The sequence below is a fragment of the Sturnus vulgaris genome, chromosome 7 (assembly GCF_052056855.1).
Source record: "Sturnus vulgaris isolate bStuVul1 chromosome 7, bStuVul1.hap1, whole genome shotgun sequence".
In the NCBI taxonomy this organism is placed as follows: Eukaryota; Metazoa; Chordata; class Aves; order Passeriformes; family Sturnidae; genus Sturnus; species Sturnus vulgaris.
The window spans coordinates 35652040-35777532 of NC_142249.1; the positions used below are offsets into that span (position 1 = coordinate 35652040).

At 39.6% G+C, this 125493-nt stretch overlaps 4 protein-coding genes across 5 annotated transcripts; 1 reads left to right on the top strand and 3 right to left on the bottom strand.

Moving 5' to 3' along the window:
• Nucleotides 1-5622: 5622 nt before the first annotated feature.
• UBXN4 (UBX domain protein 4) lies at nt 5623-20247 on the top strand. The gene is made up of 13 exons (XM_014870811.2): nt 5623-5779; nt 11170-11272; nt 12134-12162; nt 13002-13120; nt 13692-13857; nt 14299-14401; nt 15975-16029; nt 16178-16342; nt 17153-17280; nt 17992-18094; nt 18432-18563; nt 18860-19068; nt 19622-20247. Exons 1-13 carry the CDS (start codon nt 5701-5703, stop codon nt 19758-19760), a joined length of 1530 nt encoding a protein of 509 aa, XP_014726297.1. The 5' UTR covers nt 5623-5700; the 3' UTR covers nt 19761-20247.
• Nucleotides 20248-20522: 275 nt separating this feature from the next.
• On the bottom strand, nt 20523-37359 carry LCT (lactase). The gene is made up of 17 exons (XM_014870808.2): nt 36699-37359; nt 35720-35799; nt 34417-34500; nt 33671-33773; nt 33243-33318; nt 31833-32520; nt 30802-31447; nt 27924-29483; nt 27322-27590; nt 26885-27175; nt 25893-26091; nt 25047-25249; nt 24565-24674; nt 23899-24033; nt 22792-23015; nt 21710-21946; nt 20523-21047 (listed from the first exon to the last, which is right to left on the bottom strand). The coding sequence occupies exons 1-17, from the start codon at nt 37357-37359 to the stop codon at nt 20836-20838; spliced, it is 5778 nt and encodes a 1925-aa protein (XP_014726294.2). The 3' UTR covers nt 20523-20835.
• A 1722-nt stretch (nt 37360-39081) lies between these two features.
• Nucleotides 39082-52111, bottom strand: MCM6 (minichromosome maintenance complex component 6). Of its 2 annotated transcripts, none has more exons than XR_015804921.1 (17): nt 51935-52090; nt 50939-51085; nt 50257-50367; nt 49513-49762; nt 48694-48859; nt 48460-48605; nt 47421-47571; nt 46953-47094; nt 46523-46664; nt 46270-46377; nt 45548-45703; nt 44378-44506; nt 43352-43513; nt 42153-42288; nt 41701-41976; nt 40681-40820; nt 39082-40044 (listed from the first exon to the last, which is right to left on the bottom strand). XR_015804921.1 is itself a non-coding variant. In XM_014870810.2 (17 exons), the coding sequence occupies exons 1-17, from the start codon at nt 52045-52047 to the stop codon at nt 39931-39933; spliced, it is 2481 nt and encodes an 826-aa protein (XP_014726296.1). In that variant the 5' UTR covers nt 52048-52111; the 3' UTR covers nt 39565-39930. The 2 variants fall into 2 exon arrangements, 1 of the variants encoding a protein (XP_014726296.1); XM_014870810.2 differs by having other exon boundaries at nt 39565-40044; nt 41701-41868; nt 51935-52111.
• A 3990-nt stretch (nt 52112-56101) lies between these two features.
• Nucleotides 56102-93249, bottom strand: DARS1 (aspartyl-tRNA synthetase 1). The gene is made up of 16 exons (XM_014870807.2): nt 93035-93249; nt 91955-92012; nt 87043-87135; nt 81971-82073; nt 74165-74267; nt 72812-72892; nt 72283-72342; nt 64350-64461; nt 62420-62554; nt 61436-61583; nt 60370-60516; nt 59316-59358; nt 58616-58696; nt 58017-58128; nt 57537-57608; nt 56102-56739 (listed from the first exon to the last, which is right to left on the bottom strand). Exons 1-16 carry the CDS (start codon nt 93104-93106, stop codon nt 56648-56650), a joined length of 1512 nt encoding a protein of 503 aa, XP_014726293.1. The 5' UTR covers nt 93107-93249; the 3' UTR covers nt 56102-56647.
• Nucleotides 93250-125493: the final 32244 nt, after the last annotated feature.

Sequence of the window (125493 nt, forward strand, 5' to 3'; positions counted from 1 at the left end):
TATGTTTTATTCTGTGTTAAACAGGGAGAGGTTAAATTTTTTATCTGGATGGGCCGATATGAGCCACACAGGTACAATTCACAGGACTTTGGCACTGTCAGAGGCTTCTGCTGTCTACAGTGGGCAAAATATTAAAATATTTCCTTCACAGCTGTGTTTATTCCTGGGTTTGTGCTATTTCATACTTTCTCTAGTAAGCAAGCAGGAGCAAACTCATCTAACCAAGACAGTTGGCCTTTACACCCTTCTGCCCCTTTTAGTTCCTTTAACCACATAAGCCCAGGGACTTAGTGCAAAACTCCTGGAACTGCATTTGTTCCATGGGTCTGGATCATGGTCTAGAAAGCAAATAAAAGCACTTTATGCATGAAATAGATGCATGTAATATGCTGCATTCTCATGTTCTCAACAAATCTTTTAGTACTCCAGTGTATTTGAGCTTCCTCTCATTTACCATTAAAGCTATTTTTAAAGCAAATAGTGGCAAAAGGAATTAAGTGGGGACTTCCACTGCAGCAATATAGTATGTTTTGTTTTACTGAGAGCATGTCTTAACTTCTAGAACTAAGGAAAAGCACTGGAAGAATAAGCAGAAAAGCTGAACAAAAGTAGCCATTACCTACTTTACCAAAAGACATTTTTTCTTGGTTTAATTTTTAATTAACACACTTATATTGTAAAATTCCTCCCTGAACTGTGAACATTTTGTATAATTTCTGATATTACAGTCGGAAAGATAATTAAAACTTAAGAAAAAAGATTTAGCCCCCATATTTTGAGGACTCCCCAAACCACATGGGCCTGATGCTGGAATTGGGTGGATCATTCCAGCACACCCTACAATGTCCTCACAGCCTGCATGGGCTGTGGCTGCTGTGTTTCGGTAAGGCAGGGTTGGTTGGGAACAAGCATCTTGCATCTTCCCTGACATTCCTCCCTGCACAAACGTGACCTGTTCTAATATAAAATGTTTTCACTCACGGTTAGAAAAATGACATGAAAAGGAGCAGAGTGTCTGTGAAGAAAGAAACCCTGTGCTGTGATACACAGCTGTGATGTACAGACTGTAGTGCTTGGGTGTTTCCACCTGCCTCCACCCCTCACCCTTTTGCAGGACACGAGATGTTTCAAGATCCAGGTGGTACAGGGAGCTGTTTGCACATGGGGTTTTATCAGAGCACCAGAAGAACTGTGCAGCTCAATGAATCCAATAAGGTACTTGGGTACACAACATGCCTTTCAGGGAGAAAGGAGAATTTTTTACCTATTTCCTATCTTTTTGCAAGCCAGTTCCCTCTCAAGGTAGAATGAATAATTACATTCTCATCCTATGACACTCATTTGTGCCTTAAAACTTCACGCTTGACTTGTTTGTTGTTTTAAGTTAACCTTGTACTAGGTTGGATGCCTGAAAAGGAGCCAAAATTACAACTTCCTTTCTATGAATACTATTCAGCTCCATTATATATTTTTCCCACATAAAATGGATGCAGGCTTCAAGTTTCTGTATTTAGCCCTGAAGTAAAGAATGTTTAGATGAAGCTTTGGAGAAAACTGACCAAAACACTTTTAAGTTACAGGTCATGAAATATTATTGCAGCTGGAATTTTTATGTATTTCTAACTATGAAAGGAATTATTTCAATCCCTTCAATGTTTCTACAGCTTGGTTTTCATGAAGGTTGATGCACTGCCTCTTCTCAATGTCCTATTCCTATTAACAGTTAAAATGTTTGGGGTATTTTGTTTTTTGGTATTTTGGATATATTGATGTCAGTAAGGATAAAATTAAAATGCTCAATGTTAATGTGACTTCATTTTGGAAGCTTCATTTCTTGGGTGTAGACCAGAACCCTTAAAAGGGCCTGATTTCCAGAATATTCTGAAAATTAAGTCCCTGCAAGTTATCTTATTCTGGAACCTAAGACCAAAGTCACCATTCACATCCAAAACCTTCAGTGTAAATTAAGTTGCCTCTTGGATTACTTGAAAATGTGTGCAATGATGTTCTTACCACAATGTGTATGAGCCTCCTCTTTCTTCAGTGTCTGCCTTGTGTCCTCAGACTCGTAGGGCGGAGTTTGGCCCTGACTCAGTTCAGCAGCCCTCACCGCAAGGTTGATTTTTTTATCCTGCCTGCACCTACCTGATGTTTTGTGATGTTTGTCAAAATTTGTCAGGTTGAAAGTGGATCTTGCTGAAGACATGATTAAGCATTAAAATCTGGTCCAGGACACAAACACTTCAGTGTTTGCTGCTATTTTTTCATTTTCCAGTCTCACTGGTAAAGATCATTCACTGAGCCATTATATGGGATGCATGTAGCTGTAATGGACTGTGCCTGCACTTGGGAAGAAAAACCAGAATGTCAGATGAGCCTGGTGCTGTAAACCAAAGAGCTGTAGAGGACAACCTGTGTGTCACTGGCAGTTGTATGCTTTTAAAACTGGAATAAGTTATAAAAATAAACTGTGTTGCTGTGGATAATGCCTAACAGTGAGGTTTATTCTTAATTCAGCTCCCGTGTCCCAGTTAAGTGGGCATCTGAATTAGCTGGGGATTGGTGACGATCCACAGTGCTGACAGCAGTGGAAATGTTTCAGACACAGGTGAGCAGAGGTGGAAGGCACGCTCAGTGCTGGCTGGGGCATGCACTGGCTTCAACAGCAAGGGATCTGTAACACTTCATCTCCCAAAATTACTTGACAGTTTAAAAAGAATATTTACAAGCAGTATTGCACATCATACTTGAATTACAGTGGCCTCAGTTTGAACTTGAGAGGGAGACACTGGAATTCTGCTTTTTTCTAATATTCTAACTTCTGCCCTAGTTGTAGGGTTAATTAGCTTTGCCCTTCTTTGGTTTTCCAACGCAGTTACTAAGAAACATCATTATTAAGTGTGCTCTGATAATCTATCACACTGATTTACACAATCTGGGAAATACACCAGGCCTTGACTCCACAGTTGCTCAAATATGTTGACTTTTTACTTGGCTTAAGCTGGTAACTTTGATTTGTTAATTAACTGTTGATTTAGGGTGAAGTTACAGTGCAATTTATAATAGGAATGCCCTAATGAAGATACTTTCCATTTTAATCCAGATGGATGTGTCCTGGTCTTGGAGAGAAAAACTTATTCTCTAAGAATGCAAATTACTTTGTTTCCCATGCCAACAATTGAAAACACACAAGACATTCCTCCTTTAAAGAACTGAATCCCAGGTAATGCTCAAGCTGTCAAACTATTTTTTCTTATTTCTCAATAAAACACTCTATTTATGTACAGTTAGTTACCCTTCCTTTTTCTAGGCCTACAAACTGCAGACCTCTGTTGTTTCCAGACACATCTGTGCTAAAGGCTCTAAGATGAACAGCAAAGGCACATCCAACAGCAGCAAGACAGTGACCCTACAGCTGGAGAATTCCATTTCTAAAATTGTAATTATTTGAGAATAGTTCCTGAGGATGTAAAAGATTGTACACCTTCACAAAAATTACATATGCAGTCAACAGTAAGTTCTTCTTTTTCTTCCTTCTTTCAAGTAGCGTTGAAGAGTTTGAAAATCATATTTACAAAATCATTTTCAAAACATTTCACTCACCCTTCTCATGAAACTCAGCTTCCAATTTAGGGTTCCAAATCAGATGCAGTAAATGGAAACTACAGTTGCTGGAAATGCCAAGAGAATTAGTGCAACACATCCAAATTTATCAGAGAATTCAAGATGCACATTACAACCTAACCTCCTCCTCTACATGCACTTGTGTAACAGAGATGTCTCTTTGCTCATCACCAAAAACAAATTTGTAGTTTGATTCTATCCAACCTTTGGCATTGTCCTTAAATCTGTTTTGTATCATGAAGAAAATACAAAAATAAACAAATTTTTTTAAAAATCCATCTCAGAACCATGTTCTGGTGGTATTTCTTTGAGAAACGTGCAAAGGCACAACACACATGCAAAGTTTACCCAGTGAGCAAGATTACTGCAACAGAATTTCCACATGATGCATCTTGGGAGAGGTAAAACAGATTTTGTATACTGTTGTCAACACTGATTGGCCTCCTTTTAACTGTAAGTTTGTAAGGTTTTTAGTTGTTATTAACCAGTTACACAAAGTACAACAGTGAAAGCTTTCCAGACTGAGAGACTGTGTGTTTTTTGGCCTTTCAATGTTTGAGTGCCTGCCTCAGCAAGTTGCCCAGTACACAAAGTCACAGTCCTAATGGTGCTTTAGAAAAACTCAAGCCCATTGTTCTGTCCAAAACGTTGTCAAATGCTCATCAGAGCACTTAACATCGTGTCCTCCTTGCCATGAAATGTCAATCAAAGAGTCCTTCTGCCTTGCTGGCTGTGCTGTGCCAGCCCCTCACAAAGTCTGGGAGCAGAGAGGATTTACTGGCTTTACCTCCTGCCTCTCTTGGAGGCCTGCACACCACACTCTATTTTTGTTCTATTTAACATGGATTTCTGTCATTTCCTCCATCACTTTCCCCCTAGTCATGCCCTTGCCTCCCCCAGGGTGAGTGCTGGGGTAGCAAAGGCTGCGGCCATCGGCCCTCACAGCCCCAGGCACAGGAGGTGTCCCTTTTTCTGGCAGCTGCCTCACAGAATCGTGGAATTGTCAGGGCTGGAAGGGAGCTCTGGAAATCACCCTGTCCAGGATCACCTGGGGCAGTGAGACAGGGACGTGTCCAGGTGGGTTTGGGATATCTCCAGAGAAGGAGACTCCACACCCTCCCTGCTCCAGTGCTCTGCCACCCTCAATGTGAAGAAGTTCTTCCTCGTGTTGAGGTAAAATTTCTTGTACTTTAATCTATGCCCATTGCTCCTCATCTTGTCACAGGGCACAACTGAAAAGAGTCTGGCAACATTCTCTTGTTACTGACTTTGAGATACTTATGTTCTATTTGAGGTATTTATTCTGCATTACAGAATCACACAGCCAACTGGTTTAAAAAAGATCTCTGAGACTATCGAGTTCAAACTGACCAAACACCGCATCTACCAGACCACGGCACTCAGTACCAAAGTCAGGTTTTCTTTACAGACTGAGAGGAACGGTGACTCCACCACCTCCCTGCGCAGCCTGTTCCAATGTCTACCCATCCTTTATGTTAAAAGAGATTTTTCCTTATATCCAACCCAAATCTGCCCTGGCGCAACTTAAGTATACGTCCTATGGCTCTGTCGCTGGCTCCGTGGTAGAAGAGCCCGACTCACACCTGGCTCCACCCTCCTGTCAGGGAGTTGTAGAGAGCGGTAAGGTCCCCCTGAGCCTCCTTTTCGCCAGGTTGAGACGCCCCCTCAGCCGCTCCTCACAGGACTTGTATAAACGAGATGCTCTCTCAGCCTTCTCTTCCCTAGGCTAAACACGGGCAGCTCCCACGCTTCTTCTGACGCCCCGGGCCCATTTCCCAGCGGGAAACCACAGGGGGCAATGCCCAGCAGCGAAAAGACATGGGGCCCTTACTAAAGCGCCAAGATGGCGCCGCGCTGAGGGGCAGGACCCGCCACCGCCCCCCGCGCGCGATCGGGGTGGGGGGGAGGAGGGCGGGGCGCGTTCTGCGCGCGGCCGCCAATCAGGGGGCGATGGCGCCGGGCGGCGCGCGCAGGCGCGCGGGGGGCCGTTGGCGCGGCGGCGGCGCAGGCGCGGTGCCGCTGTCGCTGAGGGCGGCGGGTGCCGGCGGTCCCACGATGTGGTTCGGCGGCTCCGTCCCCGCCGCCATCGCCGCCGCCAAGGAGCGCAGCTCCGTCTTCGTCGTGTTCGTGGCAGGTACGGTACGGTACGTCCCGGGGCCGCCCGCTGCCCCCCCGGCAGGGCCCAGCAGCGCCTTCCCAGCTGTGTCCCGCCCGCCGCCCCTCCCGCCGAGCGGGATTTGTGCTGTGTCAGCCCCAGCCCGCGGTGTCGGTGTCCGGCCCCCGCCCGCCCGCCTTGTGCAGCGGAATCGCCCGTCCGACGTGTCGCCTTCCCTCCGTTCTGCTCTTCTGCGCTGGGTTCTCGCCGGTGCAGCTCTCCGGGCTGTTGGTTGTGTTTCGTTTCCTTTCCTCGTACCGACAATGCGTGTTTCATAACACTGTAATTGGAACCTGTAGGAATTCACATCGTCTTGTGTTCGCTGGCTTTCTCTATAAAAAAAAAATGGGAAAGAGAACACAGTCTTGAGTTGGGCCAGGGGAGGTTTAGGTTGGACATTGGGAGGAAATTCTTCGCAGAACGGATGATAGACATTGGAACGGGCTGCCAGGGAGGTGGTGAGGTCCTTGGCAGTGTTTAAGGGAAGCCTGGACGTGGCACTCAGTGCCGTGGTCTGGTTGACAAGGTGGTGTTTGGTCGTAAGTTGGACTCGATGGCCTCACAGGTCTTTTCCAACACGACTGAAACTGTGATACTCTGTGATTAGACAAGCTCTTTAACTTATTCCTGAACTTCTGCGTGTCTCTGTGTGTGTTGTTGCCCTAAGTGCTGGTGGCTTGCAAGTTTTTCAGGTGCCTCATGAAACAACAACGTTAAACTTGTGACTTAGTGTTGTTCCCTTACGAGCTATTGAACTGTGGGACTCACGTGGCCTCAAGAAGTTCACTCCCAAAGGGGATGTGAACAGAAAAGTGGAGTTAAATTCCTTTGCTGACACAACTCTCCATGTACTTGGAGAACAGCATTCTCTGCTGGATGGTAAACATACTGATAGAAATCAAAGTCTTGTCAGACCACAGATTGGGCTGTGTTGGTGTTGGAGTAAGGGATGGGGTGGAGCAGTTCATGAACTACAGCCCTTGGGAAGAGTCACATTGCAGAATTTGGGAGGGATCCCATGCTGGAAGAGTATGAGGAGTCCAACCGCGAGGAGGAAGGAGCAGCAGAGACAAGGTGTGAGGAGCTGACTGCAGGAAGGGTGGGGAGGAGATTTGTTTTTATTTCCCATGATCCTGCTCTGATTTTTGATTAGTAATAAGTTAAATACATTTTTCCCCAAGTCAAATCAGTTTTGCCTATGAAGATAAGAGATTAGTAATCTTCCCCTGCCCTTATCTCTTCCCATGAGCCTTCCATGACATTCTCTCCCTATCCAGTTGAGGAGGGCAGTGATAGAGGGACTTTGGTGGGCCTCTGAGTAGTTTCAACTTGATACATGTACCAGGGACTGAGAAATGCATCTTGTAACTTATGTCCAGTGTTTTTTGTGAAACAAAAATTGTGCACAAAATGCGGCCTATTAGACGCTGATGTTGACTAGATAGATGTTGGAATATGTTGATATAGAGGGGAGATTAAATTTATGGTTGCAGAGATGTAACCTAGTTTTGTCATTGTGTGTGCTGTGAGGATTTGTTTTGTTTGTTCTTATGAACCCTGGAAAAGGCGGAGCATGACTTCAGCCAGGCACACCTCTGAAATGGAAGAGTTGGAGAGTTCTCCCAACATCTGGTTCACCCTGGGTGCCGTGGGATCAGGGCAGCTGACCCGTGGCAGAGCTGATCATGGAACTGTTCTGTTACATGTGCTGGGAAAGGGAGCTGGGAAGCCCAAGAACTTTCTTGCTGTGTATGGAAGCAGCTGTGTTTGAAGGATGTGGAGTGCTGAAAGAATAGTCTGGTTTTGTGTCAGCAGAGACTGGGTTTGTTGTTTGGGTAGAAACCCGTTTCAAACTGCACGATGATGGTAACTCCACACTTCCCACTGGAGACAGGCATTTGAAAGCACCTGGAGAACAGGCTTTCAGCAGTGCTTGGTTCTGTACACTTCATGCAATAATATCTATGGGGAAAATAATGAGAGAAATTGAAAATATAAGAATGTAAGTTAACTATTGTTTTGGGGTGGCCATTGTGGAGGATCGCTATTAGGTACAGTTGACAAAAATTAGGAAGTTCTGATATGTCCATCTGTGTTTGGTTTCTGCCACCATCTGCCTGTCCCTCTCTCCCTCTCCTCTGCACTTCACTTATATTTTTTCTAGAAAATGAAGAAGTGGATTATTCTTTCTGCTTCCAGAATATTTTCTAGTCAGGCAAGGAATAATGTGGTTATTTATCTTAAAAATGAGGTGACATTTGTGATTGTAGGAGTACATTGCTCAAGCAGGTTTCTCCTAAAGCATTTTTGCTTGCAGCCATAATCCCAGCATTTTTGAGCTCAGTGTTTAAAACCTTCATGGCACATTCTGGTGACAGGATGGTGTAAGGGTATTAAAGATCCCATTGAACTTACAGGAAGTTGCAATAAAAGGGATTGCCCCATTCTCCCCAGAGAGCATGAGGTGAAAGGGGTCTGCCTTAGGAAACTGGTTTGAGATATTCAGATGAGACCATAGAGGCCTCTGGACACACCGGGTAAGGGGTTATGTTTGGGGAACAGATGAGTTACTTTGTGGCATCAAGCAATTGCCAGCAGCAGTTTCCCTGTGTTGCTGCACAGGGAGACAATTCCTGACAGTGAAACAGGTCTGGCCACGCAGGTGCCTCAGGGTATGGTGTGAGGTTGTGCTGGGGAGGTTTAGGCTGGATATCAGAAAAAGGTTCTGTCCCCAGAGGGTGTTGGGCAATGGAACAGGCTCCTCAGGGTGGAGTGCAGGGACAATTTGGAAAATGCTCTCAGTACATGGTAAGATTTTTGGGGTGTCCTGTGCAGGGCCAGGAGTTGGACTTGATGATCTTTGTGGGTCCCTTCCAACCGTGTTATGATTCTATGAACATCCCCAGCTATTGTTGATAGCTGTTCTGCAGATGATTTTGTAGCCTATGGAGTTAAAAAAGCCTTTGATTCTTTGAGTCACTAATCTAAAGTTGATAGTTCATTTGATATGAAACCTCCTCTGTTCTTACTGAGGTGTTTAAGATTATTCGCTCCAAAGGTTAGACATGTTCTCATCATGAAAATACCAGGCCACTCATAAAAAGTGCTTTTCAGAGTGAAAAAATGAAGGGGTATGTGTGTGAAATGAAGGGGTATGTGGTAATAAAAAGCTTTAAATTAAAATGTTTGTTTCTTTTTAATGATGTTTGTAGAAACCTTCCTCCCTTTATTATTTTCATAATTTCTTTACAAAATGGTGATTTGCACACATAAGCTGTGTGTTAGTTATTTGTAGCCAAGATGTATCAAGGCACTTTTCAAGTTAAATAAGTGAAATGACGCAAAGGAGGAGGAGGTGAATGGTTTAATGTCCTGGCTTCCTGGCATTTCCAGAATGGCAGTCCTCTCTTACTGAGTAGTTATGAAATGTTGGACATAGAAAAGTTAGTTGGGCTTATCTCTCTCCTTCTGAAAGAAAAACACTTCCCTGGTGACTATGTGCTGAGGGGAATTAAAGTCTTCTGACAATCTGTGATGGTTTTGAGTAAGTTCCTCATACAGGAAGTAGATTATTGCAGGAAAAGAGTCTTGTCCAGTATGTGAATCACTTGAGAAATGATCGATGTTTTCCCTATGTAGACTTACCTGATCAGATTTAAGAGATGAGGAAGTGTGACTGAGCTGTTTGCAGATCATTCCACTAAGTGAAATAAAGTGATGTTTTTGTTTGAGAAACAAGAAGTCTGAGAGTTTTGGGATCTAGAATTTTGAGGCCGTTGTGCTGGCTCAGTGTTTAATTAGAATTATGAATTATGTCAAGTTCTGTTGTGCTTGACCTGTTGACTTTTCTGATGTTTTTCCTGTGACCTGGCAGTTTTGATTTCCGGATATAATTACTACTACAAAACTGTAATAAATGAACCCTAACCCCTAAATGAGAAAGGGTTATCAGAACAAAAATATGTATGAGAACAAGCGGCTGTTCAGTGGGTAGTCACAATATTAATCAGTGCATCATGGCACAGAGCTTTATAAAACATGAGCTATCAGCATTTTCATTCAGTCATCTCTCAGACTGTACTGTGAGCAGCCTCTGCCCTGTTTGTGTCTTTCAGCATTCTTTTTTCTCCAGCAGTTGGTTGTATGGAAAACTTAGTGTTAGGCAAGTATTTCGATATTTTTAGTAGCCTAATCGGATGAGCACATGTCCTTTTGAAAGTGTATGGTGAAGCAGCTGCCTGCCTGTGAGCATTTGGAAACAGGAGAGGAGGCAGAGCCACTCTGGGCACAACAGCTGCATTGACCACACTTGGAAGAAATGCGCTTAAAGCAAGAGGAGAGGTTCTCATGTAAAATAGCCTAAATATTTGCTTGCTTATGCAAGCAAATAATAATAGAGGTAGATACTTTCTTACTTGCTCCAGTAATTCCAGGGAAAAATTGAGACAAAATTGTGTTTTTGATACATGCCCCTGCGAGAGTCCTTGTGACCAGACAGCAGCACTTCACTGGGAGATTCCACATGTAACTCCTGATCTTTAACAAGTCAAAAATATTGCATGGAATGGCAACTGGGATGAAACAAACAAGAGGTTTGTTGTTGTCACTGAATAATGGACTACTATACTCCTATACTTGTGATTCAGATTCTTCATCAAGACTGCAGTCCATTCCAAGCTACTAGGAAGTAATACAGATTGAAGATAAAGAATGGTTGCAGGCCAGTGTACTTGTTGAAAAGTAGTTAATAGTCATCAAAATCTATTTATTAACCCACACCCTCACTAAACTTATATTTTGGGAGATAAATGTATGATTGATACGTTTCATCTGATTAAAATAACACCTCTGAATCTATGGCCCCTGAACACATTTCAGTTTCTCTTACCCAAGCAGCTCCTCTGCATTTGTTATTCTTGTTCTACTGCGCTCCTCACACCTTTTCCTCCCCTCCTACTGTTACTGTTCATGTCAGGAACTGGAATACAAAACCAAGTTACAAATAACCTGCAAATAAATGTTTCTTGTTTGGGGATTTTTTTAACACTGTCAAGCTGTGAAACCTTACCTGCTGAATTATGTATATACCAGGGAGTGGAGAATATAGTTTTGCCTGCTAGCAGCTGATGTACTAATATGGAATTAAATTTATAATGAGGGGCAAGCAGAACATGATTTTGATATGTTACCAAAGTGAACCATCTGGAGTGAATTGTCTCCAGATTATAAAAAAAAGTTATAAACTGACTTGCAGATAATCCCCAGAGTGTTGTACAAAGGTGATTCCAAGGGATTGAAGCAAAGCTAAAATCAGGGCAGAAACAGCAGTTTGTGGTGGGTTTAACTCCTGTTTGTGCTGTGTCCTGCAGGTGAAGATGAACAGTCTACTGAGATGGCTGCAAGGTGGGAAGACGAGAAGGTGACTGAAGCTGCATCAGATGGTTTTGTTGCTATTAAAATTGACACCAAAAGGTTTGAGCCTATTCTAATTCTGTCTCTTATACAGTCTTTCATTGATGATGATGAATAGAACTAAGAGGCTTTTGAAGTCCTCACCCTGATTAGGAGATAGTATAAGTACAGGGTTCCACAGCAGAAGTTAATTCAGTACTCCTGAAGTCCCTAGAGTTTGAGAAAATGTCAAAATTTACTGGTTTGTTCTGCAGATATTCATTGTGTATTTCAGACTGTATTCCAGTACTAGTAATAGAATGCCTGAAGAAAGCTTGCTCTTTCTCAACTGGAAGAGACACAAAAATGCTATTAAAAATGCTGGAATAAAAATGCAAGTGCTAGAGGCAGTTCTTGGTTTGCCAAGTTACATAATGAATTAAAAACCTTTCATGAATTCAGAAAGATAAAAATCTGTAAAGCCTCAGAGAAAATGTGTTTGTCTCCATTGTAACACATAGAATGGAGAAGCATTTAAGTTCCTGGGTAAATTACTCAGCTATTTTTGTTATGTTTGTGTTCCAGTCCATGTGCACAAAGTGCACTGACATTTCCCCAAATGGTATTATTTTGAAATGCTCTATAGACATTTTATTAGATTTACTACATTATTTGTGCTCAATAGACTAGATTTCTTTTTCCTGAATTGCGTATTAGCACTGCTTTCCTAATTCCTATGTAGTCAACTGTGATAACCAAGGATTGTCACCATGTCAACACTTTTGCAGAATGTTAATGATAAGATGCAATGCAAATTTGCTTTTAGTGTTCTCTCAAGTATTTAAATAGTTTTGTAGGACAGTTATTTTTATGATGAAAGACTTAATCTGAAGTTGTTGCAAAATGATTGCTACTCCTAAATGAATCTTTTCTTTTAAACAGTGAAGCATGCCTGCAGTTTTCTCAAATTTGTATCCTTTGAGATCCGTTTAGATGCTACGTTATGATTACAGATAATTGCTCTTTACAAGTTAATACCCTTCTTAAGACAAACACTTACAAGCAATGCTATTGAAAATACTTATTTTGGCACAAAACTATGCAATAAACTGTGTAGTTAATAGATACCATCTGTGTATTCAACTAGCTGTCAGTTATTAAAGAAAGTGAGCAAATTGGTTTTTTTAATGTTAATCCTATGTAATTCTCTAAATAGAAAATTATCTAAAGCTTTATGTAATCTAAATAATCTGTTGGTCCTACTAATCAGCATTAGAAAACAAACAAAAAATGTTTTAAATGATGAGCTGGGGCTCAGAGATGCAGAGGAGGAGGAAGAAGCAGTGGCCTGGGTTCTGTCAGACCCACAGGTGTGAAGTCTGGTAAATCTCTGCCTGCCTTAAGGAGGTCACTGCTTACGGTTCATTAATTCTCTGTGATACTGGGAATTCTGTACCTTAACTTGGATTTCCTTCATGCTCTGGAGATTTCATTACTGTCTACTTAAGATCTTGTCTGACACTAAAACAAAATCATTCTCAAGTCAGAGCATAATCAGTGGCCTGAAAAGTTGGAAAAAAAAAACCTTTGGCCTAAACCAGTACAAAGAAAAGAAGAAATGCTTACCAGTTGCATGTAATGTTTGCCAGCATGGTTTTTTTTCCTTCCTCCCTTGGCCCTGGCTGCTGGTGACCAGTTGGAGATAAGAGCTTTGGGCTAGAAGCTCCTGTAGGAAGGAGGTCTGCTTTGCCCTGTAAAGTTACTCTGTATCAGCTTCTGTCCCTCACCACCCTTAACTGTCGCTGTGCAGATCCTGTAGTGTGCGTCCCATCGAGTTTTTTTATAGGAGACAATGGAATCCCTTTGGAAGTTATTGCTGGCAGCGTGTCTGTGGAAGAGCTTGTTACCAGAATCCATAAAGTCAAACAGGTAATGCTGACAAGATGAATCTCCCAGATGGAGCTGGTAATGCTCAGGACAGTGATGGCCCAGGCCCTTAGCTCGTGCCTTTGGGAAGTTGCTGGTGAAAGTAGAACCAGTGAGTTACTGGTTCTGTCCTTCCAACAATAAGTTCAGTACACAGGTTGGAAGCACTGTGCACAAGTGCTGCATTAATTTTTGTTTGGTTTAGATCACTTGTGTAAACCCACAGTACTGAAGAAATGTGTCAAGAACTCTAAACTGGAATGACAAAATGTGACAACTTATCTTTAAGGAGATTACTCTTCAGCTCATAACGTGGTTTTGTAATATTGTTCTGTAATGTGGATTTATAAAGTTGTACAAAAGCGTAGATTGCTTTATCACTTTGATTTCAAGTGCAAGACTAAAATTAGAAAAAAATATTAAATGCATGATTGTACCATACTCAACAATATGTGGTAATTCTAGTTTTAAATTTTCAATAGGGCTGATTCTTCAGGAACAATAATTCAGTCTTGACCTTTTAACCTGTGAAAAATCTTTGAACTTTCCATTCTCTCTTTTCCCAATTTCTTAGATGCACACAGGGAAAGGGCGGCCTTTGGAAAACGGCAGCCAGGCATCTGCTCCCTGTCCCTCCTCTCAGTCTGATGGTGCTCCAGAAAGAGCAGAATCCAGAGCAGGGGGTTGTGACTCTCCTGAGGCTGTTATGCCTGAGACAATAGCATCTTCTGCTGGTAATGGTTAGTGTTCTGACACAAATGCCACCTCAATTTGCTTTGGAAATGGTTTTTCTTAAGTTACTACATGATGGTACATAAAAGGCAATATATTGAACAGATTCACTGAGGGAAAGCCTTGGGATATTCCAGAATGCTTTGTGCAGGTCTAGAGAGAAGGGTAACTTGTCATTCTGCTTAGTTTTAATAAGTGAGGGAGCTATGGTTTATAACTCAATAAAACTGTGTATGCTTTCCAGAAAGAGGATTCAATTAAAGAGTTTTTTTGGCTTAGTAACCTGAAACCGAATTGTTGAGGAGGGAGTCTAAGTAGCAGAACCTCATATCTCCTTGAGGTATCCCAGTTGCTGCAAATTATGGCTAGCAATGAGCTAATAATTGTTATGATAAGAAATACACATTTTCTTTTTTCTTATGCATTGCTTTCTTGTAAATTCCTTGAAGATGAAGCAAATTCAGGTCAAGCAAGACAGGAAGCAACTAATTCTGCAGATGAGCAAGCAAATGGTGCTCAGCCTGTGAATGATCTTACACTCAAAGTAGAAAGGCAAGTCTTCTTTTGCAGACATCTTAATGTTGTGTTGTATTTGTTTCTCAGCAGGTGGTTTTGTTGGGTTTGGGGTTCATTTGGGATTTTTTTAACAAACACATTTAATTGTAGGATTTTGGTCCTTAATCTGTTATTATCTGGCAAATATTTATGTAGTCTTATTTTTTATTACATGTCTCTGACAATACTAGGGCTGATACCAAACCAGGTTTTAAATTAATATCATTTCTCGTGTACTTTGAAAGAAAAAGGTAATCTGGAAAACTGTAAGTGTTCATCTTTGATATAACTTCAATAGAGATGATATGTTTGATGCAAGTTCTTGAAGGAATTGAAACATTGAACTCAAAGCATTGGAAACTGGTGAAATAAAATGCCAACGTAGGTTTTGTGTAGAGATGTCATCTTGTTTCTTTTTGTTCATTTGATGACATTTGATGGTTTGTAGTTTAGGGATATTGAAAAAGTCAGTGGAATCCTATTCTGACACTCGTGCTTTGATCAGTGAACAGTAATGAGTTGAGTTTAGTTTTTTGAAGTATGGTGATCAGAAATACCTGGCTCAAGACATGATTAATTCATTATTTATTGTTTTTAAATATGGGATATTGTTTATTAACTTGTTTTTAATAAGATTGATACTATTTGAAATATCCTGTCTAAAACCATAACATATGTTTAGCAAATAGGAGTATTTATAATGCTAAAATATGTTTTAAATCTTTTTTATGCTTATTTCAGTTTTCTTACAAAGTTATTGGACAAGAGGTATATTTTTTACTTACCACTGATAAGGCAATGCAGTCAATATTTTAACATAATTATCAATGTTCATTTTTAAAAAATGCATTAGTCTTACATACAAATCTGGCATATTTTATCTACAGCATTTTTTGAAAGGGGGAAAAAGAGGCCAAGCTCTGTGGTAATTGCCACTTACTTTTGAAGAAAACAATTACCATACAAATCTTTCTGATTGTATGACTTTTCATGTTGGATCATGCCTGCACTTTCCCCAGACTTCAAATATGTTGGGATTTTATTGTCAGTCTATATGGAGAAAGTTACTTTGTTCTTTTAGGTCAGTCTTTATTCTGAGGCATTTTTCTGGATAGCTGAGATAGATGTATGTGCATCTATGTCAGGGCTATATATTACTTGTGTTCCCTTTTAGGAGGTGCTGTGCAGAAGAAACCAGATGGCTTAAATAGCTAAAAAGAGATTGAGATTTAGTGTTTCTGTTACCACAGATCATAAATAGTATTTGCTCATTGTATGTCTTCATAAGTTGGTTCAACAGTAAGAATAGGTAGGATTCTTCATTTAATGAGTGGAAAAGGGACAAAAGGAATATGTTAGAACAATTCTAAAAGTGAGAAAGGAGGTGGTGAAATCACCATCGCCCTTTGCATGGATGGTGCACCCACATGGGAATGAATCACTGCTGGTACACGAAGTATTAGCACTGTGCTATAGCTCATTTTCATGTGTTCTCCTGGGCTTGCAAATGCTTCATTAACATTTCAAAATACTGCAATGGTAAGACTTTTCACTCTATTCTTAAATTTAGGTTAACAAAAAGGCTTGAAGAAAGACGAGAAGAGAAAAGGAAAGAAGAAGAACAGGTAACACAAAAATGTAAAATCCCTTGCAGGTTTGTTTTTTTTTACCCTTATTTGAATAAATGTTTAATGCCTTCTTACACAAACATACTTCAGTCTTTTCTCTTGTCCAAGGCAATTTGTGGTCCAATTTTTATATCTCTTTATTCAGAAAGAAATTAAGAAAGAAATTGAAAGAAGGAAAACTGGTAAAGAAATGTTGGAGTACAAAAGACGACAGGAAGAAGAATTGACCAAGCGTATGTTGGAGGAAAGGAACAGAGAAAAGGCAGAAGAGAAGGCTGCTCGAGAGCGCATAAGGCAACAGATTGCAATGGTAAATTTTGCATTTTGGAAGAGAGTTCGCTGCTTCTCTCTCTCACAGTGTACTAAAATGATAAATTTTCTCATTTGATGAAACTTTGAAAGATTGTTCATCTTTGCATTTCCATTTTCCATTTCCATTTGTGGCCTTGTACAGTAACGATTTTTGTGTTTGGGGTTTATGTAGCATTTCCTGTGTATAAAATGAAGCTTCTGCTTTCATCTTCACAATTCTTTTCTATCTGAACAAACATTTCTGTCATATTGCTTGAACAGAGAACATATTGCTAGCAGAGAATTATCATATAAACATAAAAATAATTGCAATTTAGGCATGGTACTAAAAGAGAAGCAAAGGGAGTATTTAATTGTAGAACATACACAATAATGCTGCTCTCAAAATGGTGAGGAGGATTATTTCCCAAGTTAGTATATATGTGTGTGCATATATGGATGTAAACAGTGTAACAACTGAAATGCTTCCTCATTATTAGGCTTTGGTATAGAACACTTAGAATTGCAGCCATGTAACTTGTCTTAAGGTTTTTGCCTTTATCTTCCCTGGAGTGTTGAGCTTGCATGGGAAGATCATCTATTAACAACTGGTTGTGGTAAGTGACTCAGTGAGAAGTGTTATCTTGGCTAATGACACGAGACTGTGCAGTTTGGCAGCAAGTAATTCTTTGCAGTTCCACTGTCTTCTCTCCGTATGGTCTGTTCATATCTGTGCAGTTGGTTCATGAGTGTAGATCATAGCTGTTTTAATGAATGTTAAGCAACAAGTTATGTTAACAATTAAGGTTTCCCTTTGATCCTTCCACAGGATCGTGCTGAGAGGGCAGCTCGCTTTGCAAAATCGAAGGAAGAAGCAGAAGCTGCAAAAGCTGCAGCTCTTCAGGCTAAACAGGCTGAAATAGAGGCCAGAAAAGAGGCAGCTCAACGGGAGCGAAGGTGAGTTGCAGTAGAGACACAAGTGTGTATTTTGGGGGAGAGAGGTAAAGATACTTTAAGAGAGTTACTATATCCCCTCATTTCTTGACAGCATGTTGCCCTGTTGAGCTGTTTAAATAGTGACATTAAAGGTAGCTATTTACATGAACATGATGTTCTTTGATAGCTTTCATCCTTTTGACATTATGATCATGAAACACCAATCACCTTTTGTGTGTTATTTTAGTTAGATAAGAGCATTTTGTGTCTGAGCTTTGATTTAAATCCCAGTATGGGATGGAGCTTGGTGGGGGACTAGATAAGGTGAGAATGTTAAAGATTATGCCTGGACAGAATAACTCAATAGTGTCAGCACTGCTGGGGAGCTCGGTGCAGATCCAGGAGCTGTGTGTGTGGATGGCTTGGACTCAGCAAGGCTGGGTTGGGGACATCAGCTGCCCTGTCAGAGCTGTCTCCTGCTTTGCCCAGCACTGCTGGTTTAAGTATTATGCAAACCTAGGGGACCTTATATGGAGTTATGGAAGAAATGCATTGTAAGAGATCAGCAGGTAGTTTTCCACTGTGAATTCAATCTTACTACCCATCTTCACTGCCCTGGGCAGGATGGATGACAGTCCCTCTCTTGCACATTTCACTGCTACCAAGCCAAAGGCCCAGGAGCCTTTGTCTCTAAGTGTTCATGTCCTGACTGACCCCAATACCTGTCCCCAGTGCAATAGCCAGGATTCAGTTCCGCCTCCCTGATGGATCTTCCTTCACTAACCAGTTTCCATCTGAAGCACGGCTAGAAGAAGCCAGGCAGTTTGCTGCACAGGTAAATGGGCATTTTGTTTCTCAGCTATGTACTGATTATGATTTGGTGAGCATCAAGTAGTTGTTAATGGCAGTGGAGTTGTCATCAACTCCTTCCTTGTTGGGTATTTGAAGGGAGTTTTGGTAGCAGCCTTCTCCAGTGCCACCAACTGCCTTTGGATTGCTGCAGTGTATCATTAGTGAGAGACAGAGAAAAATGAAGGATATTTCATATCTTACTCTGAGGATGATTGATAGTTTACTACAAAACTCTTGCTAAGGTATAATCTGCTGGCAAGTATGCAGTTGTTTGGAAATGAACAGTTATAGATACAATGTTTTCTTTATGTGCTTCACAGATGGTTGGTAACACTTATGGCAATTTTTCGCTGGCGACAATGTTTCCCAGGAGGGAGTTTACCAAAGAAGATTATGGAAAGAAGTTACTGGAACTGGAGTTAGCACCCAGTGCTTCAGTAGTGTTGCTGCCGGTAGGTGTTGGGTTTTGGTGTATTTTTCAAACAGCACTACAGTAGCTGGGTATTTGCTGTTAGTCATGATAGTATTTGGCTTGAATTTAGGGATTTTCCTTGTCTAAACAGATTGCAAAATTACTCTAGTTTTTGTCAGCACTGATTTGGAGAAGTTTTTCTGAAGCAGATAAACATAGATACTTGTCTAAAGTGTAACCAAAGTTCTTCCTTTGTGTCTGCTGAGCTGCTTCAAAATGATGTGTGAAATAGCAGACTTTAATACCTGACAAATTTTCTTGGTGTGTTCATGACAGGCAGGAAGACCTGCGACTTCTGTTGTTCAGGCTTCGGGCAGTGATCTGTGGAAGTTCTTGGGCACAATCCTTTACCCCCTCTTAGCGGTTTGGAGATTCATTAGCAACTTTCTGTTTACGAGCCCACCCCCCTCACAGCCCTCTGTGAGATCAGCTCATCAGCAAGACCACTCAGCTCCCTCCACGTCGGGCAGCGTGGAGCAAAGCAGGTAAGGCAGAGTGTTTAAGGGAGCTGTTTCTCAAGCTTCTTGCTGCAATTGCTTTAACCTTGTAGTGGGGAACTGAACTTCCAATTACACAGTAGAAAAAGCATTGTCTTGCAGTCATTTATGAATAGGGAATTCAGCTGTAACTATAAAGGTGAGCTTCACTTCAGCTGATACTGTTTGGAAGATAAAAATGTTAAAAATGAGATATCAAACTGTTACAGGATGGTTGTTCAAGAAACAGAAGCAGATGAAGTCTAGTTTTGACAGGTTTTGTATTGCCTAAAGAACGAGATCTCCCCTGTACCAGAAGAGCTGCTCAGCTTTTGGTGAAGAAGCCACATATTGCTTCAATAAGAGGGAAAATGAGTCTGCCACTCTGTCTGACTGCTAAGTGACAAATTTTCACCTGGGTGTTGTTTCCCAAGGAAACAAAGGGCTGAAGATTATTGAGGATAAGAGAAGGATGGATTATTTGTGTTTATTGCATTTGCTGCTTCTCTTGTGTAATTATTACTGAGGAAGCTGTCAAACCTCACTGTTCTTTGTGCCCTAGGCAAGCAGTCAGGAAACGAGTGGTGGAAAAGCGAGGGGAAGACTTCAAAAAAGAAGGCAAAATATATAGACTGAGGACTCAAGATGATGGAGAAGATGAAAACAATACTTGGAATGGAAATTCCACACAACAAATGTAGTTTTGAGTAACTGCAGTTACTATCTGGCTGCTTTTTTTTTTTTTTTTTCCTTCTCTTATTTGATCTAAGTCAACTAAAGCTTCTGGACAAGTGGGGCTTATTTTACACTGACTGAATTACTTAATTCTTATTCCTGCGGTGGATTATGGAATAAAGTCACCTATGTCAGAAAAATCAAGTGGGTGTAGGTGAAACCTAATAAAAAGACTGAAAATCTCCATCAGCTTTCGTAAATATTTCCCTATGCCATAGAAAGGCACTTTTTAATCTATAAATATTCTGCTACATAAATTTAAGGGCCAGATATATTAATATAAAGGTCAGGGTAGACAGTGACTGATTAAAATGAGGGTTTCAGAAGCACTATAAGTAGCAAATCAGGTAACTAATTTATGTTTAACTTTTTTCTTGCTTCTGCAACTGCAAGCAAAACCTTGTAGTTTTTAATTCCCTAAGCACTCAATAAACTATTTTCCAGAAAACATGACTCTTTTGTGAGGTTTCTCTGATGTTCTGATATCACAAGGAAGCAAGCCAGGGTCATGCACTGAAATTTAAAATACAGCAGACAAACATATTGTTCCACTGAAATTTAAAATACAGCAGACAAACATATTGTTCCAGTTTAAATGACTGTACATGAAATAAAGGAAAAGAGGGGTAAAAATCCAATCTGTACAGTAGCTGCAATATAACAGTTTTCACCAGGAGAGATGCTAATTTCTCTTAAAATTCTAAGAAGCAGGAGAACTTCCAGGGGTCCTTTCAGAACTGTTGATGGTGATGATAAAGCAAGGACAGATGCCAGCTGATGTTCAGCAAATCCTTATATGCAAATAGGAACAAGTAATTTTACTTCGGTCTTTAGGAAATCAAATCAGTAATGCCCATGGACAAAAGAGAACAGTTAACAGAAAAATAATTTTTCTCCCCCTTTTTAAATTGGGAAGCAAACATTAAAATGCTGAGGAGCCATCTCTGAGGCAAGACAGAAAGCTGCAATACAGCAAGCAGTAGTTGCTTTTCCTGGTGGTATAGACTTTTTTTTTTTATAACATTTTATGATGTGGAAATATTACATTTTACTACTAAGTTCTATGTGTGATTGTTTATGGGATCTTTTGGACAATTTTCCATATTTGTATGCAAAAAGAGCCAAGCTCAGTGCTCCAACTGCAGAAAGAGCAAAAAGCACATAGAGTGCTATTTCTGCATTTTGGGATGTCAAATCCAATCCCAAAAAGCGCACGCTGTCAGCTGCTCCTGGAGTGGCGTCTGTTGGTGTCACTGGATGGGAAAACAATGAGAAAGTGTTAGTGCAGGGCCTGGGGGCGCTGTTCCATGTAGCTGTGGGCACTGCTGCTTCCTGCCTCCACCAGGCTTTTAACTGTGTTATCCAATACTCTGGAAGGAGCTGTAATTCTGTGGATCAGGGGTTGGTGCAATTCTAGCTCAGAGCAAAGGCACAGCTGAGGCTGATAGTACAATTCCTGATAGTACAGGTGAGTATTCTCATTCCCAAACCCCCACACTAGCACTGGTTGATGTTCATTGTACTACTCCAGTTGAGAAGACACAAATGACAAAAAGAATCAGTATTTCCAAAGCCTTACCCAAAACATGGATTTGTATAAAGTATTCAAACTATTTTCTAAACAGTCTTGTGGGAATATTGAATGTTTGTGGTTTGGAAAACATCTTGGGCAGTTCTGTTGTAGAAAAGTCTAATGGAATAACTTTTGCTACATTTTTAAGACACAGGAACGTGTTGAGGTGCTCTTGCACACAAGGTTTAGTCTGGTGTTGCACAGGGAAGTGATACTGACTGGAGTCTTTTAAAAAAAATATTGCAGAAAATGGTGGTGTGTGTAAAAACCTTAGATGATGGAACTCTTTGGGATTAGGATTAGATGCAAACACACAAGCACTATTTCTGCTGTGTCACTTACCTTCTGGTTCCTGTTCCAGACAGGGATGTGGGCCTGTTGCTGGGTCTGGAAAGCCATTGCAGTTTATGATCTGTGAGTAATACTTGGCTGAGGCCTTGGGGCGCCGTGGCAAGGCAGGGTCTGAGAAATTCACGTGGTAAAGCCCAAACTTTTCCTCATAACCCACTGCCCACTCGAAGTTGTCCATCAGTGTCCACGCAGTGTAGCCCCGTAAATCGACACCATCGAGCACAATGGCTGCAGGCAGGAGCAGAGAGAAGAGAGAACAGGTCAGTGGTCACCCCTTGGCCAGCCAGGCCAGGAAGGTGCTCCAGAACATGCACACATGGCTCACAGTGAGGTTATTGCCACTTGGGCCTCATAGGTTTTGTTATCCCCATTCCCACATCTCTCTTGTGTTGACTTGGCACAGCCAACAAGCAACCAGGGTAGTTCACTCAGTGCCCAGGACTGGACACTGCTTTTCTCTGCTCCAAAAATCAAAGCTTTTGTGCAAGAAACAAAGGGTTATGAATAGAGAAGAAAAATGCAACCATTGCCTAAATAAGTGGTTGTGAGGCCTTGCTGCTTGCTACAAGGCAGTAAATGCCTGAACACCTGGCTGTTCCCAGTACACCAGAAAAGCAAACTGAAAAAGCCCTTTCCTGAAGTTGTTTGACCACTGCTGTAACTGAAACCAGTTTAGGAGTCGGGTTTTTACTGCTGTTTTTAAAAAAAGATGCAGTTTTTAGACACAGCAGTAGTCAGACTACAAGGAGTTTAGGAGTTTATCAGGTAGTAGTAACTTCTCTCACCAGGTGCAGCAAATCAAGGAACCTGCAGGTTACCCCACTAAACCCAGGTTTTGTTCTTCCTTTAGATCATCTTTCCTGGCACATTTGTGATTATCCATGGGCAGTTTTTGGTAAACTCAAAGGCTCTTGGAAGTGGATTCAGTAAGCCCATGTAGCTGTGTAACTTGCAAGTGTGATGGCAGTGGTCTTTCAGCTCCTTACAGCTTGCTTTATACACATCAGTCTTGTGGCAAAGCTGCTGCTGCTGTCTAGAGCTTTGGATGACCACATGTCAGTAATCACTCTTACCTTTCAGTGCCTCATTAATGTAGCTCCGATAGTAATGCATTCTCCAAGTGTCATTGAATTCAAAGGCTCCCCTTTCTGAGACCCCATTTTCAGTCACATAAATGGGAGGGTTGTTGTACTCTTCCTTTATCCACCTGAGGATCTTCCTGAATCCAAAGGGTGTCACCTTCAGCCAGAGGGAGCCAGAGCCCAGCCAGCTGCGGTCGGTCACTGTGGCTACGCCCCTGTGGAGGAGGACACTGCTCAGGGCCAGTCCCACGTGCCAGCCACCTCTGTGCCCAAGGCTGAGGTGCTGCTGGTGCTCACAAGCCTAAAAAATGCTCCTCATGCTTTGATTTACAATAACACTCTGTGTAAATCTGCTGTGGCTGACAATGTGATGTTGGTTCCAAATCTTTTTATACTACAACAACATTTCTACTTTTCAAGTTACAATGAAATGCTCAAGCACACAAAATTGTCCTTTACATTACATGCAGGAATGTAATGAGGCCACTGTCCTACAGGTTTAAACTATAAGGGGTTGGGATGTAGCAGCAAAGGAAAGCTATAACAATTTCATCCATTCCCTGTGGAAACATTTTGGAGAGGAGACAATTTCACCCCTACATGTGGTCCCACCATTACCTGAATTCTCATTAGAAAAACTAGTTAGCTCCTATTGTTTACTTTTTGAAATAGAGGAATAAAATTAGTATCTAAATAAAAAACCATAATCTATACTTAACCATTAAGTGATTTAACTATTTAGGCTTTGAACTTACATTTATCCAATGTAGTCAGGGACCTAAACATTTGTTTAACAGCAAATGGATCAGTATCCATAAGCCAGGATAACACCTCACAGTTTAAACTGCAGATTGGAGGCAGGAAGTATGATAAATACTGTTCATCACCTCATGTCTGTAAGAAAAAGGCTGTTGCTGGACTTCTGCAAAAATAACAGTGCCTCAGGTACTGCTTGGTTGTATTATCCCTAGTATTGGTTTATAATACCTTTAAACACCTATCTCACAGCTTTATTTGTTATAAATTTACACTTGTCAGTTAACTCAGGCTCCAGGTGTGCAGATTTTACATGACCAATAATTTACATTCATCTCTTACCTATCAGAGTCATATGACTTAACAGTCTTAGGATAGTTCAGGTTGTATGTTAAAACCGTGGTATAATGATTTAGGCCAAAGTAGTCATATGTGCCTTTAATTCTTTGTTTTTCACTTTCAGTAAATTCTGGAAGTCTGCAAGAGAAAACAGAGAATACCCTTTGCACACACTCCTTGGGTAATGCTGGGATCCCTGGTACCAGCACCACAAGCACAGGCAGAGAAACTGGGAACTGAGAATGGAAAATAAGTAATGTAACTGAGGCACCAATGGATTCAGTACATAGTTTTAAGAAAAGTTAAACAAATTTACTGCAGGCATCAGGTAAAGTACTGTGGCTAATGCAGGTCAGTTACTGTGTCACTGAGCTGACAATTTATTACCCCAAAGACATATTAGCCAATTTAGTTTGCAAGAGAAGTAAAGACAGGGAATAGGCAAAGCCCCCCTGGCCTAGATTGGAACTAAGTGATCTTTAAGGTCCCTTCCATCACAAACTATTCTGTGATTCTCTGAAAATGTAACACTAGAATTTTTCTGCGAGGATGCAATAAGTTTTTTAGAGTAACATTGGAATAGAATGATTGAAATGTATCATTTCTGTAAGAGAAGCATGTTTCAGCACAGGCAGTGAAACAAAAGCAGATGTGTGCCTGGGCTCTTACCGGGACTCACTCAGGCCCTGAGCCAGACTTCGTTCCCGAATCCTTCTTTTCATCACTTCATTATAATCACCATTTTTGAAAATGGGGTGAGCAAACCAACCTAGTAAAAACTAAACCAGGAAATAAGAGAGGATAAATCATATATCAAAACATTTAGCCATTTAGCTAGAGGGATTTAGCCATTCCTCTGTCATGTGCTGCTTTATAGGTGGTACTTGAATTTATAACAGGTGATACAAAGGGATGCCCATAAAACAGCAGTCAATTTAATAAGCTTTTGCCACTGCAACCATGTTTTATCTCATTTCTGTTGCATTCTTGATCAGCCCCCATAAGAGGAGGATACACTTCTTTGCAGTAATGCCTCTGCCTCACTGTTTTATTTCAGTGAGATGCCCACCTGGGTTCTGGGCACATCCAGCACCCAAAGAGGGGGCGTCACCTGGAGCAGCAGGGAGAGCTGTGACCAGGGGTGTCTGTACCTGCATGAATCGTCTGGCAGCTTCGATGTCCTCCTGGCTGTGTGGGTTGCGTGGTTCTGCCCAGTCAGAGTTGATGGTGATGGAGATGAGCCCTCCCTGCTTGGCCCGGAAGGTCTCGTTGTAGAGGTGCCAGGCCTCTGCGTGTGCCTTGATCAGGTTGTGTCCCACCACGTAGGGAGCACGCCCTGGCCGAACCGAGATGCCTGCAGGGACAGGGACAGCACAGACAGTGGAGCAGCACTTCCCAGCCCTCTCCTGGCTGCTTCCCAGGTTAACACAACCCTGGGGCACCCAGAATTGCCCCTGGTAAAGGAATGAATGTGCAACACCTGGTGCCCCAAGCCCAGCCCTGGGCTGGAATCAGCACTAGGCAGAGGCAGCTGAAGGAGCAGCTGCCATGGGAAGGCTGTGCAAGCAGGACCCTGCATTGCCCCCTGCTCCCTCTGCAGTGGGACATGGACTGCCAGCCCTGGCAACTGGCTCCTGCCAGTTTGGAAAGCAGAAAGCTGTGTGTTCATGTCAGCTCATATCCCCTCTTCTCTTGGTTCTACCCTGCTGCTGAGCTGGGTCTTCCTTCAGCCCTAACTAACTCTTCTCCACAGTCCCTGGAACTGGTCTGGAAATAAGGTCTGCTCCAGGCAGCAAGTGTAATCCAGACTTGGAGGTGATAGGCAGAGTAAAAGAAAGACCTGTTCACCACACCACAGCAATCCAAACCCCATCTATCCACAGCTCACCATTTTCCTAGTTCTACCTTTGCAAGCCCCAAGGAACTATTCTGCTGCAGCATGGAACAATTGTGGGACAGTGCCACGAGGACTCTGAGGTTATGCCCAGCAGTCTTACCTGGAGCAGCTGTGCCAACGCCATAGCCAAGATAGGCAGTGTTGTAGGGTTCATTGAGGGTTATCCAAAATTTCACTTTATTGCCCAGCCTCTGGAAAAGCAGCTCAGCATATTCCTTAAATCTCTGAACTATAGTATCATTCTCCCACCCACCGATGTTCTGCAGTGCCTGTGGGAGGTCCCAGTGATAAAGAGTTACCTGTGGGGAAAGACAGGAAGACAAAGGACTCATCGACTCACTCTCACAGTAACTCAGATTCATTTATGACCACAAATAAACTGTGCTTTGATCTGCAGTTATCTGTTCCTAATATAGTTTCATGTTGTAGTGATCACTTATGTACTCAATAAAAGAAGTTTTTGCCAGTTTCTTTAGGGACTGCCTAATGGTGAAGATGAAGCTATTAACAAAAACCATCTTGTGACAGCAAAAACTCATCAGTGAAGAACTGCTCCCCCTGCACTGACTCTCAGGTGAAACACAATCCACTAGAACACCTCTCTGGGCTGGTACAGAGGTATGAGGACAGCTCAGAGTCACTCAACAGTGCTGAAAGAGCTGATTGATGCAGAGGTGAGGTCACCGTTCATTGTATGTGACAAATAACACCCGTGGAGCTTCCTGACTCCCAGGAAAAAATAAAGTTACATCCATCTCCAAGAAAGGCAAGAAGGAAGATCCTGGGAACTACGTTAGTGAGTCTCACCTCGGTGTCTGAAAGATCCCTGCATAGGTCCCTGTGGAAGCTATTTCCAAGGTAAAGGAACAAGAAGGCAATTGGAAACCAACAGTAAGTTTACTGTGGTCTTTCCGGGTAGTAATTTCAACATATCCCTACATTCCAGGTTCATTTGCTTATGCAATACCCCATGTTTCTTCATGAAATGAAATGGAAAACCATGAAAAAAAAATTCTGTGTGAAGGAGGGTATGGACAGAAACACACATGTTGCTCTGAGCATCAGATTTGAGATTTACTATTTTTTAGTTACCTGAGGCACAATGTTGGCTGCCAGAAGGGCATCGATCAGCCTTTCATAGTAGTTCAGTCCCTTTTCATTGATGTATCTGGTGGTCCCATCTGGGAGAACACGGGACCAGGAGATTGAAAAGCGATAGTGAGACACCTTGAGGCTTTTCAGCATTTCCACATCCTCCTCAATCCTGTGGTAGCTGTCACAAGCTACATCTCCAGTCGCATCTTTGCCAATTCTCAAGGGAGTGTGGGAATATTTGTCCCAAATGCTAAGTCCTTTCCCATCTGCTCTCCATCCTCCCTCAATCTGTAATTGAAAATGGGGGAAGAATTATTAGCAAACCCAAATTCAGGTCTCGGCCTAGCAAAGAATTCAGCCTGTTATTCTTTGTGGTGCCACACAATGAATTAACTGTCCTCAGATACTTCAGGAGTCCATCTCAGTTTCCTGACCTGGTAAGCTGCAGTTGCTACGCTCCATGAGAAGTTCTCTGGAAACTCTCCATATAAAAATTCATCTTCCTTGGGCAGTGGGATGCCGTTATTCTGGATGATTTCTGCATAGTACACAGCAGAGCGCTTTGGCGTTCTCGGCCTGTTGGGGTTGTCAAAATCAATCTGGTGCAATCCAAATCTTGGATCATAACCATCCACCCATTCAAAGTTATCCATCAAAGACCAAGCGTTGTATCCTTTCAGATTAACACCATCTACCTTGTAAGCTGAAAGACCAGAAAAAAAATGGAGGAGCATGAGTGGCATAATTACACATTAAATGAACCCTTAGGAATTCACATGCAAGCACATACAGACTCTTCGTTTCTTACAGGTGGCACTGGTCAACTAAGACAATTGAGAGAATCTTCATAGTTGGAGGAAAAAAGGTACAGCCATGCAAAGCAGACATAAAAATAAATACTATGTTTATATTGTGTTCAGACAATTTAAAGACTGATATCAATCACTTTTAAAAAGTACACTTCACAGGAGTTAAGTAACCAGAAATCTAAAGAGGAGACACACAACACCAACAGAACAAAAGCAAATTCTGATACCTTTTAAAGCCTCATCAATGTATGTTTTGATGTAAAATATCCTGGCATTGTCATCAACATCTGATTTGGCCCTTGTCCCCACACCATTCTCAATGATGTATATGGGAGGGTTTCCATATTCCTCTTTGATCCAGTTCAGCAGCCTCCTCAGACCCCAGGCCACAGGCCGATGGTCAGGGAGAGATGAGGTAGGCCAGGAGCTGTCAACTGTTACTGAAACTTCCTGGTCATAACTGTAAGAGAAGGGGGTCAGCCGTGTTGTTGAATGGCTGATAATTTTGGAGGAGTATATGTTGAAGCAGAAGACATCTGCGGTGCCCCGGATGTATTCACGCTCCTCCGCTGTCAGAACCGGCAGGCGTGAGGATGGCAGGTTCTGGAGCTCGCTCCTGTTCCCAACTTTCCACTTCATGACCTCGGGGTAGTCCCCGTTTTTGTAAATGGGGTGTGCGAACCAACCCACCAAAAACTGCAGGTACCTGTCAGCAGCTTCAATGTCCCTGGGGTCGCTTGGTGTCTTTGGCTCAGCCCAGGTGGTGAAGAGGCACGGGGCAATGATCCCTCCCTGACTCGCTCTGTATTTGTCATCGTAGGTGTGGTAGACCCTGGCATGAGCTTTCAGTAAGATGTGGGCAACTCTGTAGGGAGCATTGCCAGGGTCCTTGACATTGGGTGGGAACAACCCCTCGCCGTAGCCCAGCCAGGCGATGATGTTGGGTTCATTGATCGTAATCCAGAACTTCACCCTGTCCCCAAAGGTCTGGAAACAGAAGTCTGCAAAGCTGTCAAACAGGTCAATGATCTCATCGCTCTCCCAGCCACCGATGTCCTGGAGACTTTGTGGTAGGTCCCAGTGGTAGAGAGTGACAATTGGAGCAATGTTGTTTGCAATCAGTCCATCAATGAGACGGTTGTAGTAGGCGACTCCATGGCTGTTGATTGAGTTGTTCCTTCCAGTGGGGAAGATTCGAGGCCAGGACACGGAAAAACGATAGTTCTTTACCCCTAAGGCTTTCAGCATGTAAATATCTTCCTCCACCTTGTTATAACTATCACAAGCTATATCTCCAGTATCATTATTGTTTACATTCCCTGGGACATGGGTGAAGTTATCCCAAATGCTGGGTCCTTTGCCATCAGCATCCCAACCTCCCTCTATCTGGTAGGCAGAGGAAGACACACCCCACGTAAAATCCTCTGGGAATGTCCCATAAAAATACATGTCTCTTTCAAAGGCAGTCTGGGATGAAAACTTCTGCCAGACAACCTTTGCCTTGGAGGGGACTTCTGATGCTGGTAAATTTGGCAGCTTTGATGGCACAGGTCGGTCAAACACCACTGGTGCAGACGATCTGCCCGAGGCTTGGGATGGAAAACCATTTTTTTCAATAACACTAGAATAGAAGTAAGCAGATGCCTTGGGAGTCCTTGGTCTGCTGCTATCTTCAAAGTCCACATGATGCAGCCCAAATTTTAGGCTGTATCCCACTGGGCCTTCAAAGCCATCAAGCAGGGATCGAGCAATGTAGGACCGGACATCAACAGCGTCCAGTTTCACCGCTGCCACAGAAACAACGAGACATTGTTAATCACCCACCTGGACATTTCCTGAACACAGCTCAGAACAACAGAACCACCATAGCCAAGGATATGTGTGACAAGACAAACCACTTACAAATGGTTTTAAAGGCTAAAAAAGCTTCACAAACAATTAAGAGTATCTGTCAGGAAAAGCAGTCAGCACCATAATAGGAGCTGGTGAAATGCTTAGTGATAGAAATGTGTAAAAAAGAAATATTAGTCAAGAGGTATCTGAGTACAGGACACTGTGCCACTGGTATCCCTTCCCCTGTGTTCTTGTTTTCAAGCAGATTTCATCAATTTAGCTGTATGGTGCACTTTTAGATTAAACACTGTAATTAAACTGAAACATTGCAGGTATTTAGTGCTTGCCTATATTCCCTGAGCACAGGAGAGCTTCTTTTAGCAAAACAGTGCACCCAATACCAGCAGAGGCAAGTCCAGCATACCTCCTCACATTGCTTACAAAAAACCACTAAATCTCTCATTCAAGAAAAGTTCACTTCCATGTGCAGTCCATCTTCTTTACTTCTGCTGAGGCATAACAGCAATGCTAAATTGTGTTTTCTGTAGCTCTTTCAACACTTCCAGCAGTATGTTGAGACCTAGGTCAAGCAGACCAAATGCCGTACACACTGATCACCAACATATCTAATACAGCATATTTAATGTTTAACTGACAGTATTGTTTATTGTATCTAGAAAGCATGAGTCAAATCTCTATTTGAAATCTCAGCTCTATATGTTTGTCCAGAAACTGCCACTAATGCTAGTTTTATGTCAAAAGATACACATCTTGCAAAGATACAAGCATAACTTGAACAATCTACAAGGATAACCTAAACATTCTCAAAATGACTGAGGTAGAAATTTTAGGAAGATATTTCCCATCTGAACTGGTCACTGCCAATTACATCTGATTAACTGATAAAGGTAAATTGATGAAGTTCAGCCCCAATTTATGAGAGGTCCACAGGCAAGACCCTGCAGGTCAGTATCTCCAGAGAAATTGGAGTGTATGAACAGTGCTCTCACAGAGGGACTGACCTTAGGATCCAGGCTACATTAATCCATACACTAAAAAAAATGCATTCCAATATCGAAAGAGAATGGAGAGCTCCATATCTGGACACCAGATAGGCTTAAGTATATAAAGTCACATTCAGTACCTACATAACAGGCAGCTACACAACATCACTGTGCAAGTGGTGATGTTTTAAAGTTAACCATCATGGAAGGGCTAGAGTAACCACTTGCCACAATTTAAAAAAAATAAAATAATTTAATTTCTCCATACCTTTCAGGGCCTCATCGATGTACTGGCGGAAATAATCCACTCGCAGAGTGTCATTGAGAAGATCCCCGGTGTCTCCTGTGGGCACACCATTCCCTGCTATGTATATTGGGATCTTTGACCCTGTGTATTCCTGGGATACAAACTTCAGCAGCCTTCTTAATCCCCAAGGGACCACATGGACCCAAGAAGAGGCAGCCTGTGGCCAGGAAGGATCTACATGCAAGGAGAAGTTCCCAATGCTCTCGTAGCCTGGTGTGCACGTCCCGTTAGTCCCAGCACTGACAAGGCGGGAAGTGTAATGGGAAAGACCAAAGAAATCTGCAGTCCCTTTCACCAAGGTCTTCTCCTCCTCTGTAAACACAGGCAGCTGTGCAACTGTCATGGAGCACTGCTGGTTCACTTCCTGGATCTGAGCCTTCAGGATATCTGGGTAATCACCATTAACAAATATGGGGTGAGCAAACCAGCCAAGCATGAACTGCAGGTACCTCTCAGATGCCCTCACATCATCGGAGCTGGATGGAGTCTTGGGTTCAGCCCAGTCCGAGTTCAGCACCAGCCCCACCTTTCCCAGTTGCTGAGAGCGGTATTTGTCATTGTACAGGTGCCAGACCTTGGCGTGAGCCTTGAGAATTGTGTGAGCAACCTGGGAGCAGAAAGCAGAGGAAAATGTGTCACACTCCATTGCACAAAAACTCTTAAGCATTGGGTTTATTGGCATGTGAAAATGTCCTCTCCATCCAAAAGAAAACACCTTGACAAAATAAATAAGAATTGACAAGGAGTGTAGTAGGTTTTGGAATAAGCAAAAGAATCTGACTATCCATCCACATCAGCTTTCAGAATAGAAAAATAAAATAACAGCACCTGGCCTCCATTAACTAACCCATTTTTAACGTATCATAAATCCAGCATCCAAATAGTTGTCTCAGAGGCCACGTTAGGTTTGAACATTGTTAAAGCACAGAACCATCGTGGAAAACAACCCAACAAGAGTAGCTGCAGGATCTCAATTATTCCTGTGTCCCTACCTTGTAAGATGCTGCTCCTGGGTCAGTGATTCCTGGAGGATGCTCTCCGGTGCCATAGCCAGCGTAGCTGATAACCCAGGGCTCATGGAACGTAACCCAGAGCTTGACCCGATCCCCAAACGTGGAAAAGCAGAAGTCTGCATAGCTCACAAAAGCATCTATGATACTTTCATTCTGCCAGCCACCAAGAGCCTGCAGAGCTTGGGGCAGGTCCCAGTGGAACAGAGTCACCATGGGCTCAATGTCAGAGTCAATCAAGCGGTCAATTAAGCGGTTGTAATAATCAACACCCTTGGAATTGATGGTCTTGTTGGTGCCAGCAGGGAAAATTCTAGACCAGGATACAGAAAATTTGTACAGCTGGGGATGAAGGCCCTTAAGCAGGTAAATGTCATAGCTGGGTTTATAGTAGCTGTCACATGCCACGTCTGCTGTTTGGTTCATGTGGACATGGCCCCCATGTCCAAACTGGTCCCAGATGCTCTCTCCTTTCCCATCCTCTGCCCAAGCTCCTTCGATGTTAAAGGCACCTGTGGATATGCCCCAGAGGAATCCACTTGGGAAAACATCTTGCAGGAAAGAATCCCTCTCTGATTCAGACTGTTCAGCAAACATTTCCCAGACTGTTTGATAGGAGGACCGAGGGGCAAGAACAGCATCTGAGTTTTCCTGTAGAGTATTTGTTTCACTGGAAATATAATAAATAGAAGTTAAAATCACCAAGGTGGATGCCAGTGCCATAAAACTTGTAAACATGGAGTATAAAGAAGTGTGCTTCCCATTCAGGTCACATAAGCCACATACAGTTCCTTTGACAACTGATCAATCTAACCCTGCTCTCTCCCAGCTGGCACATGAAGGTGGAGGGCAGTGGGTAACTGCAGAACAGCTCTTTGCATGTAGAGTCTCATAATTCATTAGTTAGGTCAGAAGTGCAAACAAAATCCTTGCAGTGAGCAGCAATTTCCATGCTGCAACTGCTCCATGAGTTTCCTGCTACTGTAATCCTTAGCATCTCCCTGCACAATGACATCTCCCACATTTCCATAAGCTCAATTGGATTTTCCCCTAGGAAAGCCTCTATTGGATTTTTTTATTTATAACCATTTTGCTCTTGAAAAAAGCAGAAGGCTTGAAAAATGTACTTGCTACTATTGGCTTGAAGATGCAATTTAGGTAACCAAGGATGAGAGTGTGGAAGAGGATTAGTAGCAGGATAGAGGATTGCAAGTAATTGGAAGAGACTGGGTTCAGCAGAAAAGCAGCCCTTCGTAGCCCTTTCAGCAACTAACAGCAGACTTTACCACTAAAATGTCTTGTCTCTCCCTGCACACAGGTTTCTAGAGGATGCTGTTTTATTACTGTGTCTTATTGTAGTATTCTATGGTGTTACAGTATTTTTTATAGTACCTTAAATCATGAGGTAAATAGTCCAAGAACTCATTAACATCACACCCAATCATATGTGCTTCTTCTTTATTAATAGCTGCAAATAAACAAATAGTAAGTGATGGATGTAGTCTTAGATGCCATAGACTGCATGACACTATTAGTAACAAACAATTATATCTTGAAAGAAATTTTTCCTAATATCCAGCCTAAACCTCCCCTTCTGCAATTTGAGGCTGATGAAAAGGATAGAAAGATTCGGGAAAGATTTCCTGCTCCACCCTCCTCAACACTTGCCATCCATCCTTAATTTTCCAAGAATATTATAAAGAACTGTAAAATTATTTCATCTAATAGCAGCAGCCTAGATTGGATGATTTTGAATTTTCTCTATAAGTTATCCTGCAGATCTTAACTAAAAAAACTCTCCTTCTTCAAACATCACTCACATTTTACAGTGGCAGCTACTGGTATGAAAGGATGCTCTTCCATGGAAGCACAGTCAAGGACCTTTAGACTAGAAACCAAGATGTCTTTGTCCTTCCAGACACTCTGCAAAACAGAAATCAGGGAATAGTATGAAAAGAAGCATCAGCCAGCTAGTAAAACCATGTTCTTGGCATTTTTTGCATTTTACATGGGCAGCTCCTTATCCTGCTACCCAGATGGATGACTTTTGCTTATGAATTTTAAGAATGCAGTTCACTACCAGAGGTTTAATAAAGGTTATAATAGGTACCAGCCTACAGCATCACTGATGTTGGTGCTGCCATGATATCTCATCCTTTAATAAACTCACTCTCAGTAACATTTCTAGCACTGTCTCTGTTGATGAGGAATGTGAAGTTTGGTAGCACTGCTGTAGAGCTCATGCTAGAGTTTAATATCTTTCAGTACTTAGCATGTGAGAAAGGTTTTTCAGTCCCAGACAAAAGAATTCTGCAATTCCAGTTGTTAATGCATCAATAATAAGCATTGACCAAGATGATCCTTTCCAGCATTTCCCAACAACAGTTTTTAAGTCAGAATAGCAACAGAGAAATGAGCACTTTGCAGCTGCTTCCCAGTGTAGCTGCTGCCTGAGCTTTCACAGAAAATCAGAACTGTTTAGACATGCATCACAGCACATGAAATTCTGCTCCTATTTATGGTCTGCTGTTTGCAGCTATCATTTTAACCCTGTGCATAACGTTACCTGGAATTCACTCAATTTCTTGTAGAAATCTGTTTCATTTCCACAATGGTACTGAAGGTTAAGAGACACAAAGTCTACTGAATCCTGGAAACAAGAAAAGGAAAATAACCATGTTGGAGAATTTTTTTTTCTGGAAATACTACATTAAAAATAGATAAAATTGTGTAAGGTTTGATAAAGATATATTGCTGGAGTAAGAAGCCATACAGCTGTATGGGAGCCCTGGACAATATAGAGAGCACAGACTGGACATTGTATGGGAAGATGTGTTTTGCATGTCTCCTTCTAAACAAAGCACGATTTAAACAACTAAATTAAATTCTATTTTATGAATTTAATAATAATGATTTACAGGTACTTAGTTTCTGTTTATGATTTATCAGAGAAACCTTTATAACTATGTGGTTCAGGTAGGCCTTATCAGGTAGGCCTTTCTTGGTTGAAAGTCCACTTCAGAAATCTTTAATCATTCCATAACACAAGTGTTTGTTTATCCCACTAGAAGTCATCAACCTCAAGGGAGCAGATTGCATTCTCTTGTCAAACAAGCTGATGAAGTTGGAAGATAACTGATAAGCTTTCAGTTTGTTTTTCAGTCCAAGATTTCCTTCTAGTATAGTCAGCTCATCTCCAACAACTTCTTTGCTCTCCCTATAAACCACACCTTGCTTAAATCCTTGCAATTGTCACACCTACAGCATTGCTTGACTTGGTTCTAAGTTTTGAAGGATTATAAATAGTAATAGATGCAGCCTACATCAACATTCTCTGGGTGAGGACAGCTATGAACAGGGAACTGGGTCTTTAAAAAAAGGATGTCATTGCCTTTGTACAGATTATGTTTTCCTTGTGTTGTGCCATCTCTGTGCAACTGCATCACTTTTAGTACAGCTCAGTCTGGGTTTTAACATAATCAGCAGATATTTTAAACAGCAGCAAATTAGGATAACATATCAATATCTTTGGTGGTGCATTAAGTACACCTGCAGAGAAAATGCTAACAGGTACACTTTTTGGAGACACCTTGTCATTTAGCAAGTATACTGCTAACATTGCCAATTATGAGAGCAAATTTGTCTCCATGTAACTTAATCAGTGCCTACCAGCCAAGAAAGGACACTGAAACAAGTTTCAAATCAGCAGTTTCACATAATCAGACTAATCAAATAATTAAAGCTTACAAAACTGGTCAACCTGCTAAAATCTTATTTAACTTGCACAGGTTATTTGATCCCATACATAAAACCAAAGCTAAATGAAGGCAAATTTATATAATTTTGGAAATATTTCCTTAAGGTGTTACCTGAAGAGAAACTGAAAACAATTCTGATGAAGCACTGTCCAAGACATTACCCATTTCCAAAGCAATGGACAGCTTTCTACCTTGAGAAAGAAAGAGGCAGTCTGTTAGTAACATATTAAGGACAAATAAAATATTCAGTTTACTGCAGCTATTTCAAAAACTAGTTTTGAATTGTCAAAACTGTGGAACACCAGACAGTGCTCCAAGCAGTTAATTTCAGAATACCCACTGTGATTTCAATGGAGAGCTGAAAAAGGTAGAAATTCAAAGGCAGCATTCAAGGAACCTTTGTCAATAAAATGTCCTTCCACCCCCTACATAATTATAATTAATATATTTATTATTTTTCATGCCTTTGTGATGGTTCTACAATTTTTAAAAAATCCATTCTATGCTGAATGTTTCTGAGATTTTGGGGTGGGAGGAAGTTGGAGGGACTAAAGATGCAGGAGGGAAGATGGGCAACTTCTACGGCTTATCACCAGATAGTGTGAACTGTACAACGAAGTACACAAATGCAAGAATTAAAAATTCTTCCTGACAAATGCAAGTAATTAGCTAATAAAATGTTGGGGAAAGAAATGCTGACTAAGACAGCTCTACTGGTTGTCTGTCTGGAACTGAAAAATTCCAAGGCCAAAGGCAGACCTGAGGTGATATCTGCTTGGAAAAATCCCAGGTAATCATCATGGAAGAGGTGAAATTTTATTGCTGTGTGTAACACAAACAGGTAGGTTTGGGATTTAATTACTGTAAATCCCAGTGTCTGCAACGAGGAAAGTCAAACAAAGGGCATTGGAGACTTCCTCACGGTAATTATTGCATAGGAAACTTCTTGTACCTTGTTCTTTCATGGTTTCAGGTACATTTCAGGAAGAAGGACACAAAAACATCTACACAGAGACTGCATGTAGCAGTTGCCATTTAATGCTACCACAAAATGTTTATGAGTCATACTGGAAAACCCTGCTCTCCTTACCTGCTGGTGAGATTCTCTCATGGAGCATGGTGTAAAATGCTTCATGAGCAGCAGCCACGGCCTGGACTCGTTCCTGGGGCTCAGTGTAGGGCAGGCTTTGAAGGACCTCTGGCAGGTCACTGAAGGAGAGCCACACATCCACGAGGGCCCCAAAGGCACGGAAGCAGAAATCCGCATACTCCACAAAGAGCTCAGAAAAGGCCCTGGCTCTCGTCCCGCCAGCCTGCGCGGCCACGGCGCTGGGGACGCGGCCCTGGTGCAGAACCAGCACAGCTCTGAGCTCTGCAACAGCCAGGGCCTCCAGCAGCTGCTGGTAGCACCACACCTGGGCTCCATCCACCTGCATGGCGTTCCCCTCGGGAAAAATGCGTGCCCAGGGCAGGAGCAGCTTGTAGTGTGTCACCCCCAGCTCACGGAGCTGGGAGAAGTACCAGGGCAGCTCGGAAGCCATGAGATCTGCGTGGCACAGGTAACCGTAACCCTGTGCTTCGGCCATGCTGGGACCCTGCTGCTCCTCCTGGGCCTGCAGACCCAATCTCTCTGCCAGCTCACTGGGTAGAGGCCCAGCCATGGTGATGAAGTTCTGAACAAATTCCTCATCTATCCCAAGGCTGAGAGAAACCAACAGAAAGAAGATGACTGTCTTACAAATCCGGTCCATTTCTGAGCCTTACTTCAGAAACAATTATTCCACACTACTTATACAGCAGTAGAAGTAATATTTAACTGAAATTATCTGTTACATAGATAAATGTTCTCTGAACTAGCTGACACTGGAATAACAGACAAGGACTTTTACTCAGCAGATAAACAGATAGATGAGCACAAAAACCACTTTCAATCAGCTGGAGAAAGGTCATGTGAAAGCATTTTATGAGATGCTCATGTTTCCCTTTAAGTTTAAATATCAATTGCCATTTGCTAATACTGCCTCCCATTTAGAGGAAGATAAAATAAGTAGATAAACCTTCCCTCTCCTTTTGGCCTTTTTCGGCTTTAGAAGAATTCTAGCATAGCTCTAGATGCAAAAACCAACAAAAGCAATGTTATCTGCATGGCTGGGGCTGGCTCCACCACAGCTCAGGGCATGTAGGGCAGCAGGAGGCAAATTTAGGCTCTAATCCTGGGTGGATAAAGGAAATCTGAGATGTGACCCATCACCCAGCTGGAAAAGCGATTCTGATGTGAATTCAGGCAGCAGCAACAGTGTGCTTCCTCCTGCCCATTAACATCCAGGAATTTCAGTCTCATTTCTTTGCTTTCCAAAGCACTCCCTCCTTCAGCCCTGAAAACACTGCTCTCCCAGCAGGGTGGGCACATTCAGATCACCCACCTGAACTGCTGAAGGGCAGAGCTAACTCAGCTCTTCTGCATTCCAATACAGCGAAACTGAAGAGCTGAGAACATTTTAAAACTGACTAAACACAAAATTCTACACACCTATGAAATGTTGGGTCTGTCTCAGAGAGCATTTCCTTTAATAAGCAGAATTCTGTCTGAAGTGTACCTGCAATCATCTGGGCAAGTTATTGCTGTCAAGCAATATTATCTTTAAGTTACAGCAGGAGACATCCCTCAACATTTGCTGTTACTTAAACCTTATACAGAGGTTATAATTTGTGTTCTTTTACCCTATTTGACCCTATAACTTCGACTCCCAGACGATTTTTTTTCCAGGAAGCCCTAAAGAGCTCATTATAACACTGTGCTCAGTGTTCTGAACAAGTTCCTTCCACTCTGACGCCTGGATAGCAAGTTAAACATTAACTTTACAGCACCACCTGGTGTTTACTTTTTAGTAGAGCTGCATTAACTCAAAAAACGCCGCAGCCTACTGAACTGGGGAAAGAAGCAGTAAAAAATACTTTCTCCTACATGAAGAGTATTTATTTTCAAACAAAGATTGAGAGGAGGGGATGTGGAAATACATAATGAAGGTCAAACATCTTCCTATGGTTATTTCGAAAGTAAAGGAACAACAAAGAATAACATCAGTGTTATTGCAGGTGGGTGGCTATTTTTAATGAAATACAGAATTTGCCAAAATGTGGTTTATGAAAGAAATGAGTGGAGAAGTTACTGCAGTTGGAGTTCGTGTCCAGTGATGGGGTAGTGTTGATGACAAATATTTCTGATTCCCTCCACTCCTTAAACAGAACTGTTATTTTTAATGATATGCTTAGACCAAGGTGTAACTCTCCAAAGCTGGGAGAGACTGAGAGGAAAAGAATACTGCCCTACAAACCAGCTCCACTTCTAAGCCTCCTTCAGAAACAGTTATTTCACATTATTTCTAAATAAAATATGCAATTTTGATATCTTTCACACATTACAAATGTTTCTTAGGTGCTGGTGTCCAGTCAACAAGACAAATATTCAGGTATTTTTAATTCTTAATAGATTATTTAATAATCCTGTAGTTTACAGCAAAAAACTGAGAACAGAAATTCAAACAAAGTTTTCTTATAGAAAGATCTACAAACAGGTTTACAAATATAGTCTTAAAAATCCCACACAAATGGTGGCAGTTTTCAATTCACTTACAAGTCAAGACATTCATCAAGGTTGAGGTTTCTGCCCTGCTGACTTAAACCTTGCTTTGGGCTTGGCTATTTGCAATTTTCTACATTACATATGCAACAGGAGCCTGAACATCTTTAGTCCATCTAAAAAGAAAGAGTAGCAATCAGTTTCTCATTGTCTATTACAGAAAGTTAAAAAAATCTTCTTAAAAGGGAGCATCTGTCATCAGGAAATTTGGTCTTCCTTAAGACATTAAATATTTAGATCACTATTTTTTTCAGCCTCCATTTACAGGCATAAAAACCAGCAATCTCACATGTGAGTAACAACAAACCCACTCTCAAGCATTTAATGAGCTTTTATTTCTGTTAATAAGAAAAACAGTAAAAACCTATAGCATAAAATGTCTACTAAAGAAGAATAATTAAAATTAATCTTATTTAAAACAGAAGCATCTACACAGCTTGATGATGGATAAAGCTATTGGATGATTCTCCTCTGCATCCAGATGATGGCACTGAAATTCAGAGCTATGTGTGTCATGACTTTAAAAGCTTTCTGGGTATACTCAGTACAAGTGAGAAATTTACTGACTACACTCTGGCACAGTCATAGGAATTTAAGGACTTAGCCATACAGCAACCCCTGCAAGAAAAGAATGCCTTTTCCAACTTGCAACCAGTCAGCTCTACAATGCCATTCTCAGCCCTCAGTCATCCAGCAGATAGTTTGGGTTGACAACCAGGTATGGATCATCATCAAAAGTCTCCTCTTCTCTGGATCCTCTCAGTCCTGACTGGGACAGTTCGATCAGAATGTGGTCCTGCAACAGAAAAAGATTTGTGTTAAAACAAGCCCAGAGAGGTTTGTTTGTACTCCTTAAAAGGCATTTTTATATTGGTAGGAGCCCTTATTAATTACTTAGCCCTTTTAATTGTGAACTCCCTCTAACAGATTCTTAACAACAGCATTCAGTGGAGATCACTTTCTATGTTGTATCCTTTCTGAGAACTTTTCAGCTTAGTGCTTTCCAGTTTAATGATTTTGTGTCTTTAAGTGAAAAGTAATTTATTTTGTCATACTTTTTCCTCCAAAATGCCTTCAAACCCCTCTAACTTAAGGCTATCCATTGAATACAAGTGTTAATTGTATTTTTGTATCCTAATGTATAACTAATACTATAGAAAAACAGAAAAATATCACACTGCTGTAATGACATAGTATAGCACTTTGAACTTACAGCCATCTCTAATTTATTTCAATTTTTTTTCTGTAATTACTGTAACAGGTGTTATACAAAGAAGGCACTTATATTGCATTGGTCAATATAATGGAAGAACAAAACAGATTTCTCCAAACAGGAATGTATTCTACTAAAAATGAAACATTTTAAATATTTAAGTTACAACCCTATACAAGTTAAAACCCTTTTTCACTATCCACACATCTCTATACATACATAATGTGTAAGTCGGTGAATGACCCTCTCTATGATCTTCTTTTTATTTATTAGTTCCTCTTCAGATTCGATTTCAGATTCGATTTCCTTTAGATACCAATTAATAAGTTCACTCCTCTTTAGTGCTGCATCGTCCTCTTCTGCAGAGAAAATAATTTGCATAAACACAGCAGCAGTAAACTACCACTCAAACCATAGGAGAAAAGGATTTACACATTAACATTCACAATGCTGAAGAGAGAAACATGCTTTTTAAGTTGTTTAGAAACTGTCAGACTTCAGGGTTTTTTTCTTAAAGCATTATATTTTGCACAGGAAGGTGTGTCATGGTTTAATTGGAGATAATTAGATTGAGAATGAAAGCTTTCAGTTCTATGCTTTCAAATGGCTCCCAAATCCCATCAGCTTCAAGAAAAACCAGTCACAAGAACTCACACACCTTTCCTCTAAGTAAGGGCTAAAGAGAAACCATTGTCACACAAAGCCAGGAGTCATCCTCCTGCATGAACTCAGCATTTGGACAGACATTGTCATTTCCACACCCTTCCAAATGCTTCGTAGCTTTAGTATCTGCTATGAGACAACTGCATTTCATTGCAGGAGTAGCCTCATTGCAGCTGAAATACTTTAGCTTCTGAAGAACTAGCCCAGCCATTTACTTAAGACAGGCTGTGGTTGCTGGCATGCATTAAAGCTCCTGCTCCAGTTTCCCCTGCTGCAGACTCTTCTAGCTTGGTTACATCATTGTGTGCTACAAATCCTCTTCTGGCTCTGATCTGCTGACATGCTCCTCAGATTAATGGGTTTTGATAAATGATTAAGATAACAGAGCTGGAAACTCCAGGAAGTTCTATTTGCATCACCAGATGTAGTATTGTCATATGAGCATAGATCTACACCTGACCTGACAAGTTTGTTGTTTTAACAGGAGTGAAAATCCCATATACAACAGCAAGAGATACAGTAACAATTGCTCCCTGACCTCAGGGTCTGCCTTCTTTGCAATAAAGAAATTCTTACCTTCCTCTGCTTTCCTGAGGTGCAGCACCAGGAGATTGGAAATCCGTCGGTACTCAGAGAAGCCCAGCCTGAGAGAAGCTTTGGGTGCAGCATCCTTGCTCACATCTTCAGAATGGCCATTGATCCCATTCACAAGACCATTGACCCCAGCTGGAGCTTCTGCCTCGCCTGTTTGGACACATGCCCACGTTTAAAGCTGCCACATCCTTTAGCTATTTACTACTCTGAGCACTGAAAAGCCTTCCATTGACCAACCAGGTGAGTTGCTGAAGGAGGCTGAAGAAGCAAGAGAGTTAAGAACAGGAGTCCAGATTTCTAGAACTAGATAAGAACTAGATAAGATTAGATAAGAAGCAGGTGAGAAACTGAAGAGAAACACATGCTCAATCAAAATAAGCTGTAAAGACTGCAAGGACTTTCCCCTTTGAAATATTTCTCTGTAAGTAACTTACCATTGACTCCATCTTGGTCCTCTTGATCCTCCATTTGCTGTTCATCATCTTGGTCTAAATTGACGTCAGGAGTCTCAACTCTAATGATGGACTTATTTAAAAGCCTGAAAGCTTCCTTCACATGTTTTGGGTGAACCTGAGGAAGATTTGAAAAAATATATATTAAATGGGCACAGGGGCTCTTCTGGTTTTCCAAGAGCTCCAGAAACTCATCTCTGACTCTGACAAAGGGATTTTCTATGCATCTCACCTGATTAATCTGAACAGTAAAGACTCTGCAAGTTAAATTATATCATGCTACAAGTACTCCAAGGTCATGCAAGGTTATGGAGGGAAAAGCAGCCTGATTAATCTTTCAGGATTTAGCAATCATGTGAAGTTGATAAATTTTTTACTGAGCCAAGAACATTTGGGAAAAAGATCAGTGGAGCAAGAAACATGAAAGAAATGGGTCTGAACAGAGACATTATGAAAGAGAGATGTAATTAATGATACTCTCCTCCAGAACTGAAAAGCAAAACTTGGAAAAATCATCTGTAGCTGAGTCATAAGCCAAAAGCTATCTGTTTCTTTATAAGCTGAATTTAATTTAAAAGAACCCAAAAGGTGTCCTTACACAACCAGTGAGCAAGGTTCCATCCCTCTATGTGTCACATAGCCTCTAATCAACATTTCAAAAGGCCTGTTGGGTTTGAAAGCAGGGACTGGAGGGGCAGTAATCACACTACAGTTAACAGCCAGAACACAATATGCTTTTCAGCATATTTTCAGGAGCTTGGATCACACACACAGGTACTCTTGGAAAGGTTCAGATACTTTGATGAACTTTGGCTTCTTAGATTGCAAATGGAAAAGAGCCAAGAGATTACAAACTGTGAAAGCTCAGGAGAGAAACTGCCAACAGCCCTGGCTTACCTACAGTGACCTAAAGTAGCAGGTGACTGTCACGATTTAATGAGTGTGCTGACACAGCTGTGATACAGAATCATGCAAGTTGTCACTTTGAACCAGTTGACCTCATTTTTACCAGTCATCTCTTAAACACAGTGTTTCTGGCATACAGACTCAGAGTATGAGCACAACTCAAGCTCTCCTCCTCACCCACAGGACTACATCCAATATCACAGTCAAACAGCAAGTGCAGAACTGCCAGACATTCCCATGAACGTGTACCCAAAGTTCCATCATTCCCCTGTTACCTCATCACAGCAGTGCATGCGGGCCATGGCCTCAGACAGGCGGATCATGCTCTCCAGCTGCCTCACCGTGATCCTCCAGGATGACTTGGTCACTCCAGAGCCGTCGCGCTGCCGCAGCCGCTTGTACTGCTCCACTATGAAGTCCTCAGACTCCTTGGATATCTGTGTGGCATCAAACAGAGTGACAGGAGTTCCACTGGCCAGAGTATTAAAGCTTCTTCTTCTTGCTTTAGATTGGCAGTTCCCAGCCTTTGGTGTACTGGCTACTGCTTTTATCTGAAATATTCTGTGCTCACACATACTCCATGAAAGTATAAGGACAATCACATTATGTTGAAATTATTCTGTAATAATGATTACATTTACTGTAATGTCATTATCACTGATATTACAGTAAGTATGTAGCTGCATTAATTATTTTATAATAGATTTTTTTATAATTTCTATTTTTCTGTTCCACTGACTTGTTTCCAGGCATAATTCATGTCTGTCCCTACTAGACTAATCTGACTTATGAAAAACCCAACACATAGCCCATCCAAGCTGCTACATGGATAGACCCCAAAAAAATCTGTAGTTAGATCAGTTTCCCATGTTCTGTATTTTACCAAAACACAAAGAAATAGAGGCATAATACCCTTTTAAAATAAAGACAAACAAACTGATTAAGCAATAAGTCAATAAAATACAAAAAACTCTGCAGCAGCCATGTTGAATAACCCACACCTGTGAGGTATGAGAAGGCCAAGAAGTGATCCCTCAATTGTTCTAGACAAAAGTTAAGAACTGCCATGGACTATAGCAGTCTCAGCAGGGCTGGCTGGGTTTCTGGAGTTTAGGAATACCAGGTTCCAAAATACACTCTCTTTCTAGGTAATAACTTGAGTTTATGGCTCCTTCCTTGGGAGAACACTATCCCAAGTGTCTTGGCATTTTCTGGAGAAAAGCCTACTGCAAACTGACTGTTCCTTTGGACCTCCTCAGACAGAACAACTGCTCCACAGTTTACTTCAAAAGTAGAATTACCTTTGGTTTAAACTGTCTTGCAAACAGCAGATACCTTCGGATATCATCCAAGGAATACACACGGTCAACAGACTCCTCCACTCGGGAATGCAGATCCACGATGCGCCGGGCAATGGCGTAATCTGTCACCTGGGATATTGGGGCTGTGTCAGGATCACTTGCACAGCATCAGCCAAAGAGCACAACAACAGCTCTATTCTTCCTTCCCAATCACCCTGCTCACTTGTAATCCTCATGGCAGAGCTAGCCCTTCCAGTAGCCAAATTCTCTGCCAGGAGGTCCAGGAGAATACACTGGGGGTTTTTAATATAAGGAAACACTGCAGAGGAGGGATAAAAGGCACTTTTAGGATTTATAACCTCTTGGAACTCTCTTGGGTAACAATTTAGCCAGAGAACAGGCAGAAAGCAGCACTCTGCAGCGTGGGAACTTTCTTCCTTTTTAGCCTGCTCTGTCTCTCTCACCAGTCCCTTCTCAATTAGATAATCACTCTGAGCAGAACAGTGGCTGAACCAACATTAATCTCTGGATCTCATGCATTCCCAAGGCAAATGCCACATAGACAGGTGGCAGCAGTCTCAGCCTTAGTGACCAGCCATTTGTAAAAATGACTAATGGCATTAGTTTGCAGGTCAAACCACTACAGGATGAAAAGGCAGTGTCCTTGTATTCAGCAAAGCATGTTCAAATTTGTACTGCCAGCTTTTAGCTGCACAGACAGAGTAGAAAAGCAGGAGCAAGACACTCTCATGAGATTTGCTTCACTTAAAATTGCAGAGGGCCACGAAGAAGGTCAGAGGGCAGGAGAACATGATGTATGAGAAGCTAGAAGAGCCAGGTCTGTTCAGCTTGAAAGGAAAGCAACTGCTTTACCAGCCAGCATAAATGTGATGAAGCCAAATAGTTCCTGGGTAAGAGGCAACTCACATGAACTGAACCATTAGTAATTCTGATTATATATATATGTTATTATTTTCTGAACACATGAGAGTTGTCACACACTGCAGGGGCCTGGAGAGACTGCAGAATCTCCATCCTTGGAGATACTCAAAACCCACCAGTTCAAGTCTTGGCAAACTGTTCTCAATGATCTGTTTGAGTGCAAGGTTAGATTAGAGACCTCAAGGGATCTTTTCTGTCACAAAATGTTCTATAATTCTTTAAAATTACCTCATTACATTCATCCACAAGGATGAAGAAGAGATCAAAGCGGGACATGATGGGCGCTGACAGGTTGATATTTTGTTTCAGTGACTTGGATCGGTCATAGCGGCCACCAACTGGGTTTGCTGCAGCCAAAATGGAGGTCCTGGCATTCAGAGTAGCCTGACAGTGGGCAAAAATAAATTAAAATAGACCTGTGTCTGTGACCACTTCCTAAACCAACTCATTGCAACCCAAATGGGTCAGATAACACCTTTTAGATGGAGTTCAATGCAGGTATTACAACAATCACCCCTCAAAAGCACCCAACTCCACCAACAAGCCCTTTCCAACCAGCTCTCTGCCCGAGGACACAGTTTGATGATCAATATTGAAGCATTGTCTCACTCTTGCCAACAATACTGAAACAAGCCCTTAAAATTGCTTCTCACAAGATCCTGTTTTTCTACAAACAAACACCATTCTGTAACCTTTTTTGGGGTTACTTCAAGTTTAGGCTTTTCCCATTTTCTGTTTCCTATCCACTACTGTCTCTTTTTATCTCTCAGCAACGTTTCTGATCTTCTTTGGGTATGTGCCACAAAAACTTTGCAACAAGTGATCTCTGTCCTGCCACAGTGAGGCAGCTGCAGAGGTGACACGAAGATCTGGCAGGTGAAGTCACATCAGGACATGTAACAAGCAGTCAGGTGATGCTACAGACTACACAGAGGAGTAGTGCAAGCTACCTTCACTCCAGCTTTAGTAATGGATATTGTCTGCTGTTCCATTGCCTCATGAATGGCTACTTGATCCCGCACGTCCATCTTGTCAAATTCATCAATGCAACAAACCCCCTGCAGTGGAAAAACGAAAATAAGTGACCCAGATTCCATCGCTTTTGGAACAAAAAACCATCACTAAGACAATTTAGGGTTCTCTGTCATTAATCAAACTCATTCTAGGAATGAAGGAACCTCTCCCTCCCCTTCCCAGACTCACGTTATCTGCCAGCATCAGTGCTCCAGCCTCAATGACAAACTCGTGGGACTCCTCATCTTTCACCACAGCCGCTGTCAGACCTGCAGCACTGGAGGCTTTGCCGCTGGTGTACACAGCACGGGGACTGAACTCATCCACGTGCCTGTGGAAACGAGTAATAAACCCTTCAGTATTTTTTCTCTCTCTGATATTTTTAAATGTGCAATTAATTTGTATTTTTAATAGTCAACGTTCTTTGGAAACATTTGGAAATTCCTACGTTGTATTTGCTTTAGCCCTGTTCAAATACAACCACATCCACACAATCACTGGGAAATATTCTCATAATATTTTACTTCCCTTTCCTGTGTTTAACACAGAAAAAGGCACAGTGCGCATTTATAGCTCTTGTCACACTGGACAGTATTTAAATACTGGGTCTTAATCTTACTTTAGAAATTGACTCTTGGCTGTACTTGGATCACCAACAACACAAACATTGATGTCCCCACGCAATGAAGTGCCTTCTGAAGTGGTCTTGGGAACTCCTCCAAAGAGCATCAGCAGGACCCCACGTTTTACTTCATCATTACCTGCCCCAGAAAAGACATTAAACTAAACACCCAAAGAAAACACCACAGTTTTCATATTTAAAAAAAATCTTCATCCCACTAGAATTTTAGAACATTTGGGCACATCCACTCGGAATTCACCTATTTGCAGGCCTTAATGATTAAACACCACGAATACTCAAAAAAATAGATTTTCCTCTTCTAGCACAACCAGTGTTGAGGGGGAGATTTTGTGGTAGCTGGCAAAGAGCTTTCAACCTTTCCCAAAAACTACAGAGACAGCAAAAGGAATTAATATTTACACAAGTGAAATCTTCCCTCTCTTGAGGCCACAAACAGCTTCTTACCATGGATAGTGGGGAAGAGGCTGGTGCACAGATTATGGTAAAGATTCTTATCTTGGCTCATTTCAAAAACCTTTTCCCACTCTTTCACAGACATTTGGTTTTTAATGCTTTCTGCAGTCTGTTCTTCATCTCGAAGCTCTTTTCCACCAAACTAAACCAAGGAAATAAAACAGCAATAAAAGTAATAACAGAGTCACTAATGAATGTGAGCACTACATATAAGTCACAAGAACTTGATCTGAAATCTAGATGGGAGGAACACACTCTGAAAAGCAGCCCTTAGGCTAAGTAACCTCATCACCTCATACCTTTAAAAACCAATAGCCAATTTCCTAGCAGGCAAAATCAATGGTGTAACTTCAGTTAGGGACAAAATCCCAAGTGAGTTGCTTGTACGGAGATTAAAAAAAGCGTAAAACTGATACGATTTCCTTTGACTAAAATTGTCTTTGTAAGCATTCTTACATTAACTGGAACTTCCAAGGTCCTTTGTTGCTGTGAAATGGGGCCCAGAAACTTCTTTTCCCAGAACATACCAGATACTCTTTTTATCCTATGTGATGGTCATGCTATTAGCAGAATGATAGATTACAGAATCACACCATGCCAAAACCCAGACTAGTCAGTATTATTCATGTTGCAGTAACATCCCAAGATGTCACTTGATAAATCAGAGGGAACAAAAAGGACCCCAGTTTTTTCTGTGACAAAATGCAGCAACAAGATTTCTTGGAAGAAAAGGAAATGCTGCAGAAATAGATGAAAGCTGAATGGACTACATGTGCCAGTTAGCTGTTTAGAACAAACTGTAACATTGGCAAATAATCACATCTGTGGAAAATGCAAGAAAGCAAACAAAGACAAGAAAAGAACCTTACTAGGTAAATTCAATGAGAATATAAAGACTGTCAAACCAACACAGAAAGGTGGCACACATGCACACTTAAAGCTTTACCCACTCCTACTCCCTAATTTGAGGGAAAATCATACAGAACAGAAATCACCAACACCTTTAAGCCTCCTTTCTCTGCAGACTCACCCGTGGATTTGTTGGTGCAACATAACAAGCCAGAAAGACAAGCTTATAGGAGAGCTCCCGGACCCCCAGGGCACGCAGTCCCCGGATGCCTTCGGTCTCGTAGCCCTCTGTCCCTGTCACCCGCGAGCCGGTCTCTGCGCGTAACCCTGCCAGGGAAACAGGAGTCAGGACAGCGGCTCCCAGCACCAGCTGGGATGGGAGGACACCTCATGGAGGTCATGAGTAGCAACAAACCCGGTGTGGAGAGCTGGGACACGTCAGGCACGACGATCAGTGAGCCGGTGAAGTCACATTTGTCACCTGCCTGGGCAGACTCCACGGCCTCTGCGCGCAGGATCACCTCCAGGCTGCGGGGAATGCTGCCGCGCGGCAGCTCGCCCTGCGTCTCCTGGATGCGCACCTGGCAGGGACAGAAGGTTCAACACCGAGCATGTCACCAGATCTGAAACTGCTTCAACAGCTACACTGCTAACAGATGTGTTAAACTGCATCTGGCTGATGCCATCCACATCAATCCCTCTTACAATACGACAAACAACCAAATATCCCTTCACTAATCAGCATCTAAGGAGTTTTCGAGCAGCTTAGAGGATGCACAAAGGTCACAGTGACAATTCTGAAAAGTAACCTGAAAATTTCAGTTAATGTGACTGACATAAAATACAATTGTGGGATGTGAAGTGCTGAGGATTTGGGAGAGTAAATGAACTTGGAAGAGCTGCAGATACCAATAAGCACCTATTTTCATACTTGTATTAAGCAGCTACGCATGATGTACTGGCAACATAAGACTAACTCTGGCTTCAATATGTGGGGTTTCAGTGGCTTACTTAGACAACAAATGTCATACAACAAAACCAATTAATTTCCTGTTCTTAAACATAAGTCTTCCAGAGACAGGAAGAACCCTTTAGCAGAAATTGCAGTGCCTTTTTTTGAGGTCTTGACAGAACAAAAATTAACCATCTTCAACGTGTAGAAATACAAACAACACCTTCCAACTACCACAGGAACATTACTGGTTGTCATCACCCCCCAACATCACCCCTGTACCTTTTGGAAATCAACAAATCTTGATTTGTTTGTGTCCAGCAGGAATCTCTTTCTGTTGGCACAGACTGGGTTTCTGCAGATGTTTGGCTGGGTGTATTTGAATTGCTGCTCTACATCTTTGATCACTGTCTGGCAGTCGAGGCACAGGAAGGTTCCACTGACCAGCTCTGGATGGACGGGGTGGGTACGAACCACCTGCCCACTGATACGCAGCAGGGAGCCAATTTTTGCTGAAGTCAGCTCTCGAATTCTGTTTAAAACAGAAATTCACAAGGATTAAATTATTGGGTTAAATTCTTGGGACAATTTTAGGCCCAGGGTACTAAGATACAATATAGTGTCACTCTGACTAAAGAACTGATGTAACAAACAAAAGAAACAAACCTACTACAATATAATCTCATTTTATAATTTTACATGAACTTTCAGATTAATACTAAAGGTCAAGCCAATGGAAAAGTTACATCACTAGTACTTCAAAAGCAACACACACTAAATTTCTTTTGAACAAGAGAACATATTTCACTTTTTTATGAAACATGATGAATTTAAGTATCTGAGTGTGATTTGCAAATGAAAAACTGTGTCAAAAAATCTCTTGCACAAGATCAGGAAACTTAGTTACAACTGTACTGGCCAACTGCACATTTCACACTATATAACCAAAACATTTTCAGCATGCTTTGAGATGTTTTTCCCTGGTAGTAAAACAGCACAAGTTCCTGGAATTAATAATCATCTTACTTGTGTCTGGTAGGCAGGTCCTGGAATGCAACATAAAAGTCCTTGTTTGCAGGAACATTTCCATGGTCTCTGGCAAAAGTCTTCGTTGCTCGACATAGGTATGGATAAACCCTGAAATATGGGGAAAAAAAGTTCAAATTTTAGAGAAACTATCAAAATATCTTCTCTACTTTAGGTTATATCAAAGGCTTGTATCAGATTTCCAGGTTTATCTTTTAATGCTATGTTGTATAACCCAAAAAAAGACACTCTAAATATGCTAAATGTGACATCACAGCATAATAATGTTATTTGCACTATTGTTTGATAACAGACCTTTAAAAGTCTCATTTTATGACACTTTTATCCTTATGTTAAGGATAAAGTCAAGTTGGTCAAAGTGTGTGAGCAACTCAATTAAATATTGTCAGACCATGAAATTTTAGAGTTTATTCTGTATTCTCATATTGACCACCTACTTGTTTACCACATTAAATGCAATTACCTAGTTAACTAATGGTTTCCAGAGAGGAATCCACTGTGAAATGCCTTTAATCAGTAAAAAAAAGAAAAACATTAAAGATAAGGTTTTCAGGATACAGAAAAAAGATAAGCCTCTTATTTTTTTACAAGCAAAACATTATGGGCTTGAGACTCCAGCAGAGCTCAGCTTTACCTGAAAAAAACCCACTGTACGTTTTACCTGTAAAATTCCTCCTGAATAGTGGTAGAGAGCTGCTGATTGAACTGCTCCAAATCTGCAAAGCTGACAATCAACGTGTTCCGCTCCGGCCGGATCAGTTCTTCAGCATCTCGCAAGTACTTGACCTCCCCATCGCTGTTCTGGAACCTGAAAGTGATTCAGGAACACGTTTCACAGTCATACACCAGGCAGCAAATGAATACTTTTGAATTCAGGTGAAAAGACAGAGAAAAGGATCACTCACATTCAGGCATCTCACAGCCCCTTGCAAAGCCCTTTTCCAGCAATATTTCTTCTTCCACCCCCTTGCTACATCTGCTCTATCCACACCCTAGCACAGACACACCGGGTTTACATTTCATATAGCAGGAGAGTTGTCCCAGTGCCAGACAAAATTTCATTTAAGGTTTAACAATGGCTCTGCATCAGCAAACAAGGTTTTGTTTCCTCTGAGTGATGTTAATGGTTTCCTTATTTGATGTGGATGGGCCCCTCAGGGAGCCAGATGTATTAACATGTAACACCCAAGCCGTGGAAAGGGTTTTCAACATAGCTGTGACAAAACTTTGTTAAAAGGGACCAAACGCACCTAAAAAAATCATATAACCATAAAATGATTTGGTTTAGAAGAGATTTTAAGATAATCTTGTTTCAACCCCCTGCCATGGGCAGGAACACTTTCGACTACACAAGGCTGCCCAAAGCCACATTCAAACTGGCCTTGGACACTTCCAGGACATCCCAACTTCTCTGGGCATCGTTTCCACGGAAACTCTCCGAGAAGGGTTTTGCGTACCAGGAGTGCTACCTTCCTACAAGTTCCTCCAGGCAGGGCCTGAGACCACAGCAGAGCTTTTCCAGCTGAACGCCAAGGAGAGGGGGCACCAGGCCCCGACATGATCTCTCCAAATGGCGGCCCCTCCGTGAGACGCTGCCGGCCCGCCACCCTCTGCCGGCCCTGCCCGCCCGCCGCCAGGCCCGGCCCCCGGCACTCACTCTTCTAGGAAGTCCAAGAACAACTTCTGGCACTTCTCGGCCACCTCATCGCGGACCTGCTGGTGCTGCGGCGCGGCGCCCGCGCCCCCCACGGCCGCCACTGCCAGATCCATCCCGATCGCTGCCCCGGCCCGGCCCCACAGCGGTTCGCGCCACACCGCGCACCACGTGGGCCGCGCGTCCGCCGCGCCGGCCAATCGGCGAGCGCTGTGCCGCAGAGCCCCGCCCCCCGCGGCCGTTTTCGCGCCAAAGGCGAGGGGCGGGCAGGGCTGAGGGCGGGCTCTGAGGCAGCAGCGGCCCGCCCCGAGCTGTGTTGTCAGCGACAGCGAACGGAGCCGGCTGTGGGCTTGTCAGCGAGCTACTCAGTGCTGCGGATGGCTTAGAACCCTGCCACAATGTTTCCCGTTGAGAAATAGAGGCATGGACTGCTAAGGGGTTGTTTCCCGTTGAGAAACAGAGGCATGGAATGCTAAGGGGTTGTAAGGGACCTTAAAGATCATCTAGTCCCAACCCACCTGCCATGTGAGGGACACCACCCACTCGACCATGTAGCTCGGGGCCTTGTATCCAACCTGGTCTTGAACCCTGTCAGGGATGGGGAATCCACCACCTCCCTAAGCAACCCCTTCCACTGTGTCACCATGCTTATTGTGAAGAATTTCTTCCTAATGCCTCTTTTAAATTCCCCTTTTTCAATTTGTCTCCATTCCCCTTGTCCTGTCACTACAGTTCTTGACGAAGTCTTCCCTGTAGCCCCTTCAGATACTGGAAGGTTGGTATGAAGTCTCCAACCAACCTTCTCTGATCCAGGCTCAACAGCCCCAGCTTTCTCAGCCTGTCTTTGCAGGTGAGGTGTTCTACTGCTTTTATCAATTTCGTGGCCCCCTTGTAGACTTGCTCCAACAGTTTCATGTCCTTCTTATGCTGGGGAATCAGAATCTCCATGCTGCAATGAAGCTTCCACATGGCACTGCTTTCCCCAGGAAGAAATCAGCTATGGTAGCTGGAGTTAAAATTATTGTGGTGTGGCCAGGGCACTGCAGAGGAATCCCTGAGCCAGGGAATCCCCACAATCTGTGCAGGAGGCACTTGGGCAGCTGCTTGCTGAGGAGACCCCATGCCATGGAGCATCTCCAGCTTCTGAAGAACTGGCCCAGGTGGAAAGGGTGTAAACTACACCAGGTGACAGTCAGGCCACAGTCTGGACACTTGGCTCCTTATTGGCACCGTTGTAGGATGGTTGAAGGCAACATTTGCCAAGCAGTGCCATGGCTGACAGCCATTCCCGAATGGCAGCTGCTGGCACATGGCGCCTGCCAGCAGGAACCACTTTCTATGAAAAATTGCTTAGAATTGCTCTGCCACCTGCAAAGTCATTAATCTCTGCCTAAACTGGGAATTTTGCTGTAATTAAGGCAGCTAAGGGCTCTTTTTCAGTTTTGAAGCCCTTTCAGAAGTGCCAGCAGCAGCAGCCTCCTGCAGCAGTGTTTGTTCATGTTACAGTACACTTGCCATATAGTGAACAGAGACTTAACTGCAAAACGGTAAAGAAAATAAGAGACTTGTAGAATTTACTTGGTAATTTTTAAAACACTTGTGGTGAGTAAATTCCATTTTTATGAGATGGAATAGGAAAAAAATGTGTACAAGCTGTTTGTGAGGCTTGTTTTAAAAGAAATAATCCAACTTAGATGATTCCTCTCTCAAAAAAGAATCTACTACTACCCAAGGAAGAAACAGTAAATAATTAAAATCTGTTTGAGGAAGTTTCTGGAACCCTAGTATGAACCAGAGTCCAAGGCAGCCATATGGTGTTCCACAATGGATATTGTCAAGGCATTCTCCTCCATCACTTGCTTTCACATGGAGTGGTGTCCAATATGCCTGGAATTGACAGGCACCAGGTGAAAGCACAAAGTTTTCCTGCTTTTCCCTTCCTCCTGCCCTGGCCCACTGGGAAGAGAGCAAGCAGCTGTGAGGTGCTCCCCAGCAGGGTTATCCCAGCAGGTGTGGGCAGCCATGGGGAGCCAGGACTGCACTTGGCTGCCAAAAGAACAGCCTGAGTCCTCCTCCCCACTGGGCAGGTTCAGACAGCTCAGCAAACACAGATGGGTTTTCACAGGAAAACGGTGCAGTTAAACTTCAGCAGCAAACTGAAACTTTGTGTTTGTTTTGAGCAGACAGATTCCCTGGCTATTCTAACCAATATGCTTTATAGTTCCTTAGTTTAAAAAATTGCACTGCTGTAATTACCATCTGTATATAATGAAAGAAAACAAAACCAAAACCGTTTTACCTGCTGGAGAGGCAGCAGCAATGAGGATTCCTTGTAAACTGGTAAACTTCCTGCAAGTTACTGGAAATAAAGCACAGTACAGGTTTTACTTTTCCAGAACTATTACAGCAGACTTGCTACCTATGAAAACACCATAAAGGTCTTCCAGACATTCATTATTTGCAGGGCTTCAAACTAAGTTCTAACACTCTGCAGCTCCCACTAAAGTATCCTGTTAAGATGACATTCAGGAAAAATGCATTTTGATTTATGATCATAATTATTTTCTGTTAGCTATGAAAGGCTGCATGAAAGGATTCAGCATACAAAGGAATTGGGGCCTCTATCCAAATTCTTGTTCTTGTGCAGTTACTGTGAATAAATCAAGCTGCAGCATGAATCTGAATAACTCCTAACAGAATTGGTAAGCACAGTTGTTACAGGCATGTATGCACACTTGCTGCCAAATCTAGAGCAAGAAACAGTGCCCAGGGTATTTATTTTTGGTGACAGGAAATTTAAGTCAGTAATTTTGCTCCTGGTAGAAGAATGCACATCTGAAGTGGAATATATTACTGGTTCTGTATGAACAAAGGTAATTAAATTAAATTCATTCCAGTTGGCTTAGCTAAATAAACAACTGTTTTGAAACTTGGATTCATCAGAAGAAAGTCTGTGACAATGAGCTGTGTTTATAATCTACTTAGCTTTGCAAAGTACAAATGGTTACAGTGTAAGATTTTCAAGTTAACAATTTGGGGAAGATTCCACAGTAAATTAATTACAATAGACTCATAAGCAAAGCTGCTAAGTGTTATTCCTTGAATTGTGTGACTTCTAAACAAAGTTTAACTTCTACATTTCCAGTACTTTACCTGACTGACCTTTAGTATGATTGTTTTCTAATGGAGAACTCTTGTCATAAGACATTAAAATTAAGTCTTGTTCAATGGCAGCTGCAAAGATGATTTGCCCTTTTGTGAAACTCTACACAATTTATACACAGCCTCACTGACCTTTCTGTAGCATAACCAATATGTGACTTCTCTGACATTTAAAAATCAAGGTAGCAACAATAACACAGACCATCCACACTGTACCTCCTATTGGAAAGCTTAATCATGTAAAATGTTAAAGAAAAATTAAGTCAGGAGTTACAAATATGCAACTATTGCAGTACCGAAGTCAGGAATTTAATTCTTTGCTCTTTGGCAGCAAGACTTACGAACTGTTTTAAATTTGAAAACCAACTCTCAGATGCAATCTACAAAAGGAAGTTTCAGATACACTGGTGCCTCTCCAGTAGATAGGAGAAAATGTAGGGAAAATCTCTGGCTTGGGAGGAGGAGGATGAGAAGTAGCTTTGTGCACTGCTGCAAATTGAGGAGTTCAAGTAAATGAATAATCTGAAACAAAGTATGTGTAGAAAGAATTTCAGAAATACTCTGACTTACAGAAACACTCAGTTTCTCTAAGTGTACGAAGTTGGGCTGTTCATAGCATTTTTAAATAAAAACACCCTGAAATAAGTCGGTTACATAATTTGGGTTTTTTTTTCCTTGGTAAAAGATGCCTGAAATCCTTGTTTTGTTTGTTATCTCAGAGGTTGGATCAGGCAGGAAAACACATACCCTGCTCTCAAACTCACTGTCCATTTATTTTCTGAAAATATTGTGTATCCCTTGTGTATTCCATGAGCATATGTAAACTTGCAACTATTCTCAAGCAGTAACATAAAATAAAGACCAGGCCTATGGCTTTTATATAACTTTCAAAAAAATGGGAAGATAGAAAATAAATTTAGACAGTTATTACATCAGTAAAAAAACCAAACCAAAAAAGCCTTATTGATTGATTATCTTGTGAGTATACTAAGTAAAAAAACAGACAGATTTGTATCTAATTTACTTTGAGAGCTTTATTTCAACCTATTTTAACAACTGCTTACGAAGTTTTCTTGTTAAGAATGTTCTCACCTGCATCCCGACCTGACACTCATGTAAATTATCAACTGGCTGGTCTCTCTAGATTTTTAAATTGCAAGCATCCAGTCACTATCTTGGAGTCAGTACTTCAGAATATTCAATCTTGCTGACATAAGTTAAAAAAGCAAAATGGTTATTGCATAATTTATTAAAATGTTTAGAAAATGGTACAATTTAATGCGACACTAAAATACTAATTCAAGTATTCTATTTTCATTAAAAATGTGCAGTTGCCAATACAAAGAGTCTTGATCTGTTAAAATATTTTCCTTTAAATAAACAACTAAGGATAAAAAAAATTACTGTGGCACTTTAATGAAGGAAAATTTTGTTTTTAATTGCATATCATAATGCTCAAATTAATGAATACACGTTCACCAGCAGCAGGGGCTATGCCTGCAGTCAGATCCTGTTTGCAGGGCAGAGCATTCCCAGCTCTCAGAGCAGCTCCTGTCAGGGCGTCAGGCGTTTGGGATCCCTTGGGAACATGGAGGTCTGCCGGACGTTGTGCAGCCCCAGGTACAGCATGGTCACCCTCTCCAGCCCTACAGCAGATGAAAACAGCTCATCAGCACTGTCAGTCTTTGTTCCAAACCCCAGAGGAGCTGCAGGTCCTCCCCAGCTGCAGCCAGTCTCACACAGCAGTGTGAACACAGCCCATTGTGCAGGCATTTCCTAATCCTTGGGGCTGTAAGCACCCCAGTCATGACGGGTGGATTTTTTCCACACACCTCCTATGTTAAGGTTTCCACCTGGAACACCTTGAATCCAGTGTTAATTCTCGTGGCATCTCCTGTTTGACTGGTACTCTGCCATGAGGATCATCTACTCTGAAGGAAAGATGCAGCTTCAACTTCTTTGATGTCAGTTCTGACTGGCCTAAATTACTTTGGATTACCTGCAAATGTTGCATGCTCCCAAACAGATGAAGAAGCAATCACTGATTTCTCCTCACTGCAAAACACTTTCATCAAATACACAGAGACCAGTGGCTGCTGGTATGATGGTGACTTTGATAAATCCATCCATAATACACTATTCTCTTGCTTCCTCTAGATTTTCCTCATTGGTCAAATTTGAAAGTGATGTGGCTGGCAAGTGAGGTGGCACTTTTTCTTGTGATCACCTTCTTTTTAAACTCACCAGACTGTGCCATTAGTATTTTGCCTATTTATTTTATGATGATCCTTAAGTCTGAGCTTCTCTCCTTAAATTCTCCAGGATAAACAGCCCCACAGATTTACCTAACAAGATCACTATTCAGAATTTTATACTAAACTCTGCTTTGGACTGAGCAGTATAAGTTAAGCTTTTGTTTTTTGAACAAAAACCAGATACCTACCTATTCCACCACCTGCATGTGGAGGTGCACCAAACCGAAAGGAGTCAATATAAGCCTTTATTTTCTCCAAATCTAGAAAAGAAAAATATTGGTTTCTCACCTGCTTGATGAACCCCAAGACAAACAGACAATTGACTGCAGGACTACAAGCACAACAAAAAAATTACAAACTAACAGTAGGGTTTTACTCACTGAACATGTAAATTGTCCAGAGCTATCTAGAATTTATGACTGTAACAGTTTTGTTATATAAATTTATTAACAACTATTTATTAATAACTATTCAACAAAGTGTTGCTGGAACACTAACTAGTTTCTTAATACCCCACTCTAGATGGTTAAACAGAATTAGATGGATTAACAGTAAGAATGAAACAGAACTCTAATTTTACTACTCATATAACAAATTCTGCCCCAAATTCTTCCTCTAAAGGACACAAATGAAGTCACAACTTATGTTCTTTTAAATTGCCATGTTACCAATGCCATGATGCTTTGCTCTTTCTGTCAGCAGCTGGGGGTCGTGAATTCTCTGAGCTCCAGACAAAATTTCTTCTCCTCTCATGAACATATCATACGAGTTAGAGGTTTTCTGGAAACACAAAAAGGAGTTTATTTCCTACCTTCATTCCATAGTTTGCAAATATTTACCTCTCAATAACTTAATTTTCTGATATCCAAAGCTGTAAAAACAGCCTATTTTCTGCTAAAGTGTCTGCTGCCTGGAAGGATGTTTTTGCCACTTTTCAGTGATGGCAGCAGTGTTTGACCATGGAGATATCTTCATAAACCTCTCCTAGTTTTTGCTCATTTCTTTCTGGTATGTTTTCACCAGTGAAGAGAAACTGAAAACATTTGACAAGTCATGTAACCCTGACCTGATCATGTTATTGTAATTTTAATTACAGCAAAACTGGAACTAAATGATCTTTAAGGTCCCTTCCAATCTAAACCATTCAATGATTCTATGATTCTTACTTTACCTGTATTATCAAATTATCCCTACACGGAATAATTTAAACTTAAAAAAAAAAAAAGTAAAAAACCACAATTTGACAACAACAAGGAATTTTACTTACAGGGTTGGCTGGGTCTGGCATTGTATAAAAAGGCCTCACAGCAAGAGGATATTTGTCAAGAATGTAGAAGTCTGTATCGTACTGAAAAAGTAATTTTGAACAGTTAGTACAAGAGAAAACTAAATAAAAATACAGAAAACAGAAAATAAAAGAGAAAGACAGAACCAGTGAATCTTTGAAATAAAATTTTAAAATACTCCCAATAGCTTCTGACAATATTGTCTAAGTTATCAATAAAAGTGGTGCATTCTCAGTTTTTCAATACTATTTCTAGTGTAAACTTACAAATGCTGAACAGTAAAATGTTGCTGGAACAGGTAGGTTCCCCCACCCCCAAAGATCACATCTTCTCCTATAGATTTTATTAGAATGTGGTTTGCTTTTTTTTTTAAAGTCTCCTAAGAAGTGGCTTTGGAACATACTAGCCTGTTTTGTGTCCTCAGTACAACACATGACAAAAAGAAAGATAAAAGATTGAAAATAGTTTGAAACTGCTTATTAATGACAAAGACAAAACTGACAGTAGATGAAATACACAGCACCAAAATGGGAATGCAGTCAATTAAAAAATGGTAATCACCAACTCTTCTGCATGTTCTGAGATACCGTTTACATGTAGGCATTTACACCAACCCTGTGACTCCCCACTATCAGGTTTCAGATTCAGTGCCAAATTTATTTATTCTAAAATGATTGTTACCTTTTCCTTTACCAGGCGTCCCAGGAGCTTTTCATTAGGTGTGCTGAAAAAGATTATCATCATTAAAATGAAGTGATTTACACTTGCACTGATGATATACTTCACAAATCCCAAAAGATTACAAGCTACAGAGCTGCTGCACCCTGACCCTTAGAAAATCCAGCACTTGTTTCTACTTTGGGTTGTGCACACAGAAATCGCAGAGATAAAGTATATTTATTTCTTTCAAAATACTTTGAAACAAATCCTGGAAATCCTTTAAATTAACTAGTAGGTAATATTTAGGTAATATTACCTAAAAATATTCTTGCTCTCAATGTGCCTTCTTCCTAGTTACCATATTCTGATTACTATAGAACTGTGTGCTCTTTTTCCTATTGCCATTCATCTTGTGTATGACACAGTAAGTGAGAAACACATGAACAGTTGTTGAGGAAATTATTTTCCTTCATCAAACTCTTATGATGGAAAATTTATTTGATGCATAAATCGTTTAACTTAAAATTACACAGTACCCTAATGGTGCTGGATATACTATGGGGAAGAACAGAACTGTTTTAATTCACTGAATATCTTTAGTAAAGTTTATATACAAACTGCTAATTAAACAATCTCTCAGTGAATCAGTGGGAATTCATCATGATTGTTTAATCATTTTCCTGAGAGGTGGAAGGAAGAAATGGAAGGGTGTTACTTAAAAAAAAAAACCTTAAGGCAGCAGAATCTTTTTGTTTAATCCTATTCAAAGACATGTTGTAATTCACATGAAGGACTGAATTGCTGGACAAACAAACAGTTCCTTAGAAGGTTCAAGTTGCTCTCACTTATGTTGTCACTTATTTTCTGTCAGATTTCAGAGTTTGTACCTATAGTCTATGTTAAAAGAAAGGATTATTTTCACATCCACTCATTTACTTGTCAAAAGATCTGGATAAAAGTGCTGTTTATTCCTCTAAAAGCTGTGGTTCCTTATTGAGGGCTGTCAGGTGCTCAGTACAAATCTGACACTTCACTACCACTTTCCCAGGACTGACACTTATGTCTTGCCAAGTACCTGAGATCCTCTTCATCACCCATCTCCACACCAGCCTCTCGAAGCATGGCCACACCTTCCCGGTATTCCAGCCTCAGAGTTGGCTCCAAAAACTTAAATGGCTCACAAGGGAACTGTTTGCTCACTGTCTGAATTTCAGTTTGGAATCTACAGACAAAGAAAGAAGAACAGAGCAAAATACAAAACAGTCAAGAACTTGCACCTAATAATGATTTTGTGATTTTGCCACAAGAGGTCCCTCTTGCAACATAAAAACTATATTAAAACCACTTTTGGAGAAATTCTGTAATGAATTGTTTCAACAAAATTAATGCACTTACTTCACTGACGTTAATATTTTAATACTACTTCTGTTTAATCCCTTTTGTAAGAAATAATCGACTAGATCAAATTTGCACAGAAAAGACACTGAAATCATCCCTTTTATTTGTAGTATTTACCTCGGTTCTTTTTCGATATGAGTAATATTCAAATATAAATAAGAAATTTCCTTCTGGACAGACGAAGATTTGCATTTCTGCTGGCAAAACAGTCTAATTTGTAAGCAAATGGCAACCACTTCCTAAACTTCTAGCCTGGCTTTTTAATGAGTTAGACTGTGAATAACGGAAAATAATCCTTGCTGTTATCTTGGAACAAATGCAGGCTGGTACATTCACTTTTATTCAAGAAAACTTTCTTATATAGTAAACATTAAAATAATTTTTGAAATAGAACAATCTACCAGTAGTGGCACAAAAAGAAGGACATTTTAAATTAAGATGGATCATTTCTCTTAGGAAGTCCTTTCAACAGCAGACATCAAGTTTCTTAGTGCCAGCCAACATACTCCAGGAGAGTTGCTGAAAGTAGTTAACTGGTCTATGGCTTGGTCTATGGCTTGAGTGAACCTTAGAAGTCAGGCACAAAGAAACAGTTAAGAGCAAAGCAAAAATATGTTTCAAAGTTGTGCTATCAATGATTACCTGACAAACTGAGGATAAAAGGCTTGTCTACTTCATTCCACAGTGCAAGAGATGTCAAACAAACAACATTGCCCATTAAAAGAAGGAAATGCTTTAATTACCTTTCCTGAAGCCCCTTGAATATCTGCACCAAGGTATCTGCAATCTCATCTACCACTTCATGATAGTGATAATTAAATGCCATTTCAATATCCAGACCAACAAACTCAGTCAGATGTCTGTGTGTATTGGAGTCCTCAGCTCTAAATACTGTAAAATTAAACAACAGAAATTCTAACTGACCTGAAATTATCATTCCAGTTGGAAAAATAACAATCATTTGAACTACAGACATGAAAATTCTCACTGAAAGACACAGATATAACAAGCAGCCTCAGAGCATCATTTGTAACAGTGACAGGATTACTGCAGCTGTGATACTCAAAGGATACAAGATAGACACAACCATAGAGAGGCAGGATCTCTGCTTAGACCGACAGACACAAATGGAAAAAACAGACAAACTTTGAAGAACACAAGAACTTTCAGATTTGAAAACTGCTTTTTTCTGAGGAAATGGACTTGTACACGTGTGTGTCTTCTGGGATAGGTACATGAGTCTAAAATAAACACGCCTTCCTATAAACCATGACTCATCTGTTAGTGGTTAACAAGAAATTTAAGACCTTCTGACTTACCTGGAATTTTTTTTTATTATCCGTTATTGACCTGTTTTCAGCATTTAGATCTTAAGCATCTTTAAACCATTTGAGGTCTTTGAAGAAAACTGTATTGCCACCTAAAGAGGCCATGTCCTACCAGCTTTTAAAAAGAGAGCATGGGACAAGAAATAATTCATTTTTTATTATTTACTGACAGTTAAAAGTAAGCTTGTTCTAAGTAATGTTGTTCAGCAACATGTACAGCGACTTCTCTGTCAACTTTACTGTCATCACTTGCCTCAACTGAAATTTGGTTTGGCAAGTGAAACTATACCAAGTGAAATGATTCAAAGCTTTAGTGTGTGTGTGTGTTATCTTGTACCACAGCTGCTAAAAACCACCAGGACACACTTCACACACTGCATAAAGCAAAGCTTTCCTTACCTGGCCCGACGCAGAAAACCTTTTCAAAGTCAGCACATATACACATCTGCTTGTACAGCTGTGGGGACTGAGCCAGGTAGGCACTGGTTTTGAAGTAGGATACAGTAAACACATTGGCTCCTCCTTCACTGGCAGCTAGAAAGCAAGTGCTTTTATAAGGAATTATTGAAATAAAATCAAGCAGTTATTAAAATAAAAATGTAACAAAATCAGTCAGAGGTAGAATGAAAGATTGATTATTGGTCTTATATTTAAAGATCAGAAAGAGATTTTTCTTCAAAGCATATTAGAGGAAAAAGATATATTTACATCCATCTGTCCATTCATGGCAAGGTAAATTTTGCAGCTCAGGACTGTCACACCTTGTCTTGAAAATCTGCAAATTTATCTGGGTTGGTTTAAAATGCTCTATTTCAGCTGACCTTCACCTTAGAGTGAGAACAGCGGAGAATACTTATCTATACTAACACATGTACCTGCACCCCCACAATTCTGTGAAAACCCATCTCTGCCAGTGGCTCAGGCTGTCCAGGGTTCTTTGCAGAGCCTGAGAGCAAAGTGCATATCCTGTTTTGCCAGGACCACCCTCTCTAACTGAAGGCATAAATACCTCTCACAGCCAATCCCAGATTTACCAGAGGGCATGAGCCAAAGCTATAAAGCTTTTTCTCAGTTTGAGGCAATTTTCATAGACAGCTACAAGAACAAGGATCACATGCATTTCCCTTACTGCAAAGCACCTACCAAAACTGCATCACTTCACCTGGCCAATTCCCAGTGTGTGACATGAGTGCTGCAGTGGCCTAACACAGGTAACTTTTAAAAACCTCAAATTAAACAAGTTATGATGTTTAAATTGGAAGTACAGTAAGGATTGCATTGACTTAAATAAGTTAATTTTACAAAATATGATCTCATCCAAACAATGTGATGCTTGTTCTCTTTCAATGGGACACTGCACACTTCCTCAAAGGTCCTACATAAATAAACTCCTTGGGAGCCTTTTACTATATAACTGACTCCATAGGAAAAAGTCATCCAATCTTCTAGTTCAACGACACTTTTCATGTTGAAAGAACAGCTGCTTACACGCATTTTGTTAAAAAGCTCACTTTTTATCTCAGCCAAGAGATGTCTTCCAAAATATAAATACAGAAGCACAAAATTCTGTAAGCAAGACGTGCACTTTATGAATGTACATACAATAATACATTAACACAAATGTTCTGCTCTGATTTCCCATGCCATGTATCTTAATGGCATCAACAAAACCTCATATAACACCAAAGAAATGGAAGAAAAGCCTTCATCAGTAAATTAAGCCATTGGACTTTTGAAAACAATACAGCAAATCAAAAAGACTAGAAGCAAAATCTACATTTCAGACCTTCTGGCTGAAGTTGTTATTCCACATTTCCAAAGAGAAAAAGGTCTACCACCTTCTATTCTGCCACATTCTCATTGCTAAAGAAGTGACAAATTGCCCCATTTAATGGCATCATATTTTATACTCTATGTTTGTTGCAACATCTTTATGATGGAATGTGCTTTTAATCTAAATTAAATTGTGGGGTTTTTTTAAATACTGAGAATGGAACAGACTGTGCTCAACACTGAGAACACTGATTTGAAAAATAATGCATATGATCAGAATTAAACATTCATATGCACTGCAAACCACATAAATCAGGCAGCAATATATAATTTTTCTTGTCATTCTTTTAATAGCCTATGTCAGGAAAGAAGTAGAGACCAACTCTGACACCTGCTAGAAGTTTGCTATGTTGCATCTAAGCTAGAAAGAAAATTTCTGTTTTTTAAATAAAAACTTACTACATTTATACTTACAGATAAAAGATAGGTACAGATAGGTACATGGAGCAACTATAAAAAAAGCACACCTGTAGCTGCTGGATCACATATACAATACCTGAAATGATTTTGGGAGTCTGAATTTCCACAAATCCCTTGCGAATAAGAGTTTCTCGGAAAAGCTGACAAATACCAGACTGAAGGCAGAAGATTGCCTGACTAGTGGAGGTCTACAAGAAGAAGATAAAGTAATGAATCCTATGTTAGTTTTTCCTGACTCTACTACTTCTTCTGGACAGCTGAAAGGATGAATTCCTTCCCTCAGGAATACCTGATTATCGTATCTGCCTAAACAGTGAAAAGTGTGAATCTGTAATTGTCTGTTACACAGAAGGAAACAGGAAAGCACACCAGAGAAATTATTAATTTCAATTTATAGCATATTCAGTTATAAACGAGGCACTATGGTCAATTCTGCATTTTAAAAAATATCTGATTTATGAGATATGCTTCTGCAAATAAAGGTTTTATAGCAAGAAATTGAATAAAAACACTGAATCTATTAAAAAGCTTTCAGCACACTGAACTAGAACAGCTGCAGAATACACAGTGCATGATAAAAGCAAAGCCATTAATAACTTACGTAAGGTAGAAATGTCTGTCTGTTAAAGGCTACCAAATACAATGTTTTTTATGAAAAAACACAGCCACATATTAACCATGTACAACACTGCCACAAACATCCAAAACCCAAGGTCTACACTTCAACATTTAAGCAGCCCACATTAACACCTGTTGATATGAACTGCAGTTTTGTTTTTCTTTTTCCTAACATACTTTAAAAGTAAAGGTAGCTGTAAACAGAAGTAGATTTAACTGAATTGGTAATTTTCTTTTTGTTTATGCACGTGACACAATTGAGCTGCTCATCTGGGTTAGCAAACACCTTCACTAAACATTCCTGGAACACTTTTGGCATGAAGAGTAAAACAACCACCTCAGTGACTGCTGCAAAGACTGCAAGGCATCAGCACTGAAGCCATATCTGATTTTGTGCTTTCAGCATCTCAAACGTGACAGTGAGCACCCTAAAAGAGTACAAAAAGACCAACGAGTTCCTGCCAACGAATAAGAGAACGGTTCTGTACGACAAACCTGCGTCACAGCACTGTTTACTTCTCTTTCTGAACAGCACTCAGCTCTTCAGTTAGGGTAAGAAAGGCCTTGTGGGCTTTTTCACATGACTCTTCTACCAAACCACAAAACAAAAAACCCCCAACCAAAACGAATTATATAAGCAGCCAAATTTAGACAGACAGACAGACAGTAGAAATGCTGAAATAAAGCTACATTCATCATCTCTGCAAGATAAAGACATCCCCTTACCAACAAACCAAAAGAGAAAACTGCAATAATGCTGCAGATCTGTAGCTATTTGGAGCTGACCAATTTCAGCTGACCAATGAAATATTTCAAGTGGGTAAGTGGTTGAGACTAGTAAATAATAGCAGATCTCACTGTCTGATAAACCACGTCTGACAGACCACAGCACTACTGAAAATGTTCAAAATTAAGGAAATGAGGTTTTGAGCAACAGTTACAAAAGTACCCTAAAAGTTTTTCACCTTTTTCACACTGGTGTCCCAAAACCAGACATATGGTAAGACTCTGCCTGAGTTATGGACATAATTTGGCAGTGTTACATCCAAGTAGCAGGATGACTCAAAGGGATTTTTTCTTCTTAACCATCTCGTCCTTGACAGGTGAAAGAGCTGACAACTTTAAGTCACATTTGAGATTCCCAATAAAATTTCTGATGAACTAGACACATCTAAAATTGCTCTTAGCAATTAGATAAGACATGTAACATTAACATAAAGCAGGATAGAAACAGTGCATCTTCCACCCTTGGTGTGAACCAACAGCAGTTTCATGCCAGAGCAGGTGAGAATGCAGAAGTAAGTTAAACAGCCCCAGGAAAAAGAAAATGGGTTGCTAAACCCAGCCTGGAAGGAATTACATGGCCTGACCTAAAACTGTGCACAGAAACACAGCCAGTCAATACCTAACACAGCTCTCCAGTAACAAAGGTTCGCCAGGCAGTAACTCCTTCTGTCCTTTGTGAGGATGCAGGGCAAGGATTCTGTTTTCCTAAGCCATTTATAAATGGTAAGTTATGCTTAGAAACAGCATTTATGAAAGCAGCCAAATTCACAGAACTGGATAGTGAAGCTTTTATTTAACTGCAGACCAAGAACAAGCAGCAATTCTCCATACCGCAAATTAGATCTGACAACACCACTCCTCTGTCACCAAAAGTGTCTGAGTTTCAGTGTCCATTCATTCAGAGACTGCCAACATGGATGACTGTTGGGGATTAGTGACACTGCAGTCTCCTTGTAAGAATTAAACAGACCCACAAGACATCTGATACAAGCTCCTAAAGAACTGAATCCGACAATCTGCAGTGGAGTCAAATCAATGACCTCGAAAGGTTTTTGTGCCACGACAATTTCCAAGTATTTTAAAAAGGGAGAAAAATCTTTTCAGATTTAATAACATTCTTTGCACTGTTGTGATGTTCAGAACACAAAGAGAACAAATTCATTTGAAGAAAATTCAGTAACTGAGATGTTGGTATATATAGCAATGTTTGTACAATGGTAAGTAACACAGTCACAATTTGAGCTTCCACAACTAGGTACAATATAGAAAATTAAAGACAGAGACAGCCGTCAAAGTTAAATGATTTCTACCTTTACCTTAAAATAAGATTTTGCCATGACATTTTTTTTGTGTAGTGTTCACTTCAACAGGAACCCATCCACATACATATTGACAAACTATCTTATCTGAGACTATGGCAAAGATAGTCAATATTGCTTCAAGAATTAATCAGAAACAGGAACAAATCTGTGACACTTAAATGCTGTTGCAGTTAACAATGTTAATATTTTAACTCAGCCTGCAAAGTTAATTTTACAGAAAAAACTCATTATTTTAAATAATCACCTTTGTCACAGACAGCAGAAGAGTTTAGAGAACAATGCTGAAGTATGAGTTTCAGTCATAACCTCACTCCAATTTCACCTGTGTGTTTATTATTCAGATGGCATGAAGGAAGATATTTATGATAAAACTGAGCACTGTATGACTACAAAAACAATTATCACTTTTCATTTAGCACAAGCTGCAGTATCAGAACAGCAGCCATGTGTACTGCCAAACGTTTTTCAGTGGAACTGAGGGCAGTTCACACCAACATGAGCATATCTCAGAGAGGTGAGACCGACGCACAGACATGAAAAGTTGTGAACTTTCTCTTTACTCTCACACCAGCTACAGAATTTCTTCTGTTCTGCCCTCATTTTTGCTTTTCTGTTTGCCTGCTGTAGCTACCTGTCTTCTACCAGGAACAACCAGGAACAAATACATAGTTGGCTAAATAATGTAATCTATATTCTTCTAAGTAATATACATTATTTTAAACAATGTAACTAATTTTGCAATTCCTCTCTTTATATATTCCACTATATATAGGAGAAATTCAAGTTTTGCTAGGAAACAGAATTTATCTTAAATAACATTTTTTAACTCCCCAGGTGACTGAAGTCAACTTTTACTCAAGTTTTAGTATTACTTATAGTACAAGAATATATGAACATGGAGTTTGTAGTCTAAATGACTGGGACTGTGTATGCACACACTGCCAAATCACTGCACAGAAGAAAATAAACTGTACATGCTTCTTCATTACAGCTTGGATTCAGTCAGGAAAAACACAGCTTTTGCAATGAGGAAATTGAATCCAACACAATGAAATCAAGCTTGAAGTAATTGAGTATTTGGAAAAAAAGTGCATTAAGATCAGTGTACAGCTGGATTATCACATAACACAGTCTGACATCCATAAACTATTGAAGATACAGTTTAACGTTAATGCTCTACCCTGAGCAGTATAAACAGGGTAATACTGACCCTAAATGGCTTTGCTTTGGTCTCAATGAGATGGGCATTAGCAGACACAATTGTAGCAACAGGACTGCAAAAAGGCATATAATTCAAGTCACATTTGGACAGATACTGTTAAGATAAAAGTCCTGCTGAACATAAAAAATAAACCAGAGCAAGGACATCACTCATGTCCATTGTAAACCTGGGTGAATTTGAATTGTTTCTTTCTTCAGACTTTTTCAAAGACAAACTGAGAAGTAAAACCCAAGAATTAGTGTTTCTTTCACTGGTCTTTTAATTGTTTGTTTGTTTTTTTAAACAATGTAAAACTGAATTCACCTGAATTGGTATTTTTAAGAAGTAAACTACAAAAATCAGAGTTTCACTGGTCTTTTCTTCATTACTTTTCATGTACTACAGAACATCATGAAATACAGTTTCTGCAGGTCTTTTTACAGACATGGAAGTCTACACACCACCAAATACTTCAGTGAAACTTAAGAACAGCAGAAAAGTAAAGATTTAAAACACAGTCATGCTCTACTTTGCCTTTTTGAACTGTTGTGATAAGTGAATGATAAATCAAACATCTCTATGATCAGGTGAAAGCCACTGTGACAAACAGATACTTAGGTCAACAATGATTTCCTCACAGTCACCTGTGGTTATCTGAAAAAAAATCTAGTCTATACAAGGACTTTTCTTTCTTCTTACAAGCTCTCTTTTCTCTAAAACCCCATCTTTTCTACTCCAAAGGTGTGATGTGTATTTTATTAATTAACCCACCAGGAACAAGCTCATTCTTCTCCAGTAATCATTCTTTGGAAATGATTTTCAAAACTCTTTAGCCCTAAATAATCACCATTTTCTCTCCATACCTCACAATAAGAACTACAGCAGTAGCTTGGCATCTTGCCATTTAAGTACTTTCCGTCCCCAACCCTAAAGAAACTAAACTACCAGACACTTCTGAGAGATCTTTGCCAGCAAACAAAATTGTTAACAGAAGATTGTTAATAATTGCAATACTCAGTCTATTTCCACATGTACACAAGAGTGGAAGTCTTGCAATCTTTGCAACATACTTTGCATCTTTCATCTCCACAACTGTAATTTCCTTATTAATTACACTCCTTGTATTGCATCATCATCAAACCTCCCTTGGTATACATCATAGCTGGATGGAGTGATGCTATTTTCAGAAATCCAGTTTTTTTCATTCATGTTAATAACTGAACTTCCCAGCTCCATTTTATCATGACTTGTCCCTATCCAGTTAACTCCTCCGTTAATCACTATTTAAAATTAGCTAATTACTTAACTACTTTAAATACTGTGTTTAAATTGACAAAAACAATTTTAGCTGCATACAAATGACTTCTTTTAGTCTGAGCCTAACCAAGATCTATGCATTTAGTTTGGTAAGTCTTTCTCAAAATAACAGTGTCCCTATTTTTGATGTTCGGTGACCTCCTTCTTCCTTAAAAAACCGGGGCACTGAGGAAACCAGAACTAGATGATATAATTTATCTGTGGCTGGACTTCCTCCCACACTTGCAGGAACAGATCATCACAGCATCTCTGTTAGAACTATCCTGTTAATATTTTTCCCTGTTGCCCATGATATGGTTTTCCTAAAAGGAACAGCTGTGGGAGCAATGTTTCAGATAACACATCATGTTTGCAATCCTCCTTAGGACATGCCTACTTATGCAGTGCATTTGAAACACTAAAGCCCCATTTGTACTCCAGTAGCTCCAATCTATGGAACCAAATCACGGAAAATCAGTTACTACTTTCTGGGTTTCTTTGCATTCCTACTCTAGTGATTCCACTACATATACAGTGCTTAGGATGCACATATATATATATAAATGCCATGTGCTCTCACTGAAATTTCCCCTTTCTTCATTAAATATCTTTTCTGCTTATTTAGCACTCCCCTTTAAAAAACAGATTAAAGTAACACATATTTAGAATCTGCTTTTGTTCTGAAACCCATAATGAAAGGTGCAAGAGAAAAGAAACACAGAAATGTGACACAGTCTGAGACAGAAACTTTTCCTGTGCAGAGGAGGAAAGCAAGACAGATAGCCAAGCCTAATCATGGGCAAGCTGTGGCCAGATCACACCCAGCCACAGATGTATGCAGAGGATGAGATGTAGACACTGCAGGACTGAGATCTGGCATTTCATCCTTCCACAAAGTCTGTGAAAAGCTCAATTGCTGTTGAGCATGGAACAGCTGCTTAGCACCACACTGCAGCAGCTGCTGGAGCTAAGGAGAAAAACAGCTTCTTAACACAGAGTTAAGGTTCAGAGCTCAAAACAAGGTGCTAGACATTGCTGAGGAAAGGGTGTCCCAACAGTGGTTGGGACACAGAAGAGGTTACAGCATCAGCAGTTGCACCTTCCAGGCTGAATACTGACAACTAATGCCCTACTGCTGTACTGGCAAAGATTATTTCAGTATTGGGAGGGTCATGCTGAACTAATGGATGTATATAGGGGCAGAAGAACTTCAGTTCAGCTCTTTCCATTCCACCTCTTGTGTTTATTTTAGCATGAGTCTTCCTTCTTTTTCCATTACTATTTACCTTCTTAGGCTTTGCCCTGCAGATGCCCTCAACTGCATTACAACCAAGGACACTTCCAAATCATTTTTACCTGGTATTTTTCAATGTTATTTCCCTTTGTATAATTTCTCTGTTCTCTTTGGGCCTCATGGCTCCTTTCAGTTTATTATACAGGTGTTTCTTCAATATAATGAATTTTCTTAGGTTTCTCTGGAGTGCTGTTGCTTATTTTTACTCATCACCAGATGTTCAAGTAAAACTTGCAGTTCAAGCACCCCAGATTTTTCCCCTTCAATTCAGTACACTGCCTTAGCACCACCAAAGCTGATGATCCTTCAAATGATTTTCACTTTAAATCCTTAGTATAGAATTCTTTTCATTAAATGCTTAATTTAAGACAGATTAAGAGACCAATATGATGAGCTAGTGAGCACCCTGAAAAGTAACCACAGACTGAAGTTACTCAGTATTATACATAAGGTCAAGTGAAAAGCAATTAACTTTGGTACAAGTAAAACAATTGACACAAGTAGTTTTAGTTGCTGAAATAAGGAGATCAGATGTTGAAAAGATATACGTATCTCAGTGCCAGAACTCTTCCAAATTTTCCAATAAATGACTTTTTTGTTTCATTTCTCAGGTGCAAAGACTGATTTACTGAGAAACTGCCATTATCAAGAACTCTGAAGGCAGTTCTAGGTATCAAAAAAATGAGGTAAGCACAGCCTTCATTCAGTGTTGATTAAAATTTTATTGTGGAGAGCCTAAAATGGCTAAAAAGCCTAGGAAAAGCCCGGGATGCCTCAAGATAATACTGTTTAGTTAGTTACATGCTTTAATGTTAGTTGCTGTTTCATTAAAAAAGAATTAAAGTTCTGTAAGTAATTTAGTAGAGAGTCTTTTGCTGCTGATCAGAAATGGCAAATATTTGGGAGGTTTGGGAATTCACAGAAGGTTGGGTCTCTATGACCTGGATAAAGAAAGGTGCTTCAGGAAAAAAAAGGGAAATACATGAATGCTGTAGAAGAAAAAAGAGAATGAAATTGGTACCATGTCCTGGTACAATTTCTCTGGCAAGGTATGCATTACAGCACCTCAACTGCTAAAATTCAACTGTTAAAATTCAGAACTTCCATCTTATTCTTCAAAACTGAGCTCTTTACAGGTTTTGGATAACAGAAACTACATCTGAGAAAAAATGTTGTCTCTAAATTGTCCCTATTGAGTCACCTTTGACTTTTGCAGCTAAAAAGCTCAGATATACACAGCCACATGTCAAATCATCAGTGTTTGCCTTTGAACTACCAATATGTTCTTTAATTCATGTCAGTCAAGGTGAACATTTAGGATTCAAAAATCCTGTGCTTTTACAATACCATGCAAAACCACAAAAACATATTGTTTATTTTTCTTCTGGCCAACAATACAATTCCATCAAATCCATTACTTTTTCACTTTGTGGATTAGAAATATGAAGAATAAACATTTGCAGGCAAGCCTGCAGCACTGCACGTTCCTTACCCTTAGATCAATGATTCTGTTGTCCAGTCTTGTATCTTGGTTTACAGTAGCTCTTCCATCCTAAACAGTTGTGCAAAAGCACACAGTGAATACACACACATCCAAAAAATAAACAAAACCAAAACTTCAACAAAACAAAATCAATGGAGAAAAACACCCTCTGGCTAGAAGTGAAGGGTAATTTCTATGTTCAGCAGAACTTCTAGATCATTCTAGAAAGAACATACAGCAAACTGGCAGCATAGCAAAGTTTAAGGTGTAACTTCTCCCAGAGGTCACAGGCAGAATCCAACTATGAGGATGCAGCAGACACACACAAGACTGAAAACCCTCTGGTTTTGACCTTCCAGTGCAGTTCTACAGACATCAAAGCTATAGAGAGGTTGAACACAGTTCTGGGTAGCACAAAGGAAGTAAAATGCAAACCTAATCAATCCCCAGAATCACCACATTAAGGAAGTTGCTTGGCTTTTGTGCTTTTGTTCAGCTACAAAACAATAAAAAGCATTTGAGGATGTAAAGTTTTCACCTCCTCTCCTTCCACTTCTGGTCGAACAGCATCATCCAGCTGTAAGGGCAGCCGGGGTTCAGCCGAACTGATCACATAGATCTGAAATTGAGAGAGAACAGAAATAGCATGAGGCTCTGCTCAAAAGGAGGTGTGATTTACAAAAGCATATTTCTAGCAGAGACTTGAAACAAAGTTTGCATAGGCTATTTGCTCTAAGGCTGTGATTTTATTCCAGTACTTGAGATACACTGTGAATTCTCATGACAATACTGAAGTGTTTAGTTCTTGCTCTCATTTTGGAAGATTTGAAGTATCTTTTTTTCTTCTGGGAAGCACCAAATTGAGCACGCAAGTTCATACAGCCTGAGGGACAAGCTTTTTGGCATGAATGCCAGCTCTGAATATACCAGATTTCACTGAGTTTTAGGTTCTTATTCCAGCAAGATCATCTTGTTCTTCTCCTTGTTAATGTATAATTTACTTATCATCTGAATATAGCTCAAAGATATTTCAGATTCAAAACTTTATGAGATAACTAAAATACAATCAGAGAATGAAAACCACCTTGCAGTGCCTTATAGTCTAGTATTGCTCCTAGAGGAGTAGTGAATTTGATGTTCTTTCAGAAAAATCAAGCATAGGATAATCTGCACACATATTAAAACATGTTTCTTCAAAATCTGCAGATTTTCCCCAATGCTGTTAGCTAAGATTTACCTCACTGCTATAATAGCCATTGTGCTCTACTCCTGAGGCGACTGGGTTTCAGCTGTATTGTAGGCATACAGTCTAGTTAAAAACCTTTAGAAGGAAAGGATATTACATAAAGGTTTAAATATGCTTTCTATTTAAACAAATTATAAAGTTACACTTCCTCCAGCCCTACAGCACAAGCTCCAGGAACTTTAGATTTCAAAAGTTTCCATACTGTTAAGCTACTGAGAGTTTATTTCTGTGAGAATTATGTATTCCAGTCCATTGTACGGAGGGAAAGATTGTAACTCTGATAAAGAAACTCCTGACTTGCACTTAAAAAGAAGCAGACTTTTTATTCCAGTATCTACTGCAGTTAAGAATCAAAAACTAGAATTACAAGCTTTCCTAGCCAAATTGTTCTAGTGAGATACTTTATTTTACTTGATACTGTAATTCAAATGGCAGATAAAACCAGGGAAATATAAACTCCAAGTATCTTAAAACCAGAAGTGTTTAATTTTTACATATAAAACACTGAAATCTGTAGCTTAAAGCAGTTTATTTCCCTGGCATGGGATTCCTTACTGACGAAGTTTATGTATGCAGACAGACAGACAGTCTCAACAGATAATCTATCAAACAATTAACCAGTGCTCCATTTGCTCAAAAATTTACCCTTTGAACGTGAAGCTCAACGTCTTGCTGAGTACAACCTCCAATTTTCTGATGTGCTTTTCTCACAACGCCTTCTATGTCCACAATGCTCTCTTTGGTGATGCTGGCAATAAAGAGAGGACAGAAGGCTCAGTAAGTTCCAGTGCACGCTGCAGCAGCCTCAGCACTGAGCACCATTCATGCACTGTATGGACTGCTGAACAACAGAACAGAGCCAAGGATCTGAAGTTACTTTTTTATCTAATAACTGATTAATGAAGGAGGGTGCTGAAATATCCCCAGCCACAATGAATTCAAACCAGGATGGAAGACTTGTGAGATAAAGAATTATGATTGAGCTCAGTGCTGGCCCATTCTCTGTGTGTGTTTATACATAAACTGACAAGTGGCAGAGCTCATTTTCTAGGCCACAGACACTTTTCCATGTGTCAGCTGATGCAATTATCTGCAAGACGTGTCTTCACCAGCAGAACAACAAACTGAAGGGACTCCTAGAAGTGAAGGGGAAAATCAAAACTAGTTCAGCTTGTCTAAATTACATGACTTGTTACTGAAAGATGCAAGATGCTCCGAAGTAATTTCTCTGTGAGAGGGGACATCCTAACTGCTCTCCACTAATATTACAACACCACACACCATCCTGAAAATCTTCCAAAGATATGATACAAAGTGTGTGTGCTACAAGCAAACAACAAAAGCCTCAAGAGTCAGAGATGAGAAAAGAATTTGTACGCGCAGATTTTATTTACCCATTTAAGGTACTGAAGTTTAAACCAGCACTTTTCTACAGATAATCTCACCCTCACTGGAAATATATTTTCACTCTGTCTCTCTGTTAGTTTACAAGAGGCCAAATATTTAAAAGTATTACTTTCCTTTTTAGGAAAAGGAACGTTACAATTAATCTTACACTTGTGTGTCCTCCTTGAGAAAGCTGAAAAGCACTTTATGTACATCACTTGACCACCTAAGCCCTTAGACAGCAGGAAAGCATCAGGCCCACAATTTAACTGCAAATAGTAAGAGGTGAGTGAGGATGTCATCAGACAAGCTGGCCACTGCTGAAAGCAGCAAAGCAAAGAGCCATTAACAACCTCCAACTTTACAAGGCTGGCACTTTGTTTACTTTGAATAAAAATCTTGAAAAAACTGATGATACTAAAGGAACAGTTGAAAATTCAAGCATCAAATTCTCAAAACCTAATAGTGGCGCTATAAGTAAATTCCAATTAACTGAAAAAATAAAAAACCAAATTTGAGTCTTTTAGCTGATTACACTTTTTTTTGATGGTAATACTTTTAGGTGATAGATCTTATTACCTGCTCTAAAGTTAATACAGACAAGGGTGCTTCATATGCTTAACTTGCTTAACCATTAGGTAATTCCATGTACTGCATTAAATTAAACAGCATGTTCTTCTGGTACATTTACACTTTAGAAGAGCTACAGTTGCTCAAATCATGACTAAATTTGTACAAAGCAGAGGCTGAGAGCAGGCTTTAAATAAGAATCCATTTAGTTATAGGTGAGCCTCCATCTCCATTAGTTTAGCAGAGGCAACAAATATGAGAAAGAATAATTGAAATGACACCAAGTACTTTCTACTACAAATGATTCTGTTTGAAATTCCTTACACACACTGTGGCACCAGCACAAGACAGCGTGAGCATCTTTGAGTCTGTATGAGGCTAAAACAGTATTAAGTGTAACTATAAATTCCCTTTGCTTTTTCAAATGTCTGAATGTTTAAAAGAATTAAAGGTTTACTCTTATGTGAACCTTTTTTCCCTAAACAGTTCTCCTCTGTTTTTCCTGCTTCCTTTTCCATGGCAAATGTCCAGCAAAACCCACTAATTATACGAATAGCAGTGTCTTCACTGAAAATATCAGTTTCTAATCTGCTGAATAAAAGCCTTCTCACTAATAACAGCATATAATGTTTTAACCTTATTGAAGGAAATTCTCTGTGCTGTGAAAAAGAAAAGAATAGTTAAATAGAAATGTGTTGTATGAAGGATTCATAATTAGATTGGTGGTCCCATGGATGAGAACTGTTAGTGAAGTCTGTACAGAGCTCTGATCAGAACATGCAAGGAATTCAAGACATGAAAAATGATATCAGGTTAAAAATAGAGGAAGAAACGGACTTTTACATCACTAGTGACTGCAATATTGCTTTGCAAACTTGCATAACTTTAGAACCTTGCACATAGGATAAAATGAGCTTTCTCTGCATCGCTAAATTGGAGTTGTAATTAAAACATGTTTCTTGATCTGGAACGTATTTTAAACTGTAGCATTCCTTAGTCATTACATTTGCCATAATTTTAAGATGTATTTCAGCTGAGTTCCTAACTGTATAGGTCCCCATAACCAAATATTCAGGTAATTTCCTGGGCACACAAAAGCACTAGGAAAGATCCTACCGTGACAATCTTCGTATTTATAAACATCCATCATTTCCTCTAAACTTTCATTTGATAATTCAAAAATTTTCCTCATTTAAACACCACATTTAATCCAGTATGGAAATAAAAGCTTGTGTTTTGAGTTCTGTTTGAACCATGCTCAGCAAGAACTAGATCTGGAAGTGTCTGAAGTCCATAACACTGCATCAAACATAAACTACAGAAACCTGGAAGGTGCTGCTTTGATCCCAGCAGGGAATAACAAGGCTGTTACTGAAATGGCATTTTCAGTTCAAGTTCCAACAAGAAACAAGATGTCTTAATAAAATGCCAGTAACTACAGCAAAGTATTCTCCACAGCAGCAGGAATAAGTAACCTAGGTGATTTTTGATAAAATTCCCCTGGGTAACAAAAACCCCCCAAACAGCAATGAAAGTCAACAAGTAGCAGAAAAACAGTACCACCATTACCATTAAGGACAACAACATTTATTACTGTAATTAATATTACCAGGGACCAGAAATGAAAATAGGATGCATAAGGCATTAAGAAAAGACAGATGACATCTTTACATTGTTTAATCCAAAAAGAAACTATTTAAGTATACAGATATATGAAGTCCAACAATAAAAATTTCTCTGTATAGGAACTTATTTTGTACGTAATGTTCAAAAAAATTAAGATTATAATTTCTAAAGTGTCCACTAGATGCCTTAGGTCCCTCTTAATTAGCTGCATGTCTATTAGCCAAGACTTTCTCTTTTAACCACAGGATTGCATTCTTGCAGTCTTTATAACAACATCTTTCATCAACAGCTTTGTGTTGCAAGCTGAGCCCTATGCTGGCCTCCCAAAGTGAATCACAATCAACACTTTCTTGGTCAAAAGCCTGAAGAATAGGAAGAAACTTGGTTATTTATAGACTTTAAACAGACAATGCTTACTTCTTCTATACCATCTATACTTATTCTGACATTTTGTTGCTTTTTCTTCAACACCCTTCCGTAAGCAGACTGCACAAATTATATTAATACATTATTAAATTAAAATATTTTAAAATTGTCTTAATATATAATAATCAATAATCCTTTATCTGAATGCCAGTGGAAGTTAAGACAATGGCTTACTTTCAAAAAATGAGTGCATTTTGTAAGTAGTCAAGAGTATAAACATTTTGTACTCAACAACAGCAACTGTAATCCTGTCTGCACAAATATAGCTAATATGCATGAAGCCCCCTGAAAGGAAATTGGATACAAAAAGGCCAGGTAAACACCTATTCTTATTCTCTTCATTCTAAAAATGTAATGATTGGTTTCCTAAACCAACATTCTAACACTTGGTTGAACCTGGATATCTTCTGGGGGAAAAAGAAGCCTATCTGCTTCTAAAGATTTTAAGTAACAAAATCCACAATGCATTTTTAGTAATTTTCACTTTAAAAACCCTACATTTTATTTTCTTTCTAAATTCCCCTAATTTCACCCTGTTTACTGCAACGTGTCATACCTTTGTATCTGCAATGCAAAGAACCCCCCCACTGGTAGAAAATCTTGCATAGGCACCACCATACTGGGATTTAAATCACTCACTAATTTCTCCAGGAAAGAACAGAGTTTTCTTTAGTCTCATAGAAGGCAGATTTGCCTTTGTATCAGTTCTTCTTGCAACTTCACCATCAAACTTTTCCAATCTGACATGTATTCAGACACAAAGACAACAAAAGTGGACAAAATATTCCAGAATTGCCTAAAATCAGGCACATATTGCATTAATGGCATTTTATTCCTCTTTTCCAAAAGTCAGTGAACTGCATGGGCTCCTGTCAAGTCAGTTATCTATCACAATCTCACATTTCTCTCTGCACTATTCTATTTATTAATCCTGAACACCCACCAAATCTGACCAAACAATCACAAAGGTATAAATTCACACTGAAGAGCACTGAAGTGATTATTCTAAATGAACCCTGGTTACTACACGCTCCTGAGTCCCTATTTACCAGTCCAATTTCTGTGTCACCAGCAAACTTAGCTGCAATTTGACATTTTCTTCCAGCCTTCTGATGTAAAAATTAAACAGAAATAGAGAAAGAAAACATTCTGCAATATCCAGCAGTCTTCCTGGTATTACCAATTTATCTAGCTAAAGAACTTACATATATTTTTTCTGCATTGTGAATTATTTTCATACAAGTTTTCATACAACCATCTTCTCCCCTCCATTTTAATCTCTTCCCTGCATTTTTACTCTCTAGTCTACTACAAAGAGCCATCAAGTTACTTCCTGTGCAAGGGCAAATTTTTGGATCAGCTAAATTAGAACCTGTTAACCAAGTCTCCCAACTGCTCTATCAGCTCACAAGGCTCTGACAGGCTCAGTGCTGAGATAGAAAAGGAGAAAGAAAACCAAAAGCAGCCACACCCAATGCTTGATGGAAAAAAGCAGATTGATAAATTACTAAGATAAATTACTGACTGGCACGTTTGCTGTTTAAAAGAGACAATTAACTGTTTCCCTTACACAGCATCCCTTGCAGGACTGGACTAATTGTTTTTTCTGATAAAAGACAGAAAAACAATTCCACAACTGCCAATCCAGTATCTCAACTGGCTCTGTGCTATGTTTGTTTTGGAAGTTCAACTTCAAACTTTCCATGGTTAAACCCACAGAAACTTCTTTGCAAACCTGAGTTGAACCACTATAAAGTGTCTTTCACTGAAAACTCACATTCTAATGATAATGGTGATAATTACTGTATGAATGTTGCTGACCACAGAAAATTATGAAAGTTCTTGGTTTCCATGTCCCAATATTTAAAAGAGGAACTGGTTTGTTTATAATGTATGAAAATTTGCACGAAAACGCTCATTATTTAATAAACTAAAATTAAAAATTAGAGATCAAGAATTTTACAAACTATTTTTTTTAAAGTTGTGGACATAGTATGAGAATATGAGAAAATAACCATGGAAAATATAGTTTACATACTATCAGTGAAAACATTTAAAAATTTAATTGAAATTTAAGATATTTGAGTTAGATGTTTTCTTCAATAAATGTGTATTTCCTCATTTAACATGTAGGAAATGAGATGATAAAAAAAGACACTGAGAAAGGCAGGGAAACAGGATAGTTATTTTTAGACATCTAAGCCCAGCCTCATCTGCTAGAAATAATGGGATCACTCCAGAGCAGGTGAAAGGCAGCAGCGAAGTGACTGAGGACAGGCACGTACTGGGGCTCTGCTTCAGGTGCTGCTGACACAGTGACCCCACGTGCACTCACCAGGCAGGGAACAGCCTCTGAAAGACAAGAGGCAGCTGCAGGGGCCACAGCAGAGAAAATTGTAAGAGATGAAACACTGGAAAAAGTGAGAGCATGGCAGGATATTAATAACATAGGTTTGTTGGTAGGAAGGAATCCTGAGAAGATGATTGCACTAATGGCATTAAAAAATACAAAAGCAAACCCTCAAAAGAAAATCCAGAAGGCTGTAACAGAGTTACTCCACTCAGAGAACATGATTATGAGCATGTAATAATTTCAGAAGGACAAATAATAAGGGAAACGTGAATGCTACAAAGTGAGGTTGAAGTACCAGGATTCAGCTAGCAAATGCAATCCCAAAAAAGGAGCAGAAGGAAAAGACAAAACACAGTATAATCATCATTGGTCTGGCTACTCTGAGGAATTCAAGTCTGTCTCAACAAGAGGGAACATGACAGAGTTGGGAAGAACCTAAGGATGAGGTTCTGCCTGATTTATCAGCTCACTGCTGCCAGAAGAGAAAGGAGCTTTACCCTCTACTGCTCCAGATACCCTCTTCCATCATTTACCATTCCTTGTTAGCTCTGGACCTCCAAGACCTGATTTAAATCACTAATCTGGCAGAAAACTAATTGAGTAAAAAAAGATCAGTGAATCACAAAAAGACATCACAGAAGGTTTATAAGTGGCAGTTAGCATATGGAAAAATAGAGTAAAAATCAGCTTCCCTCTCATGAGCTCCTAACCACAAAGATCTACCAATCATGAAGTGTAAGAAACTCAGCTGTGGAGGGCAGAACAAAGAAAACTGAAAAACAGAGATATTACAGATAACTGGAGAATAGAAGAGCGTGCATCACAACTCTAAGAGTTGCTCCATTGTCCTGTAGCACAAGTTTCTCGAGGGAGTACAGACAGACTGTTGGGAATTTCAAGGGAGATGAATTAGGGAACAAGTACATTAGAGACTTAATTCTTTTCAGAGATTCCAAGCACTGGAGAGAACAAATCATTTCATGAAGAAACAGAACACTTCACTTTGGCTCGTAAACACCTGTGAACAGCATGTTTCACACTGGCACTGCCAGCACTGAGAACCGCCAAACAACAAACACTGCTGGTTCTGTTTTCCTGTTGCCTTGAACCCCATCAGCAGAAGCATTATCCCAACCTTCTTCACTCGGCTTCTGGAAGTCTCTACTATAATGAATCCTTCCCCTCCCTGACATATTGAAGGTTGAAGGCTGTAGCACTTTTGCAGCTAATTAGTGGGGGCTCCCTTCCCAGGCATGAGAATAGTGCCAAGAACTGCACAGAAGCAACTCAAGTGCCACATGTTAAACATATTCTGCACCAAATAAACTACACAGAATTGATCCACATTTCTTTTTGTGAACAAGCAGATAGACATGATTGAAGCTCTACTATAAAGCACATTTGTCACACAAGCATATTTACTACAGGATAACCTAAAAGCACAATCTTGATGGCAAACAGAAGGGAAAGGTAATTTTTTATATTTAGGAACAAAACAAACCAAATAACTGAATTCAAATTCCTGCAACAAACAGTTTTTTTCAATTGGCAAGTCTAACTATTACCCCTGCCCATTTTTTTTAAAATTAAAATTTTAGTGCCAAAAATAAGGTGAAGGTAAGACTAACCCTGTGCACAGAAGCTACTTTAAATTTCTTCAATTCAGTAAGTCATTTGCAACACGGGACTTCTTCACATCAGTTTCAAGTATAAAATGTATTACTATGCTGCATGTCTGGTAGAAGAAAAACGCTGAACATGAGCAGACACACACCACCACCACACACCAAACCAAGTGTCCCACTAAGCTCAGCTTGCCAGACTTTTTGTTAGCCAGCTTGGAAGAAAATGTAGGTTGTCTATGGCAAGAGAATGCTGCTTCAGCAGTTCAGAATGAATTTCAAGCCTGTTCTCTATTTTATCTTTTGTCAGTATAATGTATTCAACGCAATAGAGAGCTGACAATTTAAATAACTACATTTTAAAACAAACGAAGCATTGATGTTAATGTGTGAAAATGGTCCCAACCCCTGGGAGTCCTGGTTCCCACCATTGTTTACTCTGACAACAGGATATAATTGCTTACTTACTTGGCAGCAAACTTTACCATCTGCTTGCTTGCATGCTGTCCCACAGCCACAAGAGCCTGGATATTAAACTGCTGCTGACGCAGGACTAAGAAACACTGCTTCCCTGAATACAAAGAGAAACAACGCAGGTGTATTAAGGACAAGTTACTTGAGGTCTTTGTGAATGAGTAAAAATTCTTTACTCCTTAAATATAAACTGAGCTTTTAAGAGTGTGTGTCTCTCTCTCTCATTCATTGCTGCCACCCCTCCAAAAAGCTGCTTCAAACTCCTCAGCTCTACACGTACACGCACAAACATTGAGATAAATTAAATAATTGTGCTTTACATAAATAAACATTTGAATGGACATTTTCTAAAAATAACAGTAAGCCTTCCAAGATAAAGAATATTTAGACAAAAGAAAAACAACAAATCGTAACTTTTAAAGTAACTTTTTCTTCAACTGCAAGAAATACATCATACTTTTCCTTGTTTCTTTGCTCACAACTACTTCAAGTGTAAACTATTTTTAAAGAAGTTTTTTCCATCTTCTCAAATCAAAGCTGTAGAGTTCACTTCACAAAGCTGAGAGAATTAGGCTTGATTTTGCACCACAAGGACTAAACCAACAATGTTCATTCTATTGAACACCACACATTCAGAATGAAGGGGAACAAAAGGAGTATTGATTCTAGAGAATGACAAGAACCTAAAAGACCCAATTAAAAATTCCTGTAAGAGCAATTTATTCATGAACAGCTTAGGGAAAAAGAAGTTAATAGGAATTAATAATAATGTACAAAGAACATAGTGCATTTTGTTGACTTTTAAAATGGGTATTTCCAAGTCAACAGATCTCTTTCTCATCTGTGTAGCTGACAGTTACAATCATTTCATATTACTTCTCACATCTCTAATAATAATTTATTCCTTAACTCAGTTTTTAAGGAAATATGGTGATTTTAAATCCTTCTTCCTAGAGAGAAATTAACAACAAATGTTTCACTGGTGTACCAGTATCTGATAAAGGCACCAGTCTGACTTTAACCTCAAGTTCTGACTCAGAATCTCAAGTTCTGACTCAGAATATTTCCACTGACATGGTGAAAATAGGAAGAAGCCAGAAGTTTTGTTATAGACAGCTACTTCCCCGTTGTAGTTGACTTAAACTCTAAACCATAAACTAACACATACCTAACTTGAAAAGTGACACTAAAAATCCAGTTACAGTTTTCATTTATAATTATGCAATTACCATTCCTTTAAACACAGCTACAGATAATTCAAGAGTATCAGAAAATCAATGCAGAACCCTTGACACACAATCTCATGGAAATAAAAGCAACATACGAAATTAGTACAAAATATTATTAAATACTAATTGTAACTATTGGAAATAACTAATCTTGTCCTATAACAAAAAGATTAATTACGTATTTTCAGAAAACAGAGTATAACTATTTCTGTATTCCAGAGGCTGCAATATCCAATATGGTACAGATGCATGTATTTCTTGAAGGCAAACATTAAATAACAGATTTAAATTAGAAAAATACAGGCTGTGTTTCAGATCCAGCAAGTCAACAAAGAAAGTACAATATTTCCATACGACATGATATGCCGAGTTTCTTTAGATAAGGGAGTCATATCACACATCTCTGACATTTGAGTTTCTTACAGTGTGGCTGGATACAATATTTCCTACGAGATAGCATCTGTCTCCATGACTTTAGTCACAAACAATTTAGCAAAATATGATCAAAGTTTCAGCATTGATGTACTAGGTGTTCAAACAAAAGATGCACAGCTGAAGACAGAAACGATGCAACTCAGCTCTAAGACAGGGAAATAATGAAAGCACCTGGTAGCACAGAACAGTTTGGGTTGGAAGAGACCTTTAAGGGCCATCCAGTCCAATCCCCTGCATGAGCAGGGACATCTTCACCAAGACCAGCTTGCTCAGATCCTCATCCAAAAGTCTGGCGGTTGTACATAATCCCAAACACTGGAAGTCTGATGAGTATCTGCATTATAAAAGGACTCAAATGTCTTTGCCATGAGTAACAGTAGCTGTTTTCATGAAGGAAGAGGACGTCTTGCAAAATGCAACCACTTCTAATCACACAGAAGATAAGTGATCAAACGGACCTCACTCACAGGACTGGTTAAAACATCCCAGCCACAAAGATTAAAAGAGGGAAGAGATCTTTTCCTGAGAAAGCTGAAGGCATTCAAAATAAAGTATCAAAAACACCAACCATAATCAAATCTAGCTCATGCTTAGAAGCCTTTCCAGATCAAGAGATGAGAAAAAGGAAGCATTTGAGTAAGAAAAATTTGGACAATGGGATCTTCTCTATGTGTTTCGAAATACTTGCGTAGTGTTTAGGTGAGAAGTATAGCACCAAGTTTACTCACATTCAACACTAAACTACCCTAAATTCCTATTAAAAAAATACCATGTCCCACAAGAATGCCTAAAACACGAAGAGTTTCAAAAAAAATTTGATAAAAACAACTGACAGTAAAATGCATAGAATGTTCAGGCACTGAACAAATAAGAGAATTCCATCAAAAATAAGCACATAAACCAAAGAGTAATCCACCATCTGTGTTGGATAAAAGTACCAAATCACACAAGACCTTATGAAAGAAAAGGCTGTAAGGAAGTAATGTATAAAGAGTAAAAAAATGTTGGTTGTATAAGTTAAATGATGGTTACATATATTTGCCAGCGAAGACTTTACCTAGTTTATTATAAAATTTGGACCAAGACTTTAATTGCTCTTGGTGGAATTCTTATGTTCAGATATTTCATAGATTATCATAGATTTCATTAGATTTGGATTCATAACACAAAATCTAGTTCAGGTCTAACATTCTGTGTAAGCCCCAGCTGCCTGGCCAAACTCAGACCAATTTCCCAAGGACTTTTCAATGATAAATGTGATGAGTAGATTAGGCTGGCTTTAAAATAAGGCCAGAAATAACATTTATTCAATCTATGATACAAACCATAGGGCCCTGTGCACTTTTAGTACAACCCACAAAAATTCCCAACACCCCATTCTTTACACATCCTTCAGTTAATTTCCATCAGATTCCATGAGTGACTTGCTATAGGAGACAGCTGGAATCTGCAGTTGTTCCCATTAATTTTTTTTTGGTTTATTGGTCAGACCAGACAGGGTTAAATAAATGCTATGTTGGTTATTTAGGAGTCAAATTCAAGTTTCTGAGAAAAACTAAAGCTTGTTTTTGTGAAAGATTTTCCTGTTTCCTGCAAGGCTTTCCTTTCCACAGTGGTAGGAATAGTGCCATGTTTTGTGTGGGAAAGGCTAATATTACTTTTTACTTTTAAACATTTGCTTTTCTTGTAAGATTCTTTCTCCAAAGCTTAAGTAAACAAGCATCCAGCATTCCCTAGCAGCACTCCCTGAATGTCAGAATTGTTCTGTGTTGTCACACCAAGAGGGAACAAGAGACACTATCAATAAATTCAGGTCATTCATGCCCATGATCAACTCCTTTTGCTTTCATTCTTCACGATGTGCTAAAGAGTTTTGAAAATAAGCACTATTGTTTCATCAAAAACAAAAGCCTTTCCTGAGGTCAAAGTGAAGGATTATAACAACTTCAAGTTCCTATTGCCTTGTTACAGAGATGTTACTGTGTTTGACATAAATACATCATACAAAATCCCACATATCAATGTATTACAGAGAGCAATCAACAACTACAGAACTTTACATTGCTTTCAAGGTCTGCACAGATACCTGCTTCTAGTTTCCTGAATTCTGTTAATAACCTAAATTCTTCCTATAATTGCAAAAGAAAAAAAAAGCCATAAGGGTACTCTAATTAATACACTGGTAGTAACAACTAACATTTAAATCAGGTGGAGTGTCTTCTGTCTGAACAACTTCATGATGTAATGACCAAGGCTTTCACAGCTTTTGAAGCTGATCATTTCTTTAATTAACTAAGAGATTTAAATTACTGAGGAAATCACAGAGGACTCCTCAAGTTAAAGACTGTAATACAAATTAAAATGTGCATCATATTTATATATTCTAATGCTGTCCCTTATTTTAACCGACTGTAGCACAGACATTAAGAGGGACACATTTTAAGAAAATGAATTCTCAAAAAGGGAAAAGAATCTGGTATCTTTGATGATATTCTGTACTGTGAGAATCCCTAATTTGCATCATTCCAAATTTTAAGATTACTCTTAAGTTTCGTTTGTGAAGATAATTTCTTTACGCCTTTTTTTTCAATTCTTGGAAAGACATTGGAAAGACAAGTTATTTATATCTACAGAGCTGCCAAACATAACTGAAACCAGCACAACAGTTGTCAGCATCTGATGTCAACTGGAAAGGCCAAAGCCTATTGAAGTTTGCATATGGCAACCTGGTCTCCAGAGGGAACTTCTGACTCCAGGGAAGAAATATGGCTGTCAGACAGCCAAGTGTAACAGCCCACACTGCTGAGAACCTACAAAAGAGTTTCCTTTTGTCTTGCTAAAGAAAGATGATGCTTCTTATTTCAAGTTCATATAGATATAATTAGATACCAGTAACCGAAAGTAAGAATTCTGATATTTTAACAGATTTTTGTTTCCTGTCAAAGAAAAGGTGTGGTGAAAATATACATGTGCAGCAGAAGAAATATGACCTGTCTGACAACGGATACATTTATAACACAAGTATGTTTTACTGTAGAAACTTAGAAGTGTTTTATCTCACAACTATTAACATGTTAAGGAGAATGATGACATTTTTTAATTACTATGATTTACAATTGCCCATATATTATTTAGCAATACAGTAAAACAAAAATTAACTTTTACTACAGTAACTGATTTCCACACAGCTAAAATCAAAATCTGCTTTTCACTCTTGGGAAAAAGACAGGTGGAAAAAGAGAAAAGAACCAGTCAAAGGAACACTGAGGCAACCTCGAGTAACCAGGTGGAAAAGTCTTCTTGAATGCAAGATATAAGCAACAGGTTACGAAATCAAAATAAACATTAAGGTTGTACTAACGACATGAAGAAACCAAACCAAAAACCCTGGAGGTCTCTCACCTTTAGCTCTGCTGGTGTGAATTCTGCCACGAACCCAAACCTCTTCATCAGCCCTCTCCACTGTCAAGTCTTTTATGCGAACCAAAACTCTATCTGAATTTCAGAAAAAAACACACATTTTATAAGTTTTTCACTTTAAACTCAAAATCCACTTTCTATAATAGCTATTGATAAAACTGATAATAAATCCAAAACATTATTAATATTATTTAATAACATTCTTTTTAATATATTTTAATATTTTGATTATTTATATAATCAACGGTGTAACTGAAAACACACAAGATCCCATTTCCTTTCTTAGTCACTTGCACTAGATCCAGTAGCTTTAAATTGTTCAAGTTTATTTTTGACTTACACAGCAGGGTCAAACTGCACTTTACCACCAGCAAAACCCACTGTAGTTCACGGATGGCAGAACCCTGCATGACTACACTGGTTTTGATAGGACTTCACTGTACTACCTGCATTTATTACTGTGAAGTTCTGCTGCCTAAGGGATGTGTGCCCTGCTGCACTGTGCAGGGTCAAAGCTGCCATGTTGAACCCAGCAAAACAAAGGCTCAGAAGTGACATGACTACTCTCTGTATCTACCTTACATAAGTAGGATGAATATAACCATAAAATAACTATTATTTAAAAGAAAGAACAAAAAGAAAGCACAAGTAAGTGTGCATTATAAACTTAAAAATATTTATTTTTATTAAAACAACAGTATTTTGGAGCACCAGGAGTACTACTGTGTAATATGGATAATATAAATTTTTAGAATATCTCTTTGACAACCAGATCAAGCACTACTATCACTGTGAGAGCCAAGACTGGATCAGAAGAACCCTTCAAATCCAATATAGCTGCAAAGCTAAATACCAACAGCAATGCATGGCTTGAAAAGGACAGATTTTGGATAGCAAAGGGAAAAAAGTTATCAAGGAAAATATTTTTAAATAAATCAGGACTTTAAAAATTGTATACAACTACTATGAACTAACAAAATGCTGGGTGCATGCTGCTACTCCTTGCTTGATTCTTTCCTCACGAACTTCTCCCTAGTTTCAAAATAAATTTAAATTTGCCAAGACACTTCGACTGTAGACTGTTCCTCACAGAACTTTTAAAAAAAAAACCCCAAAAAACTACACAACAACTTTTGCCTGCTCCAGATTACCATCTGCTGTTCTGGACTCCTTCCTTGTGTCTCTGAATACCAGTCACAGCTTGCCCTGCAAGCCTATTATTCTGCACTGGGGATTTTAGAGGATTGAAAAGTTTTATTAGCTTATGTCAGGGCAGTGCAGTTCTTTCTTCACAGATACATATCAAATCCAGAACAGAATGGAAGTGCACACAGAAATGTGATAGGAAATTGACTCAAATATATTCCTAAAGCGTGTACATATGAGTGTATGTGTGTGTGTGCTGGGAAGGGAGAAATGGAAATAAAGATGTTATCATTTGCCAGCAATTTCTGATATCTTTGTGTAGTACTTAGGAAACATGCAACCATCACAAACCACAGTGTTTCTAAGATTTGGTGTTCAGACAGTTAAAATTATCTTAGTGAACTTGAAACTGTATTGTTACAAAGTTAAAACATTTTCTAGGCAGAAGCATAAAGACAGAAGGAGGTGTTACACCTTTCATGGATCCTTAGTGTTTCACCAAGGGTGAACAAGACACATTTAACATAAAAATTGTTATATATTGTTATGTATTAATTATTAAAAACTATTTCACCTTTCATAAAAAGGGTAATAAAAAATATCCACAAGGTGATATCATAAAGCCCTTTCTTCGAACAGCAGATCACATAATCACAGAACGGCTGAGGCTGGGAGGAGTCTCTGGAAGTCATCCCACCCAATGCAATGTGCAAGCAGGGCAGCATAAAGCCAGCTGTCCAAGATGATATTCTGGTGGGTTTTTAGTATTTCTAAGAAGGGAAACACTTCCTGGTCAACCTGTACCAATCCCTGATCACCCTCACATGAAAAAAAATTTCCTGATTGTGCCCATTGCCTCTTGTTCCTGTCACTGTGCTCCAGTGCAATGAGCTGGATGTAGCAACTATGCCACTTTGTTTCCCTCCTCTGACACTGTAGCTCTCTTTTCCTTTAATATATAGCCCAAACTCTTCTTTCCAGCATACTAAATAACCTTATTTTTCTCTCAGAACTCCAACCTCTTCTAAACGTGGGAGGAGAGGATAAAAGTCCAAAAAGCTGTGTGAGATACATAAAAAAACACTTTTTCACCTCCAGACCCCATTCCCTGCGTGTCACATCAACCTGTTTACTAAGATAATTTATCCTGCATCATGGAATTTAGAACACTATGATCAATATTTCTGCTGTCTCTGTGTAGTGCCAGAATCTTCAAAGTACTGGGAAAAATTGAAAAAAAAGGCAAGCTCGACATAAAAACCTGAAAATCAAAAGCAGTATTAGATGAAAGCCATTTCCAAGGAGGGGATATGAGATAATGGGTCTGAAGGGAGAAAAAAGGAATGGCCAAAAATGGAATTTTACTAGCAATCATATAGCCTCAAGCAGGCAGGAAGGACTTAAAGACCTGACATGACAGGAGACAAGAACATCAGATAGCCAGGGCAGCCAGCATAAGCAGAAGAAAGACTTAAGTGGGCCAAGAAAGAAGGCACAGGTGTGTGTGAGCTCAACAGAGCAGGGTGGAGAAACAAAGCTGTGAACCTGACAAAAGTTTTAATTTGCCTACAGAGGAACAAGAATCTATCAGCATGGCAAAAGGATAAAAAGCTCACTCCTTGGAAAGGAAGAATAACTTGTTCTGACCACTGTAAGCTGTGTGAGTACCCTGTCCAGCCAGTGACTCCAGGACAGTGCAGCAACTCGAGTAAGCAGAACAGCACCCCTACTGCAGCTCCCTCTGAGCTGCCAGCCAGGGCTGTGCTGCCTCTGCTCACCAGACGTGTGGGCTGCACACCTCGCACCACCATTGGCTACTCTGATTTAGAAATGGCAGGCAGACTTCAGAAACAAAATTAATACTCTTGAGATAGATAGGAACACACCTATCTGTGCTTCTCCATCATTCCCTGTCTCAAGCAGCAGCTCCTCCAAGACACCCAAGGCAAGAAGAACACCTTGAGGGGAGCTACTGATGATATTACAAATAATATCTCACCCTCCTAACCTTTGGCAAGAGCTCTCCCTGGCAGGAACTATTGAATCTGTAAATACAAGGGCATTAGTCTCATGGAGGGGACTAGGCTGATCTTCAGCTTTTTTGTTACAGACATTTTGTTCTCTATTTTTACCAGATTGTGGTGTTCTGGATAACCATTTTTAAAACTACAGAAGAGCAAGGGTGCTGTAGATTCCATTTTAAGCCAAATAGAAAACTCACTCAACACTGTCCATACACGGAGAAGTTTTTTTAAACAAGGATGAAAGGTCAAGGGGACAACACAATTAAATATGATACTCAGCCTTTTTATATAATTTCCTGTAGCTTTCACCATTTTCCTTATCAACATATTTTTTTCTCCAGTACTTTTGAGTGTTTCTTTTGAATATGAGACAGTTGGCATTTCTCCATGAAAGCAAGACTTGATCTGCCATCTCAGTCTGCCAGCTCAGGTCCTCCACACAGTTGTTTTCTCTGGGATGTGAATCCAGGAGAGGAAACTCAGAGCTGGGCTGCTTCCAACGTGATTTCAACTCCAGTTCCCTTTCTCTGGCAGCCAGAATGTATTTTATTCAACAATGACTGCTAATGCAGTCTCTGCTGATTTTCTTGTCCCGTTACATTCTTGCTATAAAGCATCAGTTGTTTTCAACCTGTGAATGCTCTTGTGACTGCTTCTCTTCTCTACATTCTGCATTTCCCTTCCTAAAGGGAGATTAACCAAAACAACCACACAAAGGAGAAAAACAATCACCTAATCACAGGTGATGTTGCTCTTTTACATTTTACCATAAAGAAGTTACAAGAAGCCAGTCTGTTACTTTCCCTCATTACCATTTCATGCACTGAATTTAATAAAAAGATGAATATTTCTTGGAATATTGGCCTGGGAGATTGTTCTCTAGCTGCTGAGTTTTTCTAAATCTCAATTCCCCATCAGGAGAAAATCAGGATTTCCTGATTTCAGAGTGGTATGACTTATAAAATCCATAAATATTAATATCCAATATTAATGGATTTGGTGCCCATATAGAGGAGAAATGGAAGGCTGCATAAGCAAATATCATACTCAGAGAGAGATCACTGCTGTAATAAATCACAGCAGAACTTACTCCAAACACAGAAAAAACCTGACATCTCAGGACTCAGTACCTTATAAATAACAATAATTTAATAATTTTTAAAAAGTCTGCAAAATTGACAAACTGTGTAAAGCACAGTCCAGGCAAGGACAAAGACTGAGATTCCTCTCAATCCAGAGCTGAGCTCCAATAGTCAACCACACTCATGACTTTTTTTTCTTCCCTCCAATCTCAATTTCCTGTTCCAACTTGTGTCCATGACCTCCAGTCCAATGACCACACACACCTTCAAAGCCTGGTCTTATCTTTCTTACACCCTACCATTAAGCAGATTTAAACTGTAAGATCATCCCACAGCTTCCTCTTCTCCAGGGTGAACAAGCTCCCTCAGATCCTGTGCTCCAGTCCCCTGAGCAACATGGTACCTCTCCATGGGACTCTCCCCAAAATGTCAATGCCTTCCCTGCACTGGAAAGACCACAACTGGACATGGCACTCCAAATGCAAGTGTCTCACAAGTGACAAAATGCCAGTGGGATTCGAATGAGAAAGCTTGGTAAATGGTTTCTCAAGGAAGTACTGAAGATATTTGGTATTTAACTTCTTTTTTCCTTCTCTCCCAGCCCCTCTCTTGCAAAAACTTTTTTTTTATTTTTCAACTGACCTGGTTTCTCTTGGGATTGTATCATTGATGACACTCCATATCTTTCCTTAGCATAATCCTAGAATGGAGGTGAGAAACATATATCAAAGAAGCACACACAAGAAAACTGAAAAACATCATCACAGAATTAACTGAGGGAACACAAAATAATTAGCTATAATACTGAAATAAAAAAGCATTTTGGACTTGCAAGAGATCTACAAGAGAGAGAAGGCATTTGTGTCCTGGAAGAAAAGAATAATTCCAGCAACAGCAACCATTCATGAGGATCATTACCTGTTACACAGAAAATTAGTGTGATTATCTCTACAAAGAGCCTATTCCTCAAAAAATATTTGGAGTCCTATATAAGTAGATAGATTAAGTATTTCCTTCCCATATTCAGGCACACTGAGAAATCCAGCAGATCACAGGTAATTGTCACAGCCCAGTGGATCCTGACATTAACAAAACCTACCAGGTAAGGCACAGAGAAAGGCAGCATTTTCACCAAAATATCACAATTCTGGTTTTCCAACTAAGCCCGTCCATTTCCAAATAAAATCCCTTGGTTTATTTATTTTATTCTATTTAATACATGAACCAAAGTTCCTACTAAATACTTTATTTGGGGAGGGTCTTTGCTTGTCTGCTTTTGATGAATTGTGGCGTATTTGTAACTTTAGGGAAGCCACCAATACTTGGAATTCCTTATTGCTGATGCAAGAATAACCAAAAATTACTTTACAACAAAATGAACTGATGCTCATTGTTAATACTTTTTTCTTCTTGAAGAAACACCGGCCTACAACTTTTCAGCACTGCTGAGATCTTCACGTACACGGCAGAAGCACTTGCCAGGCCAGCAGGAGCCCCTGCACAAACCTCCTGCTGTGGAGGAGCAGCCCAGGTGTTCCTGGGGGGAGCAGAGCTCTTCAGGGAATCACAGGCTGGGCCCGGCGAAGGGGGGAGTGGGAGAGGCAGGCAGAGTAAAGGCAAGGGCAGCTGTGCCCCCGGGCTCGGCCAAACCCCGCCTGGGCCCAGCCCCCCACCCTGGGGAGCCTCAACAGCGCGCCCGCCGCGTTCCCTGCGGAGACCCACATCAGCCGCCGACGAGTCCTCGTTCTCCGGGCGCCGGTCCTGGCCCTGCCCGCGGCCGGCGGCGCTCGGCATCCTGCGGCAACCGGCGCGGCCCTCACGGCCCCTCACGACACAGCCCCGAGCACGCCACGCCGCTTCCGCGCGCCCGGCTCTCGCGAGAGCGCCGCGCCTGCCCCTGCCCCGCCCGGTGCCGGCCGAGCGTATCGCGAGAGCTGACCCCGGCACGCTCTGCCCGTCTCCCGCAGCGCGCGCTGCCCGCCCCTGAGGCGGGGCCGGGGCGATGGCGGTCGCTCCGTGTTCACCTCAGGAGCCGTGCCTTTCCTTCAGGGAGCTGTCGCCATCCTGGCGAGTCTCGGCGCCTCCAACCCCGCGCTGATGATGCTGAGGCGAATGTTGCGGAGCTGTGCTGGGCAGGGCTGAGGCAGGGCGGGTTTGCTTCTCTCTCGCCCTGCTCCACAGTCCGTCGTATTGTGGCCAGAAGTAACATCAGAGAGTCAGAATTGTTTGGGTTGAATGGAACCCCTGAATATCACTCAGTCCAACCTCCGCCAATGCAGGGTTACCTGGAACGTGTCCAGGTGGGTTTGGGATATCTCCAGAGAGGGAGACTCCACACCCTGGGCAGCTATTCTAGTGTTCTGACACCTTCAACGTAATAAGTTCTTCCTCGTGTTGAGGAAACTTTGTTTTTTTAGTTCATGGCCAGTGCTTCTAGTTCTGCTGCTGGACATCACCGAAAAGAGTCTGGCACCATTCTCTTGGCACCTGCCTTGAAGATATTTATATGCATATAAATAAACATGTTTTGACATGTGAGGTGGCCAGCTAATGAATGTGGAGCCAAATCAAAATGCACTTTTGTTCTATCAGGCACACAAACGTGGCTTCCCAGTGCTTACCCTGGTAGCAGTCCTGAGCCCTTGCCCAGTCACTCTGTTTATAATTAGCTGTTTATTACTTAGCTACAAGTAGATCTGGTAGTTTTGAGAGGATGAGCAATAGTGCAAATGCAGGTGTTTCCCTCCAGCTGGGTGCTTGAAGCAATGCTATGTTTCTGAGCTGGCTGCAGGTGCCAGCTTTGAAATGACAGAAATCAAAGCTGGATGCAGCTGGCGAATCTATACATTGTTTATTTTGTGCAGGGCGCGAAAGAGTTAGCGGTCCTGATTTAAATTCTAGTTTTGAATTTTCACATTTGATTAACTAATCCCTTTTGTGGTATCGATTAGAGTTCTTCATTTCCTGTCGTACAGTTGTTTATTTTGCAGCACTTTGTACTGCACTGGTTCAACATCTCTTCTCGTGGGAATCCCCTTGCAAAGTTCCCCTTCTGCCTCTGTCTCAGAGAATTATCACTTCACCATGAGACCGCACAGCTTTCACAAAATCCTTTCTTCTCATGCACTGTTGAAAAGAATTAATTGAGTGATAGAGAAGGCAAATCACTGTCAGTTTTCATTCCTCACCACAAGAAACGAAGTTCTGATGGTGGGGTACTGTGTATTGTGCTTAAATGCTAATATAACAGTAACAAAGCAGGTGGATTTCTCTGTGTCAGTTGTGTCTCTTGTTACCTGTCACGTAGAACCACTGCTCAACCTGAACCTGAACTAACAGACAGATGCAAATCTTGTGCCTCACCACGGAGCAGACGGTACCACCTGCACGATGCAGAGCTTTGTAATTCTGCTTTGTAATTCTTGGCATTTCACCGACTTTGCTGTGAAATTCAATCAATAAACCAACCCTGTAACCCTTATTTCTGTGCTGGGAGCCTTCCAATGGTGACTAGCATGAGTATTTCCTCTGGGGCAAATAACCTGAAGGTGGTTCTGAAGGAAAAACCCTTTTAATATAATGAGGGTGTTAACTGAAAACAAAATATGGCCTTTTAAAAGGCACTGTGGCTAATTATTCCATTGCCAAACTTCCAGAGAAGCATTTTGTAGAGTTCATGCTCTAAGGTTATTTGTCCACGGTCCCTTTGTCTTGCAGTGTGGAAATAGGGTTTTTGAGCAAAGGTCTGTAATACACTGAAAACAGAAAAACGGGAAAATGAAATTAAAAATAATTTAGCATGTGGTCAAATACCCCTCAAAATTCTCCACTTAGCTTGGGTCTGCAGCAAAAATTTATTTTCTGTCTCACCAAATTGATTACAAATCCTCCGTGAAGGGCACAAAGCATCACGTGCAGACGATGCAAGCTCGTCTGCCGCACCTTCTGTTCCACTGCGCTGCTATTGACACCCGTGCCATGGGGGCAGTACCTGCGGCGAACCTGGGCGCGATAAGTGGGAGCAGAGCCGAGGCCGGGCCCGGCTGCGAGGCGGAGGGGCTGGGGGGAGCGGCCAGCGCTGTCCCCCGGGGCCTGGCCCAGGATTAGCACATGGAAATGACATCACCCACGGCCAATCGGGGGGCCCCGGGGGTGCAGCTGGATGGAGGCCATCCTCCACTTAAGTAACGAGACATGACATACCATGTGCTAATGCTAAATAATTTATCCCTCAGGCATATAGTGAATTGCAAAGCCAAGCTGAGGCCTGGTCAACAGTTTGTAGTTTAAATTAAAATTGGCTTTCCCGTCTTCAAGGGAGGGAGGGGGTTGTCAACTGTTGTGATGAAAAGTGGAATGCAGAAAACCTCTTTTTTTTTCTCCTAGATACACTTCTTTCTCCTGTTACAATTTGATCTTATCAAAACACTTTTCAGTGATTTTGGAGATGTACTCCACATATCTCTATTATATGAAGGAAAATCATAGGGAAAGGTTTAAGACATTGTGAATAATTATATCCAATATATCCTTGAAACTCAGGCATTAGCACCTGTAATATCCTAAACCAAAGCTATTCCAAGATTTAGTTATATGTGTTTCAAGTTACAAATGGTACGTGGGCGTTTCCATAGCAGAGCATAAATTTGTCTCGTTAGGATTCCAGAGGCATTTGCTGCTGCTCAGGCTGAAGCTCAGACCCAGCCTGTGTCGGGATGCTGGAGCCAGCAGCACACAGAGGTGGGTGTGATGTTGAACCACAGCTGATGGCTGCTGAAACTGAAGCCCTTCCAACTCAGCAGTCCAGCTAAGCTTGGCCAAACCTTTGACATTTGTTAAAATATTGAGCTGCTTTTACTTAAATATGCTAAACAACATTTTCACTGAAACCACAAGAATCTAAAAGTAGTCAGGACTTTCCATAACCTGTCCATACACAGCATCTTAAAAAATGATGGCTGAAATATTCTTTAATCCTCCAGTCTGCTATTGGCCAGGAAATAAAAAGTTGCAATATGGACAGTGTTGGTGGGAAGGAGATAGGAATCACCTTTAAATTATTTTAGGAGGAGAAATTAAAACAACCTCTGCCCTATGGAATAAATCAGAACATATTTACCTATTCTCTACTTGTTTGGCACTTTAAAACCTAGAGAGCATGAAGTGGTACAGAGATAAAAAGAGCATGTGGGGGAAAAATACAAAACAAATCAGTAGTGTCTCTGAAAGGTCTCCAGGGAATTCAGCTTTATTGCCACAATAGCACACTTTTTCGTGTGCAATTACTTGTTGTCATGGAAATGGATTTTGAAGATTTCTCCTATTTTGGATGCTGCAAAGCATGCTTAATTTAATTAAGAGGTTGCCTTTGATTTTTTCCCATCCATATTTGTTTACTTATCTAGGTTCTTGTATGATTGTCAGGCCAGTATTCAAATTTGCCTTAGATAACAAAAAGAAAAAACATGCCACTGAAGAAAAAAATTGCAGGAGCAGCTAAAATATTACTATACTATTTATTTTGTAGGTTATATAAGTTCATAGTGTGCCTTCTGTGATAGGGAAAGCTCTTCTATTAATAATTTCAACCTTGGCAAAAGTGTATTTTTGTAATTGATCATTCTCTTTTTGCTAAAACATTTGTACAATGAATGAGAAAGCCTTTGCATCTAGATCCAAGTAGGAACAGAATTTGGCAAATCTAATTCCTTCCTGGATTTTCGCAGCTCTACTTCCTTTAGGAAGTTTTTAGTCAATGGGAAACAAAGGCTTATTGAAAGGATTAAAGTTGCAACTATTCTCTTTGTTTTAGAGCTTCAGTCACGGTTTTCCTCTAGTAAACAACATTTGCAATTAATAAAACTTCTAAAAAAACAGGAACTTTGGGGAAGTACGTGCTTATGATAAGCAGCAGGATTTCTTTTGACAGAACTCTATACAAAGGTGTAGTCTTTTTAAGTTCAGACAATGATAACAATTGAGTTTCTCAAAGCATTTTGGAAGTATTCCTTCTGATAAACACAGGACAGCATGCTCTGCAGCCAGGAATGGGCAATACATTTAAATATGAGATATCTTGTCGGCAGTTTTTGTGTCACAAAATTATTTGAAATGGCTGTAAAAAGCTCACATTTCATATCATGCATAACCAAATAATCATGTCTTACATGATGAAATATCTGTGTGCATTGGACATACAGTGCTGCATATATTTATGAGCTATTATCCATAAATTGTTAATTGTTTCCTTTAATATGGTGCTTGAAAAAAGCATTTGGATAGAAGTTAGCTGTGCATGAATAAGAGCACATGGAATATTTAATCTTTATAATTTATTTTTTTCTTTTTTTATGTAATGAAACATACACATTTTCATGTTTATGTCAGCTGTATTTCTCTTACTTGCTTTATGTGTTTACTCTCAAGGAATTCTCTCCTGCCGGTGGGAAACTGAGGGAAACACAGTAAGTTTGATGATGGCCTTCCCTGGAGGGCAGTATGGAGCTGCCAGATGAGTGGGACTGCCTGGCGCAGGAGATTTTTCATGAACAGCTCAGCTATTGTTCTCACCCAAGTGTCCAGTTCTTTTTCTGGGGTGGCTGATGTCCAAAGGGTGCTGAAAACAGCAAAGTGCAGCATAAAGGGACTGCGGTTCTGGCTGGGCCCTTGAGTGCAAGGACATTGTTCTTTCTTACATGACATTTCTCGTTTACAGAAACCATCTAAAGCCATTGTTCTGATAATTTTCACACTTTTATCTCACATGTAGGCAGATTATTTTCTTCTAGATTTTGTCAGCTAAGTGTTCTGTATCCTTGCTAAGCTCTAACCCAGAGTCTACTTCTGGTGGAGTTATAAACCTTTGGAAACAGAAAGTTGTGATAGGAATCCTGACTCAGACTTGGTTTCAGCAGCATGAACAGTGCTCTGCTCTCAGTAGATGTGAGTCAGGCACCAGCACTAGGTCTGAGATTGCCCATTAAGTGTTCTTTGTTGCTGTCTGAAACAAACAAGAAGCAGAGACGAGTCATCTAAATGATTAAATGTGTCACAGAGGATGTTAAATGCTATTTTTAAGCCATTTTCTTACAGCAATTGTGAAGTATTTTGTAAACAAAGTGTGTTATTGGTCAAGGGTGCTCCGTCAGACATTCTGCATATATCCATTGGCTTAGCCTGTGAAGACAGTCACACAGGAGTTTGTAGGTTGGTGGAAATGGACAGACTGATTCCTAGAGGAAATAAGCTTTAGCATGAGAACAACAGCTGAACTGAAATCCCATAAGCCAGGAAGAACTGCTACACAATTACACTAACAGGTGGTTGGTTTCAAAACAAATTTCAAGGTCTGACAGCTCAGTGCACCTGCTTTGGGCTGATTTCTTTTAAGACTTGGTTTTGGCATGAACCATTGATAAAAAACATAATTCTTTGTGTCTGAGAAAAGTCATCATTACCATATAGTGATGATAAACTGCTAAAGCTGTCTAAAAGTTGTACTTAGCCAGAAGGTAATATGGGTGATTCTGCACACTCTGTCATTAGAGTTCAACTTTTTGAACTGAGTTTTCTCTCTCAGATCTACCAGGCAAACAGCACAGACCTCTCCTTCTGGAAGCTGAGATAATTTCATTGACTAGAGTGCTGTGATTTGAATTAGGTATGACTTCAGCCTTTGCATTCACCATCATAAGAAAAATCAAATTTTATTTTGACAAAGACTTTGACAAAGATATTCAGCAAATTCTGAGTATCTATTATATATTATGTAATTTATACGCTGAATAATTCTAAATAATTATAAAGGTCATACTCTTTCTTCTATGTTTCTTTAATTGCAGACATTTCATTTGGGAAGATTTTTAAATTTGATTATATTTGTTTTCATGAATTCTGGACAAAGGAAGTATGGTCATTTTCATTTTGGAGAAAAAAATCAAACCAAGCTTTTATCATTCAAATGTCTGTACTGGTGGTCCTTTATGGATGGCTCCCATATGTCAGTATGAAATAGGATAAATCTTAAATTTGGTCAGAATAGATTGATAAATGTAGCTTTTGGAATTGATGTTGCTTAGTTTCTACAGAATTGAAATGAGATTTTTCAGAATGGTCTAAATACCTAGAAATTCAAGGCAGTGGGATTACAGAGTGCCAAGTTCATCACATCTCCATAAGATGTGGGCCTTCCTTCTGAACATCTCACTTGGCAAACCTAATATGTCAGGATTTTATGTGATGCAATCTTGAGTTCTGGAAATGTGTGGGGTTTTGTTTTCTTCTAGAAACAACATTTTCTTCTAGAGACAATATTACCCCAATTTTCAACTCTGGGCAGCTAGTGTGATTAAAAGATATGCAGCCTTCCTGCAGACTTACAGCCCAGTGCCAGGCTGGGGACACCAATGGGACCTGCACTCTACTCAGACTGCAGCTACCCTTCACTGCTGTGCCTCCTCTCTTCTCTTGTCTGTTGAGCAAAACTTGCAGATATTTATAAACTTCATGATGTTCCAGATTTTGGGGAGAGCATACAGAGCTGCTAGTGTAGTTCTGTAGTGCTACTGTGGGCCTGTCCACTCTCCATTTTGCTGGTTTTTAAAGACGTAAAATTATGATTATATGGTTAACAGCTGGTATCAAAGAAACAGAAAAATAGCGATTAACCTGGCATCTCCCATCTCCTTTTAACGAAAATACAAATCTACATAATAACAGGTTTTTGTTTTAACTGTTCTTCATTCAGAATGACTAAATACATTACCTGACAGCAGTGGTGGTTGCTTTTTTTCTGAAAATTCTGTTTCTCAGGTCTTGCTAGATTACTCTTTTTACTGTACTGCAGTGGATATTCCTGTTAATTTTCCTTGGCTGCTTTATATGATTTGACTATGTAACTGTCAAAGTCTGTCTGTTAGATTTTCAAATTTTTGTACTTAGATTCCAGATTTCATGATCTATAGACTTGAACTCATCTAACTGGAAAATAAGATATGAAAGTTACTAAGTTACACCTTGTGAAATATACTTAAAATGCTCATCTTTCAATTTGCTGTGTCAGTTATCCAGATTTGCATTGGCTTTTCCTTTGTTGTAGTTATTCAGTTAACAAAGACTGGCAGGCTTTTTTTTTTTGGCTGTCAACTTAAGGCAGACACTAGCACAAAGCTAGAACTTCAGCTGCCTTCCATAAAGGAGGAAGAGTTAGCAAAATTGAGCATTAGTTTCAAGAACTGGGTACAAACTTTTATCACTTGAAGGGCCGAGATACAGGAAAAGATCATGTGAATGAAGAATCTGAGGATCTACAAATTTCCCCTCGTGAATACCTAACAGTGAGACAGGGACAAGTCTTTTCTGCCACTGAGCTGGGAGAAACTGGCTGTTCCCAGAGCTGTCTGACAGGCCAGCTTCTGTGATCACCTCTATTTACACTTAAATTCAGTGTGAAGCCACACTCTCAGACTGACCTAGCCCTGTAAAGCACCACTGTCCATTCCAGAGAAAGTCATCCAGCATCCAGGTCATCAAGCTCTGGTGTTTGTTTACCTGGTGACCTTACTTGAAACAGTGAGAAATGCTCAGGTGAACATAGCAGAGAGAAGGGTTAGTGATTTCCTCTGATAAGGGCTTACTTCCCCTGAAGTGAGCCTGATGAAGAGCTGAGGAAGAGCCAGTGGGCAGTGGCCTGTAGGGCATAGCTGTTTGCACAGGCATGTTTGTCTGTGGTGTAAATCATCCTGAGAAGATGTGCCCTTGGGTTTTCTGCGATTGGAGACTGGCACTGCTGTGATTAATACATCCTGTACCTGGTGTGAAAGTGCTCAGAGTTGGATTGTACTCTAATACATCAGTAGATTTCAACCTGCTAAGTGACTCTTTGTTGCTTTCCTAGATTGAGGCTCTAAGCTTTCCAGAAGGTCAGGACATCTCAGGACTTAGTTTTGAATGCTTTTCTCAGAGACTTTACTGTTGAAGAGTGCTCAGATTTTAAATTGAAAGATTTGACCCACTTTGTAGAGGAAGAAGAACAAGTAGAATTAGGAGTGGGAAAGTCACTGTTAATAGCACATGAAGCATTTCTCAGCAAGCTTTAAAATTGCTTTGTTTCTCCCTCTCCTAGTGCTGTAAACACAAGCCAAAGGAAGACCTTAGAAAACAACTTAAGGAAGCTACAAAGGCTATTGAGAAAGCAAAGAAGCCAGCTGGACTGGTTAGTGTCAAACACAACGTTTTCTAATGGCTGTGGTGGATTGATTTCTCCACATTTCTCAGTAGATACACATCACATATTCTGAACGGTACAGTGGAGCAAGTGAGGATACTCTCATACAGAAAGTTCCCTTTTTTAATGCATAACAATAGGCTACATTCTATTTGGAGTCTTCCTAAATCCCTGGTAAATAGACACCTGCTTAATCTAAGGTTGAAGAGATGAAAATTTTAATGCATTCTTTTTTCATTTAGAGTTTAGTTACTGGACTTTCTGTTAAAATACTCATTTTTCTTGGTTTGGGCACAATTACTAAAGCACACATTTGGCAATTAATTGAGAAATATGTGCATTTTTTAGAAATTTCAAAATTCTGAACCTCATGCTTAGGAGACTATTGTTTAGAGGGAATGTTGCTAGTGGTTTGTGATATTTTAAATTTGAAGAATCAAGGGATGGGATAATACTGACAAGTCGTAGGTTAAGCTTCTTAGTGAGAATAAGTTTGTAGATAGCGAATCTCTTATCATAGAATCATCTAGCTCTTCTCAGTTTGTGATGTCTAAAAAAAGATATTGGCACTGGGATGTATGGTTGATGAATGCAGGGGATGTATCCATGTCTGTAAGTTCAAGTAACCATCATGTATTTCCAGAGAACCTATTACCAAGGTCACTGTAAGGCCATGTGGTATCCACAATCTCTGATAACCACAATCTCCTTCCTTCCTAATTGTGGATTAATAGATGGATGAGTTGCTCAAGCAACATGCAGTAGCCAGGGTGGTCTGCACAAGCATTTGCACTGTGTGCAGTGCACAGTGGGAAGACTTGGTGTTTCCTGGCTCCCTGATTGCTTTCCTTTCCCTTCTCTCCTCCACTGGACAGCCCTCGTCGGTCTCCACAGTGTATGAAATCCTGCTTGCAGACAAACATGGTCATTTGGTACCTGTCAAGGAGTGGCAGTAGGGGCAGATGTTCCTCTGTCACTGTGTTCTACCTCTTGCCACTAGATTTAATTTTTCTCCCTCAGTATTTCACTGCCTCCCATATGAAGTCGAAGAGACATCTCTAAGCTAAATCAAAGGAAGTTTTCTTTTCCTGTTATGTCTCCAAGAGCCCAATTCTCCTTGCCATACACTAACTCCAATTTGTAAATAGTAATTCCTTCTCTGTGGTTGGGTAGGTTATTGAACTACATTTCTCATTCTGCCCTTCAAATTTATTTTCACAAAAGGAACTCGTGGCTCTTTACATTAGGAATCAAGGGAAGGTTTTGTTGGAATGTGTTTTGCAGGCTCAAATATTTCTGACAGTGAAGACAAAAGTCTCATCTCTGTTAAGGGCTTAGCTACATTTACAATATAGTTTTTTCCAGAAAATTTTACTCAGTTTGGAAGGAAATTTAAATTCTGAGGTGATACTAAATGAACTTTAAGTCATATGTATGCATTTGGAGGGAAATTTAAATTCTGAGGTGATACTAAATGAACTTTAAGTCATATGTATGCACAGGATGAGCAAAACGAAATGGTTCTTTACGAGAGAAAGCAAAACTGGGCAGGTAGGAAGAAGGAGAATGCTGGTTTTGCAAAAGCAATAAAAAAGGAAATATTCTGTGTAATAATAATAATAATAATAATAATAATAATAATAATAATAACAGAGACATAAATGTGGCAAAGAAGAAAAAATTTAAAAAATATGCTGACTGTCCTAATTGAGCAAGAATTGCTTTTGTATGATCTGCTGCCGTGTCCTTTAAAACACATTAAACAATAAAAATTAAGATAATGCCTAGTAGACTGGTTTTGACTTTGTATGTTTGAGCTGTAAAATGTCTTTGTTTCAAGTATTTTTTTGTTTGTGATGATATTAACAAGTGGTGACTGGTTTCCTCCTATGCAGTATTTATTCACTACAACTAAAGAGGGATGGGGCATTCAACCTTTGTCTTTGGAGTGAGAAAATAAGTTGTACTTTCAAAGAGAATGGATTGTCTGTTATTGCTGTGTCTATCCCAGGTCTCTATGAAGCTGTAAATTATAAATGTCATATAGCTTTTTCTAGAGTGGGTTGAATAACATCTTAAATTGTGGTCTAATGATAAAAGTTAAAGCTGTAAACTGAGATTGACGTAGACTCACAAAGGAAAATAATCTCATTTTAACTGGCTCTGTAGGTGGTACAGTGTTCTACAGAATCGCTGAGCCATTACTTGCTCTCTAATTGCCCTTCATTTTCCTGTGCTGAGAAGCTATTAGTACAGGATATAAATTGTGTCTGTGTTGGATTTCTGCAGCTAACTGGTAAGGAATCAAATTTTTAATTTGTCACATAGAGGTCCCCAAGCACCCCTAGAATGTCAGACAATAAAAGCTGCTAAAACTTGAGGAGTTTGGAGTCACCCATCTGAGAAACAGTGTTGATAATTTAAAGGCTTTTTGGCCAATTTCAAGTCTGGGACCCATTTTCTTTGCAGTATACTGCTTCAAGCTAATGGATTTGTAATTAGAGGGGAAGCCAAATTCATAAGACTGCTCACTATTTAAAGTATCACAGTTCAAGCTTAAGAGACAGTTCATTACAGCAATAATACTTCTTTGTCTTCAGTGCAGTTACAAAAAGTGATTTTACATGTTGTGCTTATTAGACTCAAGTGGAACCATGGTCCCATCATGAACCCTATAGCTTTCTTCTGTTCTGCTTTGTTTGTCACAAGCCACTTTCTGCTTAGGTGGTTAATTGTAGGTTTGCTTTGGACAATTGTTGGTTCTGGCCTGTGGTCTCAAAAGCAGTGGCCTTATACTTATAAACAGGGAATAACTGAAATCCTATTGCTTCACAGAACCTTAAGAAGGCTCGTAAAATATGACATGAACTCTGAAGAGACAAATTGAAAGATCTGATAATGAGTGCAAAGAAAAACTTCCTGTCCAGAGCAAATTATTTATCTTCATGTCTCCATTTCCAAAACCACCTCCAAAATCATCCCTTGCATTTGCTTTAGCTATTAAAATCAGTGTTTTAGTTTGCTGTAATTTCTCATTGGATAACATAAAATGTATATGATGTATTTAAATATCTTTTCCCCTTCATTGTGGTATTTTCCTAGTCTCACCTGGGTTTTTCTATCTCTCCTTATTCCTGTGTCGCTTTCTAGGAGTTTTCCTGATTTTGAGTTTCTTTCTCAGGAATATTCTCAGCCAAAAATTCGCCATGGTATGAAGCCCAAGAGATTATTTAATTTTTCTTCTTCCCTTCACAGTCTTCATATGTTTAGGCAGCTTGGAGAGGTATTGCATTTGAACTTATGCATCATTAGTGAAGATCTGTGTGTGTACAACTGAGAGCAGAATTGGCCTAAAGTCTGCTTCAAAAGGAAATTGAATAGGATCCTGCAATTCCGACTTGTTTCCCTTTCCAGCAGCAATGAGCTGAATCAGAAGGGAACTAATGAATTCTGGTCGATTTCCTTCAGCGCACCAAAGCTCTTTAAACACATACTGAAGAAGGGAAATGAAGTAGGATTAGTCCATTTCCCTTTGAAGCCAGCTGTGTGTTCACAGTGCATGTACTGGAACATTATTTCACTTGCCAGTTTCTGGCCATGGGCCAAACTGTAGTATCATCTTGAACTGATGCAGGATCCAAAAATACATAGGAAAACACATGGACTGCCTGTGGACAATAAGTAAGAAGTTGGTGTCTGTATGGCAAATTGGCTTGTGTTTATAACTTTAGTTCATTACCTGGTTAGCAAGGGATCACCTAATTTTTTTTTTTTTCATTAGCTTTGCCAAAGCCAGGAGCAGTTCTGGGGCCTTAATTTCCCCTTCAGACTGACTTCAAATGAGAGTGTGAATTTTTAATGTAATATTAGGTACTTTGTTGTTTCTTTACTGCTCCTGTGTTTTTGAGGGAGGTGTTTCATCTTATAGAGAGTGTTTGGGGAAGAGGGATGTTTGAGGAGTTGTGTAATACTGAAAGCCATGTGTGTGTGACTCATGCAAGTCCTAACTGTTGTTGTGCCTGTATATAGCACCTTTCTTTCCAGACGGTCTCAAAACATTTTGTAAATAATGTGGTGATTTCCTAGTGTGTGACACTCTCAGGCACTGAAGAAACGACTTTTCTACTCCAAAAGGATGAGACTGACACTGCATTTGAGTTTACTGTTGCTGCCACACAGTTAAACAATTCTGATTTTTTGTGTGGGAGATAAGCAAAAGATAAGCAGAGTCATCCACAGCACTGCACGCATTAAGTACACTGGAATTAGAAGTGTCTGCTGTCACCTAAGTACTGTGCCATTGACAAAAATTGGAACATTTGGGCTGGAACCTTTCTACTACAGAGCTATTGGATCTCTGTGTCTTACAGGCCCTTTCTTATAATGTGCTCAGTGACAGTGACTCTGGCTTTATCTATTATAGGTCATCTGTGATTTACGTGTTTTCCCATGCCACTGGATTTTCTTTGTTTAATTCCAGCACACTTCTGAAGGCACAAACAGATGTGCTGCCCTGGTGGCATAAAGGAGAGTGAACCAGGCATTTACTGGTGCAGCAGTGGCAGCTGGAGGTTATGCTTTCTCACAGTTGTGTTGATGTAGCTTTCTACAGGAAGAAATCTGTAGTACAGTGCTGACTCCTGGGATCAGTGCATGAGGGTTCTTGGCTGCCCTTAAAGTAGATGTGCACTAACCAAATTAGGGATTTGTAAATTAGGACTGGGACTTCAGACTTGATCCAGAAATGAGGGGAGGATTGGTGGAATACTCAGAGCACCAGAGCAATATTAGACTCTGTCAGGCTGAATACAGTGCAGCTTCTCTCTGAGGTTCAGGTTTGCTTGTAGGTTGAGTGAGCTGCTGAGTTGGTACAACTCAACAACTCAACCACTGACAAAAGGCAGCAACCTTCCTATGGAAAACATGCTAACTGGAAATTTAAGGAAGCTAGCAGTAGATGCAAGGAAACTTTCCTCTTATCTGACTGATGTTTTTTACCTAAGGATAATACTGTCTGTAACAGACAGTGGAGGATTGTGATTGCAGGCCTGAGTTCAAACCACAAAATCTGAATACGTATGGGCCTGCCTTTTGAGAAGATTAGGCAGTCCAAAACTAAATCCTTGGATAAAGCAGTGATCTTTCTTCAGGCTTTGGAAAAACCAAAGGAATTTCTTAGTTTGCTGTTCTTTGTTCTCAGGAAAACATGGTGAAAGGAGGGAAAATAAGAAAGGCTATACTTGCATTCCCTAAAGAGGCCTTTAAAAAATCCCAAACAACCAGGCAATAAAGAGTCAGGTAGGAAAAGATGAATGGCCTTTAGAATTTACATGCAAAACTGCCCTTGTGGGAGAGCTACAGGGAAGCTTAACAGATCTCCATAAGTACTATTAACTCAGCCAAAAGCTAACAGAAAGTTGTCAGTATTCTGCAAGCCCAGGGAGCAGTCCCAAACGCATGCATGCAGATTAGACATGCATGACTTCTGGGGGCCCTCCATGGAAGGGGATGCACCCGATCAGGAGAGCAGGGAAAAACAAACAACAACAGAAAAGTGCAGATAGTTCAGTACTCCCTAACCCTCAAGTCTGGAGATGTTCCCTTTTGTATCCAGCACAAGAGAGGTAGAAATTAGGCCACAGCATCACTGGAGCAGACGGGCACGCTCTGTCTGCGCCGCAGCAGCATGTGCTTCTTTTCAGGGAGTTGCCTGGCAACGGAATGCTGTCCGCCCGAGTGACTGCAGGAGCCCATTGAAACCCTCCGACGGGCAGGGCAAGGGCAGAAAGGAGAGAGGAAGGAGGAGGAGGGGGAGAGTGAGCTCACCAGTTCAGAAATTTCTGGCAGCAAAGCCAGGACACCAAGAAAAAGGGAAAGGGGAGAAAAAACTCTTGCTATTCAAGAGTAAATCTTTCCATACAAGCCTGATTTCATATAAGTCAGAGGGAGGGATCTAATTCCATTGATTTTATAGGGTATGTGAGGATGGTCACACCCAAGAGTATATTGTTTCTAATATGTAGAGTAACCAAGCTTCTGAGAAACAAAAGGTGCTTGTGGGAAACTGAATGCACATTCACAACCTTGCTGCAGGTCGTGAGAGGCTCCTCCAAGTGCACCCCTTCCCTCGAACCCCACACCAGGTGATGGCTCTGGGCTCCTGTGTACCCAGGGACGGGACATGGGACCTCTCTAATGACGTCATTCAATGCTGTGCTAGGGACCGAATCTATTCTGGCGACCAACAATCGGATTGCATCGTTCTACCAGATGACTGATTTCTGCTTGTGTAGGAATTAGTTAAATATCACTTCATCTGGGATTTTAAAGATCCTAAGGGAGTCAAGTGTTTAACTCTCACTGAATTTCAATTGCATATCTCTCTGGGAAAATTAATGAACTGAGTCCTAAGGAGTCTTGCTGTTTTCTAAAGAACTAAATGTATTGTTTGTTGTCCAAGTCTCTTTTTCCTTTCATATATACGTACAGAGTGTTCATTTTTACATGCAGAAACATTTGTCAGAAATTTCAGTTGCTAACAGTTTGGAAATTTGGAGTCCTTGCTTTTATGGAACAAGCTTTCAAATAATTCCAACTAAATTCTGCTGTGAGGATTGTGAAGCAAATAGTTGTGTAGACAGACATCTTGACCGCTTTAAGAGTTAGCAGCTCTCTAAATTAAATGGATAGTTCTCTCAGAAGTCAAGATCAGACTCAGGAAATGAGCACCAAAACAGCCTTCACTGGAGGCTCTTGCAATATGCTTTCCCAGTAAAAAATCAAGCCCTGGAGAAAATAATGGAATTAGTTAAATATTCAAACAGGAAATGCTGTATTAAATCAGACCAATATTCCATTTGATATGAAGCCAATTTTTGACAGTTACCAGAAGCACAGGAAAATGTATTAGGAATAATTTTGAAGAGGATTGCCTGTAAAGGATGTATCTCTTAAACTGTAATCTCTTTGTGGTAGGATTACTTTTAAAAATGTAAATGTTAAAGAAAACGTATGTCAATGTGCTTGATCATAGTAAGAACTCTGGAAGGGCTGTAAGTCCCTATAGACAACGGTGTATATTGTAAGTTTGAATTAGTTTTTCAGAGTGAACCATTTCTATGATGCTGGAACATCATAGGAGCTGTTGTCACACTCAGTTGTCCAATCTTCTTTGATTTTCCTCTAGATATACATGGAAATCCAGATAGCAATATGAATGTGGTTAATTAATTCAACATAATTGGACAGATATTATTGTATCTGAGGCTGGTGAGGTGTTAGGAATTGAATACACTCTCCAAGAATATGTATTTGTTGTCATACTGTCCTGTTGTGTGAAAGCCACTGTCCTGCAGCAACCAACAACTTTTGAAGTTCAGGTGTGGTACTAACAGATTCAGGTAGAATCAGCAGGATTATTTCTCAATTAAAAAATTGATTTTATGGTGACAGCAGAAGAAACTCTCTTTTCAAAAAGATACACCAAGAAGTGGAAATAATATTTTTATTATATCTAAAAAATTGTATCCTATGAAGTAACAAACCCTGTCAATTACACTTTCTTTCTTTTTTTTTTTGCATCACAAGGCATGAAAAAAACCTATAATAAAATAAAATTTAGACAAAATAATTTTGTTTCCTTTGGAAACTAGAACATAAATTACTGGGTTTTGTAGTCTTTTAATAAGTGTTGGGATCTTTTGAGAAAAGTTAGAATGGGGAGAATTAACTGTCCAAGTAAAGGATGGTTGTGACAGCTACAGCTGTAGCTTATAAGGTACTGAAAGAAAGAAACCTTTTGGGATCAAACATCCTGTGTGCTCTCCCTATGACATTCATACTTTAATTCAAAAGTGCAGTCTTCTGAGATATGTTTCAAATTCTATGTTGCTGCTGTCATCAAGCATATCATTCCTATTATTCTCAGTTCACTGGGTTGTGCAAGAAACAGTTTTTCTCCCAAAGCCCAGGAAATGAGCCATGTTGATTGTTCATCAGAGAATACAACTGAAGTTTAGCTTTGTGTGAGACTGCAAGAGTATTTTCTGTAATCAAAAACCGTATATCCATTTTGTGTCTGAAAGTAGGATCAGAAGTTCCCAGGTTTTCCAGGATATGTAATTATTTCAGCCATTCTGATACAATAAGACTGGGCTCAGTCATTGCTTTTCTCTTATCAGATTTGCCATACTCTGCAATACAATAAACGCCCACACAAAAACAATGTTAAAATAAGGTTAAGGTGAGGACATATACTCACAAAGGAAGGAAGTTCTGAAATACTGTTTTCATTAAAATCTTCACTCAACAAGTAGAATGTTACGAAAGATGAAGGGTCCATGGCTGAGGACTGAAAGTATCCTAAATTTTTTACTACTGTGGTATGATATTTATTGTACAAAAGGGTTCTTCAGTGATCTGACCCATCTTGATACTCCCATCCACTATCAAAATGCATGAAAAGTTATTGCACTAGATTAGTTGCGATACTTACTGCTGTATTTTTTATGCATGAGTCGTTTTTTTTCTTTGATATCCAGAGACAGCATTCAAAACTGAGAGCCTGTGTTCCATTCTGAATTTCTCTGCCTTTTGGAAACATCCTCTGTTCTGCATCTGAAGCTCTGAAATGGCAGCTGCAGTACCTGATTTGAAGCCTCAATTGCTGTCAATTGTTGTTCTTTTACAGCCCCACATGGAGCTATTTAGTCTTGTTGAGACGTACAGTTTTCCAAGCATTTACTCTGTTTCACTTGGACATCACAAAGACTGCCTTTGATACAAATCTCATTCACTTTGACGAGGTTTCCACAGATTCCACAAATATGATGTGACACCTAAATTTTTTTGTTTATTGACTTCCTCTTATGCTTGTCTTCATTTTGACATGGTATTATTCCTACAGATCATTTAACAATCACCTAGATTATTTTGAGGAATTTTGTGCTGTTTTGTCTGAGATTGTTTTGCTGGAAAGCCCCAGCATATTTGAACTGCTATATTATATGCCAGTGGCAAAGTATTATAAAGAATGTAAATAATAACTTCAATATATTTTTCCTACCGTATTTGCGATCAAGAAACAGAATTTTTCAACTAATTTAATATGATCATCCAGTAAGTATATTTTGATGATAAAATAGTCATCTGATAATAAATACACATCAAGCAAAAGCTACAGTTTACTAATAATGAGATTGTATGGAAGAACCACAAGGAAACTGTAATGACTGCACTAGCATCAAAAACTCACACCTTTTGCAAATGTTTTGTGCCCTCAAATGAACAGTGAACAAAAATGCGTGGTGCTCATTGAGCCATCTCAGCAATGTAGGAGGAGCTGTGATCTTTCTTTTTTTAAAGGCAAGTTGTACCTGTCAAATTTGCTGACCTTCTAGAGCAGGCTTGCAGCCTTTGTGGTTAAAGACAGAGCAACTGATGTCATCTACTGAACTTGTGCAAAGCTCAGTTGGACACTATCCCACACTACATCCTTGTCTCTAAACTGGAGAGAGATGGATTTGATGGCTGGACCACTTGGTGGAGAAGGAATTGGCTGGCTGGTTGCACTTGAAGGGCTGCAGTCAATGGCTCCATGTCCAAGTGGAGATCAGTGACAGATGCTGTTCCTTGGGGCTGGCACCAGGATTGGTGCTGTTCAACATGGACAGTGGGACTGAGTGCACCCTCAGAAATTCTGCTGTTGACACCAACCTGTGTGGTGTGCTGGACACAGTGGAGGGAAGGGATGGAGAAGACGAGGTTCAAGGAAAACCTTAGACCCCCTTCCAGTACCTAAAGGGGCTACAAGTGAACTGGAGCAGGACTTCTTACAAGGCCATGGAGGGATAGGTCAAGGGGGAATGGCTTTAGACTGGAAGAGGATCAATTTTTTATTAGATATTCGTAATAAATTATTCCCTGTGGTGATGGGGAGTCTCTGGCACAGGTTGCCCAGAGAAGCTGTGTCTATCCCATTCCTGAAGTGTTCAAGGCCAGGCTGGATGGGGCCCTGGGTGATCTGCTCTAGTGGAAGGTGTCCCAGCCCATGGCAGAGTGGTTGAAATGAGACAAGCTTTAAGATCCCTTCCAAACCAAGCTGTTCAATGATTCCAGGATTGTGTACAGGAGACAAATCATGAACTGTATTAAAACAATTCTGAGGTTTTTCCTGTTACTGTCACTCTTGGATGTTTTTATTCAGGAATGAAAATGTCCATACGGAGAGAGATTTCTGGATTTTTTTTGAAGTAATTGTTCCACTTTGAATGTGTATTTTATCTTACTTAGATGAGAGAGTTTAGGCAAGGCCTTAGCTTTTATCAACATGCTATTCCTGTATATGCAGGTTCTTGTTGCAAGATGCTATGGAAAGCTGTGGGACGAGGTAGAATATATTAAGTTTAAAAATTCTGTAGATAAGTCTGAACTTGTATGTATGTTTGTAATCCTGTACTCAGGATACTGCTGCCATGAGGAGATCTGTATTTTTTTTCTCATTTTACAGTATATCTTGTTTTGTTTTGTTTTTCTGTTTCTTTCTCTTACCTGTTCTATTTTTGCTTCTTTTTTTTCCCACTTGTGTTAGAAAGTAAAATCAGTGAATTAACAGAAAAAAACCGTATTATGTAAGAAATAAACAGATTTTCAGTTATAGGGGCATTTTAATTATCGTTAATAGAGATGTGCTTCTTTAAATCAACATAAAGTACTATCAAAATGTTATGGCTGCCAGACTGACAACAAATCTGATTTCGTTTATTCTGTGTATAGGTGCAGATCCTTTGTTGTCTAAGTTATCATAACCGATGACTTGGTGAACTGTGATGTATTACTCCAGCTGAGGAGGAGCCCGTGTGACAATGTTGATGAATCAGTGGTTCAGTTTTTCTTTCATTTTACATTTTTCTCCCTAGATTTTCCTTGATTTTACTCTCCTGTGTTTTCCTCTGTCTTTTTCTCAGCTGTGTGGTTATTTAGGGAACAATCATAGTGTTGATAGAGGTTTCTAGTATAATAAATGTTTTCACATTTAGTTTGGTATAAAATTTACATATGTTTGGCAGTGCTGTGTCAAATGGGAGTAAATCCTGAGGAGGTGCCCCTGACTTAACCCAGTGTCTTGTGTTATCCAAAGAATAACTTCAAAGCTGATTATTTCACTGAGAGGAACCACACAGGGCAACCCTTTGATTTTCCTTTTTACTGCTCACAAGCTCTGATAAAACAAATTAAAATAAAACTTCTCAAAGACTATTTCTTTATATTTTTAGTTGTCCTAATAAAAGAGATCACCTCCACTTTTTTGGTTGTGCTATAAAGTGCTTTTCTGTTGAGCCAGTGTGATTACCATTTTCACATTCCTTAGTTTAAAGGAAAAAAGAAAGCTTTATAACTTGGAGCTTGTATCACACAGCCCTGGCATTGTGTTTAACATGATTCAGTACTGCAGCTGTTTATTCCCTTTCTTCTTTTCCCTGACAACAATTTAAGATGTTTTTGTTCAAAGTGAAACCATGTTCCTGTTATTCACCTATGTTATAAAAATCTTGCCGTATTTGAAAGTGTCATCAGTTCAGCAAATGTTTGAAACTGTATTGAGAATTTAATAGATCTGAGCAGATGGGTCCTCAGTTTCGATCCCTGTAGTGAAAGATGTGCACTGCTGAGAACCTGCCTTTAGACAATGACTATACCATATGTTGTAAAGAAACACATTAAGGTTTGGCAAACTGTTTAAAAAAATACTTTACATCGTTCAACCTCTTACTTTAAGATTGCCAAATTTATCTCAAAACATGGAACAAATAATTTAAATCAAACAATTTAGCAGTGCTGATGAGCATTTAACTTGGTGTGTCCTAAACAGTTTTGTGCATAAGTGAGAAAGACTCAGAAAATGCTTGTACTGTATCAAATAATATGTTGGCAAATCATTTAACTGGGCTGTCCTGAAGTTTTGTTTGATGTGTGAGAACATAGCCCTCTCACACTGTTTTTATTATGAATGCAGGAAGTAATGGTTATTAGGGCCTGGGAATCCTGTTAATACATATACTTGAATTAACATATTACCACTGACAGTAGACTTTGTTAGCAAAGAGCTTGAAGCATTCAAGTAAAAAATAATGTATTCAAAGGCCAGTAAAAATGAAGTAACAACTTATCTTTTAATGCATAAAAAGTAACCACACAGTGAACATGGAATCTCTGATAATCTACAACAGTTGGAAACAGCAACTGAGAGAACATAAAATAAGTCAAGGCTCATATGAAGAAGTAATGTCATGTAGTAGACAAATGACTTAAGTGAAATAACAGCTGGACTTTCTAGGGTACAAGGTCTTATTTAAGCCTGAACTAAAACAACTACTGAATATTTTTTGTCTACTAAAAGTATTACCTATCCCTAGACAGCTTAAATCATGTATAAGCACATAGTGTCATACTTGCAGATCATTGCTACTAGGAATGTATTTGTGAAAACAACTTTTTTTCCCCTAGGTATCTGCCATTCTCCTTCACAAAGTGCTCCCCCTGCTTTCTGGGAGGGAAGTCAGATACACTAGAAGTGCAGAGTCAGTAGCAGTGCCACATACCATGCAATCCCAGTGAGAAGTGGTGTGCTTGAGATACAGATCCTTAGATCCAGCTTGTATGGAATTGTCATCAGATTCCATTAGATACGGTCCAAACCTGTGGCCACAGTGATTGCTAGAGACTGCTCCCAAAGACTCTGCTTCCATAGCCTATAGCTGAGCATTTATCTTCCAGGGCTGAACCTGTCATAACTTGATACAGTTTTAATTCACAAATGAAATTAATTGTAGCCTTCACACAGAAAACTTCAATTGTAACTAATACTTGGTACTTTGAACCCCATCCTATAGTCCATAGTAACTTCTTAAATTTCATTTCTTTCCATCTCTCAGATGGTGTGCCCTGGCAATATGTTCAGACAGAGGATTGAGTCCCTCATTCAGGGTGAGCGAGCAGTTGTGTTGGATCATGGATTCCAGTGGGCCATGCTGTCTGCACAGTTGGGCATTCTAGCTCTCTCTAGGGGTGCTTTAGGCTGTGTCATTGCTTACTAAGATATTTAAAGCATAAAACTACAGTTATTCTTTTAGAATGTGCAGTATGTATGGCTTTTGAATGGGAGGTGAAGGTTTGCTTAAGACACAGGTAATAATTAGTTGGTGAAGGAATGAACGTTTAAGGATGCTATAACATTTAACATATGAGTGGTGGAAGCACATCCACAACAGTAATGCTGTACCTGTAGTGATCTGAGAACTCAGAAGTACAAGCAAGGCAAGGCTTCTAGGAAAAGCAAAATCTTATTTATATGAGTTTTCAGGTGAAGAAAAGAATAAGCTTTTGAGAATGCAGGGAGAAAGAGAGATGATGTAGAAGCAGCAAATGTCAATCTGGATTCCATTTGGGAATAATTGTTTTGATAATTTAAATTATTTAATTACATTAAACAGTTTGAAGAAAAAATGGTAGCAAGGACTGCTGTAGCACAGGAAGAGATGGAAAAGTCTTTAGTCACTGGAAGAATGAAGGATGATGATGGAAAACTACAATAAAGGGAAAGTTCAGAAAAAGCTACTAAAAAGAAAAAAAGTGTATTGAGATAGAGAGTTTTATTATTAAAAAACCCATAACTATGTTCTTCCAAAGTAATCCTGTGAATTTTAGTAAATTCTTGTGGGTTGTGTTAGAACAGAATTTCTCCACCAGCATCCTTGCCAGACTTTGATTTACTATCTGTGATGTAATTGTCTTCATGTTTGTATTTAAAGTAACTAGGTTCTTTCTTTGTTCTTTCACGTCCTTAAATTGAATGTTTTCTCTCTTTAAGTGTGAAGGCACTTGTTCTTTTATTTGGTGAGAGAATCAAAGCAGCTCAGATTGCATAGCATTGTTTCTAATCAAATGAAAGTAGATAACTCTGTAGCTGGAAAGTGAAACCCAGCAGTCGTTCCAATGAAAACAAATCTCATTAAGTGTAACTATTTTCTCTATTTATATTGCCTTGTTTTCCATCTCCTTGCAAATTGCTGTTCCTTCCTTCTTCTTTTGTAGTTCTAACAAACCAAAATGAAATTAAACATGCTCTGATTGCATTTACATCATCCAGAAATTCAGTGACTCATATCATATGGAAGGTGTATGATCTAAAGACTCAGTTATGTGAACTTGGTAGAAAGTTTGTTGTTTGGTATTATCAATACTTCTTTTCCCAGAACAAATGTGTCTGAAATACTTTCAAAGGAAGATAACTTTAAAAAATTTCAAAAGAAGACATGGTTTGAGTCCTACTGAAGTACTTATGATTCTTAGTAAGTGTTGATCATTAAATACCTTTGTTAGTGCACATATTTTATTTTTAGTAATGATAAATGTAGATGCCTGCAAAGCTTTTTTTTTTTTGCCTGTGAAGTATCCTAGCAAAATGAAATAAAGTTCTACTGTGAAGCAGGGACCAGTGTTATGATTAGCACTGGTCACTAGGTACTGCAAAAATTCCACTGAAAATCTGCTTCTAAGAAATTATAACTCACATTACTAATACTATATACTTTAGTTACGAAATTGATAGAATGAAAAGCCTTGGTCTGATTTGCCCATGTATAGCAGAACAAAAATCCTAATATCTCAGCTAATTTTCTGAGTGGGACTTGTGTGTAAATGCTGGTGTTTGCTCTTGTCATACTTGCATATGCAAACCCAGAAATTTGTGTGTCATAATCATCCTGTACCTGCAAAAGAGCTTTTCATATGCATATATGAAAGTAGGTAATTTGAAAGTACTTCTAATACCAGCATTGCATTTCATTCATTAAGTATTTCTGTAAGTATTTGTGAAAATAAAAGCATTGTTTGATTGACTCATAACATTGCATATTGTGTGCACCTAATTTACAGTAGATGTTCTAGGATAGAAAGATATTTTTGTGCATGTTTATAATACAATTTTTTCTGAACAAACTGAATTCTTCTGGATCAGGTGATGCATGAACTACCAGTTCCTTGACAAGATCAGTTTTATAAATGGCTTAAAGTACCTATGCTGTCTTATATAATATTGGGGGTTAAGAGTAAAATTACTTATGTAGAAAAGTTTGACAGTTTGAGGAAAAGTCTGAAAATTTCTCTGCAGAAATTTTTTTTTTGTCAACTGTCATTGAATAACAGCAACCTTTCAATTGATTGCTGTAAAATAATTTTTAGGAAAGGAAAGCTACTGGCTTACCTAGTAGAGTTTGTTTTAAAATTCGTACTTGTCTCACCTCTGTCAGTGTTTGTAGTGTGTAAGTGGTTAAAGGTGCCTTAAGATCTGAATCTCCAATCAATTAATTTTATTTTGGATAATTGCTTGCTCTGGACATCTGGTGTGATTACTTCTATCACATTGCTTTTGTCTCTGTTTCCACCAGACATCTGCCCTGCAGACGTTGTTTTCATTGCCAAAAAAGTCTAGAAAACCTGAGTTAGTCTCAGCTAGAGAACTGACTATAGACAAAGTCTCAGTGAACATAAGTCAGTTTGTGGGTTTCATAATGTTATCTTGTGACTTTTGAACTGCTAATTTAGCTATAGCTATAAATTGCATCAGGTACCCTTAAATTTCACTCAGCTAAAATGTGCTTATTTTTCTTCATTCTCTATCAGTTGTATATTTTGCCATGTGTGACTCATCCCTAATCATGGCTCCTAAAGATGCTGTGGAATTGCAAGAGCTGTTTCCCTAACACTGGCAAAAGAATATTGTCACAAAAATGTTTTGAGAAAACATAAATTCTGAATACTGGTGATAAAGAATATTCCTTCTGTTGCTGGATGCTGACCAGCTGAAGATTACTCATATATTAACTTTATAATAGAAATAGAATTCCTATTCTGCAGAATGCTGGTATACTGGTGAATTTGAAAGGTGTATGAAACAGTGTTAGCTTTTTGCTTCTGCTTTAGTTTAAAATTGTTGCTTTCACCATCTACTGCAAGAAAAGTCAAATATCTTGTTATGAATTATATGGCATTACAAATCCAGTTTTGCAGTTAGAGAAAGGTAAGTCTCTTCAGAGTTCCAAATTAGTGGCTGAAGTAGACTCTCAGACCTGAAATCTGTGCATATTAGCAATCTTCAATATTCCTTCCTCAGTGTGGGTATTCAATTCCTGGAAGAAGTTGCTGAAAGGGGAAGAAAATCTCATTGTATTTTCTCATATCAGATTTACTTGACTATGTCTAATTATATCATGGTTGACTGTCAGCAGAAAAAGTGCTTGGGTAATGTTTTCCAAGAGCATAATAAAAAATGCAAAGAAAAAAACAGCAGTAGTGGGGTTTTTTTGATCCCTATTTTGTCTGTGTGATAGCAATGTTTCACTTTTAGGCACTTTGGGTTGTTTCCAATATTTTTAAACTTCGTGCTAAAATACTTCTCCATTTTGCTATACCCACAGAGTTTCCCATGCCAAATTCCTCTTACTGGGACAATCACAGCTTACTAGGACAATCACAGCTCCTATTCTTAAAAAAAAACAACAACAAACTTTTCTAGATTTTTCAAAGGCATTTATAGTCTGATCCTGAAATCCTGTGGCTTCTTATACTGTGTCATATAAGATTTTTAAAATATTGCCCACTTTTTTCACTATATTTACTTGAATCTGTGTAGTCCACAGCTGTTTCCTTCACAGTAGGCCTTCCAAATAAAACAGCTGCTTACATAATCTAGAAGCCACAGTTTGTCTTCTCCTATATATCAGAGAAAAGGTGTTTTACAGTACTTATTTTCTATTATCAAAAAAAGAAAGGAGGCTAGGGAGCAATCTCAGACTTTGATTTAATTGAATGTTTTTATTATCAGGATGATAATGATTGCAATAATACAGTGTCTCAAAGGGCTAACTTACTTTCTCTCTTAATCCTAATTTATTTGCACATTGTAATCCATTCCATAGGAAATGTCATCACTTTGTTGCAGCCCAGTGTCACTGTGTGTACAGGATTGTGCAGTTCAATCTTTCTGTTACCTTGAGAGTCAATACCAAAGGCTCTTGCAGTGGCCACAGCTCATATTAACTTATTTTTTATCCTTAAATCTTGGTAGCTGGAAAGTAAAATGTTTTACAAACTCTACAATCTGTTTTGCACTTACTAACCTTTTAAGGCTCGCAGTCAGTATGTCACAGTCTCCTCTGAAGTACAAGCCATGATATACATGAAGCAGCACATCTTGATTTTATTTTTAACAGATCTTATGTGCCTGAAATCAATTCCAAATGTAGAATCTATCCTTCAAGAGGTGGAGGCTTATTCTTTCATGTCAGAGAAACTACTTAACTTGGGGAATCAGTCCTTCCCTTGAAAATTTTAATTCCAAGAATGTAAATATGGCTTTGAGCTGTGCACCTCAAGCGAATATGATGAACACAAAGTCTCTAAGAGTAAAATTTTTTCATTACATACTGGAAGAAAGTGTTAGCAAGAGAATGTTCTATTCTTCTCAGTCACTATCTAGGTCATCAGTTGTGTACACATCTCTTGGCTCTGGCATTTAGACGCAGGTCTATCCTGAAAGTTTCTCAAATCTTCAGCTCTGCCTGATGGTCATTTGAAAGATAAAGCACAATGCAAACAATGTAATTACAATAAACTAGGGTTGGCCAAAGCTGATCTCCTCCTGAATTTGTTCCAGCCCTTAGAGAAGGCATATGAAACCTTGTCTTCCTCTTGTATCAAATGTTGTTGTATTAAAAAATTATGGTGAACAGAAGAACGTGACCATTTCCTTAGAAATTCTAAATACATTGTCTTTCTTTGTCTTCTTTCACTAATCTTACCTGATTAGGTGTCACAGTTTTGTCTCTTAAATGCAATATAAATAATAAAATACGTGCTTTCCTTTTGCATGTGTATGGCAACATTTTCAGTTTTCACACTTACAAGGGTAGCTGGCTGTTTCTGACACTTTGATCACAAACTCCAAGAAGTGCCTCATCTCTGTATGTTTATTTGTAGGAAGGACTATAAGAATAATTAGAAATTGGCATGCTGCTGAAATATTTTTGAAATAAGGATAATGTACTTGTGACTGAAGTCCTTTTCTCTTGGGGTAAAATGTATTCTGTCAGTGTATTCTGTGCTTGGCAGTACTCTTACTCTTTCACCTTCAGGACCAAAATATCAGAATTTACCTTCTCACACAATTTTTTCATACTGGGTTCTCCTTGTTGAACTCTCCCTGTCACAATCCCATGCTGTAAGTTATGGACATTGCTCCTGCAGTCTGCAGCTATGTTTTAGTATCAGCTGTGATAACTCTTGAGTTAACTCAATTGTAATTGAGGCTGTTACATGTTCCTAAATAACTGAAAATATATTTTCAGAAATGGCTGGTGATTGAGGGTGCATAGGTGGACATTTCTGTAAGAGTGCTGAAATTATTGGTGCTGAAAGTGGGACATGGTTAGAATCTGGACAGTCCAAATGAATCCAACTAAAAACCCTGACTCCTATTATCCCATGTAGGAGGGCAACAATCATGCCATAGTCTCATTCCAGGAATGTGGTTCTGCCATCAGCCTCAGCCTCATTAGTTTTCTGTCTAGTGCCAAATGTAGCAGAATTGTCTTCCTGCTTTCTGTGCTTTCTCATGAAACTGCTTCATTCTCTCTAACAGAGCTCACAAGCCTAGTCACTCCACTACTAACTTTTTTAAAGCTGCTAAAAAAAAAAAAAGGAAGTCTCTTGGAAGTCTCTTTCTCTTTCATTTAGTTACATTTTTTCTCGATTATTCCTACAAAAAGCTGGATATTCAGACCTGCGTTGTTTGAGAATTGAGACATCCAACTGATTTCAGTAGGACTTCTCAGATCCCAAAAACTGAATGTAAGAACAACTTCTCTTGGTCAGAGTAAAGGTTTGCCTTGTCTTGGCACTGCCTGCATCAGGAAAGGATATGAGAAGACAGTAAGTATATAGTGCTATTTCCCCAAAGTGCTCTGCCAGCCTCCAGTAGTTTCCAGAGCAGGAACTTCTAACTTCTAAGTCAGATATGGCCTCTTTGCATTTAATTGTCTAGGCTGGATTTTCTTCCACTAATTTTATGACACCACTTTTTGTGTCCCTATGAACTTCTAGCATCTTTTAATTCTACAGATTAGCTGTGTGATATGAAGCAGTAGCTGCTTGAACCAGATGCACCCTCATTTTTATGTCAGCCTAGTTTTACACTCTCTTATCTATTTAATTTCTGTGTAATTCAATAGTTGATTGGTCTATCTGTCTATCTATAGCTGTAGACTCCTGTGTATGTTTGTTCCTCATACAGAACTCATTCTGTACCTGTGGTGCACATAAACATACATAAGTCATGAAAAGGAATGGTGTCAGCACCATGCCAGACAGAATGGAAAAATAAATTTAATTTGTTAATTAATTAAATGGATGATTCCCAGTAATATTTTTTATTCCTGGATTTCAAGCTACTTCTCTCTTGGTATTTGAATTCTTCTGGTTGATTCTTTAATTTGTAAAATGTGGATTACATGCAGTTTATCACTTCAGTGTTCAATGTCCAACAGATATATTGAGGCAGAAATCAGATGGACTGTCAAGATAATAGAGTTCTGCATTAATATTTATGTAATTATATATATCTATAAAAATGTATTAATATTTTCTTATCACTGAACTTTTCAGTCTGTCTATCTACCTGACTGGGGTTACTCACCACTTACTACTCCTTTATCCTAATAATGGATTCAGCCCTTCAGATCCCTTCTCTTATCCCTCAAGTTAGCTTTTTTAACCTAACAATGCTTAGTTTCTTGAGTAGGAGTTTGTTAAAACACCACTCCTTTGTCTTCATAAGCTCGTTTTGTGACTGTATGTGCATCAATGTAGAGGAATTTGTGTAAGATGGAAGCTGTCTCAAATTTATGTTTATTACATTGCACAAGATAATTCATGCAGGGGGAGAGAAATGCAGTTCTTTGAAGGCTCTCAAAGACAGGAGACAAGAAAATTCCTTTGTCAGGTAGAGTGCAGCAGAGTGAGCACACAGGTGCTGTCAGGTGCCTGCAGGAGGATGTGACCTGCCTGACACATTCAGTTCCTGACCAGTCACTGTATAGCAGTGAGCTACAGCAAAGCCCCTGGGAGAAAAATACCTTGTCTTTGTGATAGAGAATCAAATACTGCAGCAAAAAGTCCCCAAGAGGAAAACATGAAACTAGCAGAAAGAAAAAAGAGAAAATTACACAAAGGTATTAATTGGAATAAGTTTTTGCCTTATTTCTCTTTTAAAGGACTTCACTTTTTTGAGACATGTGGCAGAATGTTTTTAGACAGCTCTAACATATTTTATTCTCCCCTCATCTCTTTGCTGTTCATTCCTTTTTAATGCATTTCTGTTTTCACTTTTTCTTTTCTACCTTACTTTTTATTCTCATCAATCACCCTTTGATAGCTTTATATTTACCTTTCTTTGTTTGGATCAGTTATTGAAAGTAAGCAACTACTTTTGATGTCTCATTAGCAGTTTTTGAAGCTTTCTTCTTGCCTCCCAGTTTCTGGTTACAGAAGCGTAACAGTTGTCATGGAACCAATATCATAAATAATGGAATCTGTATGTTTGTGTATCTGATGAATATATAATATTCAGTCCCCACAATTAAGGCAACTGAAAAGGTTTTAGCATATAAATAAAAAAGCACTGTCTGCATTTTAAACTTAAGGAATTACACACAGGCAGCTTCAGAGCAGCCATGAGCAGAGGTGCCAACAGCAGAATCAGATAGCACTGCTGGGAAAAAAATACATTCCTGAGTTTGACATCTGGGTCCTGCAGCTGGAGTGACTGGAAGAAGAAAGGGAAACAGTACAGACTGTCATCAAAAAGAGATACTGGTGCCAAGTGGAAATTGCATACAGATGCCACTCTTTTACTTAAGACAAATAGATCAACTATACAACAGCAACAACATCCAAAGATGTGCTTAGAAGTGCCTGATGGGTAAATGAGCATTGCTTTTTGTAAGTAGAACTGGCTTATAACCAGAGATGTGAGATTTTGAAATTGAATTTAAAGTTGGATACATTTTAATGTTTGAATAAATAAGCTCCAAAGAATTTTTATGTATATAAAGGCAAAGAACAAACATGGTGTATTCCAGCTATTTTCTGAGTAACTCATTGTTTTAGCTTTCCTGCCCAATACTTCACTTTGCAGTACATCACTCCTGCTCAGCACATCAATTAACTACACAGGGCCCACTGTAATCACTCTGCTGAAAAGCCCCAAGTATTTGAAGCAAAAATTAGTCAGAATTACTTAGACCACTTTCCTAGAACCATGTGACTCAAGCATCTCAACAGAGAAATAATGTGTATTCACAAATAAAATGGAAAAAGTAATCTAGACTCTTAGGAGTTGCTTGGCTGATCAATATGATCTTCTGGGGAAGACAGATAATCAGGTAGTGCTGTGTGCTGTGTAATGCCTGCTGTGAATACAAAAAGGTTGTGTGCCCTCTTTGTTGAGGAAACTCTGCAATAAGAGCAATAATAAAACAGGAAACACAACCACATAATATACCAGTAGGGATGCTCAGCCTAGAGAAGGTACCAGCACCTGGAGAAGAGACTGATAATGCCACAGAAATAAAGAAGGAGGAGGTAGGTTTAGATTTTAGATTTATTTAGACCATGAATTAATGGTCTGAATCTATTGTACAATGGAAAGATGTCCATGTACTGGAATCACTTTACCCTGTTGATGACTTCAGCAAGAAACTGGATAATCCAGGGGTCCTAAGGATTTTCCTTTGTTTATAGAGGTAGTCCCAGGAAAGTTGTAACATCTTCAGTGTTGCAGATTTTCTGTAAATGTTTAGAGGTTTTACAGATTCCAGGTGCATCAAAACAGGCATCTTCTACAGCATATATCAACCTTAATTAAAAAAACTGTTACATTACCATGGTATCTGATTTTAGAGATTGATTATTTAAGGTTTCTCTTTCTATCACCAGATCTTCAGCATCTGCAAGTGTATTCCAGGGTACTTTACTAAGAAGAGTAAGTGGGAATGCTTATTTGGGGAGTAAGCAATTGGTGGTTTTGAAATTCTGTCTACTGAAATACTTGAGGAAAAATAATGCATTTTGGCAGCTAAATAACTTCTTCACTGAAGGACACTTTACATAATATACTGCAAATTGAAAGGAAAAAAGCTTGAACCCAAATCAATCCTATACAAACAAGACCCTTTCTTGTCTAGCTTGTATTATAACTTGCTGTCTTGGTACTATCTGAAGCAGCATCAATGGGTCTTGCTACCATTTGGGAAACCTGTGTGTGTTTCAGTCACACATTGTTCTTGCAGGATTTCCTTAGGCTAAGCCACAGAAGTGAAAGAGCTCCATTTAAAAGAGTCTGTGAATAACTAGGAAATGAGCATCAAACTCGGCATTATCTGAAGATGTTTGTTAACATGCAGGATGTTCCTTAAGGCCTCTATCTTGAATGAGAAGAGTTTTTATTCAGGATTGCTTTTTGAAAAAGCAAGAGTTCTTTTGCATGCATGTCACTATGGGCCCTACTCAGGCAAAGAACGCTGTTTGATGCTCTTGGCACAGTTTCCTTGGATATAACTGCTATAGACAGCCTAATTTGGAAGAAGATTATAACTTTTCAGTGGTGAGAATGGGCACAACCTTGCATACTCGCCTTTAAACTACTCTTGTTCTATTGCAAAGCTGTAACAAAAATCATAAAACGTCCTGGTTCTCTACTGAGGGGCCTCTAGAAGAAAAACAGTTATGGAGAGAAGGCTCTGCACTTTCATCAGAAGATCAACTGTGACCCTTCCCTTATTTTATAAAAAAGACTGCATTTTTTTTCTAGCTGAGGAAAAGGAAATACCTTTGTATAGGCAGTAGCCTCTGCTTCCTAAGGAATGTTAGCCAAAATTATTTGTTATTATATAGTAGAATAACAAACAGCTGGAGAAGTAAGTTTTAGATGGGTGCTAGCTTAAAAGTACAGCCATGGAGATAAATGAAATTGAAGTTTCCTATCAGAATAAGAGATTATGACCCAAAGTATGATCAGGTGGGTTTGTGGGTGCGTGTCTGTGTGCTTTCATGGATGTATTAAGAAGACAAACATTTCCAGAAGTATGTTCTTACTTGAGGCCGTGCCTACATAAAAAAAAGTGAAAAAAATCTAGGAAGTTATACTTGTGTAGTTTTCTGTAATATTGGCAGTCTCAGAGACAGCTTCAGAGAAAAGAAAAGTATTAACCTTTAAACTGTGAAATCCTTAAACTGTGAAAGCCAACCACCAAAAAGTTAAGAAAGCATAAAGTGGAACCTTGTTAATGCAAAGACAAAAGAGATCCACTCACACATTCACTCTTGTGTGCTTTGTATAAGCATCATCCTCATCTCTAGGGAAGCAGAGCCTTAGAAGAATACAAATGCTGTATTCATGTTTATCTAATTAATTTATAGAGAGATTCCTAACTCAGCAAACAGTTTTTTATATATCAAAGTCAAAGGTCCTTACATATGTCAGCCTTCTTACACAGATGTTATACATTTGATATCTAATAAATAATTAAACATTAAATTTAGCAAAGCTACACAGAATATAGATTTGGCCTAACTAATATTTGGAAATTTGAAAATCGAGAATAGTATAGATACCACAATGATTTTAATAAGGCAAAGTGAGGTTGTTGACAAGGATTTGCTTTGGAGGCTATGTCAATTTATGTTAATTCAGTGCAAAATCAGGCTGGGATTTTGAATACATTACCATTTTCCACTTTGTGCCCACTGACTTGTAAATCTTTAATTATTTGCTTTTTACTTCTGATGGTTTTATCAATTGCCTATTTTAGATCAAAGCAGATCTTTAAAAAGTGTCAGAATA

Bases quoted from the DNA above. Each gene is read 5' to 3' on its own strand.
- UBXN4 (XM_014870811.2), top strand. From the start codon at position 5,701: ATGTGGTTCGGCGGCTCCGTCCCCGCCGCCATCGCCGCCGCCAAGGAG. The intron at 11,273-12,133 runs GTTTGAGCCTAT...TCTTTTAAACAG, and splicing joins ATTAAAATTGACACCAAAAG to TGAAGCATGCCTGCAGTTTT. The intron at 12,163-13,001 runs GTATCCTTTGAG...GTCGCTGTGCAG, and splicing joins CCTGCAGTTTTCTCAAATTT to ATCCTGTAGTGTGCGTCCCA.
- LCT (XM_014870808.2), bottom strand. From the start codon at position 37,359: ATGGACCGGATTTGTAAGACAGTCATCTTCTTTCTGTTGGTTTCTCTC. The intron at 24,034-24,564 runs GTAAGAGCCCAG...TTTCTCTTGCAG, and splicing joins CAGGGCCTGAGTGAGTCCCG to ACTTCCAGAATTTACTGAAA. The intron at 21,048-21,709 runs GTAAGTGACACA...TTTCCCATCCAG, and splicing joins TCTGGAACAGGAACCAGAAG to TGACACCAACAGACGCCACT.
- MCM6 (XM_014870810.2), bottom strand. From the start codon at position 52,047: ATGGATCTGGCAGTGGCGGCCGTGGGGGGCGCGGGCGCCGCGCCGCAG. The intron at 46,378-46,522 runs GTGAGTCTGGGA...TTTCCACTGCAG, and splicing joins CACTGATGCTGGCAGATAAC to GGGGTTTGTTGCATTGATGA. The intron at 42,289-43,351 runs GTAACAGGGGAA...AATCTTCCTCAG, and splicing joins GCATGCACTGCTGTGATGAG to GTTCACCCAAAACATGTGAA.
- DARS1 (XM_014870807.2), bottom strand. From the start codon at position 93,106: ATGCCGAGCGCCGCCGGCCGCGGGCAGGGCCAGGACCGGCGCCCGGAG. The intron at 72,343-72,811 runs GTGAAAACTTTA...ACAACTGTTTAG, and splicing joins CAGAAGTGGAAGGAGAGGAG to GATGGAAGAGCTACTGTAAA. The intron at 60,517-61,435 runs GTAATTAAAGCA...CTTTGTCTGTAG, and splicing joins TTCAAGGGGCTTCAGGAAAG to ATTCCAAACTGAAATTCAGA.